This window comes from Castanea sativa, chromosome 1 (genome assembly GCF_040712315.1).
Source record: "Castanea sativa cultivar Marrone di Chiusa Pesio chromosome 1, ASM4071231v1".
Taxonomy (NCBI): Eukaryota; Viridiplantae; Streptophyta; class Magnoliopsida; order Fagales; family Fagaceae; genus Castanea; species Castanea sativa.
This window is the reverse complement of record NC_134013.1, coordinates 84010218-84154396: the sequence shown is the minus strand read 5'-3', so window position 1 is coordinate 84154396 and position 144179 is coordinate 84010218. Positions and strand designations below refer to the sequence as shown.

At 35.5% G+C, this 144179-nt stretch overlaps 7 protein-coding genes and 1 long non-coding RNA gene across 9 annotated transcripts; 3 read left to right on the top strand and 5 right to left on the bottom strand.

Moving 5' to 3' along the window:
* Nucleotides 1-5622: 5622 nt before the first annotated feature.
* On the top strand, nucleotides 5623-10628 carry LOC142616383 (protein SUPPRESSOR OF MAX2 1). Its single transcript, XM_075789247.1, has 3 exons — nucleotides 5623-7705; nucleotides 8234-8531; nucleotides 8653-10628. The coding sequence occupies exons 1-3, from the start codon at nucleotides 6477-6479 to the stop codon at nucleotides 10291-10293; spliced, it is 3168 nt and encodes a 1055-aa protein (XP_075645362.1). The 5' UTR covers nucleotides 5623-6476; the 3' UTR covers nucleotides 10294-10628.
* Nucleotides 10629-36543: 25915 nt separating this feature from the next.
* Nucleotides 36544-37191, bottom strand: LOC142635831 (uncharacterized). Its single transcript, XM_075809902.1, has one exon. It carries the CDS (start codon nucleotides 37189-37191, stop codon nucleotides 36544-36546), a length of 648 nt encoding a protein of 215 aa, XP_075666017.1.
* A 4526-nt stretch (nucleotides 37192-41717) lies between these two features.
* LOC142629499 (preprotein translocase subunit SCY1, chloroplastic) lies at nucleotides 41718-47153 on the top strand. Its single transcript, XM_075803502.1, has 8 exons — nucleotides 41718-41967; nucleotides 43027-43184; nucleotides 43286-43671; nucleotides 44116-44415; nucleotides 44497-44586; nucleotides 45165-45288; nucleotides 45819-45982; nucleotides 46655-47153. The coding sequence occupies exons 1-8, from the start codon at nucleotides 41798-41800 to the stop codon at nucleotides 46883-46885; spliced, it is 1623 nt and encodes a 540-aa protein (XP_075659617.1). The 5' UTR covers nucleotides 41718-41797; the 3' UTR covers nucleotides 46886-47153.
* Nucleotides 47154-47708: 555 nt separating this feature from the next.
* On the bottom strand, nucleotides 47709-56326 carry LOC142621484 (cyclic nucleotide-gated ion channel 17-like). 2 transcript variants are annotated; one of them, XM_075794738.1, is made up of 7 exons: nucleotides 55913-56326; nucleotides 54874-55450; nucleotides 51711-51923; nucleotides 51254-51549; nucleotides 50598-50709; nucleotides 49528-49764; nucleotides 47709-48917 (listed from the first exon to the last, which is right to left on the bottom strand). In XM_075794738.1, exons 1-7 carry the CDS (start codon nucleotides 55939-55941, stop codon nucleotides 48201-48203), a joined length of 2181 nt encoding a protein of 726 aa, XP_075650853.1. In that variant the 5' UTR covers nucleotides 55942-56326; the 3' UTR covers nucleotides 47709-48200. The 2 variants fall into 2 exon arrangements, with proteins under 2 accessions (XP_075650853.1, XP_075650854.1); XM_075794739.1 differs by lacking the exon at nucleotides 54874-55450 and having other exon boundaries at nucleotides 55913-56162.
* Nucleotides 56327-86799: 30473 nt separating this feature from the next.
* Nucleotides 86800-89223, bottom strand: LOC142608924 (uncharacterized). The gene has a single exon (XM_075780581.1). The coding sequence runs from the start codon at nucleotides 89221-89223 to the stop codon at nucleotides 86800-86802; it is 2424 nt and encodes an 807-aa protein (XP_075636696.1).
* A 3769-nt stretch (nucleotides 89224-92992) lies between these two features.
* Nucleotides 92993-96953, top strand: LOC142616315 (uncharacterized). The gene is made up of 2 exons (XR_012840878.1): nucleotides 92993-95654; nucleotides 96037-96953. It is a non-coding gene; the product is annotated as an uncharacterized LOC142616315 (long non-coding RNA).
* Nucleotides 96619-100225, bottom strand: LOC142616307 (putative alpha,alpha-trehalose-phosphate synthase [UDP-forming] 11). The gene is made up of 3 exons (XM_075789186.1): nucleotides 97865-100225; nucleotides 97484-97757; nucleotides 96619-97139 (listed from the first exon to the last, which is right to left on the bottom strand). The coding sequence occupies exons 1-3, from the start codon at nucleotides 99892-99894 to the stop codon at nucleotides 96843-96845; spliced, it is 2601 nt and encodes an 866-aa protein (XP_075645301.1). The 5' UTR covers nucleotides 99895-100225; the 3' UTR covers nucleotides 96619-96842.
* Nucleotides 100226-114926: 14701 nt separating this feature from the next.
* Nucleotides 114927-121084, bottom strand: LOC142622844 (uncharacterized). The gene is made up of 5 exons (XM_075796402.1): nucleotides 120907-121084; nucleotides 117676-117760; nucleotides 115849-115962; nucleotides 115356-115457; nucleotides 114927-115193 (listed from the first exon to the last, which is right to left on the bottom strand). Exons 1-5 carry the CDS (start codon nucleotides 121005-121007, stop codon nucleotides 115146-115148), a joined length of 450 nt encoding a protein of 149 aa, XP_075652517.1. The 5' UTR covers nucleotides 121008-121084; the 3' UTR covers nucleotides 114927-115145.
* Nucleotides 121085-144179: the final 23095 nt, after the last annotated feature.

Genomic DNA, 144179 nt, shown 5'->3' with positions numbered 1-144179 from the left:
TAATGAGTTGTAATTAATAGACAATGTAACAAATTAGTCTCGTAGAATTAGCACTTATCATTTATAAACTCAATGTTTTTCTCAATTGATGTATCATGAGATTTTTCATTGTTTCCCATATGGAACATTGAAAAAAGAAATATGAGTGTTCTAGAAAATTACACCCAAAAAAAAAAAAATATATATATATATATATATATATATATATATATATCAAACATAACAAAATCTAAAACTTCTCAAATAGCATTTAATTAATCATCCCAATAATAAAATAGTAAATTTTAAAATCTTATATATTTCATTATGTACGATTAATTATACTTTAAAACTCCTCGTATAATGTTTTATTTTATTCGAAACATCATATTTTTTGTTACTTCCTTTATTAAGAGTATGTATTTTTTCCTACTTCTACTACTAGTGTTATTATTTATGAATATTACATAGAAATTACTCTCTTTTTTGTAGTAATTTTGGGACAAACCATAATATGATTCCACCCCTATTTATCACCCATTGATTTGAGGATTATCATAATCGTAACAATCAACCTTAGTTAGCAAACCTCCAAGTTGTACGATTCAATTGATGTTGTTATTTCACAAAGAAACACACAATTTATGCTTTCAAAACAAGAATACTATGTGTGCAAAATGATAAATTTACTATTGCATCCACCAGAAGATGATGCTTCCTTCCCTTATGGACGGGGACAAAGCGAGAGTTCAATAAAATTACCAATACACCTATTCTCATATTTAATTTTACTATTTGTTAATTTATGCAATTATAAGTAGTTAATGAAAAATAATGAGTCTATTTGGACAGAAAATGTTCATTATTAACGTATAAGTCAATAAATTATAAAATTTGAGAAGTATATCTCGAATGACGAGGAGAGATAATAAGAACGGGGTTGGGAAGCAAAAGTCTGTGGAAAAGAGACAGAAGAAGTGTAAAAAGGTAGAAGCAGAGCAGTTGAAAGAGGACTCGAAAAACGCGTAAAAGGCAAGGGAAGAAAAGATAAAAAAAGGAGAGTAGAAGAGAGGGCGTGCGTAACCAAAAGGGAATATGATGATGATGATTTTTGTATCTGTGAGAGACTCTCTGCTCCTTTCACAAAAAGTAGTGTGCTGTAATATAAAGTTAGGAATCCCAAAAAGTTGCACCTAAACAGAACATTTTTCATGCTATCATATCATATCCCCCTTGCATTTTTATATTGACAATTGATAATCATTTGGGGTTTGGGCACTTCATAACTTTTTCTAATTTGGAGCCCCCCTCCTTTTAAATTAATCATGATTATTGATGATGAAGCTGGCAATTTGGTTCCAAAACTTGCCAAAAACCAACCGTGATGATATGATATGTGATCAAGGTTTGAATTTTGTCCTCTTGCCTCCAAAAATATGTAAAAATAAATTGTCCTTGTTGTGCTGCAACCAATTTTGCTATTTTTTGGTAAAGAAAAAATGGTTAGAAAGGAAGGTCAGTGTGACTTTCTTATAAGGGGTAAGCAGCATGCAAGTGGGCATATAAGGAGGTATAAAGAGCTGCAACAAGTTGTTTGTTGGGGAACTTGAACCCATGCTTAGAGGTATGTTGGCTCAAGCCCTTATCACTAAGCCAACCAACGTATTAGTCATTAAGCCAATCAACCTTAGCTAGAATGGTAAATTAAGAAAATTAGCTTACTTAAGATAGCTCTTAAAATTAGATATTACTATATAATTACAAACACAAAATCCATAATGTACTTTTAAAAAATAAAAACTAAATAAAACTAGAAAAAAAAAAACTAAAAAAAAAAAAAGAGAAATGATAAGTTAACAATATGAACAATAATACTTTATGTTCATTCACTTAAAGGATACACTAATCACTTACAAATTGTATTTAAGATTACTTATAATTAGATACATACAAAACATTCATAACAAAGTTTTTTTTTGGAGAATCCGTTCATACCAAAGGTTATATATCATTGATATTTGTTTTTGAATTTCTATCAACTGTTGAAAAAACATTCATATTTTGGGGGTGTTTTTGTTTTGGTCATTGTATCTTTAAAAGTTTTGAATTGGTTCTTGAATTTTTCAATAACGTTTTGTTTTCATCCTTGGCATTATCTCAATGGTGGAACTTGCTTAAGTGGTTCACATAACGCTCACCTAATACCTTAAAGATGATGTGGCTAATAAAATGGTCTAAGGAGAGGTTCAAGGTTTGAACCAATATATTAAAATATGAACCCTAAAAGAATTGGAAAAAATGAGACGTTAAAAGTTTAAGCCAAATGCAAATAGTAGCATCGACACAATTCTTTTAATTCATCATACAGCAAAGGGCTTTATGCCCATCTCATTTCAACAACGATTATTTAATTTCTTTAGTTGCGAAGAGCGAAAAAGGTGTGGCTTGAGGTTGTTAGGGATGGAGGGGAGAGATTCACGAGTGTTGCCACCACCATCCTTGTGATTTCAATCGTTTTCAATGGAATTTGGCAACACAAATTAAAATAAGGAATGGTTCAGGGACTCAGATGCTTGATTTTTTGTTCAAATAATTATGTGCTTCAAATTGCCTTTAACGGTAATTTTAGATTTTAAAAACCAAACTTGCAATCTATTTGATGATTAATCTAATTTGACCAACTAGTCCAATCCAATTTTTAAAGACATGGTTTGAACTCATGGACCACTTTTCGGTTTGGTTTTTTTTTTCCCTTGATAATTAGAGGAAGAAAATATTTGAACAATTAATGCCTTTATTAAAAATAGGGTCTAGGTGCCTTTAAGGTATTTGTTAATGGACCATTTTAAAAAAATTTAAAGAGTTGTCAAAACAATTAGTTATTTTTTTTCTCATAAAAAGCTTTTAAAAGCATTTTTAAAACTAATACCCATACGACATTCATTTCATGAGTGTTGCCACCACCATCCTTGTGATTTCAATTGTTTTCAGTGGGATTTGACAACACAAATTAAAATAAGGAATGGTTTAGAGACTCAGCTGCTTGATTTTTTGTTCAAATAATTATGTGCTTCAAATTGCTTTTAAACGGTAATTTTAGATTTTAAAAACCAAACTTGCAATCTATTTGATGATTAATCTAATTTGACCAACTAGTCCAATCCAATTTTTAAAGACATGGTTTGAACTCATGGACCACTTTTCGGTTTGGTTTTTTTTTCCATGATAATTAGAGGAAGAAAATATTTGAACAATTAATGTCTTTATTAAAAATAGGGTCTAGGCGTCTTTAAAACATTTGTTAATGGACCATTTTAACAAAAATTTAAAAAATTGTCAAAACAATTGGTTATTTTTTTCCCATAAAAAGCTTTTAAAAACATTTTTAAAACTAATATCTGTACGACATTCATTAATATTTTCTTAAAAATATTATGATATGCCTTTTGAAATACAAGACACTTGAAATGGTCCACTTCCTTTAAAACATTTTATATCGTTTTCCTTTTAGCGAATATGGTTTTCTGATTAGAAGGGGCGAGCCATTGATGATGAATAAAATTGAAAAGGTCGTAGTCAATTAATTAATCCCAACCTCACAGCAGTTCGGTCCATGGACAAGTTGAACTACACTCTTTATTGGGCGGTTGTCTCTTTTGATGGCTAGGATTGTACCATTGTCTAGGCATTTAATGAACACTGTTCTTTCAAATCTAATAAGAACCAAGCAAAAAGGGAAAAGAAAAAATCAAAGGAAAAAGATCATTTAAAAAAAAAACTATTTTCTTGAAATAACACAATGAAAAAAAAGTTTGGACCGTTTGGTAATAATTTTTTTTGTAATATTCTTTAAGTTTTGTGAAAATATGTATAGATTAAAAAATGTATTATAGTTTTTAAACAACAGTTTTTATTATTTAAATACCGTTACCAAACGACATTGAAATTTACCGTTTTTTAAAAAGAAATCAAGTCTCTAAAATACAATATAACGAGAGAAAAAAGAGAAAGGAAGCATATTTATTCAATTTAACCTTTTAACCTAAAAGAAGATCATGATGGTCCTTTATTTTGAATTACAAAAAATCTCGAGTTATTGGTGGTTTTGGTTGAGCACACAAAGTTGGAAAGTATTCCCAATTAGAATCATTAGTGCAAAAGTTTAAATGAACCGTGTTTGGCTCACTTTTTGTCATGAAACTTCCACATAAATTTCCTATCATTCATTTAAGAGGGAGCACATGCAAATTGCAGAGTACCCTGATCTCTCAACTTCAATGAACTATGGGGGTGTGAAAAATTGAAACAAGTTATTGTACAAGAATATACACACACAATGATCAACCATATTGTTATTGTTATTCTTTCTCCAAAAAAAAAAAAATTGTTATTGTTATTATTATAAATAAATGGGATTTAAATGTTTGGAATTAGAGGTAATAATAATAATAATAATAATAATAATAATAATAATAATAAGTGATTAATTTAATCTGGCTCAACAAAATCCAGGGGGTGCCCAGAATCTGTGGTGGTGTTTAATGTGACAAAAATTGCACACGAAAACTAGATAGAGAAAGCGATAATTATAAAGTTAAAAAGTTAGAGAGAGAGCGAGAAAGAAAGTGTGAAGTATGAAAAGGTTAAAGCCGTGCGATACCTTTGCAGTGCAGCGGTTGCGTGTGAAAAGCAGAAAATTGGTTGAAAGGCAAGAATTAAGAGAGAATAAAAAGATCATCAGTTTTCACTTTCTTCCCCACGCCAATTCCAAGCGCGTGACCTACCCTACTTACACTTTGTATGTTTTTGAGTTTATGTTTAAAGCGACTAAAGTATGCTTATCATTTGAAAAGAAGAAAGTGGAACTTTAGAAAATTGTAATACATGAGTAAAAAAAAAAGTTAAGAAATAAAAAAATTTTGATTTAGGACGAGAGATTTAAAAATTAAGGGAGTGTTTGGTAGAATAGTTTGAGTTATGTTATTTGGGTGTTTTTGATATACATGTAGGTGAAAAAAATGTATGTAATATTGTTTAAAATGTGAATTATTGTGTTAAAACTTACATGCCAAACAAACCATAAATGTTCTTGGAATTTGAATTCAACTTTTATTTTCTACACTTCACAAACACTTATATTTATCAGATAACCCTCACCCCAATGTCAATATTTGATAATTTTCTAATAATGGAGTGTAGTAAAAGTATGGCAACACACCTATGGTAAGCGCGTGATCATGTGTTACCCTACCCTTCTTCACACAAAGTGTGAAACAGAAATACTATTGCAAAATAAATGAGAGAGGAAAATAAAAAAGGCAGTCAATCCATAGTCTGACTTATCAAAAAAAAAAAAAACAGAGAGATAAAAAGTAAGTAATATCCACTCTTTGATTCTCTCTCTCTCTCCTCTTCCTTCCATTATCTCTAACACACATTGAGACAAGAGAAATTAAAAAAAAATAATAATAATAAAAAAAAAGTGAAAAAATAATAAAAGAAAAGACGACCCAAAAAGGATAGCAGATTGCTCTCTCTGCCCAGAAAGCATTTTCCAGAAATCCTCGCAAACTGATAGTACGTCCAACACTCTATTTTCCATAAATTCTCTTTTCCTCTCTCTCTTCAATAAATAAAAAAGTACTAAAACAATTTCATTTTTTTCCTCCCTATGGTCCCATCACTCTGTACCCATAACTAATTTTTACTTTTACATAGTTTTTTTTTTTTTTTCTTTCACTCTTTGTTACTGTTAGGTTAATAGGAGAAGTAGTATTTTTTGAGAAAGACTGGTCCAATATTATTAATTTTTGTTTTTTCACCACCCTCTATTTTTTGCCTTCATCATTTCATTTGTAGGGTATTTTGTCTTTTGATAGCGCACCCTCATTTTGCCTATTTTTGATTTTTCAGATAGATAGATAGATGGATAGAGATAGAAAGTGTAGTAGAAGGCAAAAGAGAGAAAGAAAGTAAAGAGAGAAGAAAGAGAAAGCTGTTTCTTGTGTGAAGGAGGGGATCTGATGTTTCCTTTTCGCGTTGAATTTCTCTCTTACACTATCCTCTTTTATGAGAGTGAGAGAGAGAGAGAGCGCAAAAGCAAAGCAAAAATATAGAGAGCTACATAGATTGCATAGCAATAGCAATAGCTGAGCATAGATAAAAATAGATTCCTATAAGGAAAAAGGAAGCTTTCTAAAGCTCTCTCTCTCTCTCTCTCTCTCTCTCTCTAAAGCTAAAAAAGGCTTTATTAGCTTTTGAGAAAAAAGAAGAAGAAAAAAACCTGAAAATCACGAATTTGTCCATTTTGTACGAACACAAGTTCACACCCTGTTTGTTTTGTTTGTGTTCTGCACATAACATTAGAAGTATTACAATCTTTTAGTTTTTTTTTTTTTCATTGCAGAAATTTTTTAAGTTTGGAGAAGAAGAAGAAAGAAAGAAAGAAAAAAAAAAAATATTTAACTGTATTTTGTTAGTTAAAAGGGTAGTTGGAAATGAGAGCAGGATTGAGTACGATCCAGCAAACCCTTACGGCGGAGGCGGCGAGCGTGTTGAACCACTCGATCGCGGAGGCGGGTAGGCGGAACCACGGCCAAACGACGCCGCTACATGTGGCGGCGACGCTTTTGGCCTCGCCCTCCGGCTACCTCCGCCAAGCTTGTATCAAGTCCCATCCCAATTCTTCCCACCCACTCCAGTGTCGAGCTCTCGAGCTTTGCTTCAGCGTCGCGCTCGAGCGCCTCCCCACGGCTCAGAACCTCAGCCCCGGTATCGAGCCGCCAATCTCGAATGCTCTTATGGCGGCGCTGAAGCGAGCGCAGGCGCATCAGCGGCGTGGCTGCCCCGAGCAGCAGCAACAGCCACTTCTGGCGGTGAAAGTCGAGCTCGAGCAGCTGATTATATCGATTCTCGATGACCCAAGTGTGAGTCGAGTTATGCGAGAAGCTAGCTTTTCCAGCCCGGCTGTTAAGGCCACAATTGAGCAGTCTCTGAATTCGTCTTCGCCTTCGGCTTCTTCGATTCCCAACTCGGGTCCTATTGGATTGGGATTTAGAGGTGGACCCACTGCGACAAATAGGAATCTGTACTTGAATCCACGGTTGCAGCAACAGGGGAGTGCAGCCCAATTGGGACATCAGAGAGGTGAGGAGGTGAAACGGGTTGTTGATATTTTGCTGAGGAGCAAGAAGAGGAACCCGGTATTGGTCGGCGAGTCGGAGCCTGAGGCGGTGGTGAAAGAGCTACTGAGGAGGATTGAGAATAAGGAATTGGGGGATGGGGCATTGAAAAATGCTCAGGTGATCCATTGGGACAAGGAGTTTTCTTCGGATAGAGCGCAAATACCTGCCAAAGTTAAAGAATTGGGCGATTTGGTTGACACCCGGATTGCAAATTCGGGCTCTGGTGGTGGTGTTATTGTTAATTTGGGTGATTTGAAATGGCTGGTTGAGCAGCCAGTGAGTTTCGGGGTGGCGGGGGCGGGGCCGGGTTCGGGGTTGCAGCAGCAGCAGGTTGTTTCGGAGGTGGGGCGTGCCGCGGTGGCGGAGATGGGGAAGCTATTGGGGAGGTTTGGAGAAGGGAGTGGGGGGCGGGTTTGGTTGATTGGGACTGCTACTTGTGAGACTTATTTGAGGTGCCAGGTTTATCATCCTTCTATGGAAAATGATTGGGATCTTCAGGCAGTGCCAATTGCTCCTAGAGCGATTCCGGGAATGTTTCCAAGGTATCTTTGGTGGTGTTCTTTTGATTTGATTATGGTATAATGCTTACAATTATAATTGAATCATTTTTTTTTTTTTTTGGCTTGGCATTTGATTGTTGGTTTTTTTTTAGTTCTATTTTGAAGGATTTCGATTGTATTATTGTTTGTCCTCTAGTTTTGTTTGTAAATTTTGAAAACTGCGTGGCATGGATGACTTGTTTGATTGAATTAGAAAGTTTCACATGCCATAACACCCTCTTATCTGCTACTGTGGTGTTGGAATTTGCTGTTTATAGAATCCATTATTCTTTAAAAAGTTAGTAATGATCTAAAATCTATATACTATATCAGCCTAGCTATTTGCTTGATTTGGAGATACAGATGAATTTGCTGTTCATAAAGCACAAGCATAGTTCATGTTCGAATTAACAGTATTTGGGGCTTCATGATGTTTTGCTTTTGAATGTGCTTCACTTGGGCTTCAAACGCGTGGTTACTCCTTTCCTAATTTGGTACTGTCTATTTACTTTTATTATTCTTGACAATTAGGCTTGGCACCAATGGGATTCTCAGCAGCTCTGTTGAGTCTCTGTCTCCATTGAAGGGCTTTACAGCTGGAGCAACCGCACCAAGACGTCTCTCGGAGAATTTGGACCCTGCTCGAAGAACAAGTTGTTGCCCACAATGCATGCAGAATTACGAACAAGAGCTAGCAAAAATTTTACCCAAGGAGTTTGAGAAATCATCTTCTGAGGTTAAATCAGAAGCAGCTCGACCTCAACTGCCACAGTGGTTGCAAAATGCTAAAGCCAATGACGATGATGCTAAAACAATGGATCAGACTCAGGTAAATTTAGATCAAATTGATTCACAAACTCAAATAGCAAGATTCTTCTTTTCTATTTACTAATGGGTGATTATAGAACTTCTATGTTAAATGAATCAAATCTTCATTTGTATTTTTATAGCCCAAGGACCAAGAACTGACTTCAAAGCAGAGGCGTCAAGATTTACTGAAGAAATGGATTGATACATGCTTTCGTCTTCATCCTAGTTTTCATCATCCCAATCTCAGTTCTGAGAGAATTTCTCCTGTACCTCCCTCGATGGCAGGCTTGTACAATCCAAATGTTATTGCTCGCCGATCTTTCCAACCCAAATTACAAATGAACAGACTTCTTGGGGAAACCCTGCAACCAAACACTAATCAAGTGCCCACTCAACCCTCTGAGAGGGCAGTTTCCCCACCAGGCAGCCCTGTAAAGACAGACCTGATTCTTGGGCGACCAAAGGTCAGTGATACCAGCCCTGTCCATAAAGAGCGCATCAAAGACTTTTTGGGCTGCATGTCTTCTGAACCACAGAACAACTTGCATGAAAAGCAGAGCAATAAACTGCTTAGCACATTAGATGCTGACTCATTCAAGAAGCTCGTCAGGGGTCTAATGGAGAAGGTATGGTGGCAGCAGGATGCAGCATCGGCTTTAGCTACGAGTGTGACCCAGTGCAAAGTGGGCAATGGAAAACAACGTGGTGCTGGATCAAGAGGTGACATGTGGATATTATTTATGGGTCCCGACAGGGTTGGCAAGAAGAAGATGGCTTCAGCTCTTTCAGAACTGGTATCTGAGGCCAATCCAATAATGATTTGTCTTGGTTCTCGACGCGATGATGGGGAATCAGACCTGAGTTTCCGTGGTAAAACAGCTCTGGATAGAATTGCAGAGGCAGTTAGGAGGAACCCCTTTTCAGTAATCATGCTTGAGGACATTGATGAAGCAGATATGCTAATCCGAGGGAGCATCAAACGGGCAATGGAAAGAGGACGGCTTGCTGATTCTCATGGACGTGAAATCAGTCTTGGAAATGTCATCTTCATTCTTACTGCTAATTGGCTGCCAGATAATCTCAAATACTTATCCAACGGAATTTCACTTGATGAAGATAAGCTTGCCAGTTTAGCAAGAGGAGGTTGGCATCTAAGATTATCCCTTTGTGAGAGGACTGCAAAACGAAGAGCCCATTGGCTACATGACGAAGACAGACCAACTAAGCCTAGTAAGAAGGACACAACTTCAGCTTTAGCATTTGATCTAAATGAAACTGCTGATGCAGAGGATGAAAGGGCAGATAATTCACACAATTCAAGTGATCTCACAATTGATCACGAATATGAGCACGGCCTCAATAGCAATACGAATACAAGAATACCCACGACCTCAGCAGCACCTCGTGAACTCCTTGAGGCTGTCGATGACACTATTGTCTTTAAGCCGGTGAACTTAAGCCCCATCCGCCGCAACATCACAAGTTCTGTCAGTAAAAAATTCACCACCATTATAGGCGATGGAATTTCAATTGAAGTACAAGGTGAGGCACTGGATAAGATTACTAGTGGGGTATGGCTAGGAAGAACAAGTTTAGAAGAATGGACAGAGAAAGCACTAGCTCCAAGTTTTCACCAGCTCAAGGCATGCCTTCCCAACAATAGCCTTAATGATTCATCAATGGTTGTTAGGCTTGAAATTGACACCGAATCAGATAGCCGGAGCTTTGGGGATTCTGATTATCTTCCTAGTAGTGTCAAGGTGGTGGCTAAGGGGTTGTGAATAATGTGGCTTGTGAGGCAAGGTATTTTGCCACTTTTGTATTGGATATAGAGATGTAAATATACTGCAATATTTGGCGGGGGAGTAAACGGTTGAAAGTTTAAAAGGGGTAAAGAGAAAAGCCGTTAGAAGTTTAGAAGAGGGTATCGTTGATGATAGATTTGACGGAGCCTTTTTTACTACAAGACAGACAATATTGTGGCTTCTTTATTATTTAATTTCTTTATGTTTTTCTTCTTCATATATATATTATATTAAAAGAATTATAGTATTTTTATTTTTATATTCATAATTAATTACATAGATGATGATTAATAAGATGAGGCATTCCTCTTTTTTCTTTTTTTTCTTTTTTTTTTTCATTATATATATCTCGCGTCTAATATTTAACTAAAAGATTAGGTGAAACTTATTAGTGGGCATTCTTCTCTTTTGGTATGTATATGTATCACTATATTTCCCCTTTTTAAAATAATACTACGGATATATCTGATTTCCGTAATCAACTACTTCAACATGTTGTAAAGTTAGGTATGTGTTAGTAGAAACTAGAAAGTGTCTACTATACAAAATCGATTATTTCAATATATTGAAAAATTTGATACTCCCTCCGTCCCATTTAGTTTGTCATGTTTGAAAAGTCAAAATTTTTAAGGGAACATCATTTATTGTCTTGTCTAACTTTTAAAAATGTATTAATTTCCAAAATTACCCTTAAATAAAGTTGATTTTCTTTTCAAATGGAGTAGTTTTGAAAATTAAAAAGGGGCATAATAGGAACATTAGTAAATTAATGACTTTTATTATTAGAAACAGGATAATATTTTGGGACATCTTAAAATGGAATAGAGGACAAACTAAGTGGAATGGAGGGAGTATGTTATTACATTTTTTTAGAAAGAGAGATAGAGAAAGGAGATGACATGGTGTATCTAAGTACTCACATAAAATATGTTGTGTAATTACGTGCCAATATTTTATTTAAGGTGATTTAGTTTGACATGATTTTCAAATGAGTCGAATTTTGGAAGACGGTGAAAAGATCAACTGTTGCAAATTGATTTTGGAGTTGATTCGGTCATAAGGACTTGGAAGGTAATGCCAAAGTGGTATAAGTGTCATAAATCTAGAGGGTTTTTTTTTTTTTTTCCTGAATAAATCTAGAGGGGGTTGAGTTTGGAAACAAAGCCAAACAAGGTGCTAGCATCCAATGCAACGCAACTGCGTACGTCTCAGTTCTCACTGCATGGGAATCGGTGTTCAGCTAGCTCTTGAGCTTTCTAAGAGTAAGAGGCAAACACATTTCTCATTTGTTGTTCAAGTTTATAGAATTAAGGGCAGCACTTTTTCTTTTTTTTCCTCCACAATGTAAGGTATCTTTTTTTTTTTTTTCTAGTCCAATGATTGGGTCACATTCTCTTTTACTCTACAGAAGTCTCAAGTCAATAAAAGCGGAATTTGGTCTTAACTAATGAATTGGGTTAGCTCCTATTTTCTTCTCTTGATTAAGAGTACTTCATTATTAATATTTGACCTAATCCATTATCTATTTTTGTCAAATTTTGAGATAAAATAGTCATTTAGCAGCTGTTAATTATTGTGTTAAGAAAAAATCTTGAGCTTTGGATTCATTAATCAATAATGAGATTGAAATTGTATACAATAAATTCTACTTAACTCAATTAATAAAGTATGTTGATTAAAAAATTTGAAATTCAATCATTATTAAGACAAAAAAATATCACCAAGACACCAAATCAAAATTTTATTTTTGTTCTAGATTTTCCTATTAAGATAAGATCTTACTATTGGGATATCACATAGACGTAACTTGTTGAAGTAAATTTTTTTTTTTTTTTTTTTTTGAGAATTTGTTGAAGTAAATTAAGTGAACAAAAGGGAGTAAAAACTGACAAAGCAACGCACGAGTGATTGTGAATGCTATTAATCCCAACAACAAGATGTGTTATACTCATGCTTTTCAGTATTTTCAGCACGTAGCGTCTTGTTGATTTGACTGAAGTGAAGTTGCGTTCCTTCCCTTCAAGGGTGTAGTAAAAAAAAAAAAAAAGAACTCTGCAGAATATAGGAAAGAAAAAAAGAGTACAAGCATCTGAAGCTAGAGATAGGATAGGGTAAACAAAAGATGAAAATGATTCCTATCTTATTATATTGTATAATAATAGTACTACTCACAACCACGTGGCCCATGTCTCGAGAAGAAAGAACATCATGAGGAGAGTGAGAGTGAGCGAGAATTTAGAAGCACACAGGTCCCAAGGGAAAGTAGTTTTATAGAGAGTATATAGTATTTGACACTTTTTATTTTTGGACTCTCCCATTCCAATTAAAGGTCTGTTGAATGGCATCTATTGACTTTGAAAGCTAGTGTTAGCATTTGGCAACCCTCCACTCTATCTGTCCTGTCTCCCCCCACTTTCAACAATTACATGTCAATATGTAAGAGAAGTTACTTTTATCATTTAAATATTTAATAGAACATTCAAATTTTTACTAAACTCTTTTTTTTTTTTTCATTAAAATTAAGAAAAATTATATTGACGAGGGACATTGCTTAATTAGTTTGCAACTAGGAATGTTCATTTGTTGACTTCAAATTAGGTTAAGTCGGTTGACTTTTGTGGTTGCGAACCAATCTAACTTGGCTACTGTTTTTCTAAAATCGATATCTAGGGTTCAAATGTCAATTATGAAATTTGAAAATTGAGAAATCATTAATTAGCCTCTGTTTTCGTCCCTCGATTCTTGGCTGATGTCATCAATTTTAGTCGTCCTTCAGGCCAACATGGACATTCCAATTGTTATTTGATTGCAACGACAAAGCCTCGTCACACCAAACACATAAAATTGTCCCTTTGCCGTTGACCAACGACAATTCCATGGTATGGCTTGGGGGAGGGTTTTAAGAAACCATAAGAAGTGGTGCAACGTTAAATCATCTGCTAACAAACAGCCACATCACATTATGAACACTCCTAATTACAAATGCACCACAATCAAGAAGAAAGTAAAAATAACTCTTAATTTGTTCAATTCACCTTAATCCAATCATTATCCATTATTATTCTTTAGTAAATAAGTCATCAATTTTCATAAACTTTCTTATTAATTCATCACTAAACACTAATCATTAGTATCAAAATGTAAAATTGTAATTAAATTCAACAATTTGTATTACAACTTTCAAATCTTTTCCTAATTATATATATATAGTAAAAAACCAAGTCATCGTAATTTGAGTTTTACTCATTGGTAAAACTTTAGTATAATTAATTTTGTATTTTAAGTTATTATTTAATTGAATTCAATCATGTAATTGTATTGACCAATAAATCACATGGTTGAGTTTACTTATCCTTGAAAACATTAATACAGTTTTTGCTCTTTGGTATATTAAAAGTTGAAAAGTTGCAATATAAGATTAGACTGAACCTATTCATAGATAAGAGAATAAATCAATGCCTGATTATTTTATCACAAAAGAAGGATATTTGATTCTGATCCTTTATGAGCAAGATTGTTATTTTAATAGAGAAATCGCATGTACAACAAAAATCGTCGTTATTCATCTAAAAGACAAAATTATGGTTTGAACTTGGATGGTTTCAGCCGTTCAATTTCAAGAAAGGTACGTAGAAGTAATTGAGATTAGAAAACGCTTCACACAAACGAAGCAGACCAACAAGTGCCATATGATAGGTTTGACTTCACATTCAAACTGACTAAGCTTATCAGAATAGAAAATACACCTTGCATTCCCATAGCCAGATGGCATAAAATGGTTTCACCAGGACCACACCACCAAAAGACAATGAATCTCTTTTATTTACTTGCTCAATGACAAGTACCTCTCTTTAAATATACATATACAAGATCTTTCTTATTATTATGAAAAAAAAAAAAGGCAAAATTACTACAAATTTTATTATATAAAATTTATAAATTGAGGTGCCGATAATTGTGATTGGTGAGTTTTAACCGTCTCACTAACAAATGTTTGAATTATTTTATTGTGATTTGTAATATATCATTTTATAAGCACAATATAGTAAAAATTATAGTACTCGTAGCAGTGTACTATTGCTATTATTAGTAGTACTAATTTTTATTAGTTCAAAGATAAATATTACCACCTTTCTCAATCTTCTCTCTCTCTCTCTCCATCATGTTGTTGCATGCCGTGCTCTCCAAGGCCAAGGTAGAGCCGCCCACCCCACAAGTTTCAACGCGGCATCATTAATGCATTACTTCCTATAGAAGGACATTTGGTTTGGCTTTTGAACGTGGACAAAGAAAGTGAAGGTAAGGACACAAAAAAAAAGTAATGATGCTTCCAAGGCTTATCTAGTTCACATTCAAAAATGTAAGGTTCATTGACTCTCTCACTTAACTCTCACGCCTGCATGTGTTCTCATTTAAATTGTCATGATTCTTCAACACTCCTGTTTTATTTATGACTTCACAATATTGTTCCAACTGTATTGTGTCTATTTTCCAATTTTTGTTACTACACATGAATGTGATCTTTCTTCTTTTGTTATGCATCAACAATAACCCTCCTTTACTCGGTTACCCTCCTCAAAGGGTTATTGTTGTGACAAATTAGTACTTTTTGTTATTTTATCTTTTTGTTAGAGAGATACATGAGCTAGGCAAGGTCAAAGTTTATCATATAGCTTTAGTCTAAGTTCATTAAATCTATTTATAACCAGATGAAATAATCGTAATCCTCCTTAATTATCATGCACGTACGTATTGTAAAAGTTAGTAATTAGTATACGATTAGTTTATGGATATTTAGCCTATTACAAATAAAATCAATTGTATGCATTGTAATTCATATAGATATGATTTAGCCTATATAAGGAATTAAATATCTTCCAATGAATTTATTGCAATACATAGAGTTTGATAGTAAAGATACAACCATAACAGGAGTTTTGGTATGGACGTAGGCCTTTAAAGCCAAACCACATTAATTTCATTTATTCTTTATGTTTCTATTTCCGCCTTCCATATTTTCTCATATACTTTATGATTAAATCATACATATTTCACACATTTTCTAACTTTGTTACCGGTGTTATATTGTATATTTTCTAATAATTTCATTAAAAGCCAAAGCCTTACAAGAATCTACCAAATATTGGGAGAGTTAAGGAGATTGTTTGGTAACAAAATTTCTTTTTGAATTTGTATGGATGGCCTTGTAATAGTACTATTCTCCTCCTTGAAATGGAGATTTTTTTTTCCCAACTCACGGTGGATGTGAAATCTATGGGGATTTATGAAGGGTTCTCATATCAATTTTCAAAAAAAATTATGGATGGCCAGAAAAGGCCATTCAATGTCACACCATTAATGCCACAGAGATTTCTTGTAAGGATTTCATTTGAAGGTAGATAAAGAAAAACAAGGCGAAGAGACGAAAACGACAAAAGTGTGGCTATCATGACAAATACGAATAAATGGAGGCCTATCAATTATCCCAACCGTGCATGTGTTCTCATTTATTAGTAATTTTTTTATATGCAAATCATCAATTAGCCCATTGCAAAACCATTAATGTAAAGACTTTCCGTTGTCTCTCTTAAATGTGTGCTTCATAATTTCTCTTTTTGGTGAGTGAGTGGTTCATAAGTCTAATGCTATCATTCAATTGAAAGAAACAAAAAAAAAAAAAAAAAAAAAAAAAAAAATTTAAGCTGATTTTACAATATTCTACTATCACACACAATTATTTGTGACAATCTTTATAAATAAAAAAAATTTATTTGTGACAATTTTGCTAACAGATCATTAAGAAAAAAAATTATACATTAATCTCATAGGTGAACAAATTTTAGCCCAAGAGATATTTAATAACAAGAATATTTTATAAAATATTTGAAAAACAAGAAAGCCAATTGTGAAAAATATGAAAGAAATGTTGGGAGAAAAGGTCATTGTTGAAGGGTTGGCAAAGTGGCATTAATTTGTGTCTCGAAAATAAGGTGGCATTAATTTTGTTTGGACTTGTATGAAGGGATAGTATAGGAAATACACCATTTGAGAGAGAGAGATAAGGTGATCCCTTCACCAACATACTTCATCACAAAGGAAAGCAACACTTGGTTTTGTCTATATGCAGAAAAAGTGAAGAGGGGAAAAATATAAATTAAAAGGACGGCGTTTTCTTCTCTAACCCTACCTTTACACCTTTATACTTGTGTCCTATCTCCATGTCATATCAGCCTTTTTGGAATGAAAACAAAAACCAACCACTCTACTCCTCTTTCCCCACCAGATAGACCAGATTAATTTAATCTAGTAAGCTCAGGCTAATCAAATTTCAAATCCATTTATACTTTTTGTTTCCAATAAAGTTTTTTCTCCCAACCACCTAGCTTAGCTACGCAACACAATAACCATCCATGTGGACTTCTTTGACACACACACACATATCAGCTGACAAATCATATATAGGAAATTTCTTGCTACAATCCATATGTATTTTGTGTGAATTTTAAGTTTGTTGAAAAAATGAGTGATAAATGATGATGCAATATACTTCTACCTTTATAGGTAAGATGGAAAGACAAATTTTGAAAGTAACTGTCATGTTTACGTATAAAGTCTAACTTCCTCCACCGTTCTGTTCCATGGAGAGTTAGTAATATTTTATTTTGTAGGAAACTAAGTATTTAGTTAGTTTAGTTCATTTTTCTTCTTTTAACTGGGTTCCTAAAAAGGCTAACGAGGTTGCTCATGTTCTTAGCCGTTGGTTATTTTCAAATAGATTTTTTGGCTTCTTTGATTCTAGTTCAGCTCCTCCTTCTGTTTTGGATGTAATTAAGGAGGATGCTCAGTTTGTATCTTGTTTCTGTTAATAAAAGTTTTTTTTTTTTTTTTTCTCAGCAACCAAAAAAAAAAAAGCAGCTAGCAATGAATCCCTCACAACAATTGCCAGATTTTTGGGTTATGTAATTCATGAGTGATATTCACTCAAGTTCCCATGACTTATTTGATAGAATGAGATTGTACATACGTTAAATAATGTTTGTCAATTTTATATTAGATAGTTTACTTTACATAGTAATAAATATGTAAACTTAATAACGATAGGCGGGTTCTAATTAGCTTAGTCGACTTTTGTTTGTAAAAAAAATTGATTGTTGTGTTTTGATATTTTGATAAAGAGCAATCATCATGGAGCAAATGTTATACTTCATGCTTATTAAAAAAATTATTTAGTTTTTATAATTGGCTAAAAGTTTAGGGATTTGTTTTTCTTCAAAATTATAGAAATTTGTTAGTTAAAGAGGATTTTAGTTATTTGTTTTGGGAAGGGGCAGAATTCCATAATTATGGGTAGAGGTGGAGTGGATTTGAGTACTTTAGAGTTTTTTAAAAAATATATAAATTTGAATCTTTAAAAGGGATTGATAAAATAGGAAAAAATTTCTTGAATTTTTTTTTTTTTTTGCTTAAATAATTGGAGGAGGGGATTCGAAGTTTCGAACCCAAATTCTCCTCATTGGAGAAATCAAGCAATGCTATTTAGTAACAAGAATCATGACTTTTTAAAATAATTTTTGAGATATAAAAGAGATAATAATGTATAGTTTTTAAGTATGATAAAAATAATATATAAATGAATTCACCAAAAATTTAATAAAAAACAATAAATTTTTTTCAAATTATAGTTCGGACTAAGTGGCAAAGTGGGTTAGCAAATTATTAGTTTTTAATTTCCGGCCCCTGGTCCCGCCCTTAACTATGGATTAGGCCATTATTTTATTTTTTGAGTTCTTTAGGCCCATTTTAATTTGGGGGGGCTAAATTTCAATTTTGGAGAGCCTATACATAATTTTTTAGACAAAATTTAAGGAGAGTCATGACCATGGTTGTCAAAATCGCGATCCGAATCGTAAAATCGCACGATTTTACGATCCCACCTCACCAAAAAGTTTAAAATCGTAGCAGGATCGCAAAAATGTTAGGATCGTAGGTAAGATCGTGTAGGATCGTATAGGATCGTATGGGATCCTACCGATCCTACCATTTGGCTTGAATTATTTATTTATTTATTTATTATTATTTTTTAAGTGGGATTCATTTGGGTAAACCTAAACCCACAAGCCCAACAGGTTTTAGAAGCCTAATAATGAATTGAAATCCCAAATTTACCCCAATGTCAACATAAAATCTAAAAAAAAAACCTATGGTATAAGTTTAACGTTTTCAAAAACAAAACCTAAACTATTTAGAAACACAAAACTCCAGCACGCACCTCTGTCTCGCGCCTCCTCAGCCCTCTGTCAAAAACCCAGCACCTCTCAGCCCTGTTAATGGTGAGCCATCACTGCCTTTAAGCTTTCTTAACTTAACTTTAACGTTTAAAAAAAAAAAAAAACCCAGTCAAAAATCCAGCACCTCAATCCTATGCCTCCTCACATCTCTGTCAAAAACCCAGCACTTCTCAACCCTCTCAATGATGTTGCCATGAGCCATCGCTGCCTTTAAGCTTTTTGGTAATTTGTTTTGGTAATTAGTACTTAGTAGTTTATCATTTATTTGTACTTTGATAGCTTGATTCCATATCGTTGTGTTGTGTATATGATTTTGACAAAGCTTTTAAGGTTTTTATTTTTTTATTTTGTTAACTAAATTAAGTAAAATTTGAAAAATTATGAAATAGGATCTTCGTTATTTAATTAGCTAGTTTACCTTAGATTGAAAATTCTCTTTTGGATTACATATTGTAAAATTGTAGTTAGCTAGTTTTTATATGCTAACTAGCCTAACTTATTTTGGATTTGGAACTTAGAATTTGGAAAACATTTTCCATATGTGTAGATAATATTTGGGTACTTAGTTGCTAATTAAACATGTATTGAAATTTTTAGATATATTATGTTAAAAGTTAAATATATTTTGCTTCGTTAGAATGACATAAGAACGATGTAGTGCGTGCAAATTACATTTTATGATGCAATTTTTTTTTAAATGGATGGATTTATATTTTAAGTGATTATATAACATACAAAGTCACTATCAATAGGTTTTTTGCTTAAAATCTGAAAATAAGTAGGATCTTATGATCCACGATCCGATCCTACGATCTCCAATCCTACGATCTCCAATCCTACCTACCTCCCATGATCGTACGTAGGATCCCGATTTTGACAACCTTAGTCATGACTACTTAGTTTAAACATAACTCCACGCCTAATAGGCTAATACTTATATATAATAAGGGTCTGGTTAATGTATGCCCTTAGAACTATCTATTTTTGGTAAAAAAAATTTGAAAAGTTGAAAAACTGTCAATATTTTTTCAATTCCTGAGAAATTTTTTTTCAAAAATGATTAATTATTGTATGTCCTTAAGGCACACATTAGCAAAATCCATATAATAATAAGGGTAAAGTTTGTGTCCAGTGTCCAGTTACACTGGACTCATTGAGATAATGACACATGTCTACTTTTAGACACGTGTTACAATTTCAACTAATCTAATGCACTGGACCTAAACCTCACATTAATAACAAATGTCACATACTATTTGTGCATATTGAAAGCATTGGGCGTTCTCCCACTTTTAGGTCAATAATTATTAAATTTGTAACTGGTCATGTTTATAATAGGCTATGTTTTATTAGACTTCATTTGCATGGTAGGTGTTTTGATTGAAGAGAATGTGCTAGCTACAGCTATACAATTACCTTTATAAGGCTTAAATGATAGTGACTTTCAAAAACTGTTTCTCTTACATATATGATGCCAAACCATATAAATTATCGCTTTTGGGAAAGGAAAAAAAAAAAGAGGTGGCGGCAGCAACATAATTTATAAAGAGCTCATATGTGATAATTATGAGATATGACATAGTATATAACAGTGAAGAATATAAGTACAATTATTTTACAATAAGCTTTGTTGTGTTGTGTCTGGGTTTTAGATAGGCATGAAGCAGCCACAAGAGGCCAGGAGACAGGTCATGTTATGATTCGAAACGCTAGCCAACGTGTTTCAAGCATGCTCTACCTTAACTCTTTGCTTTCTTGTTTCACTCTCTTTTGCTACCCCATTCATTGATGCCTTCACTCGATCATGCCAATATATTGCTAGCTAGGTAACTGTTTGCCCTTGCCTTTTTCAATTTTTAACTTCCAAATATTCCTAAATTGCATAACTATTTAAGAATATATATATATATATATATATATATAAACCATGTACTGCACTCATAGGTTTGCTTTTATGATGATTTCTCTTTATCATCACACTAAAATACTAATTGAAGTTTGGTGTAAGGTGTGATTTAAATTTTAGATTTTTATTTGACGATTAAAGATTTTATTAGATAAACTTACTTAAAAGTCACAAATTTATTATTCATTTTAAGCCAGTAAATATTCATTTGGTTTTGCCCAAGTATGAATACCGTAAATAAATTTTTTTTTTTTTTAAGTGAACCCATCTATCAAATCCAAAGAATCTTGAGAGAAGAAGATTAGAGAGAGTTAGGATCTTTGTTTTATGTTTTGATTGAATAAAAAATATATATGGAGAAAGATTGCTACATATGAATATAGAACTACAACTTTTGCCCATTTCCTCAATATGACGCAAGGATTGAATGTTATTTGCCAATAAAGACAAATCATACAACACATAAAATTAATTTTTCTATATATAATATTCAATAAATCTTTTTTTTTTTTTGTTGATGTGCACACAAAATGTCTAGATGAGGCTGCGAGTTTAGGGAGATCAGGTTCCATTTGGCTCCTCCATGTTTTAATTATGCTAATAAAACTTTTTTTTTTTTTTTAAATTTAGGAAAAGAAAGAAGAAAGAGTATTCTCATAGTCTTCTTTTGGTTGATCCCACATGTGGGTTCCATTTTGGAATCCAATATTCTTCATGCACATCTAATATATATATATGACCTAAGCAAAGCAACACACACTCGTTTCAATTCAAACTTTGCACACTAAATCTAATAAGAAACATAATGATGAGAGTGTCTGACCTTAATCCTAGGTGCATGGTGGTACACCACGACTTTACTCCAAACCCAAAATCAACCAACATGACGACTTGTACTACTTGTTCCTCCCTGTAACGCGTTTTCAGTATGCTATTAACCCAATAATTTTAAAAATATAATAATAACAATAATCATACCCTTCTTATTACAGCATTGCATCATCAGCCCAATAACTGTCATCCACCTTCCTCCTTGATACTCTAAATATGTAAAGAAAAATTTAAAAAAAAAAAAATGGTAAAATGAATAGTATCTGATATCAGTATCGGTATAAATTTACACAATTACTTTAAGAAACATATACGTTTACACAACTTTACACTACGAAATATAGGTTAGTTTTGGGTTTTGCTGACTAAATATTATACTTTTTCTATTATATGAGTATTAATGCAAGTAATTTTATCGTACACATAACGTCACATTAGTTGAAACCGCGTATAGAAAACATGATTTCTTTTACTATGTATAAAAAACACAATTTTAAAAGAAGTGTGTAGAGAATCTGTAACAAGATTTTCCAAAAAAGAAAAGAAAAAAAAGAGATAGTTAAAAGGTTGTTGGGTAGCATATATATACTTCTAGAAAGGGTTAGACCATGCGTGTCGGCGGCTCAATCAAGTGGGCATAAAATGGTAATATTACATGCGACTCAGACTCGGACCCCTTGATTCGACCTCTCACCCACTTTTTTCCAAGAACCTCCCAACACAACCGTTAAAAAGGTTTCTCCAATGGCCAATGCATGCCTTTCCCACGAAATTTCCATGCTTTTGCATATATAATATATGCCTTTTTTCAAACAATGAGATCAAGAACAATATGAAATATATAATATATGAACCATTACTTTCTTTTCCCAGAAAATAATTAAAACAAACAAATATGTATTATTTTTTAAAGTGTGACTGAGACCTGTAATTCTAACTTTTGGCTTATTTGTTCTGGCCCCTTTTTGATTTGAATCTAGCTAGTAGGTGTGTCATGTTAATGTGACTCATCAGGTTATTATCGAGGGTTAACATCATTGTCAAAAAGTTTTTTTGGTTTTATGGCACAATCAATATATAGTACTCTCATTTGTGAGCGTGCATAAAGCTACTTTCACATGCATGCCTAATTTACTTGCAAAAAATGGTAGTATAGCTAGCAATCTCCAATCAGAAATGTTTTAAGTAGTAGATGACAGAAATTAAATTAATGTGTGGGGTAGTTCTGTTTCTTTTAATCAATGATCAGCTTTTAATCTTTCATGAAATGCTTTCTCTATGGTTAATTCCTTAATTATTAAGATAATATGCTTAAATGGTTTCATTTTCTGGATTGACACCATTCGAGGATGATAAATGATGATCTTCAATGGATTATAAATTAAAGCAATCACATCTTGTTGAAAAAGACAATTCAGATTTTCACTATAACTTGCATGAATGATTGCATTTTCTGGATTGGCATCATTCGAGGATGATAAATGACAAAAATGAGAACATCTAATCTTCCAAAGAATTATAAATTTAAGCAATCACATCTTGTTGAAAAAGACAATTTGTCTGGGCTTTTAGAGGACATTTGAATCAATACGTTGGATATATTCAATTTCAAATATTAACCCTTATCTTTCGTTAATTTGAAATTCGATCTCATATTTCTATCACACAATGTCACCTCTTCTTTTTTTGTATATGACATAACTAGAGAAGGGAATCTAAACATTTCTGTTGAAAATAACAAGAAATAGTATTCTAATTCACCTAGTTCGTTGATGTGCCATCTCTTATTCTAGTTAACATTACTTTCACCCCTATTCCATTTCATATGTATGTAAAAATAAAAATAAAATGAAGTTAATCTTAATTATTCGATGGTTTTTGGAAAGAACTTTGGGGTGCATATAATACATATATATGTAATTTGTTGAAACTACGAGAAAATGCTAATAAGTTTATAGTCAATACGTTTTACAAAAAAAATTTGTGAATGTTGATATGATTTATAAATAATAAATATGGCGTCAACAATGAATTTATAAATTAGTGATGTTATTCTAATTTCAACTAGACAGAGTAGCGGTAAAAAATGTTATGTAACTAATATTACTCAAGGAAAAGACATAGCAAAGAACAAATAAAATCTGAGAGGAAAAGGTTACATGGACTATCAATATCTATAGATTATTAGCGAGAGAGAGAGAGAGAGAGAGAGATATATATATATATATATATATATATATATATATATATATATATATGTATGTATGTATGTATATATATAAACTCAACATAAGACAAATTAAAAGGCAAAAGATGATGAACGTACAAATGTATTAGTTAAGCTTGCTTTTAACCTACTGGCTAATGGTTTAGTCTTTTAGCTTTTGTATAGTTCTAAAAAGGAGAAAATCAAATTAAGTCTACAGCATCTGTCCAATTATATCCTTCCAACAATTCTAACTAATCCCTCTCTCTCTCTGTCAAAATAATAATAATAATAATAATGTAGGTCCATCGTGGTTTACCTAAACCCTTAAAAAGAAAAGGATTGTCTTGAAAGGAATGCTGAGAACACAAATTTTTTCTCCAACCTTTTAATAGTAGATGCTGACATTTGAAGGTTTTCCCATTTCTTAATATATTATAGGGAAAAAAAGATGAGGAGGTTGGAAAGGTGGTATCAAATATTCCTTTCTTATTATTTATATTTAAGTAACAATATGATTTCATTTTTTATATGTTGTAACAATATTTTAATAAGGAATCACTTTGGGTATAAAATATTAGAAGAAAAAGGTAATTAATTAATTAATTAATTATAATATAAATGGAATGTGAGAGTTGGAGTTAGAGGCAAGGAACAAGTAGATGACAAGGCACAACATGCCTTTTTTTCTTGCTCATCTTTTTGTAGATATGCAGGCTTTTAGACCACCATGCTTACCTGTTCCCTTTAACTACGTTTGAATAAATTATTAATAATCCAATTAACTTTTCTCATACCTTTTCTTCACTATTGATTAGTGGGGATAAGAATAAGATAAACTTATTTTTTTGGGGCACCTCTATTTTCACAACTTGGGGCACCCTTTTTTTTCCTCCAATTTTAGCATATACTCCAAAGTTGGTCCATATATACTTGATTATAAGTTGGATTAAAAAACACGGTATTGTTGTTGTTGTTGTGGATACCCCCAATTTTGACCACTCATGAAACTCCAATTTAACACTACTACTACTGTGTGAACAGTGTACTTGAGTGGTGGATTATATATGGACCCAACAATCCACTATTTGCACCAAACATGTGAGTGTAATAAGATGGTAAATTTACTTAATGGGGTCCTATTCATATTAAAAGTATAGTAGTAGTAGGGGACACCTGCATAAGCTACTATATAATTTTTTTTTTTAATCTTGAAAAGGTGTGCAGATAATGCATGCATTATAATGATAATTAGGGGTATTAACTATTAAGCATAGATCTCAACTATACCTGATTTAAGTTTTCAAAGACAGAATATTCAATCAAAGTGTTGGGCAAATCCTTTAGGAAAGGGGACAATGCTTAAAAAAGGATGGTAGTGCACAGCTTCCCAACCATATCCACTATTTATAAATGTATTGATTGTGAAATTACTTCTTTTTTTTAGCAAGGATATATAATAATTATGATATTATCATAATTTAATAAATATATGGCATGCAAAGGAGAAAACAAGATCTCATGTAACACACAATTAGATCCAAATCTTTGTGTACAGTGATGTGTGATTAGGTCAATCTTATCGTAGAGCTGGCTTAACTTGATATGACATGTCAACTTAATTGTAAACTCAATTTTCTTTTCCTCTTTGACTTTTTTTTTTATTGGCATGCTAATATGGCTTAGAAATTTATTAATGAAATTCAACTCTATCTCTTTGATATTTAAGGTGAAGGAACTATGCAAAGTTTGATTATGAGAAGTCTTATTGAAGATTACAACTCATTATTGAGAGGATTTTAACAACTGGGAAGTCAAACATTGCTGCTGATAATTATTATGTTAATTTCTAAGTCTAAACTACCTTTAGGATATTTTTGACCTGCTCCAAGCGAACCTTTAACCTGTATTATCATAAAGTTGTAACTTAGTTTTTCCTTTCAATGAAGACCGGTTACCAGAAAAATATGAGAGAAAGAAAGTGTTATAAACTGGGCCCTTGTTTTCTTCATAGAAAACAAGAATGGAGCCCAGACCAATCCCACGAGATTACCACTTGAGCCCGAAGCTTGGATAGTAGTCCTCTTTAGAGTTACCAACTGGGCTGGTCAGGCCCAGTCCAATGATCAGCCCAATAAAATGGGTAAGTTGAAGTGTTTACGTTACCAAGGCCCAAGGTCTGTACAAGCAAGGGCCCAGGCTTGCCCATTTGTATAAGCGTGTCAAAGGCAATGGGCTTGCATCTAAGAAATTCGCCAAACCACTATGGGCCAAACCCACCAATCATCATCTGCATATCTGCACCATCCAAAATAGATGGATCCAACCCAAAAAAGCTTGCAAGAAGAAAATCTATGTAGGGGCTTTTTTTTTTTTTTTTTTTGGGTGGTGCAGCCACGTGTTAAGGGGAGAAAGCATATGATTTTGGGCCTGAGTTCTTAGTGAGGAGTCCAACCCAAAAACTCTTGCCAAACAGATTGTAGTTCGGCTGCTAACAAGACAGTCCAAACTCACGCCCACACACAAAAACACACAGAGAAAGTAGAACAAAAAGAATTGACCCAAGCAGGGTCTGAAGACTCTGAACTGATTAATCCAATGGCTTGTGGAATCGGATATATATTTTTTAATTATATTTAAATGATACATTGATACCAAAAGAGTAAAACTTGTTAACATTCATAGATATACTCAACACATTAATAAAAGGGTATTTTTTGTTGCACACAATGCCCATTATAACTAAAATTGTAACTTAAAGTCATGCTTTTAGTTATAATTGGCAGTGTGTGCAACCAGTTTTTCCATTAATAAAAATAGCTATTTAGTATAATTATAGTGAAATTTGACAAAGCAATGGTCAATTGGTAAAATAAGAAAGAATGTGGTTTGTACTGCTTGTATATATATATAAACGGAATTGAAGTAGTGATCTAGCCTTTAACCAAACTATTCTACTCCCTACCTATAAGATATTCCTCCCTACTTATAAGATATTCCAAGTTTATGTCACATCCTTTTTGGGGTTAGAAAGAATTTTTTTTTTTGGGTGGTGTAAATATGATAGAATTTCAACTTATGATATTTGATCTAAAATATCAATTAATTTTTGGTATAAACAAGGTTTGTGCCCCAAATCATTTATTCAATGACAAAAAATTTTATTAGTTGAGCTAATTAGAACAACTAAAAAGATATAAGTTAAGGAGGAAGAGGACATAATTCTCTTTTTAGTTTCTTAATTGAAAGAATTTTATCTCTTGCACCCCATATTATATTGTTTCCCAATATTTTCCTAATTATTAGATGTAGTAATGTTAAAAATACAACTTTTTACATTTTTCATAATTCACTTACGTGGTAAATTATGATTTGGATAACATCATTTTCACATTATTTCATTATTAAAAATTAAATTTTATTATGCATAATTCACAATAAGTCACATTAACAATTATGAAAAATTTTATGTCCTTAAACTTCTCATAATCATGCAAGAATTTTGGACATCGGAAAGAGGAGAGCAACACAACAGAGAAAGAAATATTAAAACACACTATCAAGAATCTAAAAATTATAGAAACTAGATTGTAAGTTTGTAACATGTGTTTACACATGAAAATATTTAATAATAGTGATAAATATTATGAATGGATTATTTGGCACCAAAATTAAGAAAATAAATTTGACATATGTGCAAAATTAGATAACAATTATGATATAATTATTAAAAACTAATTAGAGTCTTTGAATTTTAATTGTGTTTCAACTTTTATATAATATAATTATAATCCCAAATTTCTTCCATTTTCCCCTTTAAAACATATAATATATTAGGATTCTAGGTACTGTTCAATACCCCCTAAATTGCTCCATCTCGGGTCAATCCATTAATCTAGCCAAATCTGATGTGTTTTGCTCCCCAAACATGCCTAGGGAGGAACAAGTAAGTCTTGCCAGAACTCTTCAAGTCAATCTGGTTCAACATCCTAGCAAGTACCTTGGTGTTCAATTCAAGTTAAGAGGTAATAAAATTGCTGATTTTCAATTTCTCATTGATAAACTTAAAGCAAAGCTTCAAGGATGGAAAATGAAACTTCTTTCTCAAGCGGGTAGAACAACCTTAATAGCCTCTGTTCTACAATCCCTTCCTTTATATTCCTTTTCATACTTTAAAGTTCCAGACCATGTTTGTAACAAAATGGATTCTATTATTCGTGCAAAATGGTGGGGGTCATGAACATGGTGAGAATAAGCTTCATCTACTTAATTGGGAGAGGATCTATCAACCTAAAGGGAGAGGTGGGTTGGGAATTAAGAAATTCAAATTCATGAATCAAGCTATGTTGAATAAACAATACTGGAGAATTTGTCATAATCCCCAATCCCTACTTGCTAAAACCTTTAAGGCTAGGTACTTTCCTACTTGTTCTATTCATGACTATAGGCTTAAGCCTTATCATTCATGGGTTTGAGAAATATTACCAGCCAAGGAGATCATGTTTTAAGGGAAGGAAAATGGAGGGTTGGGGATGGGTACAACATCCCTCTAAATCATAGGTATTGGTTTCCTCTTTCAAATCTGAATTTATCACAGCATCATCTACCTACAGGTACTGTGGAGGATTTGATTGACCACAATAATAGAAGTTGGAAGGTGGATTTCGTTAGAAGGTTGTATCCGTTCCCTCAAGCATTGGAAATTCTTCAAATTCCAACTTCTAAGACAAATTCCGTGCAGGATAAGCTTCTTTGGAGGTTCTCTAAGAATGGGGAGTACCAAGTAAAGAAAGCTTATGAGCTTTTAACTAGAGATGATTCAAGTCATCCTAGATTTTTTCAAGCTACTATGGGATGGTGGAGAACATTTTGGAAAATCAAAGTGCCTCTGAAAATTAGTACTTTCATCTGGAAACTACTCCACAACTGTCTTCCTACTTTCCTTAATCTTCATGCCAGAGGTATAGCATCTTCAAAATTGTGTCTGTAAGGACCAAAAATCAGATATCAAATCTTACAACTACAACAACAGTTTCTGACTCAAGATCCAAATACAATGAATTTATAGAGAGGGTCACAACAACAAAAGTCCCCTTTTTCTGTGTCCTTCCTCTCTTATTTATACCCTTTGCCCTTATCATCCCAGCCCTACACCTCACCATCTACTCTATCCCTTTCTATTGACACCTGTCTGTTCCTTTGTAGTCGGTAGTGGAGAGAAGCTTTAGCTCTGTGTTTTGTACTGTTCAGGTCATTTCTACATTAATGCAGCGGACAAAGCTGGTACTTCCTATTCAATGCGGCCAGAACGGTTGGTACAGAACATTTAATGCGATGTTCATAGTTATCCAGCCACACCCAGATATGTGCAATATGTCTCCTACATCATCAGTCTCTTTTTCTTCCTTTATCCACCCGGCCCACTTCATCCTCGGGCCTCTTTCTTTATCCTTCTCGGCTCATTAAACCTTTCAATATGTCTTCGGGTCTTTGGCTCTTTGGATCCTCGGGTCTTCGGGTCTTCGACACCTCACAACAGCCCCCTTAACACTTGAGTTATTAACCATAAATTAATAACCAAGTTTTAACTTCTCAGGCACGCTTCTTACGTGCATTCTGCTTTCACACGTACAGACGTCTTTTCGCTGCCCACGACCCGCTTCTGACGCCTCGTAGTCCACGATGGAGCATTTATGGTGTCAGGCGGCTCGTTTCCTAGCGCACGTTTTACGGCTGGATGAATATCGTACGGCTCAGATGGCGATCTCAATTATGAGCGGGAAAGTTATCGCCCTTCCATCTTTATTTTGGTTTTCCCACCCCTATAAAAGCACACCTTCAACCTGGCTGAAGTTCATTTTGGCGTTTTGAAGGATTAAAGGAAGAGAGACCTCCCGAGGAACTTTTTTAAGCAGAGGTGTGTCCGCTCTCTTTTTGCCTCTTTCTATTTGTTTATTTTTCTTCTCCGGTCGTAAGGGTTAATGGGTAGATACGCTAAGTTAGTAAAAACGGATGAGGCAAAGGCCGCCTTTAAAACACAATATAGGGGACGATGTAGACATTCAGTATTGTGAGGAAGAAGAATGTCTACTCGTATCACGGCCACCCGAGTCAGTTTTAATTCCCATGATAGCTTTTATCGAGGGCGGGATGGAAATTCCCATGGGTAGGGTGACTCGGGATTTTCTTATAAACTATAGGCTTACCCCAGCACAATGTTCCCCTAATGTCCTTAGGATTTTAGGATGCGTAGATGCCCTTAATCGAAAAATGGGAACCAATTTAACTTGGCATGATGTAAATTGGGTGTACAACTGCCAAAAAGGGGACAGAACCAAATACTATATGAAGTGTAGGGTCCCCGCTGTTAGGCCGATCTCATGCTTGCCTGACTCAAGCAAAGGAATGGACGAGGATTACCTCATCATATCGGGAAATTGGCATGATGGCTTACACTGCCCTACCCAAGATGGGGTGCCAGGTAGGGTTCCCGAGGACCGACCAAATATTTAGGAATAACCATCTTCTGTTTATGTTTTCACCATTGATTAACTCTTGCTAACGATTTCACTCCTTACTGCAGACAACTACCACACTGCTCCAAATCTAGCCTCTGTGAACCGTCAGGATTTAAATAGGATTCTTCGATCAGAAATATTTTTACACAGAGACGGGCAACTCCGAGCAGCCCACGTCATTCTCGGCTACATTCCTTCTACCAAACGCTTCCAAAGTCCGAAAAACGTAATCCGAGCCAGGGATCTTCGGCTTGCTTGGATTGACGTTGCGGTTCCTGGATTTGTACTACCTACACCTCCTCCCGCAGGAACTCAGGATGCACAACTTCCCGCCCCTCTTGCCGCCAGACTACTTTACCTCCGGAGCAATCTGCTAATCTTTTGGTAGACGAAGAAAGAGCCTCAACTCCTGAGCCAAATCATCCCGAGGTAACAGAGAAAGACTTTGAAGTTTTCTACCGCGCAGACGCTCCTTGCAGCTCTAATCCTTCAACCAGCGCAATGGGCTTCCAAGAGAAAGAGCCTGACCTACTGGCCCTACTACAAGCATATGCAGGCGATTCTTCCCTCGCGATGCCTGTTCCTCTTTGTCCCATTACCCCAGCCGTGACACGTACACCTTCCTCGGAGGTTGCGGATAAAAAAAGAAAAAGGGGCCAAAGTAGCAAAAATATCATAGAAATCGAAGAAGGAGAGAACCCCGACCCTTCTTCTAAAGATATCAGGGCTGGAAAAGCCCTTTCTAAGAAAACTGCTCACACTGGACCTTCCAAGGACACCAGTAGTGAGTCAATAAGGAAGGCATCCATTTGGCACCCCAACTTCACCCTTAGTTCGGGTAGTCCAGTTTTGGATGACGCCAACCTTAGGGACCCGAAGAAGGGATCTTCAAGTTTGGTGGCCGAGTGTTTGGAGAAGGCTCTATGTCTTCCAGAAGACATGGCTGAACTGCGGTCTTTCCGCAAAAGGGAAGTCTCCTGTCCTTGAAACATGATTTAGCTAAGGTATTTTCCACAGTCTTTAACATTCCATCTTTACTTCGATGAAAACTTAATATATCTATCTTTCTTAAGTCTAACTTTCTTAACTCACACACTTTGTAGGCGGTCCAGGCTTCCTTCATGGTTGAGGAATGGGTGGACCATTCATTGGACTTGGCTAGGAAAGCTGAGCATAATGTTGAGGTGGCTGTGAAGGCCCAAAACGAAGTGGAGCAGAACCTGAAAGAGACCCTCACTCGCTTATCAGAGGTGGAAAAGGCTCAGAAAAATGCTGAATCTGCTTTGCAGAGCTATGAATCGCAGGCGAATCTTGCTCTCGAGGCTCAGAAACAAGCGCAAAACAGGCTTGCTCTTACTATTGTTGAGCTTAAACAAGCAAAGAAGGAGCTAGCCTCCAAGGAACAGGAGAAGGCTGATGCTGAGCAAGCAGCATATGATGCCGGGAGGAAGAAGGCAGCTGACAGCTTGACCGCCCAACTTAAAGGGGTTGCCAGAGCATTTTGCTTGGAAGTGTGGGGTTGGGCTTTGGATGCTGCCGAGGTAGCCACTAACTCTGAGCTCCGAGCTCCTGACAGTGTTTACTACCCCCCTGCCTTGCACTTAGCTCCTGCTCCCCCCAAGCCTACAAGTGACTCAACTACGCCCCTTCCAGCTCCTGATTCATCTAGTGCGCCAACAACTGAAAACCCCCCTCCTTCAGCCAAGCCCGTGGATGAAGTAATTGAAGCCGACCCCAATGAAGGAGAGCAGGCGAAGAAGAAAAAGAAAGAGAAAGAACCAGAGAAGAAGAAAGACAAGCAACCCATTGCTTAGTCTCGTTACTTTTTCTTCTTTGTTGATCTGCCGTTACCTTTTGTTTTTTTGTTATTGGTTTTATATATATATATATATATATATATATATATATATATATATATATATATATATATATATATTTTAAATGAATAGGTGTAAGGGACAGCATGGCTGCAATCTTTTTTGTTATGAATTTATTATAAGAAGCACCTATCTGTTCTTTTATTATGCGTTTGTCAATTCCTTACCTTGCCATTCAAATGTTAAATTTTCATGCATCCATGCATTGGATCATACCAACCAAAATCGCAATATAAGCCAACAATTGTTCGTTTTTACACTTATAATTTGAGAAACCAAGTTGGAAGCAAACTTAACTAAACAAACCTAATTATTGTTTAGATTAACGCCTGATCTTCATGCAATTTTAAGAAACAAAACAGGAAGTTAGCAAACTTAACACACATAAAGATTGCTTAAATTAACGCTTAACTTCATGAAACAAGAAGCAAAATTAACTTAACACACATAAAGATTGCTTAAATTAACACTAGACTGTTTGAGATTTAGACTATATGAAGCCGGCACTAATCCTTTCTTTTGGGAGGTTGTTAACCTTTAGGCTTATGACTCTTGGAGTCGTACGTGTCTCGTTTATAAGTTGTTAATTTCCCTTAGACTTGTGGCCCGAGGAGCCGAACAAGGACTAAGTTAAGTTTAACACTTGTATTTGTATACGTTGTTAATTTCTCTTAGACTTGTGGCCCGAGGAGCCGAACAAAGACTAAGGTCAGTTTAACACTTGTATTTGTATAAGTTGTTAATTTCTCTTAGACTTGTGACCCGAGGAGTCGAACAAAGACTAAGGTCAGTTTAACACTTGTATTCGTATAAGTAAAAGGAAATACATATGCTAATGAAGCAGGATGAGCATACCACTGATACAAAAGAAACCTCTTTTCTTAATAATAATAACGTCGTAAGTTATTTACATTCCAAGGGCGATGAACCACCCTTCCATCCAGATCCTCCAAACGATAAGCCCCTATACCTGCTACTGACGTCACTCTATACGGCCCTTCCCAGTTTGGACCTAACTTACCCCACGCAGGATTTCTCGCTGTTCCTACCACTTTTCTTAACACTAAATCGCCTGGTACCAAGGGTCTTGATTTAACTCCCCTATCATATGTTTGCTTGAGTTTTTGTTGGTAGTTTCCCATCTTCACACTGGCTACTTCTCTTCTTTCTTCGATGGTATTCAAACTATCATGCATCATGTCACGATTACTTTCATCATCATATTGGTCGGATTTCAAGGTAGGAAAACCCGACTCCAATGGGATTACAGCTTCCATTCCATACGTCATTGAAAAGGGTGTCTCGCCAGTCGATCTTTGGGGTGTAGTTCGATAGGCCCATAACACATGAGGCAATTCTTCTACCCAGCGCCCTTTAGCATAATCTAAACGCCTTTTTAACCCAGCCAAAATGACTTTATTTGTAACTTCGGCTTGACCATTTCCTTGAGGATAGGCCGGTGTGGAATATCCATTCCTTATTCCCATATCTGCGCAATACCGGCGGAAAGCCTTGCTATCAAATTGGAGTCCATTATCAAAAATCAAGGTGCGTGGGACTCCAAAGCGAGTTATAACGTTTTTCCAAATGAACCTCTTTGCATCCACATCCCTGATATTGGCTAACGGTTCGACTTCCACCCACTTTGTAAAATAATCTGTGTCGACTAGGAGCCATCTCTTATTACCAACTGCCTGAGGAAAAGGTCCAACGATGTCCAGACCCCACTTAGCAAAGGGCCACGGACTGGACAACGGATTTAAGACACCCCCTGGTTGATGAATGTTTGGCGCAAACCTTTGGCACTGATCACACTTTTTAGCATACTCCTGGGAGGCCCTTTGCATGTTTGGCCACCAATACCCTTGAGTCATAGCTCTATGGGCTAATGATCTTCCTCCAGTATGACTCCCACATATTCCTTCATGTAACTCTTCTAACAAGGGCTCTACAGCTTCTGGATGTACGCAGAGCAGATATGGCCTCGAGTAAGATCGTCTGTACAGCTTTTGTTCTTCCGACAGCCAGTACCGAGGAGCACTTCTCCGCACCTTCTCGGCTACCATCTTATCTTCAGGTAATTCTCCGTGCTGTAGGAAGGTAACAATCGGATCCATCCACCTTGGGCCCACGCGAATGCTATGAACCCGCACCGTCGAGATGCCTGTGAGGCTAGAAGTCAACAAATCCTCTACCATTACCATCCGAGGCAACTTTGAGCCCAGTGACGTGGCTAACATGGCCAACGAGTCGGCATGAGCGTTCTGTCCTCTTGGAATTTGTCATACTTGAAACCTTTTAAACAAACTTAACACCCCTTTGACTCGTTCAAGATACTTCTTCATTCTCTCATCTCTTGCTTCAAATTCTCCATTAACTTGTCCGATAACAAGTCGAGAATCACAATACAATTCCACTACTTCTCCACCCAGATGCCTAACCATTTGGGCGCCTGCCAGGAGAGCTTCATACTTGGCCTCATTGTTAGTGGCTGGAAATCCAAGCCTCAATGATTTTTCCAGAACTAGCTTCTCGGGAGTAATTAGCACAACTCCAATCCCGACTCCCTTTCGATTTGATGCCCCATCTGAATAGACTTCCCAAAGAGGGAGGTTCCCTAGCCCAACATTCATTACCGTTATCATTGCATCTTCTTGATTAGTTTCACTTTCTGTGAATTCGGCCACGAAATCGGCAAGAATCTGTCCTTTAATGGCTGTTCGGGGCATATATTTAACATCATAGGCCCTCAGCTTGGTTCCCCATTTGGCTACGCGACCAGTGTAATCAGATTTCCTCATGATAGCTTGTAGAGGTAACTGGGTAAGCACCACTACTGTATGAGCTTGAAAATAATGAGGCAACTTCCTTGTAGCATGTACTATGGCTAGCAGAGCTTTTTCCAAAGGTAGATATCGTTGCTCGGCCTCTTGCAAAGATTTGCTAATATAATATATGGGTTTTTGAACCCCGTCATCATTCCGTACTAGGACAAGACTTATAGCATGGTTCGTGACAGCTAGATAGGCATACAACACCTCCTCTTTTTCCGGCCTTGATAATGTCGGGGGGTTCATCAAGTATTGTTTCAAATCTTCAAAAGCCAAATTACACTCATCTGTCCACTGAAAATCTTTCCATTTGTGCAACAGACGATAAAAAGGTCGACACCTATCCGCAGACCGAGATATAAACCTATTTAAGGCTGCAAACATGCCAGCTAGCTTTTGCACCTCCTTAGGATTTCGAGGAGGGTGCAACCCTAATATGGCTTTAATTTGGTCAGGATTAACTTCAATTCCCCAATGAGTTATCATATATCCGAGGAACTTTCCCGAGCCTACCCCAAAAGAACACTTAGATGCATTCAAACGCAACTTGTACTTCCTTAGTACTGAGAATGTTTCGTGTAAATCCTTCAAATGGTCTCCCGTCTTTTTACTTTTGATCACCATATCATCGATATATGCCTCCATATTACGCCCCAATTGTGAATCAAACATTCTTGTCACCATTCGTTGATAAGTGGAACTTGCGTTCTTAAGACCAAAGGGCATTACCCGATAATGGTAATTGCCGTTAAGAGCCCGGAAAGCAGTCTTCTCCTGATCATTTAATGACATGGGGATTTGATGATAACCTTGAAAAGCATCCAAGAAACTCATCCGGGGATGCCCAACAGTTGCATCCACCAATTGATCAATTTTGGGTATGGGGAAGGGGTCCTTTGGACATGCCTTGTTCAGATCTGTGAAGTCAACACAAACTCTCCATTTGCCGTTCTTTTTTTTTACTACAATAGTGTTGGCCAGCCACTCGGGATAAAAACTCTCCTTAATTGCCCCTGCTTGCTTTAGCTTACTAACTTCCTCCTTAACTGCCTCTGCGTGCTCTTGGGATGCGCACCGAGGAGGCTGCTTCCGTGGTATTTTCGTGGGGTTAACATTCAAATGGTGGCAAATGAACTCCGGATCAATTCCCGAACATCATAGGTTGTCCACGCAAAAACATCAAGATTATCCTGTAAGAATTGCACCAACTCCTCCTTCTCCAGCAGTGGTAACTTTGATCCCACTTGAAAATATCTCTCCTTATCTTCTCCTATAAATATTTTGTCCAACTCCTCGGTAGAACCTCCATCCTTATCATTTCCCACTTCCTGAGTAGATTTCTTTAATTGCTATGATGGTTCCGGGATTTCCCCCGTTGATTGACTTGTTTTGATATTTGCAGACATTAAACACTGTCTCGCTACCAACTGGCTGCCATGTAATACTCCCATAGTTCCACGGACAGGATATTTCACCATTACATGTAGAGTGGACGAAACTGCCCCCATTGCATGGCGCCAAGGCCTAGCCAAAATAGCCGTGTACGGTGAATATGCCCTGACGACTATAAAGTTAACTTGAACTTCGGTACCCTCCACCTGTACAGGTAACCTAATCATTCCCCGTGGAATTACTTGCTTTCCGTCAAAGCCTACCAACGGGGAGTCATATTTTTCCAAATCCTCTTCTCTCAATTTTAAACCATTAAATAGATCAGGATACATAATTTCTACACCACTTCCATCATCCACCAGGACCCGCCTCACGTCTTATCCCCCGATGTGGATAGTTACTACCAATGCATCATCGTGGGGTTGATACGTGCCCTCCATATCTTTATCAGAAAACCCCAATACCGGCGTTGTTGAGGACCTCATTCTTTTAACCAGCTGATTGTTTTCCTCCATGGCTCCGTTACCAAAACCGTTTTGCACAGACATGATCCGCGAAGGATCCCCGACCTCTTCTCCCCGCTGCGTCAAAATGACGTTAATGGTGCCTAGAGCTGGATGGGGAGTATTGCCCCAATACCTCCGAGCACCTTGTTGTCCCCCTTGCCCGTCCGGTTTGGCCAGGAAGTGATTAATCTTCCCAGCTTTAGCTAATTGATTCAGATGATCACGCAATGTCCGACAATCTTCTGTAGTATGTCCCTTGTCTTGATGATAATGGCAATAAAGATTTTGATTCCTCACAGATGCATCTCCACTCATTTTGTTGGGTGGTCTAAAATACGGTTCATGCCGAATCTTCTCCAATACTTGATGTATAGGTTCCTTGAATAACGAATTAACCAGAGGAGTTTCAGCGGGCACTAGGCGATTTGAAAAGTCTCGCTTAGGCCGACTACCTTGAAACCCCATTCCCCGAAGATCTTTCTTCTCAGGATATACCCTCACCTTTCCCTTGCTTTGCATCTAATCTTCTTCCACCCGTTTATATTTATCTATCCGATCCATAAGCTGGCGCATATCTACAGCGGCCTTCATTGTCAAGGATTTTCTTACTCCATGCTCCGTGGGCAGCCCCACCTTAAAGGTTCTCACAGCCACATCTTCCACATCTCCATCAATTTCATTGTACATTTCCCAATATCGATCGGAGTAGGTTTTGAGTGTTTCTCCTTCCCTCATGGCCATAGATAATAGAGCATCCAAAGGTTTTGGGATCCTACTACATGTTATAAAACGTGCCCCAAATGCCCTAGTCAATTCTTCAAAGGACGCTAAGGAACCTTCCACCAAAGCATCAAACCACCGCATGGCTACTGGCCCCAAACTGGAGGGAAATACCTTGCACATCAGCGCCTCATTATTCGAGTAGACGACCATTTTTTGATTGAAGTGACTGACGTGTTCCACAGGGCCAGTCCTTCCATTATAAATAGTAAATATAGGTTGGGAAAACCTGCGGGGGAGTTTTGCCCTATGTATCCTGGCCACAAATGGGGATTTTGAAATTTGCCTCAGAGCTTTACCCATTGCATCGTTTCCATCATCGTAGTATGCTCCACTTTCACCGTGCGTCTCCTTCCACTTCTTTGTCCTACCACCCGAAGAAGCGTTAACACGGGCCTCATTGTTAAGAGACTCAAGCACTGGAAGCCCCTTTCCTCCAAATTCTGCTTCAGAACTGTCGCTGGAAGAACAAGAAGGGCTCTTCCTTCCCCGTTTCTTACTATCTAAACACCTGCGTAAATAATTTATCTCTGACTGCATTTGTTGCAACCTATCGTCCCGAGACATTTGCCCTTCAGTTGGTGATCGTTGCGCAGCCCCCTGACCGCTACGATATGATTCCACCACCACCCCTGAAGGATGTCCCTTCCCTACTCCATGTTGGAGACTTACAGTTAGGTCCCTTCTTCGCGAACTTACTGATTCTTCCCTTTCTGGACTCGCCTCTGCCATATGCCTTTAAACAGAACGTCTCACTTTGTTGTTCCCACAGACGGCGCCAATTGTAAGGACCAAAAATCAAATATCAAATCTTACAACTACAACAACGGTTTCTGACTCAAGATCCAAATACAATGAATTTATAGAGAGGGTCGCAACAACAAAAGTCCCATTTTTCTGTGTCCTTCCTCTCTTATTTATACCCTTTGCCCTTATCATCCCAGTCCTACACCTCACCATCTACTCTACCCCTTTCTATTGACACCTGTCTGTTCCTTTGTAGTCGGTAGTGGAGAGAAGCTTTAGCTCTGTGTTTTGTATTGTTCAGGTCATTTCTACATTAATGCAGCGAACAAAGCTGGTACTTCCTATTCAATGTGGCCAAAACGGTTGGTACAGAACATTTAATGCGATGTTTATAGTTATCCAGCCACACCTAGATATGTGCAATATGTCTCCTACATCATCAGTCTCTTTTTCTTCCTTTACCCACCTGGCCCACTTCATCCTCGGGCCTCTTTCTTTATCCTTTTCGGCTCATTAAACCTTTTAATATGTCTTCGGGTCTTCGGCTCTTTGGATCCTCGGGTCTTCGGGTCTTCGGCACCTCACAGTGTCCACTATGCAATAAGGAAGAAAAGAGTCATACCCACCTTTTTCTTCATTGCCCTTTTGCAAGAGCTTGTTGGCACGGGTCTACTTTGGCTTTACATACATCTGAGATCATCAACTTATCTGTGCAGCAATGGTTGACGCATTTAGTTTCAAGAAATTTTCAAAATGGTTCAGATTCTATGACTTTTTTGCAGGATGTTTTTGTCATTCTCTGGACAATCTGGACTTACAGGAACAGGGTGGTTCATCAAGGATTGAACCCGAATCCAGTGGAGATTATTTTAACAGCTCAAAATCTCTCTTGCAGGTACAAGGATTCTCTCTCAAGTTGCAGCACCTCAGCAAATAGAGAAGGCAGATGCACTAGAATAGAGGGGCAATCTGCAGCACGGGAATGGCAGCTAATTATCAAGCTTGCCGGAACGAGAAGCAGGAGACCAAGGCTTTGTTGGAGGCTATGGTTGAAGTTGGTCTGGCAACAAAGGACCAAGGCTTTCATCACGTTTTGTATCTCACTGATAGCAGGTAAGTTTATGTAGACTTTCAAGACGAAGAAAGCATCGGATTCGCTTGATAGTACTACATTGGCTAATCTTAGTTTTTTGTCTAACTCTAGGTTTTGTTGTGATGTGCTTTGTGTACCCCATGTGGTTGTTCAAGAGTCTTGGTCTGTAGCAAAATTGGCAACCTGTGTGCCAATTCATTTTTGTTGGTTTTCTCCAATTGTTGCTGGTTAGGTGTAACTTGTACTGTGTATATGTGTTTATCCCTTGAATGGTATGGAAAAAGGAAAAAAAAAAAACTTTTTTGACCTCTTTGATAAAAAAAGCAATGGCTGATATTAAAAGTAATGTTCTTAACTTTTGATCACAACCATTAAAGAGGTATTGCATTGTTATTGCACCTGATTTCAATCCTCCGCTCACACGTTCACTCACAATTTCAGAAAATTTTGTTTATTTAGGGCCGTAGTTTGTAAATATCTTGATTAATATTGTTATATTAATTTAAAATTTTGGTAGTGTTTGTGGGGTTAAAAAGTTGAGAATATGTGTAGTACCAATAAGAGAATAAAGTGGTTGAAAAAATGTTTGAAAGGTTGCTAAAATTTATGTAATTTTATAATATAAAAGTATTTTATGCTTTAAATTCTTGTTTATAGATTTCAAAATCATTTAATTAGTTTAAAAGTGGGTTTTAGTTAGCTCAATTGGTAAAGTTTTTAATGGTTGAATAAGAGATTTGAGGTTCAATTTTGCCTATACCAAAAACTAATTGGTGTTTAGGTCTGATGATGAAGAGCTATCATCAAGAATAGACGTTATAGGTTGAAGCTCTTTCTTAAAAAAAATTGTTTAAAAAATAAAATCTCTTTTAACCGTAAATATTATAATATGTTAGTGTTATAATTTTTTTTCTAAAATAAAATATGAATTAAGAAAATCAAGTTTCAATTTATTCAACAATATTATTGGCAAAAATTATACAATAAAATAGGTATTATATATATATATATATATTTTTTTTTTTAGGAAAATATTATATGTAGATCTTAATATACATAAAAATAATTTCAAATAAAATTGTAAAATATTTTTTTAGAGAGTTTCAACCTATGATGTCCGTTCCTGATGATAGCTCTTTATCATCAGACCAAGACACCAATCAGTTTTTGGTATAGGCGAGGATTGAACTCTAGATCTCTTATTCAACCACCAGAAACTTTACCAATTGAGTCATCTGGAACCCACAAATTATAAAGTAGTTCGTGGAACATTATCTAGTTATAATATAATTACTTTTAGAAACTTGTAAGGATGTGAAATGAACTCAAGCCCACCAAGAACAATGGACAATGGCCCAAGCCCAAAAAAATGTATTTGTAAGAAAATGGGTCAATCCAGGGAACAACTCTACAAGAAAAGTGGACCATAGTTAATAAGACTTAGGACAGTAAGATTAAAGACACAAATTAATGGAAATAACTCTCCTCGGTCAAGTCTAAGGATGAGATATTCTTATATTCAACCCAAGTTTATGTGAATACACTATGTTTTCCTTTTTAGATTACATGCCCTATTTTTCATGGTGATCACTTCCTTACATAGTCATGTTTTGCTCCCCTTCATTCCAGTCTTCCACCTGTTGGTTTAGTAGAAAATCCCTTGGATGCTTGTCCCATCAAGACCTCTTGGAAGCTTTGTAGGTAGCTATAAGCTGAGTTGTCATTGTTCAGGTGTCATTTCTCTATAAATGCAGGCAGTTCATTTAGTGTAGTGCATTTAATGTGGTGGTGGCATCATTCTTCCCAGATAGTTTGTCTTTCAGAGTTGACTGAGTTTTTTGCTACTTTCCCTAAAACTTATCATTCCATAACGGTTACCTCCTTGAAGCCCTCCCGAGGTGGCCCAACTCCTCAGAAATCAGAGCTAACCCATTATTCTTTTCTTTTGTCCTTGACCCATTGATCCAGGTCCAGCAATCCCATTGACCATCCTCGGGCTTTTGTTCATCCTCAAGGCATGACCCATAGCCCAACACGCCTGCTCGAACCTCCTATCCCCACAAAACTAATTTGCGTCTTTGAATTTTTATTGTATTTCAACTTTAATACAATAAATATAATATAATTATAATCCCAAATTTCTTCCATAAACTAGTCATCAATTCTCACATAATATAAATATAATATAATTATAATCCCACATAATAAATATAATATAATTATAATCCCACATAATTATTGGTACCTGATCCATAAACTAGTCATCAATTCCCTTCCGGCTCTTACCAATGGGCATCACTTACTCACTCTCTCACAATTTCAGTAAATTTTGTTTATTTTATAGTTTTAACTTGTTATTTGTAAATATCTTGATTAATATTATCATATTGATTTAATTTTTTGGTGGTGTTTGTGGGGTCAGAAAGTTGAGAAGCTGTTACTACCAAGAAGAGAGAGATAGAAGAGTAAGAGGCAAAGTGAGTGAGTCCTAGGTAGTAGATAAAAATGTTGATAACGGTCAGAGAACTCTCTTCTTCTTCTCTCCTTAGCTTCCAACTCAATCCCAAAGCCTCTCCAACTCCAAGGCTCAAGAAATCAATCTGCCGTGCCAGCTTCTCTGTTCAGAGAAAACCCAACACCACCAAATCATGGAACTTTGGCCTTCACTCCAACAGGTATGACATACCCTTTTCTTTTTTGTTCTCCATAATGATTTCCATGTACTTTGTTTCCACAAAATGGGTTTTCTCCTAAATGGGTCTTTGGCTTTTCTTCTTTTCTAGCTGTAGTTTGCTCTGTTTTTTGTTTTTATGTGATGCCTGTTTCTTTGTATGCTATCGATTTCTCATACAAACACGCATTTAGAAAAGGGACCAAGAAACTGAGTAATGGGTAGTTGGATAGAATCCTATAGTCTGAAAAGACACCAATTTTAGCAGAGGTTCTGTGAACAATCAGTCAACTGAAACTTGGATGCAGTTTAAGTAGTGTCAACAAAAACTGGCTTGAAGTTTGCACAATCAATGTGGCAGTTCAACTCTGTGTTCTTTAGGTTTGTGAAAAGCAACTTAATTGCCCATCACATAAGGATGAACTGATGAAGATGGAATGCCAAGATGGTGAATTGCCTAAAAATATAGATTAGTAATTTATTTATCACCTGGCAGGATTCTGAAGAGTAATATTAAAGTACAGTAATGATCTTCTTTTAGATATGCAAGTAGAATCACAGTGTACAATTTGAGAAGTTCTGTACACTGCAGCTTGTAAATACTGTATTTTTTTTTTTTTTGCAACGATTTGTTTAGTATTGGCAAATTGTTCTCTATCTATTTTGATAAACAATGATAGTGCCTCTCTTTCTTTTGTCAATATTTTCATTTCAAAGATTCTATACTAATCCCCCCCCCTCCCCCCCCCAACTAGTGTATAAATTATTAAATTAAATTAAAAAACCTTTTAGGTCATCTTCATATTCTGGAGAGAACAAAACTTATGTACAATACTTTAGGTGTTGTTTCTTAGGTTCCTCTCTTAAGATTCTATCATGTGGCTACTTAACTACAAAATATACTTTCATCCCATGAGAAAAAAGTCACATGGAAAAATCTTAAGAGGGGAATCTAAAAAATAACACCTAAGTACTATGCCTAAGTCTTACCCTTTTAGAGAAATTAGGTTACTTGCTATTACAGCTATACTTATCCTTTTTGCTGATTGGAATTCCTTTGCAGCTGTGAGGGCTCCGTATTTGATCCCTTGGGTATTAATTCAGATGTACCTTCTGGCTTAAATGCTGCCTGGGAAAGTTTTCTGTGCTTGTTTTCACATACATATGAAAGTGCTTCTAGTGCAAAAAAGGAGAAACCTTCCTCTGCTCGAGGAGTAGCAGGTTCGTCTCTAAACTTGTAAAATGTTATTCAAAACTTCAAATGCAATTCAATTAATGTCTGTAGCTTTTAGTAGTTGATTAAAATACATTGAAATTGGCAGCTGCAATAGAGGACAGTAACATTGATTTTGGGGACTTCTTCAAAGGTCCATTACCAGGAAAGTTTCTCAAGCTCTTAGGTTATCTAGCCTTATCACGTCTTGGAATATACGTACCTCTTGGTGGGGTAAATAGTGAGGCTTTTCTTGGAAATTTGGATCAGAACAGTTTATTGAGTACTCTGGATACATTTTCTGGAGGAGGCATTGGTAGACTTGGAATATGCTCTCTTGGTATTGTTCCCTTCATCAATGCACAGATTGTGTTCCAGCTTCTCACACAAATTTATCCCAAGTTGCAAGATCTTCAGAAAAGAGAAGGAGAAGCAGGAAGAAAGAAAATTCTTCAGTATACTCGATATGCATCGGTTGGGTTTGCAATTGTACAGGTAAGTAACTTCACTTAATTTGAATGCAGAACAGGTTACACATTAGAATTTATTAGAGGCAATAAAACTTTGATTGATGTTAAATGCTTTGTATGCATTACAACTGTTTATAAATACTAGTATGATGCCAATGGGATACATTTGTTCATAAAATAGTATGATGCCAATGGGAAAATGAATGAAATAAAGAAATAACTGCAACTATCATATGTTGAATTTTGCTTCCTGTTACTAAAAGATATCAAGTTGAAAATGGTGTGACGTGGTTTGGACTGTTTGATTAGGGAAGATGGCGCATAGATCATCAACATCCTCTCCTGAAAATTCCTATATCTTTATTAATGTTTCTCACTTTCCATACAGCAATAATATATATTTGTTTTGAGCTGTTTGATTGAGCTTTGATCATAATATTCTTTTATCCATCTTTGGTTGCCATTACAGGCAATTGGCCAAGTACTCTACCTCCGGCCCTATGTCAATGACTTCAGTACGCAATGGGTTCTTACTTCTGTTACCTTATTGACTCTTGGCTCAGCATTTACAACATACATAGGGGAGCGAATTACGGACCTCAAACTTGGAAATGGCACATCCCTTTTGATATTCACAAGCATTATCTCCTACTTGCCTGCATCTTTTGGTAGGACTGTTGCACAAGCATTTCAGGATGGTAACTACATTGGACTCATTGCAATCATTGTCTCCTTCTTCCTATTGGTCCTCAGTATTGTATATGTTCAGGTAAGTACTGCTTGTATTGTTTAACAAAGATGTCCTTGGAAGTAAAGAAATGTTGACAATTTTATCAACAAAGGGTTTCAGGAAGCAGAGAGGAAAATTCCACTTAACTATGCCTCGAGATACACCAGTAAAAGTGGAGGGCTTCAAAAATCTGCTTACCTACCCTTTAAGGTTTGTATTCAGGCTTCTTGCCTTATGTTTCTGTAGTTTTATATTTCTAATCCTGAGGACTCTAGTCCACACATACTTGGGAAATTTATGCAGGTTTGTTCACCTAAACAATATTTACTCATGCTTTAAGGCTCACAAAAACAAAAATAACTAATATGTGGCCATGGACCAGCTCAATTCTGATCTTGTTACAAATATTACATAAAGCATACCCTTGCCTGGCTTCCAATCATATAATTGCCAAACTGGACCATCCCAACCAACATTATCTCATTCTATTGGCATTCATCAATGATGTTACCTATAGCTTTGAGTGAAAAGATTGGTTAGAGATTATTTTCTTTCTTATCTTTTCGTGCATTTCTTTCAACCATTCTTAATTCTTGATTACCATGTCTGTTTCATAGAAGTTCTGTGCCAGGGTGGTAATCATACATCAATGTCTGAGCTCTTCCCTAGTAGTTCTCCACATTTAATTTATATTCTCTTTTCTTAGGTTGAGGGTTTTTTTTGGGTACCATATTGTTTCAATGATATTTTGTTATCTTTGGAATAATCTAAATCTTCTGATTGAGCAGGTGAATAGTTCTGGAGTGATGCCAATTATATTTTCTACCTCATCATTAGCTCTTCCTGCTACTCTAGCACGCTTTACTGGTTTAAATGCACTGAAGAATGCCGCCGTGGCCTTAAATCCAGGGGGTAAGATTTGTGATTTTTAATGGTAAATTGTTAAAGATTGAAGGATATAAACGAAATATAATCTGTTTATGGACTCTAGGAATGCTAGTCCCATTCAGCTTACATGATTGGTCTCTGAAATCTGTTACAAATATCCATAATTTACCCAAATGTTGTATTGGCAGCTGGTGTGACGAAGAAACAAAAATACATAGCTGTTAGTTTGATGTATGATGCATCTCTTGAGTGTGATGCTGGACTGAATCTTTTTTTCTTGTTTCTCTTTTTCCTTGTTTGCTATTTGTTGTGCTCTGGCCTCATCTACTCAAAATTTTCAGTCCAAACACTAATACCCAAACCTATACGCCCTTGAAAATTAAATCTTTTTATACTCTCTCTCTTTCCCTCTGGGGCTGTTGCAGTCTTCATGGTTGGATGCCGGGTTCAACAAGAAACGTGCTGTCAGTTTATTAGCAATTGGCAGATTAGGCTCTCTTTTTTTTATCAGACAACATCTGACAATTTAAAACTAACCAGATAACTTTTTGTAGGTTCTTTCTATCTCCCCACGAACATCCTTTTAATCGCCTTCTTCAACTACTATTATACTTTCCTACAATTGGACCCTGATGACGTGAGTGAGCAGTTAAAGCGCCAAGGTGCATCAATTCCACTCGTGCGACCGGGTAAAAGTACAGCTGTATTTATTAAAACGGTAAATTTTCACCTTTTAAATAAAATTTATTGCCCATTAGTGCATTATGAATTCTGAATTTTCAACCAGTCAACTCGTTTGACTTGGCTATGCATGATGTTCCTTTAGTGTTATTATAGAGTGATTATCAGAAGCTTGTGTGAATTATGTACCATGTTTTTATTAGAATGGTTTGAAATGGTGCATAATTGTCATTTTCTTAAATAGTGATTCACAGTGCAACATTTTTTCAACCCCGTAGCATTCATTGCCACATAATTTGGGGAGCATCTTAATGTGCATATTCATAAAAGTATATTTGTATGGACAGTATTGCATGACGCAGGACTCTAATCACACCCGCACCACATATTCTTAATCAATATCCAATCAATCTGGTGCATCACAAAAGGAGTTTCAAAAGCTTATGCTTTAAGCATTTCTCTACAGTGTGCCATGCAACCTTCACTTACAGATTACTGCTAAATATATATCACTTCCCTACTTCCATGTTTCTCTATCCTTTTTTTTCCTCCTTTACAAAATGGTGTCAAATTTTTTATCATTAAATCCTCTAAAGAAGCAGCTGAAAGGGACTTTGCTAGCATCTTTGAAGTTCAGCTTGAATTATGTATCTTTTTGGCTTTGATATGATTGTGTATTCATCTTTGTTTTTTTATGGTTGGAATATAGGTTCTTAGTCGGATATCAGTTCTTGGTTCTGGCTTTTTGGCAATACTGGCTGCTGGTCCTGCCTTGATAGAACAGACCACACACCTGACTGCATTTCGGGGATTTGCTGGTACATCTGTTCTCATTCTTGTTGGCTGTGCAACAGACACTGCAAGAAAAGTTCAAGCAGAAATAATTTCCCAAAAGTACAAGAACATAGAATTTTATGACATTGACAAGTATGGTCCATAAAAGGAATGACAGGATACATCCGCAGAAGAACTTCTAATGCTATCAAATGGATACATCGGCAAGAGAGATGACATGGTGATACTTTTCCATGTTAGATTTGGTTCGGCAGGCCCTGTATTTTCATTGTTTTGAATATACATATTGATTTACACTTGTACAGAGTGCTGCAGAACAGCCAACTAATTGATTTATGACCAGCTCTCTAGTCTCAACATATTAAGTTATCACAAATAATTGGAATATTCATTGTTTGCTCATTGCTGACAAACTTTGTGTCAAAGGAAACAAGTTGGAGATAGCCTAGTATGTCAAATTCCTCTGACCGCCTTTACCTTACACATCTTTCATATTTTTCCGATTGTATTTTCTATGCAGTGTAGGAACATTTCATTTGCAACAAGTTCATTGTCTAATACTGTAATTAATGAGAAGCAGAAGCTGAAGAATCAACGCATAGTAGAGAGCATAAAGTCCAGCCCCTCGTATATATACTCTTCTTTGGGGTAATTATATTTGCCCTCAGAATATTTCCCATGAATCCTTATTGGTAATGCCCAAGCTGCTCATAAATTTTAACTTTGACCAATTTTAGTCCTGAAATTTAAAATAATCACTTTTAGTCTTTCTAATTCCTAGCTATTATAGTAAGACGCCATAGATTGGTCATTTGGTATTTGCATTATACCTTACAAGCTTAGAGCATGGGTCAGGTGAGAGAGCGCCTTTGGGCTCAACTCAATTCCCTCCCTATGGTGCCGAACCTTCAGAAAAGAAACATCAAACCGGGAAAAATAATCCAGGTGAGAATACTCGTCATTGACGCTTTTATACGAATATAAATAACTGCCATTGAATTGAACTCACAAGAGGTTACTCCTTAAGTCTTACATAATGTTTGCGTATTTATATAATTCGCTGTCTTCTTCTTTTTTTTCTTTTTTTTTTTTTTTGGGAGTAAAAAAGCTGTATATGATCACAAATGTTACAGTTAAAAGTACCCTACTATTACTAAATAGTTTGAATAAGCCATCCCCTGATCAAGTAAACATATAAGACAACATTATCACACATGTACTTCAATTCACAAACTACAATCTTTTGAAGACCCACATTACCAAAAATCAATATTTTCAGTAACCCCTAAAGGCGTCAATAAGTAAGCATGGGAACTTCAAGAAACATCATATGAGCATTCCAGTAAAGATGTGTGGAATACCATATTCAAAATGTAAGGATCCTGACGTGTATTTTCTATGGGTTTCTCCTTGTCAGACAAAGCTACAGTTCCTGTATACCACTAGCCTGATGCAAGCAACTATTCATCATCAGGTTCAGTGGAAAAGTCAGGCTCTTCAGGTTTTGGTAACTTAGGCATCTCATCTTTTAACCTATGAGCCCCTCTCCTTGTGTTTGCAGCAAACCTTGAAGCCAGTATTGTGACGCCAAGGTTGAGTTTTGCCTGAGAAGGATTTGAACCAGGAGAAAAATGTTCCTCTTCCTTCTCATTGGCTTCCTTCTCACTCAACGCAAAGGATTCCCTTGTGCTGAGATCTTTTGCAGTCATCCTCCTCTTGTACCGATGCCAAGCAGCCTGTATGAAGCAGGCTGCCCAAGTCCTCCAATGGTGAGAATAAAATCGGAAGGTGTGCTGCAGCTTCTTGCTGTGGAGGCGTCTGAATTGATTGGCCACAAATCTGAGATCTTCAGCTCGCAGTGCAAAACCTTCAACTTCATTCAATGCTCTGACTGTTCTAGTTGAAGATGGCAAGTTTACTGTAGATTTGGGAAGCAATGCCCATGCAAGTAGTTCTTCCCCACAAAAATCTCCAGGTCTCAGTATAATTGAGTTGAAGAAACCAGTTCGCCCTCCATTAGTTGTAGAACTGTCCAGTCTACCTCTGATAATAAAAAGCATCTCTGTCACAGGGTCACCCTCACGAACAATGTAGGTCCCTGCAGTGCTTAGGGAGGATACTAGACGCTCACATATTGCATCGAGTAGCTGATCATCCATCTGTGAGAAGAACGGAACCTGAAAACAAGGAAAGCAAGTGAGTTTATATACTCCTACAAGTAACTTAATTGAAAAGATACTGCCATTTCTTCCTTTTGTGTTTGTGTGTGAAAGCAAGAGAATTTTTTTTTTGGGGGGGAGGGGGGGGGGATAATGTCCACTATGTTTAAGATACCAATAGAGGTTATTTCAAATGACTTTGTTAGACCAAATTATGTACACATAACACAGTCTGAACTCTGAAGTCTATGATGAATAGCTGTTTCAGTACCGCCTATGCCACACTGGATGGATAGGTATCTAGTTTATTAAAGACACCAATTAACATATAATCTTGAAAAAACTGCGGCAAAGTATGGACTCTGGGATTCTATATTATACACAGCATTTCATTTATTTATGTATAAAGCCTAGTTTCCTGGGTCAACTACCCTCGATCATTTTATTTTATTTTTCTAATGAGTAAAACACACCATTATTAGCAGACTGGAGAGCTATTCTCAAACAAGAAATAATGGCATGTTTGTAATACATTTTGCATATAGGCCTAGGAGGATAGTTAGAATATGACAAAATGACTATGGAGTGCAGGATTTTAGCTCTAAAAATGCTTGTGGGAGAGCCATACACGTCGAACAAGGTCCAAGCATAAGTGGCACTGGATATCACGGCGAAGATCAGCAGGTAAGCCACGAAGGATGGCTTCTTCATCAACTCCTCGAGTTGCAAGCCACTTATATTGAACAAAACATCGAACACGTTGTCTCAAATCTTCAGGGAGTTGGCGGTGCCTCATCCACTCCTCAGTGTCTCTTCGCTTGAGTCTCCATTCCTCTAGCCTCACAGTGAGAGATTGCAAGTACGTCTACATCAGAAAAACAACCTCAACACATAAACTAGCATTTCATAAAGGAGAATCAATGACATGTTTCAAAGTTAAATATTAAATTTTAACTTAAATGTAACCGCGTCTGATGGTTTTGTTATTATAAGGGAGGAATCAAAAAAGAAGATACAAGAAAGTAAAAGAGAGAACTTAGCAGTGTCAGCTGCCAAGTAAAGACAACTTGACAAGATTATCCACAATTTCTAAAATCATCATTTTCCTAATGGATCTGAATAAGTGCTTAAACATAGCAGGGTCAATTTCAAATGACTGAAGAGTCTATTTAATACCAAAATTCCTTAGCACCTGTGTGCATGCACAAACAAACAACACAAAATTATATGAATGATGATATTAAATTATTCAGTACAGAAGCAAAATTAAGTTCATGACATTACATAGGAAACATCAACCGGCAAAATAATAATAATATTATGATTCAGACATCCAAATTCAGTATACACTGTATAGTGAGAGAGTATAATACACAAAAGAAAAGTGCACTCAAATACCACATATGATTACACTGGCTTGATTGTCCAAAAGACTCCTCGGGTAGAACCATATTTGTATAGACGCTAGAATCTCTTACTAGCTACCTATTGTGGGTGCCTTATTAAACTATCTAAATGAAAAATAAAAACAGCAAAAATTGACCCATAAAAATAGTATTGAACCAAATATTCTCCCTCCCCCATTTTTCTTCTCCCTTATCTTCTTAATCAAGCAAGCAAAAAATAAACATTCATTAACATTTATATTGACAGAAAAGTAAATTGAAAGTTCAATGGCAATAAATTAAAAATACTTACCTGCATATTTCCAATCAAATGGGCAAATAATACAAGACCCAGGATGGCAATAAGAATAGCAAATGATGTCTCTCCAATAAAAGTGCTTGTGGACAAATTCTGCCCATATGAACTGAGACAAAAGAAAGAAAAGAGATATATGTAAACAATTTATTTTTGGGCAGACTAGCCATGTGTCAGAGAATATACTTCTTAATGATCCTATCATATGCATTTACTTGTTAGTGGCAGGGGCTAGGATCTGTCTATTTCTTGGTTTACAGTTCTTCCTATCATATGTCAGATTTGGGAGATAAAAGATAGTAAAATGAAGTTATGATTGATCCTCATGTCATGATTGCGTATCATAAATGCCATACTTCAAAGAGTTTTCGTTATAAAATCAAAATGCAGGTCACATGGTTATTGCATTGGCAACTAAACATGCATCTGTTGGTGCAAAAACTGGTCTGTTATTGTAAACCATATTTCCAATAAGAGCCAATGCAACAACATATACTTAAAAAGAAATTAAAAATTATTGCGGTCATCAACATTGTTTTTCAATAAACAAAGAGAACACGTTAAAAAGAGAATGATAATCTTAATGCTTGAAAAGAATAATCATTTTTATAAATTCATAACTTAGGTTCTACTAAATAGAAAAGAAATTATACCTTAGATTCTGTAAGCCCCACCATAAACAATAGAAATACTTTTCAATGAAATTTGAGAAAAGAACATTTTTTGTCACTGCATTTTGAAATAAGCCATAGTTGAACTCATTATCCTCATCCGCATTACAGTTCTTAAACACATTTGTAGTACTTTCCCATGTCTTGCGATCAATAAGGTTACCACAATCAAAATAATTCAGCCTGCAACTTGTAGAATTAGATTCCTCTTTACAATACTTTTTCCAGCATGAGGAATACCGGTCAATCGATAGCAAATACCATGCTGCCCCTAAAACCTGCAATCATTGAAGTGCATTCACAATTTGGCATCCCACTGTGTTACTGAAAATAGAAATAGTATTTAACAAATAAATCTCCCATGATTAGGCCAATAAGGGATTGGGGAAAGAGAGAATTACAATTAGGGGAAGCCCAACAAAAATAAAAGGTTACATACATGGCTAGCCAACATGTACAACAGCAGATTATATGCAGCCCCTGCCCAGGCAGTCTTAGTGACCACTCCGGTTGCTTTGATTATTTGCGAACTTAATGGAAAAATCAGATATAATCTTGGAACATATTGAAGCAGAACAATTAGTGCAAGGGCATTGTTCTTATGATCAAGTTGGGACCTTCTTGTTGCTGGTATAATAAACCAGATCACCATCTGCATAAATAATTTCAATCAGTTGTGCTTTGACTTTATCACTTGGAAAGTTTTTGGACCAAAACAAGAAAAACAAAATCATGATAAAGTTTAGATAAAAAATGGCTAAACACATCTCATTTTTGAAACAAAGAAACCATACCACCACTTCATAGCTTGCCACGATACGGGAAGAGGAAATTTTAGCTATAGTAATCTAATGCGGATACATTTCAAATGTTAATTCCCTTTTAAAAACTTCATGCCTACCAATGAAGAAAATTAAGAACAGAATAGATTTTTACAAAGTGAGCATGATCACCATTATTTCATGCAAACATGACAATAAGTTTGAGATTTCATATATATAGCTACATGACTGGCTCCTAACAGAAAAACCAAGTATGTGGATGGTCCTGAGAACTTGAATGGAATAAAACCATCCAATCCAAGCGACTAAGGCTCCTCTTCAAAATTACGAAGTGCATACAAAAGCAAATATCCAAGGTATAGAAAGTTGCAACAAAAATAAAAAAATTTTCCTTCCAAATGTTCTTTTCGCAGGATGAAGTTTCATCCTTTATTGCTGCAACTTCTTATTGGAGTCCAGGTCCTAAAGAAGCGATTTCTCTCATCTTGTATTAGCTAGTTGTTTACATTTTTCAAAAGCTTATTTGAAAAATCACTCAGTAGAATCAATTTTTATAGCATCAAGCTGTAGAAGAATATATTTTGAATTACCCAAAGGAATTTCCAGCAAAACTTTTTCGAAAGGATTTTCTGGAAAATGGATTGATGAGGCAATTAAGGGCATGACATGATTTTTTAATTATTTGTCAGTCACAGGACCTAGGAAACTTCTATCAACCAAGAAATTAAAGAGAGACAACCCATAGTTTTTCTATATGACTAAATAGACTATTATCCTTGATAAGAAGTTAAGTCAATGACTTAAGGAAATGATAGAATTAGCATCAGTTCACTAAGGGAAGGACATAAATTCCAAGTCATACAACCATCAGATTGATCAAATAAAGGAGATAAGAGATGACGAAGAAGCAAAGAAAAGAAGGGAAAGAAAAACTGCATGGTAAAAAAATACAATTTCTATTAAGGTACCTTTTGAGATTATTCAAGATTCCACAAACAAAAAAAATAAATAAATAAAGACTAACCTTCCTAAAGCAATAAGATTATACTAGACAATACAGTTATTATGACTCTTAAAATTTCAAAACCTACAAAATCCAGCTCAAGAATTCATTCAAATTTTACTAATCATCATGTGGCCGACCCTAACTAATTTGTTGATCTATAGTTGACCCAATAATTTAGGGACTGAGGCTTTGCTGTTGTTGTTTAAATTATCATGTGTATACTCTAAGTCCTCCTATGTCAGTGTTTAGTGTCCCAAATTCTGTACGCAGCCAATCCCAAACCCCGTGGAAGAAGGGCTGAGGTAGGTTGATAGCCAGTGTAAAGTTAGTTAATTTATATAAATAAAACCCTCACAGATATGGGTTAGGGAATCCCTTACTAGAGACATTTTCTGTAATGGACAGGTGTGGGGATGAATATTGAGGAGGAACTAGAGCATTTTCTGTAAGCATCATGCTACATACATGGACATGCAAGTGCAGTAAAGAGTGGGCAAATATTTTTAAACTGTAATGGACAGGTGTGGGGATGAATATAATTAACATAGGTTTACCAATCAAAAAAAAAAACATAGGCACTTGGAATATAGGATCTTTAAGTGAGAAATTGATGGAAATAGCAGATACAATGGCTAAGATCAAAATAAACATACTTCACCTTTAAGATACAAAGTGGGTATGTGAGAAATCTAGAGAACCAAGTGTATACAAAAAAATGTTTAGTAGCCTCCTTTTTCCAAATTGGAACTCCCAATAATCTTTCTCACAAAGCAATAAGTCTCATATCATAATAAAAGGATTCTAACAATGCTTTTGCATATATCTATAAATAAAAAATAAAATGCTTTTGCATATAAATGAATCACTTTTCCACTTTTCCTTTCATTCCTGAGGAGCAAATGTCACACATCAAAACTTTAAATGGCAACCGAAGAAAAGAACGTCTTTATACCACTAACCAATAGCATCTATTAAATCTACTGTCGCTCAAACTCAGCTTTTTAACAAACAAGCCTAAAGAAGGAGCTTAGGTTGGTCATTTAGCGTAATTAACAACCCACATATGAGCTTTGTCTAAGGCTCTAAGCTGCTCAGTGAGTATTTTCATTTATAGCCCTAACTAATATATAACCAACTATACTTTATGGTAAAGACTGCTATTGTTAAGAAGCAACGTGTTTATAGAAATGTAATGTGTTCATAAATTAGCAAAGCTAAAATAAGAATGTTAAGATAGCTGAGTGGAAACCTAGGACAATGAGATAAAACTTGAAGTTATCCATTCAAAGGTGAGGGTGGCTGAGGAAGAATCGCATAAGATGGTTTTGCCATGTACAAAGACCATCTAATACACCAGTGAAAATAATCAACTTAACTCAAGTCATTGGAGTGAATAGATGTAAAAGAATGTCAATTATTATATAGGTAGAAGTAGAAAAGAATAATATGTGAAATTGGGTGGCAACAGAGTATGTTCTTAGAAGATAGAACAGCAAAAAATAATATATATGATTGGCCCCAATTAATTGATGAAAATCCATTATCTTACTGGGACTAAGGATTAGTTGAGTTGACTTCCATAGAATGTGTCATATTCCATGGAGTTAAATTCTTTATCTGATTTAATTCTTGATAAAATTGATCTAATTCTTGATAAAATTGATCTAATTCTTGATAAACTTGATCTAATGTAAGCCAATTCCAAGTCTTTTTGCTTCACAATCCAACTATATTCAAAGAAAAAGCAAATTTAATAGTAGGATATGTGTGAAATAAGATGTATAGAAGGTCCTACACACTCCGCAACAAAGTACCTGAGGAAGGGGCAGTGTGGCAATGAGATCAATAAAGAAGTCAGATCTAATATATCTCCGTGCAATCTTCTTTGGATCCATGACAAGCTCACCCCTCCCAAACACTCGGGAGCTAGGTGCAACATAAGCAGTCCTGAATTTTATAATCACATGCAACAAATAAAATATATCTGCAACAGTTCGGAAACAGGTCACAATAATTCGCAAATGGAAGTCTGTCTTCACGCATGAAGAGTCAGTATTTCCTCCAAGAGAGGGCAAGAAAAAATATAATGGATCAACAAAAAGCGCCACTAAGCACGAAAAAATGAAAACCCGGTTCCATTGCAGCACAATCTCGCTACCCGGGTCAAGAATTCTCTTACGCCATGGCTCGTGATCCTCTGGAAACACCTTAAAATTCCCATTTCTGAAAGTTTCATTATATCTATTTCTTCCCCCCACCAGCCCATTATCAGGTTTTAGCAATGAAGATGGTGGAACCTTATATGCAGATGATGACCTCTCTAGCTGTGATGGTTCAGTTCTTCCTAATCTCCATGAAGACTCGTTATTTTTTTTCCCATCAGAATAAAACCTACAACAGTTTAGGCCCAACAAAATTGTTGTCATACAATGCACAAAAGCTCAATTTTTTAACTGAATACACTTCAAAAAAAAAAAAAAAAAACCCTATTTTCATATTTTATGTGGCTTTGGCTTCAGATAACTCAAAATCCACCATGATTAAGCCCATTACATATATAGAATTGTATTAAGGTCCAGCTGACAGAGAGTTCAAAAGTTCTCTAAAACACTAAACATAATTAAATCGGTTAGTTTGAATAGTTCACAATTTATCTTAGCCAAAATAGAGCATTTGAAGAATGAGTTAAGGTGCCCATAATCCATATAACCAAAAGCTGAGCTCATCTAAGCTATATAGTAGTATTGAATGCCCTATTTCAATAGAAGTTGTGTCTCAGCAACCCCAAAAACTAAAATTTTACAGAAACAAACAAAACCCAGAAGATGAAATAAAGAAAGGAACGCTTATTACCTGACTAGCTTTTCCTTCTTCAGTTCCATGCCAAGAAGAAGTATAAAGCTGAAATCTGATCCTCTAAAGACCTAACATACCAGTGTTTTCACACTTTGCTCCAAAACCCAACTCTCTATAAAAAAAAAAAAAAAAAAATCTGAGCTCAGTGAGCTAGAATTGCATAGTATTATTGTAGAATAGAGTGAAGGTAAAGGAAATCAGAGAAGGGTTTGATAGGGAGATGAAGATCAAAAGGTCGTCAGAGACTCATTATACTTTATTGGGGGCAGTTGTAAATGTGTTCAGACAAGAATGAACAAGATTCCTTTTTTTTTTTTTAGGGGTTGAGTTTCAAACAAGAATAAGATCAAACAAACCAAACAGAACATAAGTCAAGAAATGTTGACTCACGAAACAACTAGGAAATGATTTCACCAATTGTTAGCTTTGTCTTCAGTCCAGTCCATGTTAAGACCATTATTTTATTTTATTTTATTTTTCTGTTTTCTAAAATTTTGGGGTGGACTTGGACTCATGTTATTTCAGAGTACGTCAAGAGTCAAGATTTGGATTTGGATTTTTTATTTTTTTTGGTGTGTGGTATCGTATGTATGTATTTTATTAATCCAAAATTAAGGGGAATAACATGGGTCACGGAATAAACTCAATGTCTTTTCTATTAAAACACTTTGTCTTTGTAGGAATAGAGGAAATATATGCGAATCATTCCCTTTAATACATTATATACAAAATAGCATTATTTAACCACATTAGAGCATTCTCATCAATAATTATAAAATTTTTAGTATTTACAGTTTCAAAACATTACTTTTACAATTTTAACACCTTATTTTACAATATACCAAATATCAAACATTTTTTTTTTTACAATTTCATTTAAATATTCTTTCTTTAATATTTTTATTCTTTTTTTTATAACTTCATTTAATTTTTATTCTTTCTTTAAAAGAAAGTGGACCCTATCTGAATAAAAAAATAATATAAGTTTTACCATTTGTAAACAGTACGTTCTCAAATTTGAGATTACACTATTCATCAATGCCAAATATTATGCCATTTAAAACACTTGATGAAAATGACTTTTTAGAGTTTGATGTATCATAGGCGTATAGTTTGCCGTAGTATGAGAGTTCATAGGTCATGCTTACAAAGTTATTCATTTAAACTTTAATGTAGTATGGACTGGAAGTTATGTGTATTGAGGTTTCAATTTGAAATTTGCTTATTTTGCTAAAATTGAAAACTTTTTATTAATAATATTATAGATAAAGGTAAAAGTTGGCTGAAATAGTACAGTAGAACCCATGAATAGTACTAAAAAGTGCAGTAGAACTCATGAATAATACCAAAAATAAGCTAAATAGTAAAATAAGTTGACAAAAATAATTTTTTCCAGACTCACACTGAATGTATCAACTTATTTTTTCTAAAAAGAATTATTTATTAAAATACGTTAAAAAGCTTATGGTACATTGATATTACGATAAAATGCTTTTTAAACACTAAATTTATCACTGCAACATGGTCAACATGTGAGAGTACAAGACAAACAAAAATCTAAAGATCAAAGGTGAAAAAAAACCCTAACCAGGTTCTACGAGTTTGTTTATCTTCAGCCCTCTAATGATTTTATTCTTTACTAATTGGCATCTAATTTTGAATCAATATACACACTATTAAGCTATATTCTAGTACGTACTTTATATGGAAAGATAGCTAACAATAACATTAGTATGAACTTAAAAAGAGAATTATTAATGGATGTTTTAAGAGTATTGGTTTAGAAATTATTTTTAGAAATATTTTATGAGAAATATTTTATTTGTTTAGTTATTCCTGAAATGCACCTTAATTTACAATATCTACTACATTGTTATTAAACAAATATACTTAGTTTCTTATCAATTATACATTCTTTTGTTCTTTTGGGCAATGGGTCAATGTTGATACTCTATTTCATTGGTAACTTAGAACATTCTCACATAATATACACTCAACTAACTCAATTTAATATCCAATCTGAAAGTTCAAAAAGCGTGTAAAACACCCTTGAACGTTTAGACCCCAAAATTACAAAATACCAATTCAAGCTTATAAACAAACAATGTACGTGTGGAAAATGTAAATAAGCTAAATTAGAATTGATAACATAATCTAAACCAAATAAAACACATCCACAGCAGAAATAAAATGGCAAAGATTAAGGGAAGAGAGATGCAAACACAAGGACAATACAACGATGTGTTATCGAAGAGGAAATCAAAGCCCTCGGCGTAAAACCTCTCTCCGCTACCCTCCAAGCGGTCAATAATCCACTAAAGAATGTAGTTGGGATACATGGACAACAGAAGACCTTCCAAGCCTAATCTACCCAGTGTACCTAAGCCCTCCAAGCTCCTACTCCAACAGGGTTGCGCCAAACCTATTTCTTCTTTAGCTTACCGAATTCTGCTACAGCCCATAACATCAACTAATATGAAATTGGTCACTTCTTAACTGTTTCCCAAAGCACCAAACAGCCTTCTCACAGATGTGGGTATGGTGAGACAAGGTTTTGGTAATGGACCTCTCAAGGATAGAACAATGGAGAGGAAGAGAGTAGAGGAATTTGAAAAGTCTCTATGTGAAGATTATGGATGAATCAATCTTGTTTTTCTCTAGGGTTTCTCTCTCAAAATTCTCTCTGAAAGCTCTCTACATTTCGTGGGTATAAGGGGTATTTGTACTAGGGTGAGAATGGAATGCGAAGAGTCATATTTTCCCAAACAGGGCTGGCAGGCGACTTGGCTTCGCGACTTGACTGAGTCGCAAGTTCCAGCCGCGAGCAAACAAAATGGCCAGACTGGACTTTTTGTCCTGTAGTGCTCCAGCTGGCATGATTATTCAACTTCTCAGCATGCTTCGCTCGTGTGCATCATCTAGCTGCTTGTAAGCCGCGAGCCACCCGCGAGATCCAGCCGCGAGTCCCTGCTTCACTGCACATTCTTGAGCATTTCTTCACACTCTCTCACACACTACCCTTATATGAATCCCACCTAAATACAGGGTTTCTAAGTGCTGAATTACAAGCAAATTGGCACGGAATAATGCCAATACAATGGTTGATAAATTTCAACCTTACACAATTAATTTAGGTTACCACATCACATGCATGAGCAAAGGCAGCTATTTGCATCAATGCTCATCTACAAACCACCTAGAACTCAAACATCTATTTTTGGACCATAAGTATGTTCAATATCTAATATGTAATTTACAAAGGTGGAATTGCATTTTTCATCCATACATTTTGACCCGATTCTCATTTTGGTCCCTACTTTTTATTTTTACCACAGTTAGTCTTTATTTTGAAAAACGCCATTCATTTCAGTCCCTATCGTCAGTTCTCCAACGAAATATCTTACAGAGTTAATGGAGTGCACTATTGGCACTCAGAATGTCGACGAAACCATTAAAAAATTAATTAATTAACATTAAAAAAGTCAATGTCAACTTTTAAATAAACAAATAAATAACACATTAGAAATTAAAAAAATTGAAAATTTCTTATTTTTAAAAAAATAAAATAAGATAATTAAATAATTTTTTTTATTCCATTTATTAATTTTTTTGAAGAACATCATCATGTTCTTTGTATTCTTCCCCAATACATGACTTATATTCTTAGCAAATTAATCCTTATTTTCTTGTATTTTATTTCTTTCTTTTTCTTTTTTCTTTTTCTTTTTTTTTTTTGCTTTTCATTATTTTATTAAGTATTTTCTTGGCAACCAAACAAATTGTCATTCACAAACCCAAAAAACTCTCTCTCTCTCTCTCTCTCTTTGAGTAAAAACTTCAAACCCCAACACTTCCTTATCAAATTAGTTCCCTTACCCTTCCATAACATTCTCAAATCTCTCTCTCTCTTCAACCTCCTTCACTCATCACCATCGCCACCACCACCACCACAATTGGCAGTGGTTCTTTCTTTTCTTTCTCTGACCGACCTTTTTCTCTACATCTCTTAATTCGCTCAAACTTATACTCAAATGGCTCAAGTTCATCCTTTCTAGATTCTATCTCACAAATCGGTGTCTTTCTCTTAGATCGGCGTTTTCTCTCTCAGATTGGTGGGTCACTGTCAAATCAACGAGTCTTTCTCTTTCATCTCTCTATCTCTCAGCTCAGTGGTGGAGATCACGGTTAAGTTAGATGGTTATGTATTCCGATGGTGGGTTTGTCGGCTGTGATTCTGATGAGTGGGTTTTCGAGTTGGAGATTTGGGTTTGCGGCGGTTTGTGGTGGATTGGTGGGTTTGTGGGTTGCAATTCCTATGAGTGGGTTTTCGAGTTGGAGATTTGGGTTTGTGGTAGAATGTTGGGTTCTAGAGGATGGTGGAGATTAGTGGGTTTTCGAGATGGAGATCAATGGGTTTGTGGGTTCAAATTTTTGGGTATGCAGATCGGTTTCTGGGTTCGATTTTGGTTATTGTATGTTGATTTTCTGTGTTCTGAATATTGGTGGGTGTATGTTGATTTTTGGGTTTTGAATTTTGGTGGGTGTATGTTGATTTTTGGATTTTGGTTGTTGTATGGTTATAAAGAAAGTACTAGAATGACAAAGAAAAAAAGGATTAATTTACTAAAGACAGGAAGAACACAAAGAACATAAACACAAACATGGGAAGAACACAAAGAACATTGTGGTGGGCCTTTTTTTTTTTGTAATGTTGGGCTGGGTTGCCTCCTACCGTACTAGTCCCAAAATGTTCTGGATTAGGGAGTTAGGACCGGTTCAATTGCAACCCACCTTGGTTCGGCTTGTGCACAAATTATGCCCCATTTGTCAAGATTTTTGATCATATGCCCATGACAGACAGAGCTGCTATGAGAAATTGCAGCAGACAGATATAATAAAGATAACAAAGGAAATGCGTTCACTATTTAAACAGAAGTAAATAAAGGGCAATGACAAGGAATGCCCTTTTTATGAAATAATAGAAATAAATGCGGAAAAGATAGTAATAAGCTTATTGAATCAAAGTGAGAAATGTCAGTTTGCCGTGCCAAATAATGTTAGATGGCTGGAACCAAGAAGGGAACCATTTCCTCAATGCAAATAATCTCCCACAGAAAAGAAGAAATTAATTGCTTTGAGAGAATGGGGGTAAATGGTTTATACCTAGAAGAGTTTCTTGTTTTTAGCAGAGAGCAGGGACTTAGAGGGATAGAGGGGATTAACCTATTTGGTGCATGCCTGCCATTCTATATTCTCTCTTTTTTTGTTCTTTCTAACTCTCCTTTTCTTTTCTTTTCGTTTTCTTTTTCAATGCTTGTTTATTTGTTGTGATTCTTTCCTTGAGGTTGCTATTACTTTGTTCATGTTCCTCCCCCTTTGCTGTGCACGACAAGGGTCCTTTATATAATGGCTGTTGCGGTTGACTTTTACTATTTTAGCCTTTAATCACCTTTGTCTGGTGTGGGTGTCCTTGTCGACCATTACTGATTAGTCAGTTGCTCAGCCAGCACCACTTACCTGTGCTAGCCGCCACTCCACATCATCAGACGAAGAGGACTATTTTGTTTGTTTGCTTGCCGTGACATTCTTACTTGCCATGGCATGGGTGCTCTCTCTCTCCATCCCTCATGGCATGCATCTAGTGGTTCCAACTCATCATTGTTTCTTTTGGGCGGTATGTCATCCCAGCAAGACACTTCCCTTAAAAGAGACTGAGCAGGAACCACAGAATAGGTTTTCCTCTCTCCCTACTGCCAGACCATGCCCTCTTACCTCTGACCCATGACCCACCACTTCTTGTATTGGCTGGGTATAGGCTGGGGGTGTCTGGGCCTTACGCGTGCTTCACTTCCATGCTCGTCCAAAACCTGCTTGTTGCTCATGCGTCTGCCGCGATCTGAAGGCCCGTCTGCACATTCTATCGTCCATTCTTGACTTCTTACGGCGTGAGTTGCTTTCCTGTTTCCTCGTTCTTTATTGGCTTGTTTCCTTCAGGGGGCTGTGCTGTGCTTGATTATGGGCTTTCCTTCCTCAGGCTACTCTTTTGTTTCTTTCTACGGTCTTGATATTATTTCCTGCCGCATCATTCTGTTATTTCTGTTGTGATGTTATTTGACCCAAACCTGCTGGGCCTTTTTGGGCTTGCTGCTTATTTCTTTTTTGATGACCCAAACCTACGGGCTCCTGTGTCCCATTTATTTCCTTTTGGGCATCCTTGACCCATTTACTTTCCTTGGGCATCCTCGGCCCTTTCTAATTTTGCGTTTTCCATGAGCTTTTACTAACTCCTTAGGCTTCCCTGGCCCAATTACTTTATCCTTCATCCTTCATCCTTGGGGCTTATGGACCCTCCATTACCCCTTACTTTCTTTACTTGCATTACTTCGGGCCCACTGTGGCTGCTATGGCCCATTCTCACATTTCTACATCACATACTGCCTATGGGTTTGCTACTTCTCTCTTTTCGGGTCTTTTTGGGCCCGTTTGCTTCCTCAAAGTCCATTTACTTGCTTTATGGACCCATGATCCATTATTCCTGCTGCTTGGGCTTAATGACTTTTCTATCCAATTACTAACTCTCTTTTGCCCACGTTGTTGGGCTTCTTCTTCCTACTGAGCTTTCCAAAATGAGCATCAACAAACATAAACACAGATATGATCTTCCAACAAAATAATGAAAAGAAAAGAAAAGAAAATTTTATTTTAATTATTTAATTATTATTTAAATAATTAAATAATAACTAAAATTTATTTTATTTTAATATAATTAAAGAGAAGTAAAAAGAATGATGTGGCTTTTTTAAATATTAAAATGCTGATGTGGCATTATTTAAATGCCAAATTAAAAATTTTATTATTATTTTAATGGTCACATAGGCTTTCTGAGTGCCAACAGTGCACTCTGTTAACCATGTAGGATGTTTTCGATAGGGAACTAACAGTAGGGATTGAAACGGATGACGTTTTTCAAAATAGAGACTAAATTGGGTAAAAACAAAAAGTAAGGATCAAAATGAAAATTGGGTCAAAATGTAGGGATGAAAAATGCATTTCTACCATTTACAAATAAATGTTGCATGTTTTCATCATCTTATTATTAAGATTCTCATCATATACTTTAGTTGCCATCCAAACTAATAACCTTATAATTCCAAGTTAAGTAACTATGTTGCAACCCTAAGGCATTTCAAGTACCCTTTTCCTCACTCATTTACCAAAGCAACCACACTTACAAGGTCGTCGGAGATTTAAGCGACTTCACCAATATTTGATTAAGTTTGGCCCAACCTAATAGTGACAATGCTTTAGGTTTTACAAAAACCTAGCTAGTGTAATCAAATTTTTTTAGCATTGCCAAGGGTCTTGTAGTTGAATTGGCATCTCCTCATACATAAAATGCTAGGTAGTTTAAGGGGAAAGGGTTCGAGTAACGGGGTTAGCAGCATGTTGTAATTATTTCTTACAATTTTTTTTTGTATGATATTTTTAGTAAAATATGTTTTCTCCCTTCACAAAGCATACCATGGACATTCTTAAGGTTATATAATTGGTTTCCTAATTTAATTCTCATGAGAAATTCTAAAAAATTGAACACTGTCAATTGGCATAACAATATCTAAATCCTTCACTCTTGCACTTCAAAAAATATAACTTTCTCTCTAGAATGTATCTAGGAAACTAGTCATATAGTAAAATTATCTTTTCTTAAATTGTATTTAAGACCAAGACCATATAACTTTTTTTTATTCAAACAATTGATGTAATTTTCATTATCTATCAATGAAGGAATACTTTTTTTTATAGGCTTTCTTAATTTTTCTTGCTTAAATAAATTAAGTGATGACTCCATTATAAAGCTACTATATTAGGGGTAAAACAACATCGACAGTTCAATATCCACCTTCAACTCTTTACTTGTTAAGGAAAAGAAATATTATATTTCGATAATAAAAGAGGAAAGAAGAGAGAGAGAGAGAGAGAGAGAGAGAGAGAGAGAGAGAGAGAGAGAGAGAGAGGTCCCTTAAAGTTGCAGTTTCACTAAGTGCTAAGAAGAACAAGAATATATTCAAATCATTAAAATTATAAAATATTATTCCAATAAAAAGTTATTGAGTGAGGTAATCTATCTATGTATATATATATATATAAAACCGAAACTTCTGAAACTCTTACAATTTCCTACGTAAGCACAATATTTAAATAAAATTATCATTTTATTTAAATAAAATTATTATTTTTAGTCCAAACTTAACTAGGAGTAAAACTCTATCTTTCTAATAAGTCCAACTTAGGGTCTGTTTGTGATCTGCTTATTTTGCTAAAACTGAAATTTTTTTGCTGAAAGTCTTGTAGATAAAGGTAAAAGTTAGCTGAAATAGTACAGTGAGACCCATGAATAATACAAAAAAGTGCAGTGAGGTCCATGAATAATAGTAAAAATAAGCTGAATAGTAAAATAAGTTGGCAAAAATAATTTTTGCCAAACACATACTTAGAGGGCGTTTGGATTCCACTGAAGCTGCGTCTGCGTTTTCAGTTTTTTTTTTTTCCTCCAGCCGCAAGTGTTGACCCAATCTTCTGTGAACAGTGCATTCGTGCACTGTTCACGGACCCACAAATTTCACTTTTCAGCAACTTTTTCATTAAAAATGGGTCCCGCGGTACTATTCACACATTTTAAAATTATTTTGCTACAGTGTTTTCAGTTTTCAGTTTTCAGTTTTTAGCAATAAGTTCTATCTAAACGGACCCTTAAACTCAAACTCATCATTATCATTGTTTTAACCGAAACCTCTGAAACTCTCACAATTTTTCACTTCAACACAATATTTAAATAAAATTAATTTTTTAGTCCAAACTTAATCAAGAGTGAAATTTTATCTCTCTAATAAGTCCAATTTAAACTCAAACTCATTATTATCATTTTTTTTAAAATAAAATTATTTTTATTTATTCAAAACTTAATAAGAAGTGAAACTCTATCTCTCTAACAAGTCCAACTTAAACTCAAACTCAAACTCAAACTCAAACGTTGATAATCTTTATAAAAACAAAAATTATGATAGGACTAAAAAAAAAAAAAGACTCATGTTCATAATCGTGGCAGATAAAGCATCTCTTTTTTTTTTTAGAAAAATCAAAGATGCAACTTATGTTTTTCAGCCTAAGGAACGATAAATTTTTATTTGGTATGTTATATATAAATTTGTAGAATTTGGTTTGGTTCTAAAGTAGAATTTGCTTTGTTGATCTTAATTCTTCACCTTAAATGCTTTTTATTTAAGTTCATGTGATTTTTTGTTTTTTTATTTTTTAGGTTCTAAAGTACTTAGGAACTAATGTATTAGAACTCTAATGTGTATTGTTAGCAAACCATGATCAAAATAGGTGTTTAGTCTTGTTTTAGACTTGCTCAAAGTATGTCATTCATGTAAAGTTGGAATCGAGTTAACAGCAGAAGTTATTGTGCAATTCTGCCTGACTTGATCGATCGAGAATTAGACTCGACCGATCGAAAGTTGTGTAGATTGTTTTTTCTACAGGATTTCCAACTCAGCCTTAAGCCCATATGACGTGTAGGGTTTTATGTTTTGCCCTAGGTATAAAAGGCAAACCCTAGCCACGTTTTTGTGGTTGCTCATATTGCTGTTTGTGTGAATCTCTTGTGAGATCTATGAGATGTTTGCCTTCACACAAGCTTAGGATTATCAAGAAGGAGATTGCTTCAATAGCTTAATGATCATTCAGTTTCCGCCATAAGAGCTTAAAGATATACAAGCGGGAGTGCTTGTACTTGCTGGAGAATCCAAGAAAGAAGGAGTCCGTGGTCTCGAAGCTTGCACGTGGTCGTGTCAGTAAGTTTTCTACTGGTGGGTAGCAATAGGATGTTAGTAGTCTAAGTCGCTATTGTACAAACTTCAATTCTTTCATAGTGGATTCAGTTTTACCTTGAGGCTAGCTAGGTTAAATCCTCCCCAGGTTTTTTATCTGTTTGATTTTTCTGGATCATCATATCTTTGTGTTTTTTATATTCTGTACTTTACATTGATATGATTATATGATTGTGTTAACCTAGATCTGAAATTTGGACTAAGTAATAACTTTGCTTGTTAATTAGGTTAATCCAATTGTGTTTTAAGGGGTCTAAAAACGTACAAGTGGTATCAGAGCAGGTTGCTCTTATGTGTAGATCTTTTGATCTCTGAGCTAATCCTTGACCCCAGTTGTCGAACACAGACACTCTCTTGTTATTCCTCCTCACTTTGATGGGAATAATTATGCTTACTGGAAATTCAGGACGAAAGCTTTCCTAAAATCCATTGATGAGAGAGTCTGGAACTCCGTTGAATACGGATGGGAGAAGCCCATTACCCTTGTGAGTGAATGGCAAACTTCTTAGAAAGAAGCAGCCGCCTTCAATAGCAAAGCTATGAATGCTATCTTTAATGTTGTTTCTATGGAGGAATTTAAGAGAAACTCTAATATTGAGGTTGCTTACACTGCTTGGAATATCCTTCAGACTGTGCATGAAGACACAAAGGCAGTTAAGATCAATAAGTTGCAACAATTAACAACTAGATTTGAAAGCATAAGGATGTTTGATGATGAATTTTTTGATGAATTCTATGCTAAACTTAATGACATAGTTAATTCTGCATACAACTTAAGTGAAATTTATGATCAACCTAAAATTGTTAGGAAGATTCTTAAATCTTTAACTGAAGATTTTAGACCCAAAGTGACTACCATCACTGAGAGCAAGGATGTGGACTCTATTCCTGTTGATGAGCTTGTAAGATCTCTTCAGTTCTATGAGTTGGACCTACCCAAAACTAGCAAATCCAAATCAATGGCTCTTAAGTCTGTTGATGATGTTGATGTTGGTGGATTTGATGATGAGCTCTCTACTACAGAGATTGCTTACCTTGCCAAGAACTTTAGGAATTTTCTTAAAAATAGCAACATAAGGGCAAGAGGTAAAAACACTGATGAACTTAGAAACTTTAGGAAGAATGATCCCACTAAGGTTAACAAAATTGAAAAACCTAGAGAAAAAGTAGGTCAATCTTCTAATAATTTTATGAGTCCTCAATGTTTTGGATGTCAAGGGTATGGTCACATGAAATCTGAATGTCCTACATTCTTGAGGTCTAAGGGTAAGACTATGGCTGTAACCCTTAGTGATGATGAAGTTTCTGATGATGAGTCTGGTTGGGATGAGGACGAGGATGAGAACTTCATTGCTTTCACTGCTACTACTGTAGTAAATGAAAGTGTGACTATTGAAGAGAACCCTTTTGATGGGGAACTCTCTGAGGATGCAGATCTTCAAGAAGCCTACAATAAACTTTGCAAAGTTGCTGCAAAGGATGCCATGAGTGTTGAATTAGGCTTAAAGAAAATTGCATCTCTTGAGCTTGATAAGAAAAATTTGCTTGTGAATTTATTTGATGCTACTGAACTTTGGAATAATGTGAAGACTAAGAACATGCTTTTACCTGATAAAGTTAAATCTTTGGAACATGAATTATCTGTTGCTAGAGAATAAACTAATAGGTCTGCTAGTTCCAAACTTGATCAGATGTTGAGTGTTCAAAAATCTCCTTCTGACAAAACTGGTTTAGGTTTTGTAGAAAGCATCAATGTGTCTGCACCTAATTCCACAATTTTTGTTCCTTCATCTTCTTCTGAACCCCTTGTGAGTGAGGTTGCGAGTAAGGTTGTCAAACCCATAGAAGTTTCACCTCCCAAGAAGATTAGGGTTGATCTGAAAGAGTCTAAACCTAAGAAGTCTACCCTTTCTAAGAACAAGTCACATGATAAGCCTGCATGGGTTTTTCATTTTGTGGAAAGTCTGGGCACATTCGTCCAAATAGTTACAAGCTACAAGCTGCTAAGAGAGCAAACAAACCAAAAGTACTTGTGCCTCAAGTACAAGATCCTATGGTACTTATTGGTGAATTGGTAAAGGCTCTAAACCTTTATTTCAATTCTGGAGTTGGAAATCATTCTAATATGAATAAGAATTACAATGCTCAAGATGCATCTAAAAAACTTTGGATGCAAAAGGCTCAATCTAAGTGAGTGTTTTTGACATGGTCCTTGTGCTTCATTTCTCTTCTCTTTGTGACATTTTTTTTTTGTTTTTCTTCTAGGACTTGCACTGCATAACATTCATGCATTTCATTTTAGGATGTTTTTGTTATTTTCATATATAAAAAAAAGGAGGAAGAAAATTGTGTTTTGCATTTATTTTATTGGTTTTGAAAACAAGGTTGGTCAATTTATTTTTACACAACATGTCTATGTACCTTGTTTAGCTTGGATGAGCTTATTTCTTGCACTTTATTAGTTAAAGCTTTGTAGTGCATGTTGTGCGGGATGATGTTTGTAGTTTTTGATTACTTTGTCTTGATCTTGAAGTCACATGTCTTTGACTGTCGGACTTGATCCTTTTGAGAAAGGCATAAATAACTATCTCATCACTGTTCACTAGCCAATCATGAACACCTTAGTGCATATCGTATGATTTTGTGCTCGAGAAAGTGTAGCACATGCACAAAAAGAAAATAAGATGTAGCCTCGGTTTAAATGCTTAAAATTGGTGTGTACATTATTGGACTTAATTCTAAATCAAATAAATAAAATTGGTGTGTACATTATCCCGGCTATTTTTAATAAGTTTCTGAACAATTAAAATTTGTGTGTACAATATGAGGCAAAATCAAAAAATTTACATGATTGCAAGCTTATGATCTAGGAGATGTGGGAGTTATATGATGTAACTCCTTAGGTGATAATCTCTTTCAAATTCTTTGTGATGAATTTTGTAGACTTTGTGGTTGATTTCTATTCACATATCACCTCACATGTATCTCAAGCTTTTTCCTAGTTGCACACACTACACAAGTTACTCTTTGCTAAACATTGTACATGTTATTGTGTGTGTTTTTGGTCTGACCAACCAAGTTTGAAAATGTCTTAAGTTTTTATGCAAAATAGATTTGATGCTTGAGAATTCAAGGAAAATGCTTGAAAATCTTAATTTTGGGAAAACTGGGTTCAAAACATGTGTTTTTGAAAAGCATTTCATCTCATACTCATGCATTTCATTCATAAAGTTATATGCTTTGAGGAGTTTCTGTGTCTTTTTGCTCTATTTTTTCAAAAATTGTTTTTTCCAGAATTTCGACCGGTCGAACCTATTTTTCGATCGATCGAAATTGCGATTAAAATTTTGGTCAGTCTCTGTTTGTTTCGATCGGTGCTCGATTGGTGTTTGATCAATCGAAGCATTTTCAACCGATCGAATATGTTTTTCGATCGATCGAAAATCGTATAGAGATTTTTTTTTAAAGTTTTTTTTTTCACGTGTTCATCTCACTTTTCAAAAGTTTTCAACTTTTTCTCTCTCTATACGACTTGGTCAAGCTTCCAATCAAAATTTTTGTCATTTTCCTCCGATCTTTTTGCAAGGTTTTCCTCTCCCAAGGTTGGTAAGATCTTTTTACCCTTTCTTTTGCATTTTAATCCATGTTTCATGCATAAATTCATGCATTTAAGGGAGATTTTCAGACCTATGCATTTTTTTTTTTTGGGTTTTTGATGATTCAAGCCATATTTTCTGAAATTGATCAATGTGTTTTTGTCTTACAATGTTATCATCATGATCTATGGTGTTTAATTTGATCAAATTGGTGTTTTGTGAAGATTTGAAAATTCTAGGGCTTGTATTTATCCGAATTGGGGATTTTGTTCAAATTGAGTTTGATTGATGAAATTGGCTTGTTGGTTTAATGTATTTGATCATTATAAACAATTATCTAACTTGTGTGATGCTCAATTGGTCAATTTAGTAAAAATTCTACAAGTGGTTTTTCAAAATTTTGAAGTTTTTGTTATAAACTCTTTGCTCAAGCCAATTTTGTGATTCTAAACTTAATAATTGAACTTGTTTTTACTGCATTAGAGCATGTATCATGACAATTATTTGTTCATGCATCATATAAATTTTTGTTGTTGTGCTAACTTGCAGTCTGCCCTTGTGTTTTGTTTTTGTTTTTTCTCGTGTGTCTATGTCTTTATTCTAGCACCATGCCTAGGAAGACTAGAGCCAATAGGTCGTCCTCCTCTTCTTCTGCTCATTCCTTTGAGAGTGACAGATTCTTGAGTGCGAAGCACCAGGAGACCTTTGAGAAACTTAACCTTAACAGAAAGATTTGGGCTGAACGTAGGGTTTTGTTAGATGAACTTGATCCTGCCATTAGGGCAAACTTTGAGCGTTGGGGCTGGTTACCTCTTCTGGACTTTGATTCCCCCCCTCCAGCCATCTTGATTAGAGAGTTCTATTCTAACCTCTCTATTCATGTCTATGATTCCAACACTGTCCTTAAAAGTTGGATTCGTGATGATGAGTACACCATTACCCCTTCAGTAGTGGCTGATGCTCTTGGGGTGCCTCTTGTTTAGCATCCTGTTTACCCTTATGATGTGTCTCCTCCTCTAGAAGATATCATGTCATACATCACTGGTACTTCTATCTAGTGGGGTTCTGATCCTCGGATCACTTCTGCTGAGCTTACTGAGTCTACCTATCTTATCTTTCAGATAGCGTGTCATATTTTGTAGCCTATTTCTCATCTGCACACCATTCCTTTGGAGCGATGTGCATTTTTGTATGCTCTAGTTACAGATGCTCCTATTAGTTTTCCTCATCTGTTTCTTTGTTCTTTGAACGAAGTTTATAGGAGTTCCTCTACTGCTCATGCTTTGTTTCATCCTGTTTTATTCATAGGATTTTGTTGTTTTTATGTTTGTCTGACTTCCCCGCTTCTGAGCCCGTACACATTATTGCTCCCATAGGTGCCACTTTTCTTAGGCAAAGGGCTGCTCATATGAGAGAGCACTCTAAACATCCTAGAGTTGAGCCTTCTGGTACCACACCCCCTTCTTCTTCTACATGTTTTCCTTCTAGTGAGGAGTTTGTTGATCCTGTAGGTGATGCTGCTGTTGCTGTTCCTCCGCCATTGACTTCGGATGACTTTGACATTCGTCGTTCTTTGGAGACTATCGTGACCGTTCAGGCGGCTCATGGTCAGATTTTGGTGGACATGCTTGATGAGCTCCATGCTTTGCGAGCAGACTTGGCGCATCTTAGACGTTCACCTTCGCCACCTCCTTTTGATGATGGATTCTGATGGTCCTTTGGCATTCCGTCACAAAAAGGGGGAGTATAGTAGTACACTTTTGAGTATAGTAGTACACCTTTAAGTTTTTGTAGTAGTTAGGGGGAGAGTTTGTTTTTGTGAACCTGTGGAGATTAGATTGTATCTAGGTGCTTCACTTTGTATTTTTTTTTGGCTCTTGATATATTCATGTTAGGGGGAGTTACATTCTTTTTTGTATATGGTTCTTGTTTCACTGCTTATTGACCTTTGTCTATGAGTTATTCATTGATATGTCTATATTTTGTGTTTTGTGAAATCAAGATGTTCATTTTGTTTATTTGTATTTTCCACACATACGTTTATGCATTTTGTTTAGTGTTTCAGGAAATATTCAGGTTGATTCAATTGAGCTGCTGTCTACACTTACAACTGATGGATAGTAGTTAGGATTGGATTTATTATAATGTGCATTTTTTTTAAAGGGCTTTTCTTTGTAAACTTTGAGCTTTTAGTTGTGTTTTGTCACAGAATGCCAAATGGGGCGTTTGTTAGGTTCTAAAGTACTCAGGACTCTAATGTGTATTGTTGGCAAACCATGATTAAAACAGTGTTTAGTCTTGTTTTAAACTTGCTCAAAGTATGTCATTCATGTAAAGTTGGAATCGACTTAACTGCAGAAGTTACTGTGCAATTCTGCTTGACTTGATCGATCGAGAATTAGACTCGACCGATCGAAAGTCGTGCAGATTGTTTTTTCCAGCAGGATTTTCAACTCAGCCCTAAGCCCATATGACGTGTAGGGTTTTATGTTTTGCTCTAAGTATAAAAGGCAAATCCTAGCCATGTTTTTGTGGTTGCTCATATTGTTGTTTGTGTGAATCTCTTGTGAGATCTAAGAGGTGCTTGCCTTCACACAAGCTTAGGATTATCAAGAAGGAGATTGCTTCAATATCTTGATGATTGTTCAGTTGCTGCCATAAGAGCTTAAAGATATACAAGCGGGAGTGCTTGTACTTGTTGGAGAATCCAAGAAAGAAGGAGTCCGTGGTCTCGGAGCTTGCACGTGGTTGTGTCAGTAAGTTTTCTACTGGTGGATAGCAATAGGATGTTAGTGGTCTAAGTCGCTATTCTACAAACTTCGATTCTTTCATAGTAGATTTAGTTTTACCTTGAGGATAGCTAGGTTAAAGTCTTTCTAAGTTTTTTACCGGTTTGGTTTTCCTAGGTCATCATATCTTTGTATTTTTTATATTTCGCACTTTACATTGATATGATTACATGATTGTGTTAACCTAGATATGAAATTTGGACTAAGTAATAACTTGGCTTGTTAATTAGGTTAATCCAATTGTGTTTTAAGGGGTCTAAAAACGTACATTATTAAAAGCTATATTTTTGGTTAATTAATTATTTGTCTGGATTAATTTCAATTAATTATTGTTTTTTTTCAAAATGTCAATTTACACATTGTTGGATTTTTTTTTCAGAGTCAATAGTTTTTTCGTGCATTGCACAAATTAGCGACTAGTATTAATAAAAAGTTATTGAGTACACTTTATTAGTTCAACTAATTAGCACTTTCTGATGTCTTTGACTTTCAAGGTTCATATTCTCCTTTCCCTTTACTATTGAATTATCAAGAAAGAAATTTTTTTTGCCCAATTTAATATTCCACTGATTAAAGGCATAATTCATGGCTGCTTTTGTACTTTTTTTTTAATATTTTTTTATATATACAAGATAGAATTCTACTCTAGCCTAATCTAAGTGTATATGTGTGTGAAGCTCCTTCCTAGAGATTTGAACTCCGGCCCTTGCCCCCCACACCCCACAAACACTTATACTTGAGGAGTGACCATCGCACCAAGGGTGTGCGGTGGTAATTTGCAGGCTTTGTTGATTTCCTATACTATAGCCCAGTAAAATGATACTTTTAGAATAAACTCGTGATGGAAATTTATGTTTCAAGCATGGGAAGTTATGATAATATTTAAAAAGCAGCTAATGTGCAGTTTATAATAGTTAATCTTGTTTTTTTAAATTTTTAACAGCATCCTTTGATATTTGTATGAAAAAACAAAAACAAACAAACAAAGATTAGAATTCCTCTCTCCCCTTATTGAAACAATTATCTATTGGTTGGTGTAATCTTCTCCATGTAATCATTCTAATATGTATTTTCTTAGTTTGGTTTTTAGACCTACAAATCATGTTAAACTATGTGTGATTATATTAATTAAAGTTTATCGTTATTTTAGACAAATAAATCCAGTAACAAATAAAACTTGATTTATAGGTTTCATATATATTCTAACCAAATTCTAATTAAATTTGGTATGTTCTTTTATGCTTCAAAATTATGGGACATGATCTAGATGCTCCATGCAATAATTTATTTTTGGTTAGTATTTTAAATTCCCACCATTAGATTATGTGTTCTCGTTCTTCTTAATATGCATGTTAAATTTTGTATTAATTGGATATTATTTGTTAACTTATGTTTTGTCTATAATTTTAATATAGAAAAATCTTGAAATTTAAAAATGTTATTGATGAGATATTTACTAATATTTGATCATTTTAAAATTTTGCTAGCTTGAAATGTACATGAAGAAAATGTAATTTTATAGTGGATTTGTCAAAACACAAATTCAATACAAAATTATTGAGTAGTGTATGTATTACCAAAAATAACTTGAATCCTGTAAGTGCACAATTGCACCTGGCCCCAAGAACAGTTACGGGCTCAGGCCCAACGAGCCTTAAACAATGTAATTTGTAGAGTGTGGGCTTGAAACCCAGGTTAGAAGTGTTTGAGGATTAAATAGCAAGCCAGAGATTATAAACACTTAAAGACAACAAAGAATGCTATAAGTCAATCTGCTCGGACATAAGCCGAGAACTGTTCTTATATAATTTCTCTCTTTCTTTTTCTCTTTCTTTTAGGTTACCAAGAAGGAGATCCCTCTTTCTGTCTTAGATTGCTCTTTAAATACTACTCTTTTGAATACTTTGTACACGTGTTGCTTTACCTCCACTTTAGCCTAGATATTTCTTTTCCCAGTGCCTTTGAATAGTAACCAGAAGTTTCTCTTCCACTGTTCAGGTGTCACTTCCCCATCAATGCGGCCAGGATGGTAGGTGCAGGGTCTTTAATGTGGAGGTAGCAGCCTTTATCTTTGACATTTCTTCAACACCAGTACTTCTGGGGCATTCTAGGGTTTACCCCTTTTAACCATTGGTCTTAACCGTGTCATCCCCTAATCTTTATTACGAAACCCCGAGTTCTTCGGTGTCCGTCCGAGGATAAGTTCACCCTCGGCTGGATCCTCGGACCCTCGGCGTATGGGCCGACCCATAGTACCAACAAATTCTAAACCTAGTAGCAGGTCGGCCTTCCTTAACACGGCCCAAAAGGCCCACATTCTCATCAGGATCTTTTTGCCCCCCACAATAGCCCCTCAAAACTCTAATTTTCAACGTCCGAGGAGAAAAATAGGGTTTTGATCCGACGACAACCTACTCCACTCACTTTGTGAGTAATGGCACATGTGGAAATCGTTTTGCGTCCCAGAAGATGCCATTTGGCGGTTTTATTTTGAACAACGCGCGTATTTAATACTGCCAGTTACACTTTGTCCCTCACGTTCAACGGTGAGATGGGCATCCAACGGCCCTCATTACTCCACGAAATTTTGGGCGGGACAAATATAATTTTGAGGCCGCCTTTTCGCACGTCGTGACGCTTCGGGAACCTGCGCCTTCATTTAATTCATCAGGGATCAATCCCATCAAAACACCAACAATCATTCTTTACCAGCAGAAAACCGTGGAAATCCGTACCTTCAACTTTGTAAGTTCTTACTCTCTCTATTATTATCCCTTTCTCCTCGGATACAGTCCTCGGCTGTCTTCGTAAACACTCCCCCCTTTAGAGTCTAACCTTTCGTTCTTTTCCAATGGGTAAGTTTAAGTGCTTAGTTGATACCGCCGCTGGGATGGAAGGCTTTAGGGCCAAATACCGTATTCCCAGCGATGTAGGACTAAAATACTGCCCGGCAACAGCCGTGGCCGGTTCTAGGAAAGAGGGAGAGGTTATCATTCCTATGATAGCCTTTATAGAGGGTGGGATGACCCTTCCAATGAAACCTGTAACTAGGGAGTACCTTCGCAACCACCGGTTGTGTCCCGATCAATGCCTCCCAAATGTTTTTAGAGTTCTAGGTAGTGTAGATGCTCTAAACGAGCAGATGGGTTTAAACCTCACATGGCACGATGTCGTGTTCTTATATGAGTCCCATAAACTTTCTAAGGTAGGTTATTATATTAAATCTCGGTCCAGCACCGTTAGACTAATCTCCTGTCTGCCCAAATCAAACAAAGGCATGAAGGACGACTACTTGATCGTGTCTGGGAACTGGCACGACGGCTTCCACTGCCCAGTTGAGTGGGGGGATCCAGGTGCGACGCCGTAGGATTAATCTCCCCACAACACAACTTCTCCTAACACACAGAAATGCGTGTTCGTACTTACTTAAATTTGTTAAATATCTGTGTGAATCTGACCAGGTTTGTTTGTTTTGACATCTTTTTTGCAGATAAGCAGCACGTGCGTCCTCGTCTGAGTCACTGTAACATCGCAGATCTAAACCGGGTACTTCGCTCCGAGGTGTTCGTTAGTGAAGACCTACAACTCCGGGCTGCCCACCTTATTCTAGGGTACACCCCCCTTTCCAAAGACTTCCAGGAGATAGAGAATGCCATAATTGCGGGTGACCGAAGACGAAGGAAGATAAACGTAGCTCGGCCCCACTTTCTGGACGACCGCGACCTTCCGGACGCTCCTAACACCATTTTGTACAACCGGCCAATAGCAGCAGTTCCCCTTGCTGTGCACTCACAAGCAACTGTCGTTCCAGAAGAGCAGGTGTCCTCTTCACACACACTTGACGACGAGATAGATCAATTCCATCTCGAAGACACCGAGAGACCTCGCGGGAACCAGTTTGTGGTACTTTCCGACGAGGAGGAAGAAGCTACCGAGGCCTCTGGAATTGCAGGGTTTGTGGTTGCCCTTCTCGAGGAAGAATTTGAAGAAGACATGGGAAGAATGGAGGGTCTCCTCACCAATAGGGCTGCTAAGGTTGCAGAGAAAAAGAGGGGGACGTCTCAAGTTCCCCCATCCTTACCACCTCCCCCTCCTCCAGCTGAGCCAAAACTTCCGGCCGAGGATCCAAAGAAGAAGAGGAAGGGGGATAACGAGGGGACGATTAATAAAGACCCCAAGAAACCACGGCAACAACTCCCACCGGCCCAGCAGCAGAAGGTGGACAAGGGCAAGGGTAGGGCCCGCTCGGTTGAAGTCGGGGAATTCGGGGACGAGGCTGAAGTGCGCCGAGCACCGACCACCTGGTCCCCCGATCTAAGACTGGACGGCGCACCCATCTCCTGCCAGTCCAGTATAAGGGCGGTCCAACAAGGCCATGCCCACCACCTGGCCGAGGTCTTAGAACGCCCTCTCCTGCTGCCCAAGGACATGGAGACCTTGGAAAAAATGGGCCAGCCACAACTATTCCTCTCCCTAAAAAGAGACTTAGCGCTGGTAAGTGTTTCTCTTTTAACAATATTTATAAGTAAGTTTTTTTTTTTTTTTTTTTTTTTTTTTTTTTTTTATTGTTTCTAACTCCATCATACTTTGTTACAGGCTATTCAGGAGGTCTTTGTAGCTGAGAAGTTTATTGAAGACACTCGGAAAATAGCCAGAACTGAGCTCGAAATCAGGATGGAGACTGAGAAGTCTTTGGGCACAGCCCTTGCTGAGAATGAGAAGCTGACCTCAGAGGTGGCTGATCTGAGGAGAGAGAAAAATGGGGTCGAGTCAAACTTGAAGACTATGAAGACCCAGATAGAAGGACAGCGCAAGCTCCTTCGTGAAAGAGATGAAGAACTCTCCCAAACTCAAAGGGAGTGCTCGGATCTAAAGAAGGAACTGGAGTTGGTGAAGAAAGAGGCCAGTTCCTTCCAACTCTCTCTCCACGCTGCCAAACAGGCAAGTTTCGATGAAGGGGTAGCAACCACAGAGGAGCAGCTGACAGAGGAGTTCGCGGCTTTATGCCACGAATACTGTCAAAAAGTATGGGGGGAAGCTTTAAACGTAGCAGGAGTTCCCCAATCTTCGGATCTGAGGAAGTCCGAGAACGTTTGGCTTCCCCTAGAAATACATGAGATTGAAGAGGCTCCTGCTGCTACTCCTACCCTCGAGACAACTCTTCCTGCTCTACCTCCAGTGGTCCCACAGCAAGTTCCTGATCCTACAGAACCCTCTGGTTCCAACAAAGAGAAGGAAGGAGAAGGGGATGCAGAGAAGGACTTGAGCCAGATAGTGGAACCCAACGTCCCTCCAACGAAGACAGCAGATAAAGGAAAGCAAGTTCTGACTCCTTTTGAGCTGGAGTTGAGAAAGACCGAGGGCACCAGTACCTCTCAGCAGGACCCCCCTCCAAAGGCTTAGGACTTATTTTTACGACTTCTCTTTTTCCATTTTTGAATTATATATGTAATGTACATTTAACAGATTAATGAAGAACAATTTCGTTTGCTTTTCACTTGGGTTATATCTATTTTTACTTTATTCTTTTTGTACTTATTACAAAAGCTTCCCATTAAGTCACAGCAAAAGTTTCTCAGAGTACACAAATCTAACTCCAAGGATTGCACAATCATAACTTCCACATAATCATGCGTATATTATTAAAGATTCAATAAAAGGTGACATGGTTAATATATTTGAACAATGCCTCGATTAAGAAGAAGAGAGGGCCTCATATAACGATTAAACCCTTGTAATGCATAGCTCTGTTTCTAGCAAGATGTAAGATCCGAGTTAATAAACAGTAACGCATTAACATCCAGACATAATAAGGGAATGACTTTGATAAAAGTTGTGGTCAGAAGATAAGACTTAACCAATTCTCCGTTTGATTCTTAAAGGTTATAACTTCAAAAGTAAAATTTCCCAAAGCAAGAGGTCCGAAGACCCAACATAACTGAGGTTCTGTTTAACAAATGACAAGACGTCAATTTCCACAAGGTTTGTGGTCCGAGGACTACACTTAACCAAGTTTCTGTTTGATTCTTGAAAGTGATAACTTCAAATGTAAAATTTCCCAAAGCAGGAGGTCCGAAGACCCGGCATAACTAAGGTTCTGTTTAACAAATAACAAGACATCAATTTCCACAAGGTTTGTGGTCCGAGGACTACACTTAACCAAGTTTCTGTTTGATTCTTGAAAGTGATAACTTCAAATGTAAAATTTCCCAAAGCAGGAGGTCCGAAGACCCGGCATAACTAAGGTTCTGTTTAACAAATGACAAGACATCAATTTCCACAAGGTTTGTGGTCCGAGGACTGCACTTAACCAAGTTTCTGTTTGATTCTTAAAATTGTAACTTCAAATGTTAATTTTCCCAAAGTAGGAGGTCCGAAGACCCGGCATAACTAAGGTTCTGTTTAACAAATGACAAGACATCAATTTCCACAAGGTTTGTGGTCCGAGGACTGCACTTAACCAAGTTTCTGTTTGATTCTTAAAATTGTAACTTCAAATGTTAATTTTTCCAAAGTAGGAGGTCTGAAGACCCGGCATAACTAAGGTTCTGTTTAACAAATGACAAGACATCAATTTCCACAAGGTTTGTGGTCCGAGGACTGCACTTAACCAAGTTTCTGTTTGATTCTTAAAATATGATAATTGCGAGCGTCAGAGCTACTCATAAATTTGAAATACAAACTGACAAAAGCTCATTTTATTAATAATAATACCTTCTAAGATTATTTACATTCCATGGACGTGGTACTATTCGTTCGTCTAGATCAGCTAGCCTATATGACCCTATGCCTGCTACTGAAACAATGCGATAGGGGCCTTCCCAGTTAGGTCCCAGCTTACCCCAAGCTGGGTTCTTAGAAGTGCCTACAACTTTCCTTAATACAAGATCACCAGGTGCAAGTGGTCTTAGCTTCACATGGGCATCATATCCTCGTTTTAGCTTCTGTTGATAATAAGCCATCTGGACCATCGCTGCCTCGCGCCGTTCCTCAAGCAAATCTAGGCCCTTTTCCAGGAGTCCATTGTTATTCTCAGGACTAAAGAAGCTGGTCTTTAAGGTGGGAAAACCAGATTCCAGAGGTATTACCGCCTCGGCTCCATAAGTCATAGAGAATGGAGTTTCTCCAGTGGACCTGCGCGGTGTGGTCCGATACGTCCACAGAACATGAGGGAGCTCTTCTACCCATCTACCTTTCGCATCATCCAACCTTTTCTTTAGCCCACTGACAATGACTTTGTTAACGGCCTCGGCCTGCCCGTTTCCTCGAGGATAAGCTGGGGTGGAATACCTATTTATAATACCCATGTCACCACAATACTTCCTAAAAGCCTTACTGTCGAACTGAACACCATTGTCCGAGATGAGCGTGTGTGGTATACCGAATCTGGTAACGATGTTTTTCCAGACAAACTTCTTGGAGTCAATATCTCTTATATTTGCTAAGGGCTCGGCCTCAACCCATTTAGTGAAATAGTCTGTTCCCACAAGAAGCCATCTTTTATTGCCAGCAGCTCTCGGAAATGGCCCTACAATGTCCAAGCCCCATTGTGCGAAAGGCCAAGGGCTGGAGAGAGGGTTGAGAACCCCTCCAGGTTGGTGAATATTAGGAGCAAACCTCTGACACTGATCACATTTCCTGGCATAGTCTTGGGCCTCCCTTTGCATATTGAGCCACCAATAACCCTGAGTCAGAGCCCTGTGGGCCAAGGACCTTCCCCCAGTGTGGTTGCCACAAATCCCTTCATGCAATTCTTCTAGAAGCCCCTCCGTTAAATCAGGGTGTACACATAACAAGTATGGTCCTGAAAAGGATCGTTTGTACAGTTTTTGATCCTCGGACAGCCAGAAACGTGGCGCCTTTCGGCGTATCTTATCTGCTTCGGATTTGTCCTCAGGAAGGACATCATCCCTAAGAAAAGATACGACCAGGTCGATCCAACTAGGTCCAGGCCTTATTAGATGGATACGAGGCGCGTTGGTAATGACAAGAGAGGGCTCTAGCAAATCCTCAACGAGGATAACCCTAGGTAAACCTTGGGCCGAGGACGTTGCCAGCGTGGCTAAGGAGTCTGCATGGGTGTTTCCGCTCCGAGAGATATGAGTTAAGGCGAAGGAGCTAAATTGAGTTTGCTGACGCTTAACCTGGGCCAAATATTCCTGCATCCTTGGATCTCTAGCCTCCATGGTCCCCGTGACCTGTTCGACCACCAGTTGAGAATCCGAGAAGATGTGGATTTCCCTTCCACCCATCCTATGCACCATTTTCATGCCTACCAAGACCGCTTCGTATTCGGCCTCATTGTTAGTAGCCGAGAACGCCAATCTCAAAGATTTTTCAAAGACAATTCCCTCTGGGGACGTAAGAACAAGTCCAACACCAGATCCTCTCTGATTAGTCGCCCCATCCACATACATTTTCCAAATCGGAGGCACGGCAGTTGTAATCACACCAACTGATTTTTCATCCATATGTGCTTCTTTTAGAGTTTCTTCCAGTAATGGCTCGGCAAATTCCGCCACCAAGTCAGCGAGGATCTGGCCCTTCACCGAGGTGCGAGGCTTATACTTTACATCAAAAGCCCCCAGGATGGTCCCCCACTTTGCTATCCTTCCTGAGTAGTCGGCGCTACGCAGAACTGCCTTGAGGGGCAATTGGGTCAGAACAACCACTGTGTGGGACTGAAAATAATGGGGAAGCTTTCGCGTGGCATGAACCACGGCTAGGAGCGCTTTCTCTAAGGGTTGATAACGTACCTCGGCATCACCCAAAGACTTACTAACATAATATACCGGTCTTTGCACCCCGCTATCATCTCTTATCAGGACAAGGCTGACCGCGTGGACGGCCACTGCCAGATAAGCAAACAAAATCTCATGTGCCTCTGGACGAGAAAGGATGGGTGGCCGAGATAGATATTGCTTAAGCTGTTGAAAGGCTAACTCGCAGTCCTCGGTCCATTGAAACCCTTTCCACTTATTCAGCAGTTGGAAGAAAGGACGACACCGGTCAGCTGACCGAGATATGAACCTGTTCAAAGCGGCAATCATTCCCGTCAACTTTTGAATTTCTTTTGGGTTCCGAGGAGGCTGCAAGTCCTGAATAGCCTTAACCTGCACCGGGTTTACCTCTATGCCTCTATGTGTAATCATGTATCCCAAGAACTTCCCAGACCCCACGCCGAAAGAACATTTTGAGGCGTTGAGGCGCAACTTGTACCTTCTCAGTATCTGAAAAGTGTCGGCCAAATCTTTCACATGTGAGGGGATTGTTTTGCTTTTCACCACCATATCGTCAACGTATACCTCAATGGTTTTCCCCATCCGCCGTTCGAACATTCCGGTCATCATCCTTTGATAAGTAGCCCCAGCATTCTTCAGACCGAACGGCATGACCTTATAATGGTAATTCCCCGTCGGCGTAATGAATGCGGTCTTCTCCTGATCCTCCAGTGCCAAGGGAATCTGGTGATAACCCTGGAAGGCGTCTAAGAAACTCATCCGAGGATGACCGAAAGTGGCATCCACCAGTTGATCAATACGTGGCATTGGGAACGAATCTTTGGGACAGGCCTTGTTCGGATCGCAAAGTCCACACATCCCCTCCACGTTCCATTTTTCTTTTTAACGACAACTGTATGGGCTAACCACTCAGGGTAGAAAACTTCTTTGATAGCCCCAGCCCTTTTGAGTTTGAGCACCTCTTCCTTCACAGCCTCGGAATGTTCCCTGGAAAATCGCCGAGGTGGCTGCCTTCTCGGAATGATAGTCGGGTTGACATTTAGGTGATGACAAATGAAGCCCGGATCCAGGCCTGGAGCTTCATAAGGATCCCACGCAAAAACATCAACATTATCCTTCAAGAACTCTAACAACTCCATTTTCTCTTGGTGTGGTAAAAGTACACCGACTTGGAAGAATCTCTCCGGGTCATCGGCCACTGGAAACTTCTCTAATCCCTCGCACTGTGTCTCATCTCCTGTCACCACTCCAGATGAATCAGGAGCCGTTAACTGCTATAAACCCTTGTTGATCAAAGCCGAAGACTCGGCTTCTGTCTGATGCAGTACCGCAGCCGATATGCACTGCCTGGCTACTGATTGGCTGCCGAGGATTTCCTCAACACATTCCCCCGAGGGGAATTTAACTTTAACGTGTAAGGTAGAGGAGACGGCTCCAAGCGCATGCAGCCAAGGCCTGGCAAGGATGGCCGTGTATGGAGAGTACGCATCAACGACGATGAAGTCCACCTCCACCGTTTCTGAGCCGGACTGAACGGGCAAACGGATCTATCCCTTCGGCACAACGGCTCTCCCTTTGAAGCTTATAAGTGGCGAGTCATAAGGAGTAAGGTCTTCCAACTTCAATCTTAACCCCTTAAACAGATCAGGGTACATGATATCTGCACCGCTGCCCTGATCTATCATCACCCTTCTCACGTCATAGTTCCCAGTTCTGAGGGTAACCACAAGAGCATCGTCATGGGGCTGGATGGTCCCTACCTTATCCTCCTCCGAGAAATCTAGGACGGGCAAAGTGCCCTTCAACCTCTTCGGCCTGTGACCCATGTCCTCGGTCTGTTGATGGGAAACCGCCATCACCCTAGTGGGACTCCGAGCCGGCCCCGCGGGGCGCCGAAGATAACATTAATTGTTCCCAAGGCTGGCCGAGATATATTGTTCCTCTGGTTGTTTGAACCAACTTGACTGGCCTGCCCAGTGGGCTGACACAAGTGCTGCTTCAACTTTCCCTCACTGACGAGCTGCTCTAGATGGTTCCACAGGGTCCGACAGTTTTCGGTAGTGTGGCCTACATCCTGATGGTACTGATAAAAGAGATTTTGGTTTCTTCTCGCAGGGTCCCCTGCCATCTTGCCTGGCCATCTGAAGAAAGGCTCTTTACGAACTTTCTCTAGTAACTGATGCACCGGCTCTCGGAACACAGTATTTACAGCTTGAGGTGCTGCCGAGCCGGATTGCCCGAAGTAATCCCTCCTCGGCTTGTTGTTGTGGTATCTATCCGACCTGAAATCCCTTCTCTCCTGCGGGATAACCTTTTCCTTTCCCTTCCCCTGCTGCTGGTCTTCTTCTACCCTCTTGTACTCATCAATACGATCCATAAGGCGGCGTACACTGCGGACGGGCTTTTTCGTCAAAGACTTTCTTAGGTCGTGGTCAGTAGGGAGACCTACCTTAAAGGTATTAAGCGCCACCTCATCAAAGTCACCATCTATCTCGTTAAACATCTCCCGCATCGGTCGGAGTATGCTTTCAGTGTCTCCCCTTCCTTCATGGCCATGGATAGCAGCGAATCCAATGGCCGAGGGACTCTGCTACACGTAATGAACCGCGAAGCAAATGCCCTAGTCAGCTCCCCAAACGAGCCTACGGACCCAGATTTGAGACCGTTAAACCATCTCATAGCCACAGGTCCCAAGCTGGAGGGGAAAACTTTACACATCAGAGTCTCATTGTGAGAGTGCACCGCCATCCTCTGGTTGAAGTGACTCACGTGCTCCACCGGATCAGTCCGGCCATTATAAATGGTAAATGTGGGCTGGGTGAACCTCCTGGGAAGCCTCCCCTTCTCAATCCTCCGTGAAAACGGAGATTTAGAGAGTTGGTGCAACGCCCTACTCATGGTATCGTTGCCTAGGCCCCTAGAACGAGGCTTCTTACGTCTGCGAGTTGGTTGGCTGCCCTCCTCACTGGAGGATGTTGCACTGGTGGGAGTGCGCAACCTTGAGCTGTGGCCAGCTCCCCTATCCTCCTCTGAGGAAGAATTAGATGAGGATGATGAAAACCTACGCTTAGCGCGGCGTAGCTTTCTCTTTAGATGGTTGATTTCCTTCTGCATGGATTTAGAACCCTCATCATGGGTGGTGCTACCCCCTTCATGAATATGGCCATCACCTGGATACTCTGTATGGACGCTTCCCTCACAATCCCTACGATGTTCAAGACGTTGGAAATGATATTCCGGTTGTGATCCTTGTGACTCTGCATGGTGAGAGCCTAAGCCTGCCATAATATCCCTACCTCTTCTAGACTAGATTTCCCACAGACGGCGCCAATTGTAAGTGCATAATTGCACCTGGCCCCAAGAACAGTTACGGGCTCAGGCCCAACGAGCCTTAAACAATGTAATTTGTAGAGTGTGGGCTTGAAACCCAGGTTAGAAGTGTTTGAGGATTAAATAGCAAGCCAGAGATTATAAACACTTAAAGACAACAAAGAATGCTATAAGTCAATCTGCTCGGACATAAGCCGAGAACTGTTCTTATATAATTTCTCTCTTTCTTTTTCTCTTTCTTTTAGGTTACCAAGAAGGAGATCCCTCTTTCTGTCTTAGATTGCTCTTTAAATACTACTCTTTTGAATACTTTGTACACGTGTTGCTTTACCTCCACTTTAGCCTAGATATTTCTTTTCCCAGTGCCTTTGAATAGTAACCAGAAGTTTCTCTTCCACTGTTCAGGTGTCACTTCCCCATCAATGCGGCCAGGATGGTAGGTGCAGGGTCTTTAATGTGGAGGTAGCAGCCTTTATCTTTGGCATTTCTTCAACACCAGTACTTCTGGGGCATTCTAGGGTTTACCTCTTTTAACCATTGGTCTTAACCGTGTCATCCCCTAATCTTTATTACGAAACCCCGAGTTCTTCGGTGTCCGTCCGAGGATAAGTTCACCCTCGGCTGGATCCTCGGACCCTCGGCTGGATCCTCGGACCCTCGGCGTATGGGCCGACCCATAGTACCAACAAATTCTAAACCCAGTAGCAGGTCGGCCTTCCTTAACACGGCCCAAAAGGCCCACATTCTCATCAGGATCTTTTTGCCCCCCACAAATCCAACCCATTAATTAAATATGTATATTATATTAATTTTTTTGTTGAGTTTTCCTATGCATTGCACAAGTTAGCAAATATTCTATAATGTAAAATGAAAGTTTTTTTAGTTTTTCTTTTGCTTCCTCTATAATTTTCATATAATATATGCCATTACACACACACACACACACACACATAAAGTCGGAATTGATGGTGTTTGCTCCATATTTTTTTTTTAAATTATTATTATTATTATAGATAAGATATAATTTTAACATATGAAGTCTACTCCTTGATGATTGCTTTTATTATCAGGCTAAAATACTAATCGATTTTTGATGTAAGTAGCCTATCTTAGAAATCCACATATCTTATTTAATTTGATGACAAGGGACTAACTTGGCCTAATGATAATGAGCAATGATTATGGAGCGAACGTCATAGGTTGAAATTCTATCTTATCTATTGAAAAAAAATCTTATCTATTGAAAAAAATTACAAATAGAATTTTGTTGAGAGATAAGTTGCATGTGTAAAATAATAGTTAGGCCTCAATAATAATAATAATAATAATAATATGTAGTTTATAATAGGAACAAAATTTAGTTACAAATTTGGTTGTAGTCTAATACTACAATCTTATTCAATATCTTTAATATTACTATATATTTTGAAAATCTAACCGTTGGATTACACGTTCTTTATCCTTTAAATATATATGTTAAATTTTGTGTCAATTGGATATTATTTTCTATATGATTTATAAGATTATATTTTTTGTACACTTTTAAACTACAAAAACTAGCAATTTAAATAATTTATAATGACATAACTATTGATCTTTAATTTTCTAGAAATTTTGCAAGCATGAAGAATATAAGAATAAAATGTAATTCATTGGTGAATTTGTCAAAATTTACTTCCAATAAAAAGATATTAAATAAAGTTGTAGCCTTAGGTTATAATTAATTTTATAGTTAAATTTTGTCCTTATAATAGTAGTGAATTGGTCTAGAGTCTTATACTTTAATAACAATGTTTGATCTCTCATATGAAAAGAACTAATGTTGCAATCCCTCTCTCCACTTATTGTAACATAATAATAATAATAATAATAATAATAATAATAATAATGAATTGCTTAGCGTAATCTCATATAGCCAAAGAATTAAAAGTAGTATTCAGATATGCATTTTTATACTAGGCTAAAATATAGTTTTCCTCTAAGGTTGTATGAATTTTGTTTTTCATTCCTAAAATTTAGAAAAAGTTTTCTTTTCCCCCAATATTTGAGGATCACATTTAACCATTGAAAAAGATTTTATTTTATTTTTTTTAATTTTTAATTTTAAGGATAGAAAGTATAATATTGTTGTGTTTGAGTTGAATTATTTTTTTATCCATATGAAGTTGGAAGGAGTGTCTGAGTTTTGCCATTGTTGTTTTTCTTTGTTCTTTGTTGGATGATTATAAAGTTAGAGTAAAGTGTGGTACTTTCGGCCCCATTATATATTTTCTTTTAGCCAAAAAAAAAAGAGAGAAAAAAACCAAAAAGAAATGGTATAACGAGAGAGAACAATTTACATGGAATTTATATTTGATTATAATATCTTATATATTTATTCTCAGTTGCCCTCTCACTTTGTTCTACATTTCAGTGTCATAGATAATTTATTGATATTTATGAATGACTATTGGTTATAATTGTTTAAAACTCTTTGCATGTCGAGAATTAGATATTTTATAATAGAATAAACTACATAACTTGTATGAGACTAGAAACTTAAACACTTTGCCTTATTCGTTGGCTGCGATGATTTGGAAGTGGTTTAGGAACAAAATACCCAATATGATATAGGATTCCCACAACTATGAAGAAGCCAAATGAGTATCCAATCCCCGCTCCTTCCCATAAGAACAATGTCTCCTTACTCTCATCCTTTGATAATTCTGTTGGTGATAGCTCTTCAGCACACGGAACCTGAATCTGCATTCCGCATAATCCACTATTGTTGGCAAAGAAGTTCGGATCGTTCATAGTGTCCATTTGGCCGCCAATTGGAATCTTACCAGTGAGCTCATTATTACTCACATCCAAAACTGACAATTCTTGCAACTTTGTTAGTGATTGTGGAATTAAGCCTGATAATTTGTTACGTGACAAGTCCAAACTCTCTAGACTCTCTAGGTTACCAAGACTTATTGGTACCTTTCCAGACAGGATGTTATGTGAGATGTTGAGAAGCTTTAGATCCTTCAATTTGCCTAATGATGCTGGGATCTCACCAAAAAGTTTGTTCATTGATAGGTCTAACAAAGAGTAGAGCTGGAGGTTACGGCTTGAGAGACTTTGTTTTGACTTCTTCCAAATCACTATTAGATAATGTAACTCGATTGAGATGGTGACAAAATCAGAGAGTGACGAAAATTCGTTTGATGTTTCAATCATACCAGCAAAATTTCCAAACTTTGGAGAGATGTTGCCAACAAGATGGTTGTTTGAGAGGTCAAGAATTTGGAGGCTACTAAGATTGAAAATACCATTAGGGATGGAACCTTGGAGGGTGGTATTACGTAAATTTAGGACTTGAAGGGTGGAGATTTGGCTAATAAACTCTGGCAATTCACCTGTGATTTTATTGTCATGGATATCTAGGTGTTCAAGCTTGCTCATATTGGTCAGGTTTCTAGGAAAGCGGCCAGTAAACTTATTTTTTCCCAATGCAAGAAGTTTAATTTCTTGGTGAAAATTTGTCGGAATTTCACCGGAGAATTCATTAGAAGAAAAGTCAATGAACCCGAGCACTTCATTGGAGCTAAAATCTGGTAAGTTGCCAAAAAATCTATTGCTTGACAAGTCTAGTAATAAGAGGGTATAAATATTGGAGATAGACTGAGGAACCATACCTGAAAAATTATTTTCAGCCAACATGAGGACTATGAGAGAAGTTGCATTACCAATGTTGTTTGGCAGTTCTCCAAAAAAGTTGTTTTGAGATAGGGAAAGAACTGATAAACTTTGAGAGTTGAACAGAAGAGGTGGGAGAGAACCTGTAAGACTGTTATCTGATAGAATTATGCTTCCGACTTCCATTTCAACAAGCCATTGTGGGAACATTCCTTCTAGCTTATTCTCACTCAAATCCAAAACTTCAATAGTCTTTTGTTTAGAAATCCAATATGGGATTTCTCCTGTTAGACCACAAGACTTCAAAGATAATTCAGATAGCATACACTTTGGCTCTATCTTTGCATTGCTATTCCACGTTAGATGATTCCCTCCTAGAGAAAGATGCTTCATGCCGTTGATAGTGAACAAACAAGATGGGATTTCTCCACTGAGTAGGTTGTTTTCCAACTGAAGTGTTTCCAACTTCTTCAAATTCTCTATAGACGATGGAATTCTACCTGTCAACCTGTTGTTGCTCAAGGCCAAGATAGTTATGTTGGATAGATTGCCAATAAAAATAGGAATGTTCATTGATAATGAATTATCCCTCAAGTCTAATTCTTCCAACCCCTTCAAATACAAAAATGAAGATGGAATTTCACCAAAAAACTTGTTGCTGCGAAGACACAATTTCTGCAACTTTGTCATGTTCCCTATCTCCTTGGGGATATTTCCACCAAAAAAATTTTCTTCCAACTTTAATACCAGCAAGTTTTGAAGAGAGCCCACTTCCCCACTAAGAATACCATGGAACGAACTACCACTTATATCAAGATATCGAAGATACCTCAAATGGAAAAGTTGAGAGGGAATGGAGCCATTGAAGCGATTATTCTTCAAATCAAGATAAACCAATTTGCTAAAATTGGCAAAGCCGTCACCTGGCAATTCACCTTGTATTTGATTCCCTTCCATGTCAAGCAGCATCAAGCTTCTAATGCGAAAGAGTGGCGTCAAGATGGTGGAAGTCACCACTATGGGCTCCATAGATTGCATGAAGCCAAGGGAGTCAAGATGTAGAGCAATCACAGTCCTCAAATGAAAACGAGTACTACAAATGACCCTGTTCCAGTTGCAACAATCTGAGGTGGAATTCCATGGCTCTAACTCAACAACTGGGCTTTCTAATGAGGGAGAACTAGTAGTTTTGATGAGAGAGGATTTAAACTCGAGAAGGGCTTGTTTTTGATATTCAGGGCAACAAAGAGAAGGAGTGAAAAGGATGAGAAGCGCTAGTAGCAAGCTGAGGTTGGCCATTGTCGTTTTGTTTCTTTGTTCTTTGTTGGATGGTCATGGTTATAAAAAGTTTGGAGGAGTGTGATATAAAGAGGTTTTCATGCTGCACCACTAATCACGGTGTTCTTAAAGTCTAACTCAATGATCACGTAACATTGAAAATCTGTGGAAAGGAAAGAGAGATCACTGGAAATCATTTTGGCTAGTCTGGTATCTCTTTTCATGGAGTGAGTTTACACAAAAAAATTTGACTTCTAGCAGAACTTAAAGAATAAAGCAAGCTCGGAAGTTGGAAAGCAAAACGTGAAAAGCATTTTATGCTTTCGCATAAGCGACTTGTGGCTTACTTCTTGCTATATTCACTGCAACAAGTCGTGCATCACTGATTGGAGAAGCAAGAATCACTGTTCGTGGATTTAGTTTTAGTTTGTTAGCACAGTAGTTTCTCAATCACCGGGGTTCTATTGCATCATCATTTAGATTTACTCTGTTGATCTACAGAATATAAAAACAGCATTATGAGTTTGAAAATATACTCATATATTTTATGCTTTGCAGGTCATCATTGATCAATGATCATACCCATTAGAAATGCTACCCTAAAAGAGATTCACATGGCTGCACCACCAATCGCGGTGTACTCAAAGACTAAGTCAGTGGGAACGAAATAATATATTTTTGTGGACAATCGATGGGGAAAGGAAAGAAACTGGAAAAAAAGAATGAAGAATGAAACTAGGGCTGTCCATCAACCCATATGGCTTGACCCACCCGCTCAGCCCGAAGGCCAACGGGCGAATCCAACTGTTCATATGGGTTGGATTCGGGTCAATTGATTTTAAAATTTGGTTTTACGAGTCGGTTTTGAGTCCCTTGGCTTCTAACCCGTTTAAATCGACCCGCCCGACCCATAATTTTTAAACGGAAAAAAACATAGGTTCTCACTCACTGGTTCCAGAATCTTCTTTCACTTTCTCTAATCTCTCACTCTCCCTTTCTCTGATATGTCTCTCAAATCCCTAACCCTAGCATCCTTGCTATCGCCGTCACCAAGGTGAGCCTTGTGGCTACCCCAAATCCTAGCCTCCTTGCCGACGTCATCCAGTTGGCCCTACTGCGCCTCGCTGATTCAAAGTTTACGTTGCACTCACCGTGTCTCAAACTCCACAAGCCTCCTTAGATCTACTTGAAGTATCCTTTTGAGACTCTGATCTGTGCAGTTTGATGGTGGGTTAGTTAAAAAAGTTTATTTTTAAAAAAATGTACTGATGTTGTGATGGATGTGTCGGTGGTGGGGAGGGAGTGGCGGTTTTGGTGCTGATTTAATCTTCTCTCTATATTTCATTTTAGTCTTATAGTCATAGATATGGGGTTTTGGGTATGAATTTGATTTCTTTGTTTTAGGTTTTTTTTTGAAAAGATTGTTCTAGTTTTGATTTCATTTTAGTCTGGGTTTTTGGTTTGGATTTTGCTTTCTTTGTTCTGGGTTCTGAAATCTATGTTGTGCTTGAGACCCGAAATCATCCAATCGGTCCAACCCACTCAACCGATGACACGTGCTGTCGGACTCGACCCGAACGTTTGGTCGGCCACGGGTCCATTTTTCGTTCACCCGACTTAATCGGGTCGGTTGCAGGTCAGACCCAAACCCGATCTGACCCGTGGACAGCCCTAAATGAAACACTATAACAACTACCTGCAACTAACTCCACTAACCAATTGGAAAAGAACACGTGTAGAGTAAGAGATAAATATATATGCATGAATGGACGACTTGTAGTTTAAGTTTTTAGCTGAGAAGATGGATGCAATTAAATACCGACTCATATATTTTTGGCTAAAATGCAAAATTTACTTTCTAAATTTTTCCGTAACTTATTTAGTCCTCTAGTTTTATTTTTATTTATTTCAGTTCTCTAAATTTCAAATTTAATCTATTAGGCCCTTTCGTCAACTTCTGTTATATTTTTTTTAACATTAAGGATTTTTTTTTTCAATCATTAATTGGATTTTTTTCTATTTAAAAAATTTGAAGAAAAAAAATTAAAATTTAGACAATTAACCGCAATATTTAACCGAAGTTAATGGAAATGCTTTAATTGAATAAACTTGAAACTTAGAGTATTGAAACAAATAAAAGCAAAGTTAAATGATTGAAATGAATTATGGTGAAATTTAAAGCTTGCGCAGGTAGCAATCCTAGTCCGAATTTGACTTGGATTTAGTGCGAATTTCTATTGCTTCCTTACTTTAACTGGACTCAAATTTAACTGGGTTGACCTTCTTTAACTTCATTATTGCATTTGTAAAAATATAGTTCATTGGCCTTCTTCTTTACACGTATTTGCTTGTGCCTTCCTGATAAGTTTTTCTAGAATTAATTCCATCTTTCTACAAAGACATATTCATACACTAAAATTAATTTTTAAATATAAAATTAATTATTCAATATTATTTCAAAACAAAATATGAAATGCATGAATTGATACAAAATAAAATTGACAATACTTTCTAAATAATGATATAAATTTGCAAAGCTGTTGAAAAAATGAATCTGACTTGTGGTTTCCATATATGGTGTACGAGAGGTCCATTGACGATGCGTTGGTGAAGGGAAAAAAAGCCCATATCAAGGTCTAGAAGGACTTAATCAAAGCCCACAAAAAAGCCTCACACATAAGGGCAGAGCCAAGAATTTTTGTTTGGGAGGACCAAGTTGTGGTATTAATATATCTATCAAGACAACTCCCACATACACACACACACACATTTTTTTATTATATACACACACATATATATATATATACGCACTTTTTTATTTGATAAGTTATATATATATATATATATATATATATACACTCACCAAAAAAAAAAGAGCTTAGTATTTTCAATCAAAATTATGTTTGATGACGATCTTTCATGAAATAAAATTCATTTTTTCAATTTTCATAGTGAAATTCTTAGAAAGTTTCATTTTAAATACAAATTATCAAATTTTATACTAAAGTAAGTAAAAAACTCTTAATTGAACTAATGAAAATTTCAAAAACATGCAACTAAAGTGATTAAAATAAGTTAAGCTCTAAACATATTTGAAACTATCTTGTTTTAACTTATTATGTGGCAACTAAAGACACATTTTATGTGTAGTTTTAGTGACAAGATTTTCTTAATAAGTCAATGTCTTGTTAATCGCCACATAATGGGTTAAAAAAGATAAATTCAAACATGTTTGATACCAAACTTTATCAAATATTTAACAGATATAAGAGCACATTTTACAATAAAAAATAGAATTACGAAAAATAAAGTCATATCTCTATAACTATTAGACCAATTTTTTTTTTAAGAGTATTATTGGACTAATTCAAATATTTGGGGAAGGAACTCTTATTTTTATAGACTAAATTTTGAAAGCATTAAAATAATTATATATTTAAAAAAAATTTAAAAATTTGGGGGGGGCCTTGGCCCCCCACCCTTTAACATATCTCCGCCCTTGTTGTCACATGTGTGGGGGGAGACTGTTGGGTATATATGTGTGAAGTCTCACATTGAGTAAGAATGACAAGAGTAGTTAATATAACATAATTGAAACCAAACTTATAGGTATAAGTTTTTTGGGTTAAGTGGTGTCCCTATATATAATATTAACTACTCAATTGAAATCTTCCCAATGTGTTATCTCCCCAACATTGAGTTTGGTGAACAAAAGTATAATGATTTCTAGACATCTAAGATATTCTTATGTAATATAGAGAAATGTAAATTTTAAGTCATATGAGGCTGCTGTTGAATTAAGGAATTTCTAGTGATGATGAATACATAAACCTGAACAATTGTTTACACATCTCTCAAGTTACTTGAACAAACTACTGGTACATAGGATAACATCAACAGGATAAAGAAGATAAATTTTAATAACGATCAACTATGGAAAAATAAGTAGAAGAATCCTTAAAGAGAATAAATTGGGTCAGAAGTTCGCATAAAAAATGTGTGTTTTACGCCAATCAATCCTAACATGCCACGCCAACAAAAACAAATTAAATCAAACACACTCACGACACAAAATTAAAACCCAATTAAAACCCTTCAGCCCCTTTCAAACACAATACAACACGGTCAGAGTCTTTAGACCGAATCAGACATGGAACATAGCAAAACCCAAATATCATCTCCTCCTCCTCCTCACACCAGAGCTCCACCCCGTCATAGATGCCACTGCCCACAGTGTTTCTGGAGTTGGCAAAATTTGTTGGAGACGTTGCAAGTATGATGTTATTTGCTATTTCCCCAAATTTTGGATTTCGAAATATTGATGGATTTTGGGTAATTTTTTGGAAATCAATCACTTGATTTGGTATGGATTTTGCTGTTTTTTGGTATTTTCATGGGGTTTGATTGGATTCAAGTGTTAGGTTCAAAACCTAAAAACCCTTCTCTTGCCAAATCCTGACCTTAAAGTTCATCGATTTTGTGTTTGAATTGGATGGGCAAGACGGGTGGTGAGTCAGGAACTACTTGTTGAATGACTTTGGATGTGGGTTTAGGGTTGATTCTCTGCCTCTTGGGTTTAGGTAGGGAAGACTTTTCTATAGATAGCATTGTTGTAGAGTAGTTAGGAATGGCAATGGGTGAAGTAGAAGGGCTTCCCAAATGATGGGGTTTCTTTGGTGGAAGTAGAAGCCTATATTTTTGGTTCTTCTTGTAGTAGAGAAGCTTTCGATTTTGAACCCACAATGGCAAAGGAGTTTGATCTGATGTGTTGGTGAGGCAGTGAGTGTATTTGATTTAATTTGTTTTATTGACGAGGCGGGTCAAGATTGGCTGGCGTAAAACACCTTTTATACCAGCTCCTGACTCAATTTATTCTCTTAAAATATACATGGAGTTTCATTCATTTTTTATGTATCTAAGAAACATAGGGGCTTTGAAGCCTGGCAACATCAGACAAAATATCTCCTAAAACATCTCAAAAATGTTAAGACATATGACAGCATTTCAAGTTGAAATTGTGCTTTGTTTTGGACTAATTTTTGCAACTTTTTTTTTTGTACATCACCAGTTGAGAAAAAAAAAAAAAAAACAAACAAAGAATAGGAAAAAGAAACATTACTATCCGCATTCAAGACAAAGCTGACCAAAAAAAATAACACGGGGAAATTAGTTGCCCAGGCTGCAGTTTCTTGGACTTCAGCCAGCATGGGTTTCTGCAACTACACATCCATTGAAGCTCCTTGCTGCGACCAATATAATGATTCTGCAGAAATTAAGCCTCACTGCAGCAGCCATTGCATCCCTTACAGCTGCGTATCTGGCAACTAACATATTATTGGCAAAAAAGCCATATCAACAAACAATGACTATATTATGCCACAAAAGCTATACCTCCTCTCCTCCTTGTTTTATGCCAAATACCCTTCGCCAGTGGAAGTGCCTGCCAACCTGCAACAGCTCTGAAGCTTTGAAATTCAGCTGTAGAAGAAAGCTGCTGCAACCTGCTTCTATACTTTTTTTTTCTTTCTTTGAATTAAACAGAATTGGCTGGAATAGTCCCTTCAAATAAGACTTTGCTATGATGGTTCAAAAAATGGCAACCAGGCTAATAGAAAAACACGTAAACTCCTATTTATTAATTTGGTCATGCTTCGGCCAGAGAGATCCAATCCCTTAGTCTAGTCAGGGATAATGAATTCAGTTCACCGGCAAAAATCTGAATCAAATTTCAGCCCTATCTAGGCTTCACTGCAAAAATAAACGTTCTAAATTTTTCTCTGTTGCAAAACAGAAAGAAAATGATGTTTCAATCATGAATTTTCTTTTGCTAAATTCATTCTTCAATGAGAAAGCATTGTGGCAAATCTTCCATCAAAACTAATTTTTTACGGTAACTTGAGGCTCCCAAGGTTCTGCATTTCCTGGAAAAAAATCCAATAACACACCCCCACCAGTGGAATTTGCAAAATCATGCTCTCTGAAATCTTGTATTCTTTTTCAACTTCATACTTGCTAGATTTTGAGGAAGGCCAAACTAAGTAATCATTAACAGCACGCCAATAAATGGAAGGGAGAAAATCAAGTCAAACCACATTGGATTCTAGAGATGCCTCAGCTATTGAGACTCCCAACTGTGTTACAGTCAATTAAATCTGCAACAACTTGCAGAAAGTAGGCAAAGAGTAGCCTGACACTATAGTTTCCAAGTCCAAGAGCCATTTATGGTTGCTCCTCTCAATATGCTCATTATTTGGAAAGTATTTAGCTTTCATTACTTTAGGCATTAAAAGAGATGGATCTGTAATAAACCTCCAATATTGCTTTGCCGGTGGAGCCTTGTTCATCAAAGCTGCTTTCCATATCTCCAGCTCACTTTGCCATTTAGGTTGATGCAAAGTATTCTACTCAACATGTGAAAGTTTCTTTTTTTCACTCCCATGACCACACCAAAGGTTAGATTCTTTCACATTAAACCTCATCAGGCCCTTGTGCATTTCTTTTCTTTTTAACAAATATGAATGAGTTGTAACGAATACATCATGAAATTTCTGTAGCAATTTATTTGCTAGTTATAACACCAGCTAATGTAGATATTCATTAACTGCTTGGAAATAAACCTTGCTAGGATCATATGTGCATTAATCCAACATTTTATCTCTGTTTAAGATACAGATGATCTTTCCTAGTAATGCTTTTTAAGGGTCAAGGATCTGATCCATGGTGCAAGAATTGTTGGCTTTATGGATTATTTTATCATTCAACCAAAAAGAAAATGTTTGAGATGACGAAACAAAAAGTTTGAAGCCTCTAAGTTAATATTTTATACTCCTGCAGGTCATGAAACCTTTTAACTCATTATTTCATCCAAAAAGGTTCCAGACTGAATCTAGCAGGAGCTGTCATGTGCATACGTACTGAGTAACAGCTTCCATCGAAAAATTGAAACGTACTTGCAGAGCAAAAGAAGGATCGTAGCAATTTCAGACAACAACTGCATATGTTAATTTGGCCCAATTACAGAAGCAGCAGTGATTATGTCTCTCAGTGACATGATTCTGGGAGCAAAGCGATTGAGGTGAATATGAAGAACGGAGTTCCAGCAAAGATAGATGAACTAGCGATTTTCTCAAATTGACAGAGACTCAAGAGCACAGTGAAAACAGACAAACTGAAATGTAAATGAAAAAAGAGACTAGTAGTGAGCATCACGATTTCTTGTCTCCCAGAACCTAGAATATGTTGGCTCTCATTCAAGAAATATCATAAAATTCATTGCACATAGCAGAAACTAAATTATCCTGTAATAATACGATAGACTTTGCCAACTAATGAAAAGAACACGAGTAAGCTAGTTCGAAAATCTTTAACATGAATAATCCAATTTGCAAATTCTAATATTCTAACATGAATAAGCTATTCAGTAAATTCCTATGTATTGCCTTTTCAAATGGACCTGTCAGAGGTAACTGTTTTCTATACAAGGTTTGCTGTATCATTAGTTCTAAATTAAAATCTGACCATCCAAAAGTGATATCCCAGAAGAACATGATTCCAAACCGAAGGCCCATTTTTTTCTGGGTTCTGATGCAAACTGAATTCATACATGTAATTTTCCCCTTACTAAATCATTCATTCCTCCGTCATGTCAACAATTTCTTGGGATGACCTAACGTTCCTGGATTGGCAAGGCCTTGAAGCAACTTCATGACTTCATCAGCATCATCAAGAAAGTATTTTGCCTTGCTTGGTTTCATACCAACACTGCAGGGAAAGACTTTTGCTGTGGCTGGCAACTGGTTGGGAACCTTAGCTGTAATGGTTTCAAACATAACTTCATCTGAGAAGTCATCCCCTATGCACAGCACAAAATCTGGCTCCTTTCCCTGCCTTGTCATGGTTGAGATAATGTTTTCCACAGCTGTCCCTTTGCTAATGCCCTGAAGTTCATTACAAAGGCCATCCATTACAAACCAAACAACCAAAATGGAATGATCAATGGGATAATGACTGATTGAATAGTATTCCGCATATGTTTTTCATTCTTCAAACCCCTGTATAAGTTATATAACTATGCCTAATCACAGAATCATGTGTGAAATTTCAATTCCCTCCCTTATTTATACCCAAAAAAAAAGAAGTAACACTATCGTAGCAGTTTCCCTCTTGAATTAGTTATTGGATTTTTCTTAAATTGCTCAAAATACCCTCCCATATAATTTCCTGGTTTCCAAGCAACTAGCATCTACTACAGAATCTTAAATATCTCAATTATGTCTCATACCTGTGGTTTCACTTCAACTATACCTCGCCCTCTTTTAACAACTACAGGCTCATTAGTAAGTACATTCTCAAGGTGGTGGAGAAGATCCTTAGCCTGGAATGAGCCAAATAGAACGTCAGCAAGTTCATGGTGCCACACCAATGCACTCTCTTTCTGCTCTATGAAAGACCCGTCAGTTTCCTCTGTATAATGCTCCATCACAGGTAATACCATACTTTTCCAATCAAAGCTCATTGTTAAGGTGCAAGTCTCCCATGAAGAATCCTTAGTCCACCTATAACAAGTTTAAAAAAAGTAAAAATAAACACAAAATCAAGAAGAAGAAAAAAAAATAGTGCTCTTTCTTAAATAATCACACAAACCCAGAAGTTAAGGCATTACCTAGTAAAGTAACCATGTTCCGCTGAAATACCCAATTTCTCGCATGGAGAAAACCACTTGCTAAGATTATCTCTTCCTCTGCCACTCACGATGAAAACAATGTTTTTGGGATCACTACATAAAGAATTCAAGACTGAAATAACTTTGCTACTAGGAGTCTTGTCCACAGAATTTTCTGGAATCACAGTGCCATCATAGTCCAAAAGGATCAATCGGTTATTCATTCCACTATAAGTCCATACGACATTATCCATACTAAGTTTCTTAAAATTTTTACTCAGAGCTACGATCCTGAATTTAAGGCCCATCCCCATGGACCAAAACCTCATGTCATCATGCAATTTACAAACTCTCACAAGGTCATGATCAAAACTCTTGGCCCAATAGGAAACATCATGAGTGCTAATGTACTTATAGTGCTTCTCATGGCGCAATTCCTTCTCTGTATCCTTGGCCGTGATTCCGTGATACATGCCAGAACAAAGATCATCAATATTCCATGGATTAACACGAATCGCCCCACTAAGAGAAGGCGAGCACCCAATGAACTCAGAAACAACAATCATGCTCTTTTTAGGCTGCGCAGCCTTGTCAATCCCCAATGCCTCATCCAGCACAGGGCTGCCCTGCCTGCACACAGTATACTTATAAGGCACCAAATTCATACCATCCCTCACAGGAGTCACCACACAACAATCAGCAATGGCATAGTATGCAGCCTTCTCTTGTGAGCTAACTGGGCCATTGATTATCACAACCGGCTCATACCCGGGTTCTCCAAACATCTCATTAGTCTCTTTAGCAAGATCAGCTATCTCAGACTCAATATCCTGAATATCCTGACCCCGACTCCTTGCCGGGTTTAATATCTGAACAAGAACGGCCTTCCCCTTCAAAACATTTTCCCCATGTAGAAGCTGTTTCATTGCCTTAATCTTAAAACTAATTCCCTTAAACATGTCTATATCATCCACACCCAACATCACAATTTTCCCATTATATCTCTCCTTAAGTTCCTTAACCTTCTTAGCCGTCTCATCAAGAGACAAATCCCGTTGAAGATGACCCATATGGACCCCAACAGGTAATATTTTAACACTAATAGTTCTACCATGATAATCTAACCCAATGTAACCCCTTTTAGACTGATAATCAATACCCATTATTCTACTACAACAAGTCAAAAAATGTCTAGCATAATCAAACGTATGAAACCCAATTAAATCACAATTTAAAAGACCATGAAGAATCTCTTCACGTACCGGCAAAGTTCGATATATCTCAGACGAAGGAAACGGACTGTGCAAGAAAAAACCAAGCTTTACTCTGTAAAACCTCTTTCTCAACAAAGTAGGCAGCAACATAAGATGATAGTCATTGATCCAAACGTAATCGTCTTCAGGATTGAAAATCTCTGTCACTCGATTAGCAAACAGCTTGTTCGAGATGGTATAAGCTGTCCACTGCTCTCGATCGAATCGAGGTCCGTGGACCGACATCATAGGCAACATGTAATGAAACAAAGGCCATAGGTAATGCTTACAAAACCCGTGATAATACTTGTCTCGAATGTCGCTCGGCAAGAACACCGGTACGCATCGGAACTTTTCCAACAGTTGCGCAGCCACGTCATCCTGAACATCCTCGTCGATCTCGACCTTCAGGCAACCGACGTAAACGACTTCCACGTCAGCGCTCAAAATGTCTCTCAGCGGTAACGCCAAGCCGCCGTTAAAGTCGTACTGGAAACACCATTGGCCCGTGCCCTCCACGCGCGTTCCGCTTATTGGTAACTGGTTTGATACGACGATGATCCTCTTCCGAGAAACCCTGTTGTTGTTGCTGTTGTTTTCGATTTCGTCCAAGGTTGTTGTCGTTGCTGTTGTTGTTGTTGCTGTTGTCGTTGTTGATGTTGTTCCCAATTCGGATATTAAACCCGGAACCCGAATTACCTTCGGGACCCGATTCATGTACCATAAGTCTTCGACAGATATGAGATTTCTAAGGTCCGTGCATGATTGAGAAAACATTTTTTTCTTTTTTCTTTTTTCTTCTTTTTGAGTTTTAGAAAAATCTCACACACACAGAGTCTTTGAGTTTTGAGTTTTCTCTCTGTTTCTGTTTTGGTTTTTGCGTTTTGTGTATAAAGGTGGGTTTTTTAAATCATAAGCAAGTTGAAAAGGAAATGGCAGATATTGATACTATTTCCATAATAAGAGTCTGCAAAGCTTCGTGTTAAAAAGGAAGAGAAATGTGACTGAAATAGTGTTGCAGATAAGAACAACGAGTTAAGACTCTATAGGATTTAATGTATATGGGCTACGTAAGCGAGTGATGGGATTTGGACGCTCGAGATTGACTGACTCACCATGCCTTCGTCCTTATCGTTGATAATAAGGTCGAGGACTAATATACAAATACTATCACATTTTCAACTTTACGTGTCAATATTTGCTTTTACATTTGGAAAGTTTGAATATATTTAAAGAAATATTTTTAATTAAAAATAAAAATTAACCCATGAATATTGAGATTGTTCTTTAATTACTTGCTTTCCTTGTCAAGAGGATGGTAAGAAAAAAGATGGCCGACTTTGTGGCTCTCATATATACCAGAGAATCAGTAAAACTTGAGAGAATGAGTAAAATGAGTTAGGCTTTGTCTAGTGCACTGGAATACTGGACAATATAAGAGACTAAATCTTAGTGACATATGAAATTTGATTGTCTTACATCTAATAGTGTTAAATGATTTTATTTTATATATAAAATGTGAATATTTAGTATGAAAGTAAGGATATTGTGTGAAATATTTTATGATCAGCATTTGGAAATGTGAAATAATAATATAGATTGAATTTGCAGTAAATTGACTAATACAAATTACATTACAGGAAAGAATCACTCCCAATAATTATTATAAGATTGCTACAATCATGCCTACAATGTCAATATTACAAGTAATTTGTTTGGTTCATGAAATTGCTAAGATCATACTAATGGGTGAAAATTGAGTGGGACTTTCCAAGAATATGACTTTTTTCTTGAATTTCCATACAAATGCTTGAGTAAGCCAAAAAAAAAAAAAACCATATAACAATTCTGATGAAAAAAATTATATAAATCAATTGACACGCGTTCTACACATGTTCAGGACTTACGATTTCATTAAAATGAAAAAACCCAATACTAAATAAATTTCAATTGAGTCATATACTCATATTTAGTCTTTTTTAAACAACTATAATTTATTTATTACGTTTCATCTTTTTTACAAACCCTTCGATTTAAATATATTCTATTATTATTTTACATTGTATGTTTTTTACAAATCCTTCGATATAATACTACTTATAAATATTTTCAACAAACGTTTGAGTGGATCACACTAATTAACTAGTAATAAAATAAAAATAAAAAAGTTTTTGACTTTTGAGAGAGAGAAAAAAAGTTTAATAACTATCTTAAATATTATTTATGCCTATTCAATGTCATTTACTATCCTATCCAAAACTCATTTATCTTGTAGATTCGTTTTTTTTTTCGTTTTTTTTTTTTTGAGGAAAAATCTTGTAGATTCTTAAAATTGAAAAAAAAAATTCTTTAGATAATGAAGGTTTTTATTTTTTAAAGTGAGATAAGAATAAGATAAGATAGTTTTTAATAAATAGTTATCTTGAAAAAAACGTTATTTCTATATAAAATTATTAATCTTGTAATATTGTCAATGTTATGCTAGATACAGGTGTACCTTGTACCTAACTCATTTTAGATCATATTTTAATTCTTTGAACTTTAAAATAATTGGTTAAATTAAGTTAAAACTTAAAAATTCTATAGTATAAATATTGTTTAGATTAGGTCCCAAAAATTTAATTTTATTAAAGTTCCAAACTCATGACGAAATTTCAATTTGACTCCCCCCTTGTCCATCCTTGTCATTTATTTCATTTTTATGAATCTAGGCAATAACAAAGCAGAGAAAATGGGGAAACCATTGGTAAAAATTTGTGTTTTATTTAACCAATTTCAATTATTTGGCAATTAGTTTCAATCTCTAAGTGAGGTTTTGTCTCTCTAAAAGGAACTTCCTCTCTCTATCATCTATGTTCAATAGCTATCAAATTAATTTATGAACAAATTCTAGGTTGAATATAGAGTTTAATCAATATTTTTTCATTTTCATTGAGCTTATAATTCCTAGAATAATATAAATGAATAATGAAAATAAACAAAGGCCTCTAATTTGAATGCATACGAAAGAACTTCTTTTGTGATTTGGAATGGGGTCTGTTAAGATTATTAGTAATTTAGCTTCAACGACCTAATTAAGTTTTAGGTGAAATTTTGTAGTGTGTTTTTTTATTAGAATTTTATTTCCTTTTCCTATACATGCCTGTTTCCTAAATTAAAAAAAAAAAAAAAAGGATGGTTTAGGCTTGAGAGTCTCAAATTTTATTTTATTTAAAGAAAAGAAAAATAATACTTTTTGTTCAAATACATAGGTTTTTTTGTTTTTTTGGCTCAAATATATAGGTTGTACCTTGGACGCTTTAATGAATTGGACTATTGGAGTAGACATTAAAGAGACAAAAAGTGAGGACCCAACCTGGACAACGTGGAGCAAATCTGGTGGACCAGCGTGTCAACCTGGGGATTGGAACAGTGGCTATTTGGTGCAATTGCCTTTATAGCTTTTCACGAAAGTCTCACAAGTCAGATTTGAAATTCCAGAACCCTGTGACTGTGTTGTGTCCTCACGGCTTCATAGACAGCTCGAGACTTATCTCATCGTATGATATCTTTGGGTTATCCAAATCCAAAAATTCATGATGCTAAGCTTCGTACTGGGGCCCACTTTGTCAGCTACGTGGCTCTTTTGGGTTTATGTGGATCCCACTTTATCCACAAGATTTTTTTTTTTGTTTAACCATTATTGTGACGACAACGTGGGCGGCATCTTGTCTTAAATGTCTGCCAAGTTGGGTATCTCTCTTACTGCGATCCCATGCGCTTTACTTCTTAGGCCTTAACTGCGGCAGTGGCGACTGGGGACCCACCTTATTGGATTCATCCCCATATTCTTGTATTTTTTTTTTATTATATATTATTATCCGGCTATAATATACTGCACGGATAAAGTTAAATATTAAAATGAGATATAAAATTGGTTAATACTATTCAACATTTTTTAATTGGAGGTTAATTTTGACAATTTTAATATTGAATTATATTTTTTTATATTTTTTGTATTTGTAAAATTTTTAAAAAATTAAAGATTAATAGTTATGTTATTAATAAATTATTTAAATTGAAAGTTTTAGTAGTTTAAAAGTATACATAAAATATATTTTTATAAATTATATAGTAAATAATATTTGATTGACACAAAATTTGACATGTGTATTAAGAGCGTAAAGAACATACAATCCAACCGTTAGATTTTTAAAATATGTAGTAATGTTAATGATATTGAGTAAGGTTGTACCTTAAGATTACAACCAATTTTATAGTTAAATTTTGTCCCACAATTATATACTCTCCAATTTTAATAAAATTTTTAATTTCTACTTTCAATTTTTTTATTTATTTATAATTTTCAGTCCATTTTATAATTTTTTATTTATTTCTAATATAGTCCTCTTTTTTTTTTTTTTTTTTTGTGCTGAATTTTTTTTTGCTGAATTAATATAGTCCTTTGATGCCACTGCACTTTGGTTTGTCCATCAAATTGATTACGTTTTGAAAAGTGACAATAAAAAAAATTAAAGACGAGATTGGATGAAACTAGAGGAGAAGATTGAATTGAAAAGAAAAAAAATTAAATCAAAGGGATAATGTGCTAATATAATTTAAGATTTTCTTGCCTCCTAAAAGTAGGGGTGGCAATTCGTGTTCACGTGTTGAGTTTGTGTCGGGTTGAGCTGTAAGTATTATGTTACATGGGTCAACATGAACCCGACCTGTTTAGTAAACGGGTCAGGACTCCTCAACCCTAACACGACCTGTTTATTAAACGGGTAACCCGACACGACACGTTTAACCCGTTTAATTAGTAGGTCATGTTAAGGTCGACAAAAATAACCTGTTAACAACCTGTTTGATTATGACCCAAACAACCTGTTTAATTAAACTTAAACTGAATAACCTGTTATCAACTCTCATATATCTAAATTTATAATTCAACCATAAATCAAGTAATAAAAATTCAAATAATAACAAGAGCAAATAATTCTTTCATTCCTTCAAAATAAAATTACTAGTCCAAAAGGTTCCACCCTCCATACTATCAAATTCAATAAAATTACTAGATTTTCTGCACAGTGTCTGTTTTTCTGCATAGTGGTGTTTTCTGCAGTGTTATTTTCTGCCGTGTCTGTTTTTCTGCACAGTGATTTTTTTGCTCACTGTTATTTTTCTGCAGTGCAGTTTTCTTGCTGTGTTGTTTTCTGTAGTATTTTTTTTTCTACAAAATAGGGTTTGGTTTTCCCCTATTTTGATGTGACATATATACCTTGCTAGTGGATTCGGTGGTTGAAAGCTAAAGAAAAAAAACAGAGTGCAGCCACGGTTTTGAGGAGAGGAGAAATTAGAGGGGTCGGCTAGGGATTTAAGGGGAAGAGAGAGTAGAAGGTTGAGAGACATAGGAAGGTTTTGATTTTATAGTGTAGAATCAATCTGTAGATCTGTATCCGTAGTGTGGTGTAAATGAAAGAGGGGTGGTTGGAGCTTTGAGGAGAAGAACAAGAGTTAGAGACAGAGTAAAGATTGACGACGAAAACGAAGAGACACGAGATTGAGATTGAGATTTGAGAGAGGCGTGAGGTTTGGTTCTGAGGGGAAGACCAAATATCTAAGCTTATATACCTAGGTTATAAGGGTAAAATGGTAAAATAACTTTTATAACCTAATCGGGTCAAACGGGTTAAACATGTTGAACACGAACACGACCCGTTTAATAAACGGGTCAGCCGTGTCAACCCGAATATGACCCGAACCCGTTCAACCTCAACCCATGACCTGTTTATAAACGGGTTAGTTGTATCGGGTTCGCAGGTCGTGTCAGATTTTGCCACTTCTACCTAAAAGTACAATTTATTGATAGATTCTAAAGTACAGGGCTAAATTTATTTATGAATTTGAGTTTAAAAAAAAAAAGGTTTCTTAGCATGTTCTAACTTTCTATATGACCTATTGATGCCTTTATGTACTAATAGATTTTTTTTCTTTTCTTTTTTTGGTAGGATTCTTGAAATTTAGGATTATTTTTTTTTTAATTTTTTAATTTTTAAATAAACCTTGGTCTATGGCGTCTATTAAGGTACATAGTTGGGTGAACTTCGGCTAAATCTGAATTGAGGTGTTTAACTTTAACGTCTTCAGCAACTTCTTCTTTAAAAAAAATATACAATAAAAAAGCCTTCTGTACCTTTTACCTACTCCTTTCAAGTCTTGGTGTGGTGAGTTTGGCTCCAATAGTCAAAGAAGAAGTTGCAATTGATACTTTGGTAAGGTTGGAATGGTTATAACTCACTGAACTTGGCGGATAGAATGGTTCTATGATTACTTTCATATATGAAAGTCATCTTCAGTCACTTTTTTTTGCCGATTTTTTTCGTTCATAAAAAAAGAAAAGAAAAATGCACTTGAAACTATTTTTTTTTGATTGGTCACTTGAAACTTGAAAGTGAAGAAACTTGCTTTTTATTTATTTTTTATTGAATTTTTTCTATTAATAACATAATTTCAAACATGACAGGCCACAATGTATTTACTGCTAATTTAATGTAGTTGGTGTTGATGCTTTTAAGTTAACAAGAAAATTGTAATTTGATTTCCAGAACCTCCTAGTGACGTAATTTTATGACGTAATTTTAATTAGACTTGGCGAGTCATGGTGCTGTCGCACCAATCTTTGTAGCTCATACTTTCTTTCTTTTTTAAATTAAGAATCGTAGCTTATACTTAGTTACGTTTAATAAATTCATTTAAAACCCTATACTAAAAAATTTAATATGATTGGTGTTAGGCCAGACTCTAGAGCACTCTTTATTAACATCACTCAATGAAAATATTTTGCTACAAATTTGTAACGAAAGCATCGTATCAACCATACAAATTCTCAAAAAAGCAGTAGAGACAATTATGATCTAGCTAAAAGAGGGGACCCTCTTTTTTCAATTTTATTAATGGAGTAAGATTTTGTACTTTGGATAATGTACCTAGCGATCTCGCTCTTAGGATAATGGGATCATCTTTTTGATGAACCCTTGGGATCATCTAAGACCTAGGTACTCCAGGTTATATTATTTTGTTCAGAGTAGTTCGAAATCACATCTGTATATAGTTGAAGTATTTATCTCTTTTGTCACTTATTGAACAATAGATTCCTTACACCATGGGATGAAATAATTGAAGTATAGGTCCACATGAGGCGTATTATTGCGAGAGAAAATTAGTTGCCTTGATATGGGTTCTTGACGTGCAAATGAGTGCACATCTAAAAAAAATTATATAGAAAAATTGTTCTAACGAGTAGCGATTGTTTTCTTTCCATTGGATTGGTATAATTGAACAGAAATCTTTGGTCCTAAAATTACCTAAGTTTTAACTTTTATTTTTAAAACTAGTGTATAAATTCGTGCATATGCATGAATATAATAAAAAACAATCACAATTACATAGTTCAAATTATATATTTTTTTAAGAAGATATTCAAATCATACATTTCTAAAACATGAATTGGGTAAAGTTTTCTTCGTCCACGGAATGAGCCATCGTTTCAACACGATGACCTAAAATAGATAAGACTAGTTCGCTGCCTAAACTCAAGAAAAGCAAAGGAACAAGGACGGGCGATAAGGACGGAGCAAAAGGAACGAGCCATGATTGTAACACACAGAAGCAAAAAGGAGAAAGAATTGGTTGTTTCTTTGGGACCTCTCTCTCTCTAGCTTTCAAGTTCTCTCACTTTCTTCTTTGCTCTCTTCTACATGCTCATGAAGAACATCTTCATGATGCCACACCCAACACTATACAAGAAACTAGTTGGGAGTCTTATTTATCTCACAGTTAATTGATTAGACATTTCTTATGCAATTCATGTTGTCAACCAGTACATGGAAACACCACGGTCAATTCACTATGTTGTTCTCATGATTCGTCAGTATTTGAGGAACACCTTATTCTACAGACTTTACTTTGTCTTCCGATCGTTGGTAACATAAGTTTTCATTGATATCACCATCGTTCTACCAGTCTACCCAAAAAAAAAAAAAAAAAAAAAATCTACTTAGTGACTCCATTTCTTGGAACATGAAGAAGTGGGTACCGTTATTGCTTGCTCCAGTATAGAAGCAACATATCCAGCACTTGTTGACACCATTTGCTTGGTAAAGGGATTAGAATAAAAAATTCACAGGATCAATTGAAGTGTTTGTAAAGTTGTAATTTACAATTATGTTTTATGTTGGCTTTATTTCATGACAAAAAGTGTTGTAATTACATTAATTCATTTCCTTATATTTTGTGGGTTTTTCTTATATTGGGTTTAGTATTAAGTTGGTGAATAATTAAGTATGAAATGAAGAATTAGTGCAATTTTGCGAGTGTCTCGCGATAAGCTTACTCATGAAAAGGGCACATGAGAAGCACATGCAGGAAGCTGAAGAGTCATGCCAGATTATCAGTTTCGCTAGTGTCTTGCGAGAATGGCTTACTTGCGAGATACCCGCGAAACTCTCTCCCTAGAAGATTTTTTAGTGTGACTTTCTTACCCTTCATCCATACTATATATACCCTTATTACCCACACATGTATAATAGGCTATTCAGAGAGAAAAACTCTAGATAAGTTTTCTACAACACAACACACCCATCTTTTAGAGAGAAAACTACTCATTCTTAGTGAGAAATCATTGTAACGTCTTCTCCTTTCCTTTCCCATTATCATACCTTGAGAGGAGATTTGTACCCAAATACAATCCTCACTTTTTCAGAGTGTAAAGAGTGTTTTGGAGCTTGGGAAGTTTTGGAGATTTGCCAAAAGAAGCAAGTGAGGCTTGGTGGATGCAATCAGGTGTATTGCGGGATCCGTAAAGCTGAGAAGACATGACTCCGAGAAGTCCATTGGTAGCAAGAGCTTGGAGGACTTAAGTACATTGGGTAGACTAGACTTAGAGGGTCTTTTGTTATTTGTGTACTCCAACTTTATTCTCTAGTAGATTGATATCGACTTGGAGGGTTGTGGAGAAGTTTTTCACCGAGTTCTTCGGTTTTTTTTTTCAATAACACATCTTAGTGTTATCTTGTAGTTGCATATCTTTTCCCTTACTCTTGTGTTTTACTTTTATTGTTTGTTATTCATGTTTATGCACTAGAGTAGTTATCGGTTTATTGCGTTTCATTTATTTTTGTTCCGCATTTAGATAAATTAGAATAAAAGCAATCTAACCGTAATTTTTTAATTGAGGGTCTAAACAAGCTCTTGTGTTTTTACACAAATCCGAGCTTTCAGTGTTTTTTAAATGGTACATAATGATCGGTCATTGCTTTGTTCATCACTATTTGCTTCAAGGCACACTGTAGTTATGTTATGTCTCTCCACAGGATCAATTAGCTAGCATTTTTACTAAACCTCATCCATCAAGCTGCTCCGTGATCTTATTTCCAAACTCAAATTGATTTTGTGCAACCTAACACTAGTTTGATGGGATTTGTTAAGAGTACAAGCCTATCGTGCCAAAATCCACTATGGTATACTTTTATTTCACTCCTATTCTTGCCAATATAAAAACTTGGTAGTCTTTTCAATTGAGTATTTGCTTGGTAAAGGTATTAGAATACAAATGCCCACCAAACACTCTGGCTTCAAGACTTGGCTAACTTTTGTTATTCAAATGCAATTATCCCCGAAGCTGACGCGGAGTAGGCCAGCCAATCAGGATCACTTTCTAATCCGATTAAAAGAGAAGTTGGTGTAGGATCCAATACAATATTAGTAAATGATAATACAAACAACTTTTCACCATGGCATGTAAAGGTTGGAATATTCAAAGAATAAGGTCAGCCCATCGTGGCCTTCTCTAGTCTGAGTTCTCTTTCTCCATGCATCTAGATGGTTTTATATATATACCTAGGAATATTATTACCCTTCTTTGTCTTTCCAGCTTTTGCATTCACTTGGTGCTTGGTTTCTTTCTTAAAAATTAGTGTGACATAACTTTGAATTTTTTAGATGGGGCAGCTGACAGAGACTTGATATGTAAATCATAGAGGAAACCATCTGCCAAACTCATAGCTTGATAATTTACAATATCCATCTCAATATCTAAACTAGTACAAAAACTAGAACAAAAATTAGTAGAAATTAACAGTTTAGTGGACAATTATCCACCTAAACTATGAAAAATATTGGAAATTTATACTATAAGCTTTTAAAATATTTATAATTTGCATCCTAAACTAAAATTAAAGAAAATTTTGTGATTATTATTATTTATTATTCGATAGTTACAACAATGAAAAAGAGGTGATTCAATCCTTTATTCTACTCATAAAAGAGAGGAGATCATGCTACTAAAGTACAAAACTCTTGAAAATATAAAACATATATATTTTTTTTCTTTTTAAATAAGTTTAAAAAGTGAGAACTAAGTAAAAATTCCCATTTCACTGTCCTTGTTGGCATAAAATATTTCTTAATATAATAGTTTTTTTGGACGAACAACATATGTGTATTTATGTACAATGTCATTCTCTAACATATTTTTACATGCTTATCCGGAACTCAGCACCGAAAACAAAAACAAAAAAGGTTTTATATGCTTTCAGTCACCAAATTTTAACTTAATCTCTCTATTTTATTGGCATAAGTAAGGATTTAGCAAACGAATGATAAATAAAAACAAGAAAAAGGAAAGAAAAGCTCTTGCTTCTTAAGAGAGACAAAGGTTGAAATAACAGTTTAAATTGAAAGATCAAATGGGACAAAGAGAGTTAGAGTAATTCTGTAAGGCAACGAAATACTTTTTTGGGATGTTGATAGTTGTAATAGACATCACAACGGCATCATAATTTGAACTTGGACCAACATGACTATAAATTACAATCTTATAGGAGACAACTAAAAATTAAAAACATACCACAAATGAAACCAATTTCTAAACTTGCCGGCATACTCCAACATAAACATATATAATATATATCAATGATAATTTATATATATATATATATATATATATATATTTTTTTTTTTTTTGGCCGAGCTTAAGGTCCTTAATTAACCCAAAATCTTTAAAGGAACATATTTTATGACAAAAGCAAGAGGTCATTATTAAAGTGGATATTTCATTTCATGTTGGGTGAAGCCGAAGCATATAGGAATGATCCAATAGGACCAGATGCCGACATGCACTAGACAAATGCATGTAAGAAGCTTGATTTGGTTTTATTGGCCAAGTCTTCCTATTTTTTTGTTGAATTAAAATTCCACGTGAAAGGGCAGCTAAGTATGTCGGTCTCTTTCGACGCACCACGTGTACAATTCCTAATGGATAGTCAACATCCAAGGTGGGAAAGCAAGACCCAAGTCCCATACTGACCCAGCTAGGTCCAACCTGAATTCTCAACTGTTATTGGGGTTCAAAATTTGAGTACCTAATAAATGGTTGTTCGTTCTAAGTTTAAACTTCTAAGTCCTAACTTCTACTTTGAATTTTTGAGTCTTCTTTTACTTATATACATGGCGCACGCAAAGGCTAACTTAAGAAGATTCCTTGAGTTGAGCCTAAAAACACCTAGCCCCTTTTTTTTTATTTTATATATATATATATATATAAAATTGTACTAAAACAAATCCAAACAAGGTTCAATAGTTTGGTCAAGAACAAATTAAACCCAATCGCTATACAACGTGTAAGACACGTTGTCACGTGATTGGTGGATTTGAAGTCATTATTTATTTATTATCAGCCATATTTTTGGTGGATATGAATATAATCTAGTACAAAAGTGACACGAACCCACCATGATTTTCTTTTCTTTATAGATAGGATAAGGAAAGCAGCACTTCCAAACAACTTCTTGGTAGAAGTTGGACTTGGCCACGTTTGCCAGGAAAGTTGGGTTGAAGACAGAGAGAAGGTTGTGAAAGAAAAGAGAAAATTGTGCTTTGATAAGAACGGGTCTATTTCTTGCACACCAACCTTTTTTCCTTCTTCTTTATCTTATACTATAATTTAGTAGTAGTAGTAGTATATGATTGTGTCTTTCCTTATCTTTTTGGGTTTTGTTCAATGCTCCTTTCTAGGAAGCTGCTTCCATTGTTGACATATACGGATTCAACTATGTATATTCCTTGATTTAAAAAAAAAAAAAAAAATTTAAAATCCATATATTACCAAAGAAGAGCATATAGCTTAAGTGGGAAAATTATCACAATTTAGTGACATGAAAAGCATAATGTTCAAGTTGGAATGATCTAATATTTTTAGGGGTTGCTTTTGAATATGTGGCTGATAATGAATATGTGGATGTAACCATTTTGCTCCATAGGGTGGGGACTGGGGAGGGGTGTGACCTTGGTTTAGATTAAGATGTAACATTTCAAAATTTTCCATTTAGGCACATATCTCACTTTATATGTTATAGCCTACCAGTTTGGGCTTCTTTAAAGGCCATCTAGGAAGTAATTTACTTCATATATCCACATTGAGCGGTTGTAAGAAAAAGAAGCTTTACCCTATTGTTGATGTTTATCAAAGTATAGATGTTAAAGCTATATTAGTAAGTGACTAAACTTGTCTGGATGAAAGGTGATTGTTGATATATTAAGTCTAAAGGATGAAAGTTATATTCCTACCTAAATCTTTAATTAGTTCTTCAAATCCATTTTTATCTGGTTGGCCTCATGGACTCACCTAACATAATTTTGTTCAGTTGATGTTGTTCACATTCACATGTATAACCAAAAAGAAGATAATACAACTCAAATTTCATATTAGTTTCACCAGTTGATAATTTTTTGTCAAACTCTTGGATCATAACAAGATCATGTACTTCGTAGTCACTTTCTGTTTTCTGTCAAGTGAAAATTTTTCCTGCAGCTAAAGATTGGGATACTTCATCCTTCTGGACATCGTAATTCTTAGACCAACGAAAGGACCATAGGCCAAGAAAAAAAAAAAGAAAAAAAAGGGACTCATTAACGTGGGCCAAGCTTTGATAAACGTTATGCTGGCCCATGACTTGATTGAACAAATATCTCCAGTTTTTTTTTTTTTTTTTTTTTTTTTTTTTGAGAATCATCTCCAGTTTAGTACTAGAGAAAAATGGACAATAATAGGACAAAGGTCCATACGGTGTACAAGTACAACACAACACATCACACAGCTGTATTCTATCCTTGAGAGAGAGAGAGAGAGAGAGAGCCTTCGAAGAAAGGTCTTATGGACTTTCGATGTTTGGCTCTATGCTTTGGCTAATTCAAGCAAAAGAAAAAAGTTGAGAGAAACAACACCTATCCATTTGTCAACTATCACTATTTATATGGATTTACTTTTTTCTTTTTTTCATTACTTAATCACACATGTCAAAGACTGTACGTAGTAAGAGTTGTAGCACAAAAATTGTGCCCAAGACTTTCTCCTATCTAATAGCTCAGTTCACGGCTATTGTACCTGTACTAGCAAAGCCTTAGAAATAAAACACCCTACATCTGTCAAAAAGTTTTATAATATTTTTCATAACTACAAAAAAAATGAGGTGCCTGAACCTTTGGTGAATTTCAGAGAGCCTGGCTTAATATGAACAATGCTATATCCTAAAAAAAAAAAAATTCACCACATTTTTTTTATTTTTATAATAATTGAATTTGCAAACTTTGACAAGTTCTCATGTGAATCTACCACTAAAATTACTTTATCATTTAACACTAACAATTTACCGCAACATAATTGTGAAAAATTATTATTTTTTATGTCTATAAATTTTATGCTTCATCATATTCTAGAATGTATATAGTAAAAAGTCAAGTTTTTTGTGTTATTAGCCTCCTAGTTGTATATATACAACCCTACTTTTCATGAGTTGTAAAAATAAAAATACATATTTTAATGGAGAGAGGAAAAGAGAAGAAAGAGATGGGAGAGAAGAGAGAAAATTGATTTATTTATATTATCTGTTAGTATAATTTATATTATTTTAGTGAGTTGTAATTAAAAATAGAATCTAAGATGTTACGTGAGTTATAAAATAAGACAGTAAAATAGATAAATTAAGTTTTAAAAAAGTATATTAGATACTCTTTTACATCCCGGATGCTTAAGCTAAAGCATCTCTAATGTTGTTTGAATGGCAATGGTCAAAAATTCTGGTGCCACAACAAAATGCACAACTTTAGTCATAACTTGCTCATGTGGCAAGTTGTGGTTGGTGGGGGTGATGGTGGGTCTCCACTAACCACAACTTGCCGCATCGGCATATTGTGGTCAAAATTGTGCATTTTAGTGTGGTACAAAAATTACTCTATCAATGGTAGGTATGGTCCCAAAAAAGGGTCCTACAGTAAATTATTGACATGTCCTTTCTCTACCTAATACCTATAGAAAATTATTGTCTCCGATTCGCAGTCTTGTATGCACATAAAAATGAAAGAAAAAATAAAGTCATCTTTCCAAAAATTAAAAAAACACAAAAGTGGGTAGACAGGCAATAGCTAATAAATAGTTAAAAAATGCAACATTGATTTGGGCCCTCAACTCCCAAACTGGTTGGATTGGGATTGCGAGCAAATCCTTCCCAATACAATTATCATTATCATTATCATTATCATTCCAATAACTGTGGAGACCCTACAACCACGTTCCTTAACAACTACAATGAAGGCATCAACTGTCCTTGTTCCATTTAATTGCATGGCTAGCAAAACCAACATTTCTCTTTCGACATTAGCAAAGCCAACTAAAGTAGCTAACCCTCCCAACGTTTTTTAGTTAATATGTGAACTGTAGACACTCCCTTTGTATTCTTCTAAAATATGCATATAATTATCAAAACTATATTGGATATTGAACTGCTAGGACACTAGGACAATGATTCATAATTCACAACCGTTGAGTGGCTTGAGCCATTGATTTGACTGCTTTTAAAATTATTTTAAAAAAAAGTTGTAAGAAAAGTATACATATATAACAAATATGCGAGTATACTTGATTTTGAAACAATACAAGAAAAGGAACATCTCCAATTGAAATCGACTCTTTTTATGATTCAAATTAAATATTACAAATCTAAAAATATATCGAGTGTTATGCTATTTAAAAATTATTTAAATGACATGAGGCTATATATACTTTAGGTATAACAAAATAAAATTTAAACTGGAAAATACACTATTTCCATTTCATTGAATAGATCCTATGCCCTCAAATTTTGCATGATTAGACAGTTCAACTATGGTACACTAAGATTTTGGTAAATATGGCCATGCAACCCCAAGCAGACCTCAAGCTAGTCTAAATGGGAGGGCAATTCTTCTCTGCCACTCTCGGAACTTATGCATGTATTTTACATCATTTATAGTTAATAGGATTGGATTTGACTAGCTTGCTCTAACCCTCTTTCAAATTCAGCAACCAAAGATATGAGGCCCAACCCTGCATGCTCAATAAAAACTATGAACTTGCAGATACCCTTTCAAGTTTCCAACCTAGAAGATTACTTCAAATTCAGCACTATACTCCAACTATATGAAACAAGTTGACTTCCAAACCCAATTGTAATTTCACATTTTTCATTTGTATTCGTAGAATGGGTAAAGCCAACACATAAATGGCCTATGTTGATCCAGAAACAAGAAAAATTAACATCTGTCCCAAAAAGTGAATATTGATTAAAGTAATTCATTGCAACCCTTAATAGTCTTCATGCTGGGTAATAGCAATATGACTAAGAAGTAGGAACCACAAGCAAAATATTTATAAGGAACGGATCATGTTCCCACTAATTTTAAAATAAGATGAATTGGATTCTGCAACTGAATGGTAGACAGTATCACAAAAAAAATTATGAATAACATGTTCTATATCAAGGATTTTGGGCAATGTTTTTACATTTTAGAATCTAATCATAGAGTGCTGGAAGAAAGAATTTTTACAACGTGCATGTTAGTTTGGAAGGATAAGTAGCAATTCAAATAAGGAAGAAACAACATTTATTTGAAAGATCTAACAGGTTCATTTATTAAAAATGATTCAACAATGAATCTGCAATCTCTAAAATTTATCACCACCACACAAAAAGACTTACAATGGCGCTCCAGTAGTCCGCCAACTGAAAGAAAATAGAGTTAATCATATTACTAGTAACACAAAAGATCAAGTCAATTAAAGAAGAAGCTATCCATTAATCAAATTTAAACTACCATATTTACGCATATGTGTGAGAGAGAGAGAGTACATACATGTGCACAAACAGGGAGAAAAGCAAGTATACCTGAGTCAGAATACTTTTTCCAGTCTGACCTTCAATGACCAAGCCTGCTGTGAGACCAATCATTGCCCATGCTCCATTAATTGCTTCAATTTCACGTCTTCTCTGCAATCACAACATAGTTCCAGCCAGACTGATAAGTAACCTGAATCACAGTAGTAACTTACAAACAAAAATGCCTTTGTTGTCACATAATTGACTGATAAAATCCATCTTATATTAGAGAATTTTTTTTTAAAAAAAAAAAGGAAAAAAGAAGGAATTTAACAAACTTGTTCCTCTTTTCTTATCAAGAAAACTTATCCTTCCCTAAAAAAATAAAACATATGTCACATATGCAAATTCATGTCCAATATGGGACTTCCAAGGTTGCTGCAGGATTTAGGGCAAAGATTGATCTTACTACCAAACATCTTTGAATTCAGAAGATATTCATCCCCACCAACAGCTTATGAACCAAAAGATTATACTTAACAAAACATCAAATTTCCTTCACCTTGAATTTCTCTTTTGCTTTAATTTCTTGCATTTGTTTGGCAGCCAACCGCTTGGCTTCCAGAGGATCAACCATGATCACTTCATTCTTTGGGCCTCCTTTCCTTGAAGACACCTGTACATTCATTCATTTATTTATTTTAATGAGTACATCCAATAATGTAAAAGAAACATAGGATAAGAAGCAGAGTTGCTTTTATTAGTGTTGGGAATATTATGGCCTAAGTGGCCCAAACCAATTGTAGGCTTATGTACTTGTAGAAGAAGCAAGTTACCCTTGGGTTTGTCTATGGTTAACCTTAAGTTAGTCTAGAGTTCTCTAGCATATAAACCCTACATTGGGTTCATTGTAAATTGAAGAGCTTAATAGTAAATATGTAGCCATTAAGGTCATCAGGCTGAACCATGTAAACATTCTTGTTTGCTCTCCCTTTCATGCTTCACTTATCATTCAATCACCCACAATCACACAACTTTAATAACTAGAATGGGCAGCAAGTAGAAATTCAATAAATAAAATATTTTTTTCTTCCCCATAGGCTCCAACTTGATTGAGCAACAAAGCACTCAAAGGAAAAGAAAGCACACAAAAATAAAATGTAAATTGCAACTTCATTGAATCTAGCCCTGTGCTTTGGATGAAGTAAATGATATTACATGGAAAATCTAAATCAATGGAATTAATGATTCCATGATTTAAAATCCCATCTATTTACTAATTTCATTTTTTGGACATAATGTACATTAAGGAAATTCAATTAATCTAAACCAACAAAATTCCATAAACAACAACAATAACTAATTAGTGAGAGCCTTCATTCTTCAAACTAAGTGGGCTTTTAATTTACTCTAGTTTTAAGTGCACCAATTTTTTCCAAAGGTCTCAAGCTACATTGAACTAGCCACCTTCTAAGGGCTGGAACTTAGCCATGTAGTAGCATCAATTTAATAATTTATTTTAATATAAATCTGCATCAACAAAGGTGTGTTTTAGCTATTCAATGTTGGAGCCACACTTGATGTTGAGGTGGTTGAACGAGATGCAATTGGACCAGGGAAGAGAGTCAGCAGCTTGAGCAAGTGCTTGATCCTCTTGTTGTAGACATACTGGGTGGAATCTGACAGTGAAGAAGTTTTGGTTGAGATGCATTGGGCCTTTTATTTTTGGTCAAGGGCAAGGCTCTGGTTGTGTTGTTGTAGACACTGAAGACCAAAAGGTTCTTAATGAGGGAGAACTGGAAGGGGAAGGTGCCAACAAGAAGTTGAGAATTTGCAGAGGGACAGGGCAGAGAGAGAGAGAGAGAGAGTCAAGGGGATGGGGTTGGAGAGTTGGTTGGCTGCAAGTAAGCAATGGAGGGGTTAGGAAGAGGAGGTGGGTAAGATAGGGGGAAGAGTACCAACGAGGTTGAGGCCAGATATTTCAAGGGAAGCCACAAATGATATTTTGAGCCCTCAAATCTCAGTTAGCATTCCTGCTTGAAACCCAAAAATTTCTTCTCGTGAACACCCAAACAAAGAACTGAAATGTTATAAGGAAAAAAATAAAGGAGTCAATTTGCTAATACGACAGCAAAATGTAGATACATAACAAAGGACACAATGCTTACCAAACATCATGTCTATAACTATTCATGGATGATTCCAATTTTAGGCATGCACCATCAACCAAGCAATCACCACTGAATCATCTAACACACATCCAGAGTCTAAATATTTTGCTACCACAAGGCACTAATTAAATCACCAACAACAAACCTACAAACCTTTGATCATATTCAAACCAAAAATATTGGCATTATACATGTGGAAGCCTTGAAGTGATGCGTACATTAGGATTGGCCAAGATTTGAAATGCTTGGCCTCTGGTTGTGTTGATGAACATGCTTGTGTCTTTGTCTCTTCTCCATCCCCACCTGAGATTTTTTTTTTTTCCAAATGAAAGTTTAACATACTGAAAATAATTTATAAATAAAAAAGGAAGGAAATGCTCAGGCTTTATCCCTCTGAACTTTATATATATATTGATAAGTAAAAGTAGCTCTAAACTTTGAATCTGTTAAGATGGTAAAATAAGAACTCAGAAACATATTGAGTTTTGGGGATCAGATTCCTTTAAAGAGGTGGACACAACCCTTTATTAGATAACAAATTAATCAATCAACCATTTTATGCTTTTCCCCATTTTAAGTCAATTTCTACATTTTTCCTGGGTTCTTGTACTTCAATTATTGAAAAGAATAATCATGCTGCTACTTCCAGGCCACATTTGTCAAGTTATAACTAGGTCAAAGCATTAAAATTCCTAATTTGCCTTAATACTGCATATGAATTCCAATTATTACATAGAAATTTTGTTCTACAAGAGGACCAAAATAGGCTCATACAGTGCTTGCATCTCCATTTCTAATTATTTATTATTTTCTACCTTAAGATCCCTCCTGCTTTTCCACTTACAGAAAGAAATGATGATTGAAATTGGGAAAACATGCTCTAGTCAACTTGGAGCGCATTATCCATATGCCCAAATGTTGATTAATCCAGACAATGTTTATCACATATTTCCCAAGGGATAAAATCATAGTGAACCAAGCTAATTCATATAAAATCTTATCTAAGTTCCAGATAATCTCAATGATGAATAGCATCAGGGGAATTTCAACATTTGGTTTACGCTGATTCCCCTGGCTAAAATGGGTCTCAAGGGTTTTAGACACCTTACCTATTTGGGGCATTAAAAAAAAAAATCGTCATTTGGGAAATGCAGGCACGATTCCCAGCTCCACACTCTCCTTGTTCACTTTATGATGAAGGATTGATTTTGTATCCTTTATTAATATATTATCTCACACACATTCTCTTCCAAAGACTCCCAGAATTCCAGAAGTGGTACAAAGATCCACAAAGGAATAGTTTTATCAACAATAACGACCAAGAAAGAAATAATTTCTGCAATGTTTGTATGATTTGGTGATACATCAAGCATCAATGCATTTAATGATATGAATTTCATTATTTTTGAATTTTCACTTTGGTCCCTCCCTACATAGTGAGGTACACTAGGCCAGAAAAGCTACCCTATCTACTGGAATACAAAATTATATTTTTCCTTGGGTTGTTGGGGTAAAGAAAAGAAAAACGTTTTTTAATAAGTAAACCTAAATAAAGAAAAGAAAAACTTTGAATCAAACAGTCACTCATTCACAGAAAAACCATCAAAATTCCAAGTTTAAATACATTCATAACCTATTGTTGGCAGTCAGTATCAAAAATAGCAATAATCCCTTTTGTGTCATGTTAGAATGTTATAGGCCTTGTTACAAAAAATAATTAAAAAATTTTAACGGGGGGGGGGGGGCGGGGGGGGGGGGGGGGAAGTAAAAACCCTTGGGCTTGTGAGTTGTGACTAATTGAGAAAATGGAGAGAAAGCATAAGCAAGAATTAACTGAGTTTTGCCTAACTGCTTATGTTTACATAGGAAAGCCCTTGACTGATACATCTTTACTATTGAAGTTTGCATGTTTAAATGAATCCAATGTGGGGTGTATGTAAAGGATAACCTCTACTAACCATAAAATTGTACTTGCACTACATGTAGGATTAGAGTTACTTTGCCTATTCTACAATTACATGGGTAATTACGCCTTAAAACAGGTTTGGGCCTCTTGGGCACAACATCTCTAACAATCCCAAACATACTGGTAGATTTCGTGGATAAAGATTTGATTGATAAAGGTTAAAGCAAAGAAGCACACATGGTAAGAGCAAGAAGCTATAGATAGAATTTCTTTTATGTCCATAACTTTATCTTATCAACAGCTAGCTTGGAATTTAGTCTTTGATTTTGGAATTTGGCCACTGTGGTTATCTTGAAATGCACTGATATTTAAACAAGCAACCAACTTGATCAACCAATTAATAAATCAAACTATACAACTAGCATTGAAATTTTACTATCTAGCCAAACTGGAGATAATAAAAGCACCCTGCATCACCGGACTGATTACCTGGTCACCACTGGCTGCCCCTTATATCACCCTTAACACCGATGGGAGTGTTCTAGGTAATCCACGAAAGGCAGGTGGAGGGGGGCTCCTTTGAAAGACTGGCACGACCAATGGATCAAAGGATTTTCTCTCAACCTTTGGTATCACCACAAATAATATGGCAGAATTATGGGCAGTAAGATATGGTCTTATTTTAGAAGTAAACTCAATGCTAGTTCTTAAGTGGATAACAACCCGAGGCAATATGGCCTCAGACATTTCTATGTTGGTCAGTGATTGCGGGAAACTGATGCGGACCGTCCTTCCTGATCATGTATACCTTGAATTCAATTGGTGTGCTGAAGGACTAGCGAAAATGGGCTGAAACCAACCTAGTTACCTTGAAGAATATGCTCAGTGCCCATCTCTTGTGTATGAGTCTTTTGAATGAGACCTAAGACAATTGAGCACCACTAAGGAATGCCCATTGCATTAAGGACTTTTGAGATGTACTTGTTATATATAAAAATAAATAAAGCCCCCTTTTCTAACCCCCCCCCCCCCCCCAAAAAAAAAAAAAACTGAGAATTTTTTAAATTTGAGGAACAATGTAGTCCAAGCATCAGAGCAAAAGAAGCGTAGATATGATAGATTTAAGGATTGAAATTTCTTCAAGGTTACTTTTTTTTTTTTTTCCTTTTATTATTTTAATCTCCTAGCAAGAAAATACAAAGAAATTTTAACAAATAAGCAGAGCAGTCCACTTATTATTACAGTACTTGTCTAACCAAAAATGGGCAATTTTGAAGACCAAATATAGCTATTAATATCAGTAAAATTCTCAGCAACCAAACGGAGAAAATTTCAAGAAATTAACACAGAAATCCACTTATTAAAGTAATTGAACAAGTGGGTATCTGAGATTTGAGGATTTAACTCATAAAAATACGAACTTAATTTTTTTTTTTTTAATTCAATATCTATCACAGTACACAAACGAAGGGTAAAGAAATAAAGAAGAAATCTGGAGGTATTATAAGATGCAGAGCAAAGTGAGATTGAGGATTGGACTTACTTGGGGAGAGTTGCAGAGAGGTGGTGGTTGAGAAGGGATGATGAGTATTGAGACGGGAAACGGAGGCCTCCACTGATGAGCGGTAGAGACGTAGATGCCATCTCACGTGTTCCTCTAATTTTCTATCCGTTTGTGTTTGCTTATATTACTATCTCTGGCACGTGCCTCTCTCTCTCTCTCTCTCTCTCTCTCTCTCTCTATATATATATATATATATATACACACAACCCTGAAGTAGGGCTGCTTAGATTTTACACTTTGAAGTCAGAAAATTTTGATTTTATACCCTAAAACTTGATTCCATTAGTAAAAACATACTCTCAGTTAGTTTTGATTGTTAAGTGACATGTTGGCATGCCGACGTGTCCAAAATCTGATATCTTACTGTGCCTATAAATTAAGACATCCAATGTTCAAGTAGTTTTTTTAGAAAGACTTTTGAGTGAATCTTTCTCTGTGCAAAACCATGAGAAAAAAAGGAGAAAAACTTTCAAAGATTTCCCCATGATGTGGTTGAGTTTGGTGATGTGAAACGGTGTGATTGTCTTTTGTGTTTCTTCCTGGGCAAAACGATACTGTTTGATATAACTGATTTGGCCAAAAAAAAAAAAAAGAAGTCAGTATGTGAATGTATCATTTAATAGCCAAAACTAACTGAAGGTGTATTTTTGCTAACGAAACCAAATTTCAAGGTGTAAAATCAAAATTCTCAAACTTCAAGGTATAAATTCCAAGCAACTCCAAATTTCAAGAATCTACTTTACAATTTACCCATATATATATATATATTAAAAGTCAAAATTGAGATGAAATCTAATTAACTAATTTTAGGCCATGTGTCTTTTGTAAGTTTTTATTTTTATTTTTTATTTTAGGTGAGTTAATGCCTTGCAAAAGACAAAAGGTCTACTGTAAATAAATCATAAAAAAACCGATAAAAAAAGAGAGTAAACTTATCATCTAATCCATTTGACACCCCAATTTGGATTCCCTAAATAAAATAAGAAAGCTTGTCATTATTGCAGTCTTAAAAATCACTACTACAAACAAAAGGTCGATAAAATGCATGTTACATGTTTACATGTAACTGCAGCAAAGGCGGAGGAGCCCATCTCAGATTTTGTCAAGATTTTAGTTTCACATATGTGACAACCATAGTGTCTTCTCAGTTAAGTAAAAACTTAAATCTAGCTAGGCTTGAAAGGGCAAAGCTGTCAAAAATGAAATTGGTTATCCTTAGAATGTAGTGAGGGGAAGAAACCGAGGTAGTTCCGAAGTAGTGCTCCAAGACTACCTAGTATTGCCCATGAAAAGGTCTCTTCTGGCTCCAATTATACCACACGCCATTACCTGGAAAAATACTTTGAATTATTACAGTCTTAATGGTCAAGTATGTATATGTAAAGCTTGTAAAAAATTAGCAGCATAGAATTGACCATAGAATTCACACTACCTACGCTACGTTGTCATTGCCCACCCCCATAGTTCCGCTAATACAACATCTCTTCACATTATCTACTTTTCTTTATATATAATTCGATAATTGGTTGAGGTTGATATAAGCATTGATAGTTTTTGTTAAAAACATTAGAAAGTGCGACTTGAATAGTTGAATTGCAAGATTTTTAGCTTAAAATTATCTAATTGAGATAGCACGTCAAAACCAGTGGTTAAGAGGTTATTCATAAGTTAGCTAATTGAGATAGCACGTAAACAAGTTGAGCTTTGTCTAGTTGTGAATTTTTTAGTTTAGCTCGACAACAAAAATAAAATATTAAAGCTCAACTTAAGATCGAACCAAGCTTACAAATAATGTTGGAGTTTAAGGCCGAGCTCAATCTCTTTAAAAATTATAAAAACTCAAACTCAACTTAGCTCAGTTTGATTCATTTATCAAGCTAAGCACGAGCTCAATATCATGCTCAAACTTGAGTTTAATATCAAGTTTTTTAACTTGAAATCTAACACAAGTATATTATTAAGCTCATATTAATCTTATTATCAAGCCAATATGGTTTGGATGGGTGATCCCAAATTTATAATTAATTAAAGTCTTAATAAAATATAATTTTATTTGTGAGCTCATATCAAGTTTAACACCAAACCAATAGACCAACCTAGACTTAGCTTGTTTTGTATTGAATTTTAATGTTCAATGTGCTTAGGCTTGATTCCTTTATTAAATAAGCTTAAAACTAAGGCTTAAGTTTGCTTTTTTATAAACATACAAATATTAATGAGTATTTTATTGAGATAAACTCAATTTGTTTACGAATGGCTTGATTCATTGTACATAACACCACTAAGGCATGAGAGAATGCATATGTGGTTGGATCTGGACTTTACACTTGAAATGACTGTGAGTAAAGGAAGAGGAAGCGTTGGCTAAAAGATCCTATTCTTGGTTCGTGCCAAAGGTGTGACTGTCTTGGGAAGAAAGTAAGATATGCATCTAACATGGTATTTAAGTACTCAAGGGAGATAGTGACTTTCTAAGGTTAGCAACAATGGGGATGCTTCTTATTGGTTGAATGTATGTTGGACCACTTCAGAGACATGTGTATCACTTACAACACTCTTGATGTCCTTCTCAATGTACAAGACTGGTTTCCCAAGCAGTGTCAAAGTTACCTACCCACGGGTCCTAGTGCCATGTTGGTGCAATTTCTATCTTCTAGTCAGTGGATAATATCACAGATGTGGAAAGGTCCAAAATAGAGAAATAATGACTTGACACCTGTCTTAGTACTCAACCATATTCCTCAGACTATAAGAGGAACATGCAACTATATTTTTAGGGTAAGAACCCAAGTAGATATTTGTATAAGAGAGTAAAAAGTTGATAAGATAGGAAGGTAGAAGACAAGGGTTCTCTTGAAGGAAGAACTCCCTTATTGTACAAGAGTGATTTCTTTTCTCACATAATACAAAGCTGAGTAGAGCAAGAACATTTCTAGGGTTTTCCACCCATTTTCTAGGGTTTTTCACGTACATCTTTTGTCCTTTTACGTTTTTTGCTATCACTTTCTTCTTCTTAAATATGTGTCATGTCAAAGCTAGCATCTTTGTCACTTAAATTTTTTTTCATATGTAGATCTATTAGATAATTTATTTAATTCTTCTATATAAGCTCAAATCTAATTTGCACGTACATTCATTTACAACCCTAAATTAATTAATATCATGTTATTTAAATTTGTAAGTAACGTGTCATTATGTGTATTATTGGATTCAAGAAATAAAATTTTAAATTGGCAAAGTGGACTATTATGATTAAATGAAAAATATCAGTGAGTACAGGGGAGCAAATTTTTGGTGTATCATGCATGCATCACAAGGACACATGCTACTTATTGAATATATATTTGATCATATAATTTTAAACATTTTACTATATCTAACACGGTAATTTCAGGTTTAATTACTCCAGATTTCGTACCTCATCGTAGTGAACCCTCAAACTGGAAATACACAAGTACAACGCAAACAGAAATATGATTATTACAAAGCATGATAGATTAGGCCAAGAGGGAAAAAGACAACGAAATAAAAAAAAGTTCTTTTACATTGCACTGAGAAACATCCTTCCTTTCTTAGGGTATATCTGCACTAACTTCTGCTGCAGTGGGTATTTTAGTGTATTTTAAGCTCTCAAATCTCTTTTTCTCCCTTGTTATTCTTGCACTCATAGTAGAGGACAGTGAACGCCATCAATTCAAACATCTTGATCAGCCCCAAACAATTGACCAAAAGTAAATCAATAGATAGTTTAATTGCTGTTAATTGTTTGCTGTTGAACATTAGGTCCATTACCAACCCAAAACCCGGAATCATAACGAAGGATAGTATTCCATACACAATATTAAAAAAAAAACCCATTTAACTTTATGCCCTTTACTAGCTCTGCAGCCCTTCCTAGTGCATCAATTCCACATTTTTCTTCTAGTACCGAAACCACAAATGCTAAATACCAAACAACAGACAACTAACTAAGGAAAACCACAGCTAGAATGAAAATTATGGTTGCAGATCAAGTTATATGATCTGGAAAAATCACCATCAAGGGAATGAGAGTTGCCAATGTTAGGAAACTATAAGCTAACTCGAACAATGTCAAGTTAAAAAAAGTAATGAAAGGTCTTTTCCATGATTTCACTACTCTCAATAGTAATACTTTGATGGATATGTCTATTCCTCCATGTGTTACCCCTGATGCTAAGATTGTGGTTGCGGCACAGAATAAGGATGTGACATAGATGGTAACAATGAAAATCCATTCCAACCCAGCAAAGAGATGGAGATCTTCCCGCAAAACAGAGACAATACTAAAAAATTCAGGGGTATCTGTTGAGTTAGCAGAAGCTCTGACACTAGATTGCTGAACAAATGACTGAACAAGAGAGCTTTTATTAAAACTTAACTCTTTGAATTACAACACTTTACAAGTACTAATGCTATTACAAGACACACACCAACTCTCTAGACACTTACACACACTTCACCTTACATACAACTTCACACCTCTCACTTGGTGCTTTATGACACTTACTCACTTCACAACTCTAGGAGTCTCACACTCTCTACTTCACCTTACACTCTACTTCACTTCTCTAGGAGTCTCTCACACTCTATTTCACTTCACTTCACATCTCACCACATCTATTTATACTAAGTGTATGTTGGTTAGGGAACCAAATTGAAGCTTCTAGATCTTCCTTTTTATTGGCATTAAACTAATGCCATTCTCCAACCTTCTAGACAATTCTATAAACATGTGGTTGTATTTCACTTCTACATAGAAGATTCTAGAAGGACATCTCCCAGAGAAATCTGGAGCCCAAGAGAATGTTCTAGAGAATGAGAGAGAGGTTGAGATAAACTCTAGATATTTCTAGAGAAGAGATTGTGTGAGGAATTCTAGAAATTTCTAGAGAATTCCGGAGAGAAGCAAATTAAGTAGAACTCTAAAAATTTCTAGAGACAAGAGAGTTAGTGTTGATTTTTAACAGTATTCGGAGTTGCGAGCTGTAGAGAGGTGGCGTTATTGATAAGATCATTGAGCAATAGTTTCATGTAGGAAATGTTTGCCAACATGAGCAATGAGTGAAGAGAAAGGATGAGGAAGGTGATGAAAGTCATGAGCTTCACATGTTTTAAGAAATTTTTAAGGGATTTTCCAAGAAGGATAAAGTTTAACTACAAAATTTTTTGTAGCTTAAGGCTACAAACTCACTCAATAAAATAAATATTACAACATATTTTGAAAATCTAACTGTTGAATTGCATGTTCTTTACGCTTTTAATACACATGTTAAATTTTGTGTCAATTGGATATTATTTACTATATGATCTATAAGCATATATTTTGTACATAATTTTAAATTACAAAAACTTGCAATTTAAAAAATTTATTGATGACTAGCTATTGATCTTTAAATTTCTTGAAATTTTGCAAATATGAAGGATATAAGAAGAAGATGTAATCCAATGGTAGATTTGTCGAAATTCACCTCCAATAAAAAAATATTAAATAAGTTTGTAGCCTAAGGTTACAACTAATTTTGTAACTAAACTTTGTCCTTCCAAGATTTTCAATAAAACCTAGAAGTGTATCCAACTCCATGGTGCTAGCTAGGGAGGTTTGATATTTGATACACTTTGAGACGGGGAATAAGAACAAGACAGAGGCTGCTTATATAACAATGCAATCATGGCAAGTTGAATTACTCTATTTCTACAATATTAAAATAACGAAAAAAGTATCTTCTTGGATTTTTTTTCCTTCACTTACACATAAAATAGGAATAGGATAAATTACATTATATAGTTAACCTTTTCCCCTAAAACTTTTAGAGACTCTTAATTGAAAATCAAGGAATAAAGAAAATCAAGGAATATCTTGCTTCGAATCATGAATATGGGTATAATAAAGATGTAGAATGAAGAATTAATAACCAAATGATTTTCAAGCATTAGCAACAGAATAATGGTGGGAAAATTCTTAGGTTCTCCTAGAGTAAGGAGATATTGTACTCTCTTCTCTCACATTCATGGTGAACACCATTCTTCTTACTTCGAAAGTACTTAAAAATTACTCATAATGGTGGCAATTCCCTTTCATGATTAGGATATTATTCACTCATCTAGCAAGAAATCTAAAATGGAAAAATTATTTCACATTGATGGATAACATGTTCAGTAGGGACCTGTGCTCACATCAAAAAGCCTTTAAATGGCTATGTAAGGTTGAATTTATTCAATCATGTGTTGGTTTTATTCCATGCCAAATTTTCTTGTAATTTTAGCAATTAGATACCCTACATTTAGGTGGGAATAATGTAAGGGTTGTGTGTGAGAGAGTGTGAAGAAATTCAAGTGTATGTGCATTCAAGAGGAGTCTCGCGACTGACTCGCGACTGGCAAGTTGCCAAAGTGCCACACGTGTGAAGCATGTAGGAAGCTGAAGGGTCTGGAGCACTATAGGACAAAAAGTACATTATGGCCTGACAGTAATCTCGCGACTCAAACTCACGACTCGTTCCAATCACGAGGGTGAGTTACCAAAATGCCATATTTTACAGAAAAATGACTTTTCACATTCCTCATGTACCCTACCATAAATACCCTTTAACTCATAAAACGTAGAGAGCTTCCAGAGAGAATTTTGAGAGAGAAACCCTAAAGAAAATCAAGATTGACTTATCCACAAACTTAGACTTTTGATTCTCCAAATTCCTCTACTCTCACCCTCTCCATTGACATACCCTTGAGAGGTTCATTAGCCAAATTCTTATCTCACTATACCCATATCAGTGAGGAGGTATTTTGGTACTTGGGAAGTAGTTTAGAGATGACTAATTCACTTGGTTAATGCAATAGGCTTATTGCTGGATCTGGAAAGTTAGAGAAGATACGATTAAGCTTAACCGGTTGGTAGCAGGAGCTTGGAGTGCTTAAGTACATTAAGTACACTAGGCTTGGAGGGTTTTTTGTTATTCGTGTACTCCAACTTTATTCTCTAGTGGATCATTTTATCGCTTGAGGGCGATGGAGAGGTTTTTCGCCGAGTTCTTCAGTTTCCTCTTCGATAACACGTGCCGGTGTTATCTTTGTGTTTGCATATCTCTAACCCTTACTCTTGCCTTTTAATTGCTACTGTGTTGTGATTTATTATGGTGTAGAGTTGCTTATTTGATTGGGTTTTAGCTCGTACTTATCATTCTGCACATATATTGTTTGAGTATAAGCTTGTGTTGGTTAATATTGAAATTGGGGTTCTAAACATGCATTAGTGTTTTATACACTAATTGAATTTTCAATTGGTATCAGAACAAGTACACTTTGTTGGATTTCTACATCCTAAGTGTGGTCCTTGACCCTATAATGGAAAGGTCTCAATCCTTCAATGCACCTCCCTTCTTTGATGGGAGCAATTACGCCTTTTGGAAAGTGCGTATGCGTGCATTTTTATGTTCTATTGATGATAATGTATGGGATGTTGAGATTGGATGGACTAGGCCGGAGGCTGCCAAATCTTCTTGGGATAAGGCAGCCCTTGTAGCAGCCAAGGCTAATAGTAAAGTTTTAAATGCTATTTTTTGTGGTGTCTCACCTGATGAATTTCACAGGATTTCACATGTTACAATTGCCAAAGAGGTGTGGGAAATTTTGGAGACCACATATGAAGGTACCAAAGAGGTGAAGGACACCAAGTTACAAATGCTCACCACTAGCTTCGAGGAATTAAAGATGATCGAAGATGAGTTGTTCAACTCCTTCTATGTGAAGCTAAATGAAGTGGTGATTGGCAAATTCAACTTGTGAGAAAAGACGAAGGACTCCAAGATTGTGAGGAAGATCCTACGATCATTGCTGGAGAGCTTCCGTGCTAAGGTTACCGCCATCGAAGAGAGCAAAAACCTTGATGAGATTAAAATCCAAGAACTCATCGGTTCTCTTCAAACTTATGAGCTATCTCTACCATCACAAAGGAAGAACAAATCTCTTGCTTTCAAGACGATTAATAAGAGAGTGGCAGCTTAAGACTCCTTGGATGAGGATGAGGTTGAAAAGGAAATGGTGTACCTTACTAAGAACTTTCGTAAGTTCTTAAAAGTCAAGAAGGATGGGAAGTTTTTTAAGAAGGGAAAATTCTCAAATTTTAAGAAGGATAAAAAGTATTTCAAGAAGAAGGACTCTAAAGATTCTTCTCCATCTCAAGCAGTCACGTGCTACAAGTGCAAAGGGCATGGGCATGTGAAGAAAGAATGCCCCACATACTTGAAGGCAAAGGTAAAGTCTTTGCCATTATTCTTGGTGACTCGAACACCTCCAATTCGAATTCGGAAGAAAGTTGTGAAGGAGAAGGAAACTACTCCGCATTTATGGCCATTGCTCCAGTGGATTCTTCGGATGATTTGAGCACTCTAGTGGAAGAGCTCGGTGAGCACATCGAAGTGGAGTCTATGGGGATTGGGGAGCAATCCGATGATGAAGATGAAGAAGCAAAGGGATTACAAGAAACTTATAATTCTCTTCTTGAGAAGTCTAGAGAGTATTCTAGAGTGGCTAAAGTAGCCATAAGAAAAATGAAAAGAGTTGAACAAGATTACAAAAGTCTTCTAGTGCAGTATAAGAAGATGAAATGCGAAGTTAATGTGTTGAATGAAGAACTAACCGAAGCCTATTCCAATATCAAGTTTTTTAAGCTTGAAGTGATTCAAGCTAATGCTAAAGTGGAGCGTGTTGCCTTCAAGAAACTTGACGAAGTGCTTGCACATCAAAAGCCATTTTTTGACAAAAGCAGCTTAGGATACACTAGAGAAAGTAGTTCAAGTACCAATGTGTCTAAGGAAATAAAGTTTGTTAAAGCGAAGGAACCAATGGTAGCAACTTCAACTGTTGAGAAAGTGAAGGTTGAGAAGAAGCCGAACGTGATTGCTCAACTAGTTTTGACAAAGCCACCAAATCTATTTGTGGCCAAACTCATGGCTAAAGGGAAATCTTTTCCAAAGTCACAAAGATGTCCACAAACTCAACATTTTTGCCACCATATTGGAATCCGAGGACACACTAGGCCTAATTGCCACAAGCTACAAGTATTGAAGAATGTAAGTTTGCAAAGGCCAAGAGGACAAAGAAATGGCAAAGGGAATCTCAAAAAATCAAACAGGCGAGAAGTTAACTTCGATATTGGTGATGTGATGAAGGGTACACATGCATAAGCATTAGAACATGTCCATGCATTAATTCTTCCGATTTGGTGTGACATTGTTTGGTTGTGTGCTTATGTTTTTCATTCTAGCATGTTTTTACTATTTTTGTTTGTTGTTTTAAAAGCTTTGAATGTTTGTGTCTTTTTTATCAATCTTTACTTGCTTTGTGTCAAAAATCCAAAAACACATAAAAAGTAGAAAATCCAAAAAGTTTGATTGGCATTTTTGTGTTTCACACGCATGTTTTGCCTTGTACCTTCGTACAAATGGTTTTGTGCATTTACGAGCTTAACTTATTCTCTATGCACTCTTATCTTTGTAGGAAAAATCTTGACATCTATGTGATTGTTGTAAATAGATCTTCAAAGTCATGAATGATTAACCAATGGTTTTGTTGATCTTGAGACATGCATAGACTTGTGCCTATATATCTTCCAACTCTTTTATGTTTTTGCTTATAGCTCAACAAATGTTATATCTCAAAAAGAGATAATGAGCTGCAAAAGCCATCGCACATACTAGTATTGGACTAGGAAAAATGGGAAGCGACTTGTAATGAAAATGTATGGTGCCCAAAAGCCAAAGGCTTAATCATCAAATTGAAATATAAAAAATTTCAGGCATCGATCTCAAAATGAGATGTATTATTCTTAAATGATCAAATGTTATGAATTGATAGAAGCTAAAAGAATCAAAGTTATGTAATCAAATTCTTTGTGGGAGGTCATATATGCATATTTTTATAATTGAGATTGGTCACTTTTCCTAGTGCTAATTGTGTATGCCTTGGTTGAATTGATCATTGAAGCTTCACATTAGACTAAGAACTATCTCACATTTGGTACCCGCACACATCACACATGTCTATGTTCAATGAATGTCTTATTCATTTGTGTGATTGTACTTGATTAAATGTGTTGTACACACTCAATCATATGTTGATCAAACACAAAAGATTTTTGAGTATTTTTAGTTGTTTTTGGAAAGTGTTCTGTTTTAAAAAAATTTCAAAAAATCCAAAAAATTTTCAACTCTGTTTTGGCGACTAACTTGCGGGTCAAGCCAGTCGCGAGCTAACTTAGATGCTCTCGCAACTCTTTGGTGAGTATGTCTCCCAGTCGCGAAAAATACTTAGAAAAATTTCAAAATTTCAGGGTTTTTGGCATTTTCGCGACTTAAACTGGCGACTTGTTTGCGAATGGAAGCTCCAGTCGCGAGCTTACTCATAAGGATTCGTGAGAGCTTCTTGTGTTATTGTTTTTAGGAAAACTTGTTTGTATGGTTTTAGAGCTTCACTGAATTTAGAGTTAGGTGTGAGTGAGTTTTGGCAACTGTTCCTAACTCACATTTTAAGTCTAGAGTCTGTTTTAAGGTTTTGTCACGAAATAGTCGAAGGAGGAGATTGTAAGGTTGAATTTATTCAACCATGTGTTGGCTTTATTTTATGCCAAATTTGCTTGTAATTTCAGCAATTAGATACCCTGTATTTAGGTGGGAATAATGTAAGGGTTGTGTGTGAAAGAGTGTGAATAAATTCAAGTGTGTGTGCATTCAAGAGGAGTCTCGCGACTGGCAAGTCGTCAAAGTGCCACACGTTTGAAGCATGCAGGAAGTTGAAGGGTCATGACAGTTAGAGTACTACAGGATAAAAAGTACAGTCTGGCCTGGCAATTATCTCGCGACTCAAACATCTTGACTTGTTCCAGTCGCAAGGTTGAGTCACCAAAATGCCCTATTTTGCAGAAAAATGACTTTTTACATTCCTCACGTACCCTACTATAAATACCCTTATACCCACGAAATGTAGAGAGCTTCTAGAGAGAATTTTGAGAGAGAAACCCTAAAGAAAACCAAGATTGACTTATCCACAATTTTAGACTTTTGATTCTCCAAATTCCTTTATTCTTACCCTCTCTATTGATATACCCTTGAGAGGTTCATTAGTCAAATCCTTATCTCACCATACCCATATCAGTGAGGATGTATTTTGGTACTTGGGAAGCAGTTCAGAGATGACCAATTCACTTGGTTGATGCAGTGAGCTTATTGCGGGATCCAGAAAGCTAGAAAAGATACGATTAGGCTTAACCAGTTGGTAGCAGGAGTTTGGAGGGCTCAAGTACATTGGGTAGACTAGGCTTGGATGGTCTTTTGTTATTTGTGTACTCCAACTTTATTCTCTAATGGATCATTTTACCACTTGGAGGGCGGCGGAGAGGTTTTTCGTCGAGTTCTTTGGTTTCCTCTTCGATAATACGTTCCGGTGTTATCTTTGTGTTTGCATCTCTCTAACCCTTACTCTTGCCTTTTAGTTGCTACTGTGTTGTAATTTATTATGGTGTAGAGTTGTTTATTTGATTGGGTTTTAGCTTGTACTTATCCTTCCGCATATATATTGTTTGAATATAAGCTTGTGTTGGTTAATATTGAAATTGGAAGTCTGAACATTCATTAATGTTTTACACACTAATTGAACTTTCAGGCTATATATTTACTATTTTGAATTGAGTATTACAATAAACCCAAAGTGTGGTACTTAAAGGAATACATTAGGCTAACTTATGTTAGTGAGGTAACTCTAAAATCAATGTAGTTTGTAGTATTACAAAACTATAGTACCTAAGTATTCTACAAACTTAAGTAATTATGGTAATATCATGATATATAATATCCTAATACATTTTAACACACATATTTTCACCCAAAAAAAAAAGCTAAGAAATCCTACAAACACAAACTAACATAATTCCGTTACATTCAAAATAAACTCTCAATGCTACTTAACATATTACCGAAAGAAGTTCTAAACAACTTTTCACAGAAACCTATTTATTTTCTCCTAAAAGTCTTTTCTTTTCTCCACATAAGAGGACCCTTATGTGAAAACCATTAATCCATTAATATTATTGTCTATAAATAAGACTCGACTCTTCTTCTTTACTCAACAAGGAATACATTCTCCACTAGCAAACTAGCAAAAAGGTTGTTCCCATTATACTTCATAAAAATGAGATCTTGCCCGGGCATGGTTTGGGGGTGTCACAATCCCCTCTTAAACATATTTTCTTCTATCAAAATTTTTTTTAAAAAGCATACAAAATTACTTGTTTGATAGACAATACCAATTACTTAAAAGGAAAAAAAAAAAAGAAAAAAGAATAGACTTTCCTTCCATTAAAAAGAAAAAGAAAAAGAAAAAGAAAAAAAAAAGGATAATGAAGCTGATATGGTAATTAAAAGCAATATTTGACAATATTATATGACTGCCTTTTAAATATTGGCTTCAATAGTTATCAAATTCGCTCAGACATGAGATCTATTGCTATTAATTTTATAAAACTATATTTACAAAAAAGAAAATTATAGAATTATAAAATTATATGTAAGTAATTTAAATTGTAAAATAAAATATAAATTGCAAAAGGAAAAAAAATTGATTAGATAGAAACTTAAACAATCTACTTTCACAGAATATATGAGCCTCATTGAAACATAAAGTTCATGATTTAAAAAAAAAAAAAAAAAAAACTTGTTTTCTAGAACGAAGAATGTAAAGCATTACAATTGATATATTATATAGGCTTTGAAGTTTTCAAAATAAAAGATTTCAAAAGTAAACTCTTCAATAAAAGTCCATTCCATTCTGTCCATTCCAAGAAAGATTCGTTCGGTTTCTCAAAAAAAAAAAAAAAAAAAAAAGGTTCGACCGTCAGCTATTGGCGATCTAATAGCCATGGTGATGAGTTTCATCTCATGTCTTGTATGAAAAAGAAAAATCAGAAGGAAAGAGAAGTCCATTTCGTATGAAGGATAGACGTTTGAAACTTGGAAAAGGAGGCTGTAAGATATTGATTGTCTCATCAATAAATCAGATATAGTAAAACAAAACAAAAACATTGTGATTGCCGGTTGACTAAAATTCTATCAAAAACTTTGAAAAAAACTTGAACTTGAATGCAATGAAAAAGAAACCATAAAGATATCAAATTGAAAAATTAATTAAAAAAAAGGGCACATTAGGTTTGCTATCTCCACTTAATAATATAAATTAAATTAATTAGTTTAAAATGTGCAAATGAAAACGAAACAAAAATAAATAAATAACAGATGATGACCTTGTTATCAATGGTGCCGCCCTTATGCCCAAGAAATTTGTTGTAGCTTAAATAGCCTAACAGGGGAAAAAATATTTCTCTTTCTTTTGGTTGGCTATCTCATGGCATCAATGATATCGCTATGTGTCAATATTGGGCCCTCCAAACCAACCATTTGTAGATGAAACCTAGATCGCTCTTCTCTCACACTCTCTCTTTACTCTATTTTTCTCTAATCCCCCTCCCTTCCCCCTCAATTCAAATAGGTATTTAATTACTATTTCGTATGATATTGTTGACCTATCCGTCAATTTCCATTTTAGTTCTTATTCTCTTTTTTAATTATTTTAATTCTATTTTAGTTCAAGCTCTTGGTTGAGGCTCCAGTTTCAAGTTTCACTAAAGTTGAATCCACTTTTTTTTTTTTTTTTTCTTCTGGAATTTCTTATAATTTTAAAAATTCTAAAATTAAAAGATGGGAAGGGGAGGAATTAGTCACAAAGATTTTATTAACTAGAATGAAAAAAAAGGGAATATCAATGCGTCCAAAAATAAATGATTGATCTCTATCAATTGAGCTAAGATTGTGAACATATATACATGTGTGGGACTGAATAAAATGTATAATACTACCACTACTCATTAGGATTTTGAAGGTGCGATTGGTGTAATATGATTAATAAATTTAAAAAATATATATTTCTTAAGAAATTATTCGTTAAAAGTGACTTCATTTAACATTGTCATATATCAATAAATAAAAGTCATATCTAAAGTCTTTATGCTCACATATTCACATGACGATGTTTTTTAATGCATAATAATAATATTCACGCATTTAACACTGGATACATCCATGTACGCATAAAATTGTGATTAGTTTAATTTTGTAGGTTTGCTTTAGAGATGAATCCTTTCGATATTCATGTTAGTTTTCATTTCTATGATGAATGGTGAATGTGGATTACATGGATTTCCTTTTAATTTCTTTTGTGGATGTTTTTCTCTCAATAAATATGTTATTAAAATACTGTCACTTGCTAAGCTCTGCACTGCCCGTGATAGAGTTTTTCGTCCAACTGAGCATAAGTATAATAGAAGGATCAATTTTAATTTTGACCTAAAGTTGATTGGATATATATATTTTTTAATATATCTCCATCAACACTACTATTCTATTGCTGTGAGCCTTGTCTAATGGGTTCTTCTGCTTCCTTGTAAAAGGCTGACCCAAGGTATATATGATTTTTTATCTTTGAGATTGTAAATAGAGGGATTGGGCTAGTGTGATTGTTAGTATAGTTTTGGGCTAGGTTGAGACTTGAGAGTCTTATTGTTTTTATTTTGATACTAGTTGGGCTGTTGGGTTCCTATCATGGCTTTTTGGGTGTGGATGAGGATTCGAGTTTTTCCTCTTCTTTACCTGTAAGGCTTCATGGGGGTTAGATTTGGACTGACATTCCTTATTTGGTACTAAAAAAATGTTTTCAATCTGCCTAAGCTTTTTTTATTTTTTATTTTATTTATGAGCCAATCTGCCTAAGCTTTATACCACTCTCATCGATTTACATTTTACACAAAGGATGCTATTATGTCCTGTTTTTTTGGTTGAGATACAAGCTACTTGGAATTACATCGGAGAAAACTCCCAGACCCCACCATTTCTTTTCTCTCTCCCCCTCCCAACCAACCCTTCAAAAAGTTTTTCTTCTTCATTTTTTTTTCATCCTCCCTAAAATCCATTCTACCAAACACACCCTTAATGATTGATTGTTTACCATATATACTATTCTTAGTTGCTCTACATGGAAAATTATTGAATACTCCGGGAGTACCATAAATGCATTCTCCCTCCTCTCACATGAATTATGGGTCTTATCATAAATTTAATTAGCAAGACTCACAGTTATTTAAGAGGAGGGAGTACGTATTTATGGTACTTTCAGAGTATTCAATAATTACCCACTACATCTACTTCGTAATTGACACGCTAATTTGGCTTCCCTAAATAAAATAAGAAAGCTTGTCATTATTGCATTTTAGTAAGTATACATATAGTTGTGAAGAGCTTTAAAACTGTTACATCATTTTGTTGGTCAAGCTAATAATAATATTTTCATTGTAAGAAATGACAAAAAGATGAAGAATAATTTCATGCTATATGAAAATGAAAATGAAAATAATATGAAAATGATAGCATAAATTATAAAAATCTCATTATTATTATTATTATTATTATTATTATTATTATTATTATTATTGTTGTTGTTATTATTGTTGTGGGGTATAGAAATTTAATAAGGTAATAGTGCTATGTGTCATAACCAAGGCCGAGGAGCTCAATACAGTGTCGAAGAGCCTATACTCTTGGACGGTGAAGCCAGAGAGGCAAGTCATTGCCACGCTGATGGCACATTATCAGAGGACTACATTGTAGAGGAAAAGCTTCAAAGAGTGGAAAAGCTCCTGACATGATTGGTGGGATGGTAGTTGCCACCATATTTATTGCACCTCACCAAACCCTCTGGTTGCATTTATGTGGAGAACATCCTTGAACAGTGCTGTCTTGGTTGCTGCAACTCACAGAAGACTGAGGAGGGCATTTGATGGAATAACCACTCAAGTGGTGGCCTGCATAATCAACAAATGAAGGGCCAAGATTAGTAGAAAGAGGCTATATAATGTGGGGGATCCCTCAATATGAGGGGATCGGAAAATCTGTAGAAAAAACATCCTAGCAACAAGAATTGAAATTGTATCCAAGTCTGAAAGAATTATATTACAGAACCACCCTCCTCGGACTTTGACAAGGAAGGATTTCTTTGCACGAGCTTGTCTTTCCTTGCTTTTTTATTATCTTTAATCCATTGTGCACGTTGCTTGATCCATTGAAGCCTAGTTTTTAAGCTCACTCTCTACAAATTCATTGTATTGGGCTCTTTGGGCTTGAATCCTTCTACCTCTTGGGCTCAGGAATCAAAACGTTGCCCATTCAATTATTATTATTATTCCCCTTTTTCTTCAATTGATTCCCAATTGATTTCTTCATGGTAGTGAGAGAGGGGAGGTCCGGTTTGTAGCGATGATAGAGAGTGGCAATGTCGTGGTTCACGACATGTTGGTAGGCCTGATTGCCTAGAATTTACTTTATGATTCAAAAGGACATCTGATTTTTGTGATCCTAACATTCAAAACGTTGTAACGTTTGTGAAATACGTGAAACGAGACCTTGGTTTAATCGTTTCTTCCTCTATGTACACAATAAACACATTGTTTATTGATTGATAGAGAAACTTGATCAGTTAGGTATGGCCATTAAGGTATTAAAAAACTCTTTATGATTGATTGTTTACCGTATATACTATTCTTAGTTACTCTACATCTACTCTATAATTGACATGCTAATTTAGCTTCCCTAAATAAAATAAGAAAAGCTTGTGATTATTGCATTCTAACAATTACTACAAACAAAAGGTCAAAAAATCAATGCATATATGTTTCCTTCTAAATAAAAAAAATTAGTAAAAGGTTTTTATTTTTTATACAATATAGAATTCTATTCTAACCTAATTATAATATCTCTCAGTAATTAAGTAAAAAATTAAATCTAAGTTTGAAAGGGCATAGCTATGTCGAAAATGAAATTGGCTATATACACACACACACACACACACACACACACACACACACACACACACACACACACTAGTTAGGGCAGCACGTGCAAGGCATGTGCTAGTCATGGGAAAAAAAAGTAGTGATTAAGATCAATTCTAGATTTTATTTATATCACAAAATAAAGGTATAAATCGTTTTGATTTTTAAAATACATAGAGATTTACATTAATAAAAAACGACATTAATTTTAAGAATTTTGATAATTATGTCATAAAAAGTTAATCTTGTATGTTTTTAGACCCATTAAACACAACCAGATTAACCTAGTTATTTAGCCAAATGATTAACTTAGGTCAATTATGCAGATCTAGGTTAACACATACAAATCATATCATTGAAACAGTGCGAAAAATAAATAACATAACGATATGATAACCCAAGAAAATCAAACCGGTAAAAAACCTGAGGAGAATTTAACCCAGCTACCCTCAAGGTAAAACGAATCCACTATAAAAAAAGAATTGAAGTTTACACAATAACGACTTCAACCACTAAGATCCTATTGCTACCTCAAGTTGGAAACTTGCTACCTCAAGTTGGAAACTTACTACCACGACCACATGACAGCTCTGAGTCCACAAACTACTTCTTTCTCAGATTCACAGCAAGTACAAACACTCATGCTTGTGTATTTTTAAGCTCTTAATGCAGCAACTGAATGATCATCAAGTTCTTGACATAATCTTGATTCTTGATAACCCTAAGTATATGTGAAGGCAAACACCTCTAGATCTCACACGAGATTCACATACACAGCATAAACAACAACTGCAACAACTTTGAAAATGTGGCTAAGGTTTTCCCTTTTATACCTAGGGCAAAACATAAAACCCTATACGTCAAACGGACTTGGGCTGAGTTGGAAAAATTTTGCAGAAAAACAATCTGCACGAGCTTCAATCGATAGTCTAATTTTTGATCGATCGAGCCAGACAAATTTACACAGTAAATTCTGCAGTACACTCGATTTCAACTTTACACATAAACATACTTTGAGCAAGTCTAAAAACAAGACTAATCATTTTGATCATGGTTTGCCAACATTATAAAATGAAGTTTTAATACATTTGAACCTAAAGTCTTAGAACCCAACAAATCTCATTCGTATAAGAATTTTGATCAACCACAAAGTTAGGAGACCTATTTAACATATAAATATCTAGTTTACTATAATAGTTTTTTAGTACTTATTTGCTATAGTCAATATATCCACTCACTAAAAATTTCTAAGAATTATAACGAATATCATCATCTTCCAACAATAAATAACTAAGTTTTGTTAAGAAAATAAAAAATAAAAATAAAAAAGATAACAAAAGGCATGTGTTATCGAATTTTCCATTGGATAAATTATATGTTTTACAAATTTAAACCGAAAAAATCAATATTTTTTAGATAACAAATAAAACATCTTATATCATCATTTTAACTTTCCAATAATTATTACCATCTAAAACTCAAAATACTGAAAGAAAAATTTTAGGATGTTAAAATTTAATGGGAGTATTTTAGACATTACACAATAAAATATTTTAAGAATTATAAGCCTTCATTAGGGTTTAACTGAGAGAATAATGACATGACATATTTGCTCTTTTCCAAAATATTAAGGGAAAAATTGCTTGATTTTAAAGTTCAAGAAGGAGGAGTTGTAAACTACCCCAAACATAAAGGATGAAAAGTGTTTTTTTTTCCCAAGTTATTGTTATTGTTTTTATGTGTAAAACTATGTAGTTTTACTTAAAATGGTGCGCAAAGAAAAAAAAATACAAAAAGTCAACCCAAGAAAATTGTATGTGAATTAGTGAATTTTGGCTCAACAAAGTTTACTAAACCCACACAAAATTTCTAAAAACACAACATAATGGCATAACATTTTCATAATACCTTTATAATTTTGTTATATTTTATTTTAACTTGTAAAGAATTGACAGCTCAACATTTTTGAAAATATTGTGACGATAACAAGATGTTTTAACCTTTTCACAAAAAAAAAAAATGTTATGTCCACGATATTTTCACAACAAATTATAAGTAGTAGGTTGTTACAGGTTGTTATTGGTGGACAAAAAAGTAATTTTATTGGTAAGTTTAAGTTAGAACCAAAAACAAATTACCACCTATAATTTGTTATGAAAGTATTGTAAAAAATATTGTGGATGTACACTTCTTTTTTCACATTAACTTTATTTTTAGTTGTGATTGGTTCTGGTATGATATTTTATTATTTTATTTCAAATTATAAGGAATTAACATCTCAAAAATTGTGAAAATATTGTGCCAATTTATTGTGTTAGTATTTTATTATAATGTGAAACAGTGTGAATTGGACAAACCAAAAATAATATAGCAAATCTATTACACCTTTACACATTCACAAAAAAAAAAAAAAAAAATCAAAAGCGTTCCGCAAAACAGTGAAAATTGAACAAGCCAAAACTACTGTAGCGAAGCTATGATAGCTTTTCCCGTTCACTCTTTTTATATATAGATTACTAAATTTAACTAAACCAACAAAAAAAGTCTATGAATACAATAAAATATTACAATGTTTTCACAATACCTCTATTTTCAACCGTGTCGGATCTCAGTCAAATATTTTATTATCTTATTTTGACCTATAACTTACACCTCAATAGTTGTGAATATACTGTAATAACAACAAAATGTCACGGCATTTTTAGTTGTGTTAGATCTCGGTATGATATTTTATTATTTTATTTTGACTCATAAAGAATTGACACATGCGTCACAACATTTTCACAATATCTCTATGTATACATTGTACTTAATTACAATGTAAATTTATATTGTAGACACAAAAAAAATTGGCAAATTTTGTATACATTTACAAAATTTGTACAAAATTTACCATTTTTTGTGCAAATATGTATAATATTAACCATTTTTGTGTATTTAAAATGTAAACTTGCATTGCAAGTAGAAAGTAAACATATAAAGATCTTAAAAAAAAAAATCAAAATAACAAAAAACAAAAACAAAAACAAAGCTCAAACCAACTGGCGTAATTGAAGGGAAAAAAGAAAAGAAAAAGTGCACCTCACTAATTGAATAAACCAAAAAATACTATTCATGAGCCTTTGGCTCTTTTTATATAGCTAATAGATATACAAGCTTACATAAATATTTAAAAGGAAAAAAAAAACACAAATCGATTACTGGGAAAAAAAAAACTTTAGGCCCGGGAGAAATTAATGTTAAAATGTTGTGGACTTAACATTTTTTTATATGATCTATAAAAAATTGAGATCTCAATAATTGTGAAAATATTGTGATCACAATAAGTGTTGTAACATTTTCTCAAAACATTTGTTTTTAGTTATGGTTGGTCACAGTCTCATATTTTATTATTTTATTTTGACTTGTAAGAAATTGACACGTCAATAATTGTGAAAATATTGTGAAATTTGTTGTGCTAGAATAACAATATATATACCGCCTTACATAAATATTTAAAAGAAAAAAACACAAACTAATTATAGAAGAAGAAAAAAAAAAACTTTAGGCACTATAGCTACAGTGCTAGTTGAATAAACCAAAAGCACTGTAGCTACAGTGCATTAGCGCATTCGCAAATAAGTGTTGTAACATTTTCTCAAAATATTTATCTTTAGTTGTGGTTGATAACAGTCTCATATTTTATTATTTTATTTGGACTTGTAAGAAATTGACACTTCAATAATTGTGAAAATATTGTGAAATTTGTTGTGTCAGTATAGCAATATATATACCAACTTACATAAATTTTTTTTTGTTTAAAAAAAACACAAACCGATTAGTGAAAAAAAAAAAAAAACTTTAGGTACTGTAGCTACAGTGCCAGTTGAATAAACCAAAAGCATGGTAACTACAGTGTATTAGCGCATTCGCAAATAAGTGTTGTAACATTTTCTCAAAACATTTATTTTTAGTTGTGGTTGGTCACAATCTCATATTTTATTATTTTATTTTGACTTGTAAGAAATTGACACGTCAATAATTGTGAAAATATTGTGAAATTTGTTGTGTCAGTATAACTATATATATATACCAACTTACATAAATATTTAAAAGAAAAAAGAAAACACAAACCCATATTACTGAAAAAAAAAAACTTTAGGCAATGTAGCTATAGTATCAGTTGAATAAACCAAAAGCACTGTAGCTACAATGCATTAGCGCATTTGAGTGTTGTAACATTTTCTCAAACATTTATTTTTAGTTGTGATTGGTCACAGTCTCATATTTTATTATTTTATTTCGACTTGTAAGAAATTGGCACGTCAATAATTTTGGAAATATTGTGAAATTTGTTGTGTCAGTATATATATATATACACACACACCAGCTTACATAAATATTTAAAAGAAAAAAATAACACAAACCGATTAGTGAAAAAAAAAAAACTTTATGCACTGTAGCTACAGTACCAGTTGAATAAACCAAAAGCACTGTAGCTGTAGTGCATTAGCGCATTTGAGTGTTGTAACATTTTCTCAAAACATTTATTTTTAATTGTGATTGGTTACAGTCTCATATTTTATTATTTTATTTTGACTTGTAAGAAATTGACACATCAATAATTGTGAAAATATTGTGAAATTTGTTGTGTCAGTATAACTCTCTATATATATATACCAGCTTACATAAATATTTAAAAGAAAAAAAAAAACAAAAACCGATTAGTGAAAAAAAAAAAAAAAACTTTAGGCACTGTAGCTACAGTACCAGTTGAATAAACCAAAAACACGGTAGCTATAGTGCATTAGGCATTCGCATTTGTTGTGTCAGTATAACTATAACTATATATATATATATACCAGCTTACATAAATATTTAAAAAGAAAAAAAAAAAAAAACACAAACTGACAACTGGGAAAAAAAAAAAAAAAAGGCACTGTAGCTACCGTACCAGTTGAATAAATCAAAAGCACTGTAACTACGGTGCATTAGCGCATTTGCTGTGTCCAAAATGAGATAAGATAAGATATCCTTGGCGTGTCATATGGTTGTGGAAAAAGTCTCTTCTTCTGGCTCCAATTATGGTCAAGTATGCACACGTAAAGCTTGTAGAAAATTAGCAGCCAAGACTTGACCATGGAAAAGTGCTCTATTTAGTAATTAGTAGTTAGTAAGTTCCGCCTGTTGCTGTTGATCAACGTATTTTAGGGGAAAGATGAGAAAAGGCAACAAACTAGCTAGGGGAGGAGGGGCAGTGCCACTTGAGTTAAAAGTTAATTAACAATGCAATTGATATTCACAGACTCTTAAGAAGTGGAAATGCATTTGAAGGAATAGAAAAAGTGAGATAAAAGAGTTTTTATTCAAATTAACTACTTAAAAACACTATGAGAGGGTTTGGATCTAGCTTATATTAGCTGCGTCCACGTTTTGCTTTTTTTTTTTTTTTTTTCCTGCTGCGGGGGGACAAACGTGCAGTGCGCGCACTGTGCGCGTACTTTTTAGCAATTTTTATTAAAAATGGGTCCTGCAGCACTATCCACACATTTAAAAATTATTTTGCTACAGTGTTTTCAGTTTTCAGCAATAAGTTCTATCTAAACGGACCCTATATTGTCGGTTGGTACCATCATTCACACTAATACAGCATCTCTTAAAATTATTCACTTTTCTTTATGATTTGATAATTGGTGAAGGTATATATGAATCATGGATGGTACTATTGAAAATACTTTAAAACGCAACTTAAACTACAAAATTTTTAGCTTAAAATTATCTAATTGAGATAGCATGTTAAAACCACTGGTTAAGAGGTTATTATGTGGTCCTAACTTTTAATTAATTAAAATCTTAGTAAAATATGAGTATATTTGTGAGCTCATAACAAGCTTAATAGCAAGTTTATAAATGAGCTAAGACTCAACTTATTTTGTAATGAGCCTTAATCTTCACAGGCTTGTTCATAAACAAATTTCTTATGCTTGGACGCAACACTTTTATTAAACAAATCTAAAACTAAGACTTAAGCCTGATTTGTTTATAAACAAACAAATATTAATGAGCTCTTTATCAAAACAAACTTGATTGTTTAAGAATGGCCTAGCGCATTTACGGCCCTAAATTAATCAATATTACGCTATTTAAAATTTTAAATGGTGTGTCAATTTGTGTATTATTAGATCCAGAAAATACATTTTTATGTTTGTGAAATGGACTATTATGAAATGAAGAATATCAGTGAATACAGGGAATCAGTATTTGGTGTATCATACTATCATGCATGCATCACAAGGATACAGACTTCTTATTGATCAAATATATATTT

Excerpts from the sequence above, each read along its gene's own strand:
- LOC142616383 (XM_075789247.1), top strand. The coding sequence starts at position 6,477 with ATGAGAGCAGGATTGAGTACGATCCAGCAAACCCTTACGGCGGAGGCG. Across the intron at positions 7,706-8,233 it reads ATTCCGGGAATGTTTCCAAG|GCTTGGCACCAATGGGATTC; the intron begins GTATCTTTGGTG and ends CTTGACAATTAG. Across the intron at positions 8,532-8,652 it reads AAACAATGGATCAGACTCAG|CCCAAGGACCAAGAACTGAC; the intron begins GTAAATTTAGAT and ends GTATTTTTATAG.
- LOC142635831 (XM_075809902.1), bottom strand. The coding sequence starts at position 37,191 with ATGCAAAGCAAGGGAAAGGTGAGGGTATATCCTGAGAAGAAAGATCTT.
- LOC142629499 (XM_075803502.1), top strand. The coding sequence starts at position 41,798 with ATGTTGATAACGGTCAGAGAACTCTCTTCTTCTTCTCTCCTTAGCTTC. Across the intron at positions 44,416-44,496 it reads TCAGTATTGTATATGTTCAG|GAAGCAGAGAGGAAAATTCC; the intron begins GTAAGTACTGCT and ends AAAGGGTTTCAG. Across the intron at positions 45,983-46,654 it reads CAGCTGTATTTATTAAAACG|GTTCTTAGTCGGATATCAGT; the intron begins GTAAATTTTCAC and ends GTTGGAATATAG.
- LOC142621484 (XM_075794738.1), bottom strand. The coding sequence starts at position 55,941 with ATGGAACTGAAGAAGGAAAAGCTAGTCAG. Across the intron at positions 50,710-51,253 it reads TGGGGCTTACAGAATCTAAG|TTCATATGGGCAGAATTTGT; the intron begins GTATAATTTCTT and ends CTTTTGTCTCAG. Across the intron at positions 48,918-49,527 it reads GCTTGGACCTTGTTCGACGT|GTTCCGTTCTTCTCACAGAT; the intron begins GTATGGCTCTCC and ends CCTTGTTTTCAG.
- LOC142608924 (XM_075780581.1), bottom strand. The coding sequence starts at position 89,223 with ATGGCCAACCTCAGCTTGCTACTAGCGCTTCTCATCCTTTTCACTCCT.
- LOC142616307 (XM_075789186.1), bottom strand. The coding sequence starts at position 99,894 with ATGTTTTCTCAATCATGCACGGACCTTAGAAATCTCATATCTGTCGAA. Across the intron at positions 97,758-97,864 it reads GAACATGGTTACTTTACTAG|GTGGACTAAGGATTCTTCAT; the intron begins GTAATGCCTTAA and ends AACTTGTTATAG. Across the intron at positions 97,140-97,483 it reads TAGTTGAAGTGAAACCACAG|GGCATTAGCAAAGGGACAGC; the intron begins GTATGAGACATA and ends AATGAACTTCAG.
- LOC142622844 (XM_075796402.1), bottom strand. The coding sequence starts at position 121,007 with ATGGCATCTACGTCTCTACCGCTCATCAGTGGAGGCCTCCGTTTCCCG. Across the intron at positions 117,761-120,906 it reads CTCTCTGCAACTCTCCCCAA|GTGGGGATGGAGAAGAGACA; the intron begins GTAAGTCCAATC and ends AAAAAATCTCAG. Across the intron at positions 115,194-115,355 it reads GAAAAAGTATTCTGACTCAG|TTGGCGGACTACTGGAGCGC; the intron begins GTATACTTGCTT and ends ATTTTCTTTCAG.